This window comes from Fringilla coelebs (genome assembly GCF_963513975.1).
Source record: "Fringilla coelebs genome assembly, chromosome: 30".
In the NCBI taxonomy this organism is placed as follows: Eukaryota; Metazoa; Chordata; class Aves; order Passeriformes; family Fringillidae; genus Fringilla; species Fringilla coelebs.
Window position 1 is genome coordinate 423,890 of NC_140056.1, and position 138,066 is coordinate 561,955.

The window sequence follows — 138,066 nt, forward strand, 5'->3', positions numbered from 1 at the left end:
TTGAGGATGTTTATCCGCAGGCTTCCTGGCTGGAAGAATTCCTCCTGGTTCCGAGGGATCTCCAGCTTTGTCTCTGCAATCAGTTTGTTGATATTTCCCTTATCTCCCAGAGAACCTTTCCTGCTTGGGAATCAGCCCTAAATTTCACTAATTCCCTGTTATTGACAGTCAAAACTTGATCTGGCTCTGAAGTGCCATGGAGGGAGAACGATGCCGGGGCTGGAATTAATGAAATTAAACCCCTTTTGTCCCGGGGGTTTAATTCCATTTCCACCCAGTCACAGGGGCTTGGGAGACTCTTGGAGAGTTTTAAAAACACCTGGGAAATGGAAGGAGTGGGAGCTGAGCACAACACCCAAATATTCCAAAGGTTCCTCTCCTTCCACAGCTGTTCTCCTAAAATATTTCAGTGTGGAGCCCCAGCGGTTTTGGCAGGGAAATCCCCCCATTTCTGACCTGCTCCGAGCCCAGCTGAGGCTCCCGGGGTCCCCCAGGAGAGGCAAAGTTTGGCAAACGTGGAAATGGCAAAATTTGGTTTGGCCAAGCTCCAGCCCCTGTTGGAGTGGGGATTTCAGCTCCTTCCAGCTGATGCTGCAGCTGGAGTGGATAAAAGGGGATTGTTTAGCTGGGAAAGGACTGAAGGCTTTGTAAACACATAGAAAAAAAAAAGCCAGTCTTGGAATTGGTCTCCATTTTCAGGGAGTTTTTATTGTTACTTTTCATTCTTACCCTCATTTTCTTTTTCGTCGCCACACATTTGGAGCTGGAATCGGGGTGCTCCTTGCAGGAATGCTGGAGTCAGGGGGCTCCTTGCAGAATAAATCTGCATTTTTTGTGTTTGTTGGGGGATTTTTTTGGGCCTCTGCTGCAGATTTGTTGTTTTACCCCAGGATTTCCACGTGGGACACATGGAACATTCCCAAAAACATTCCCCTGCTTTCCCTGGGATTGAAGGATCCCTCCAGGAGGAGCGGGGGCTGACAAAGCCTTGTGTTTGTCCCAGTTTTTGTTTGGATGTTTGCAGAGAGGCGAAGTTCATTTCCCTTGAGCTCAAACAGCCCAAATGTTATCCAAATATTTGGGTCTGGTGGGGGAGAATCGTTCCCCAGCCCTGCTTTGAACTCCTGGGGTTTGTTTCAGCTCCCTCCAAGGGTGCTGGAGGTTTTTGTGTTTTACCCAGGAACTGCAAGCTTGTTTCCTTTTTTTGTGTCCTGGGATAATTTGGGTTGGATTCCCTGTTGGAAATCCTTGGGTTGTGTCTGATGGAACAGCTCCTGCTCCAGGGCCCTGGGTTTGGGGTAAATCCACAGGGATTTGTGTTTTTCTGGAGGGGTTTGGGTGGGACTGGAGCTGTCCAGGCTCTGCTGCTGCTCTGGGGTTTTGTGCCCTGGCCCAGGTTTTAGGGACAGGAGGGCTGGATCTGGAGCAGTCCCTGGGCTGAAAACCTGCAGCTCCTGCACTCAATCTCCCCAAGCTTTCCAAAATCACAACTCTTATTACATTTCCCACCAAAAAGGGTTTCAAACCCTGAGCTTTTCAGGTGATGTTTTGGCCCAGAGCTGCCTCTGGAGAGCTGGGCCAGGGCTTGGATCAGGGTTTAGATCTGGGTTTGGGTCAGGGATTGGATCAGGGTTAGGATCAGGTTTGGGTCAGGTTTGGATTGGAATTGGATCAGGGTTTGGGTCAGGTTTGGATCAGAGTTTGGGTCAGGGATTGGATTGGAATTGGATTGGAATTGGATCAGGGTCTGGATTGGAATAGGATCAAGACTTGGATCGGGGTTTGGGTCAGGGCTTGGACCAGGTTTAGGTCAGGGTTTGGACTGGGACTTGGGTTAGGGCTAGGATCAGGGTTTGGATTGGAATTGGATCAGGGTTTGGATCAGGTTTGGATCAGGGTTTGGGTCAGGGTTTGGACTAGAATTGGGTGAGGGTTTGGGTCAGGTTTGGATCTGGGTTTGGATCAGGGTTTGGACTAGAATTGGGTGAGGGTTTCGGTTAGGGATTGGATCAGGGTTTGGATCAGGTTTGGGTGAGGCTTTGGATCAGGGTTTGGGCCGGGGTTTGGGTCAGGGACTGGGTCAGGGTTTGGATCAGGGTTTGGGTCAGGTTTGGATCTGGGTTTGGATCAGGGTTTGGACTAGAATTGGGTGAGGGTTTGGGTTAGGGATTGGATCAGGGTTTGGGTCAGGGACTGGGTCAGGGTTTGGATCAGGGTTTGGGTCAGGTTTGGATCAGGGTTTGGGCCGGGGTCAGGGGAACTCGAGGGATTCTGGTGCTCTCCCCACCAGAGCTCGGGGCAGCAGCAGCAGCAGCAGCAGCAGCAGCGATGTCAGGGTGGGAACAGCAAACCTTGACTCAGCATTCAGGGCAGTTCTGCTGAGTCATCCGGGCAGGCTCAGCAGGGAGCAGCTTTTTGCTGACTGCAAACCCCAAGTTCCCCATTTCTGTCGGAAATGTGGCTCAAAAGTGCTGGAACCCGGGGCAGCAGGAAGTGGGGGAGGTGGATTTTGGGGAACTCGAGGGCTCAGCTCTGTCACCAGACCCTGTCACAGTTTGGGGTGTGATGACTCTGCAGTTCTGCCCTGCTCCAGATCCCTCCCGCCAGCCTGGGGACCCCCAGCACGGGGGGATTGGTCATGGGGGTCCCGGGGGGGAACCCAGCCTGTCCTGAGCAGGAAATGTGGGCAGGGGGGCAGCAGGTCCTGGCAGCTGCAGGGGGGGTTGGGCAGGAGGGGCTGAGGGGCTGCTGTGATGTCCCTGCTGTCACCTGGACAGGTGTCCTGCTGTTCCCAGCTGTTCGGGGGGGGTTTGGGCTGTGTTTTACCTGTCCATGGGTGCTGTTCTGATGTCCCTGCTGTCACCTGGACAGGTGTGCTGGCGCTCTGGGCCCTAATCACGCATGTGATGTACCTGCAGGATTACTGGAGGACCTGGTTAAAAGGGCTGAGGTTCTTCCTCTCCGTCGGGATCCTCTTCTCTGTCCTCTCCGGGCTGGGCTTCTGCGCCTTCCTGGCCCTGGCCATCACCCAGCACCAGTGTGAGTACTGGGAGGACTGGGAATACTCAGGGGGCTGGGGACAGAACAGGGCTGGGGCTGCTCCTGCCACCTCCTCTTCTGGGGACAGCCTTCAGGGATGTCACCGCATTCCCCTGCCTTGCTGTGACATCCCAAAAACCTGGAATTGCCTCATCTCCATGACAAAACCTCCCAAAAAAACCTGGAATTGCCTCATTTCCATCACAAAGCCCCCCCTAAAAAAACCTGGGAATTTCCTCATTTCCATGACAAAGCTCCCCCAAAAAACCTGGGAATTTCCTCATTTCCATGACAAAGGTTGAGTCCATCCCTCCTGGAGCAGCTCCAAGCCCTGACTCAGCATTCCCAGCTCCAAACCCCTGAACGTTCCCTAAGGGATGGCTCCAAATCCCTGCCGTGATTTCCTTGGCCCCAGACCAAAGGGAGAACGCTTGGGGGTTGTTTTCTTGGAGGTTTTCTGTGTTTGTTGTTTGCTCAGAAGCCCCACGGGGTTGTCCTGGCAGGGTGGAGAAGCTGTGTGGGGTCACAGCCCCAAAAACATCCCTTGGCTCAGCCTAAAGAAACTCCCCGTGGAGTCGTCCTGCTGCAAAGGGATAAAAATCCACGTGTGAAATCCTTAAAAATACAGATATGAAAGGAAAACCAAATATTTGCCATCCCTGCCTTTCTTGGAAAACTGTTTGGGGAGAAAATTGGGGATTTTAGGGAAAGTCTTATCCCCACAATTTTTAGGGAAATCCAGGGATCCCCACAATCCAGGAACCCTCACAAATTCAGGATTTCCCACAATCCAGGAACCCCCACAAATCCCAGAACTGTCACAAATCCAGGAATCCCCACAAATCCCAGAATCCCAACAAATCCCAGGAACCCCCACAAATCCCAGGAGCCCCCACAAATCCAGGAATCCCCATGATCCATGAACCCCCACAAATCCCAGGAACCCCCACAAATCCCAGGAACCCCCACAGATCCCAGACCCCCCCAGTTCCCACCCCTGAACCAGGCCAGTTCGGGGTGGGGGTGGTGGAGCCGGGGAAGCCATCCCACTGCAGTGGAATTCCGGGGATCCTGGGGCTGGAATTCCCGCTGGATCCCAGCCCATCCCCGTTTTCCCCGCAGCCCTGACTGACCCCAGGAGCTATTACCTGTCCTGCGTCTGGAGCTTCATGGCGCTCAAGTGGGCGCTGCTGCTGAGCCTCTACTCGCACCGGTACCGCGCCGAGTTCGCCGACATCAGCATCCTCAGCGACTTCTGAGCATCCTCAGCACCTTCTGAGCATCCTCAGCACCTTCTGAGCATCCTCAGCGACTTCTGAGCATCCTCAGCGGCTTCTGAGCGTCCTCAGCGGCTTCTGAGCATCCTCAGCGGCTTCTGAGCATCCTCAGCGCCTTCTGAGTGTCCTCAGCGCCTTCTGAGCGTCCTCAGCACCTTCTGAGCGTCCTCAGTGACTTCTGAGCATCCTCAGCGGCTTCTGAGCATCCTCAGCGACTTCTGAGCATCCTCAGCGCCTTCTGAGCATCCTCAGCGGCTTCTGAGCATCCTCAGCGCCTTCTGAGTGTCCTCAGCACCTTCTGAGCGTCCTCAGCACCTTCTGAGCATCCTCAGCGGCTTCTGAGCGTCCTCAGCACCTTCTGAGCATCCTCAGCGGCTTCTTAGCATCCTCAGCGACTTCTGAGCGTCCTCAGTGACTTCTGAGCATCCTCAGCGGTTTCTGAGCCCCTGGCAAGGCGTGAGAGGCTGCACACGGAGCAGGAGCCCCTCCGGGGCTGTCTGTCTGTCTGTCCGCCCGCACAGAGGGGCTTTTCCTGCTGGCTTTTCCTCACTCATCGCTGCTCGATCTGAGAGGAGGGAGGGAGGGGAAGGACTGCCTGAGGGGGTGGCAGTCCTCACCTTTGTCACTGCCCTGCTCCCGTGTCACCCTCTGCTCCTTTGTCCTCTCTCTGCTCCGTGGGAAGGGCCCAGCTGAGCTCCCAGCCACGTTCTGGCTCTCCAGGGCTTTGGGCTTTGGGGACAGCAGAGGAGCACAGCTCATCCCAAAGCTCATCCCAAAGCTCATCCCAGAGCTCATCCCAGAGCTCCCAGGGCAGGGAATGCTGCTCCTGGCAGAGCCCAGCTCATCCCAGAGCTCCCAGGGCAGGGAATGCTGCTCCTGGCAGAGCCCAGCTCATCCCAGAGCTCCCAGGGCAGGGAATGCTGCTCCTGGCAGAGCACAGCTCATCCCAGAGCTCCCAGGGCTGGGAATGCTGCTCCTGGCAGAGCCCAGCTCATCCCAGAGCTCCCAGGGCAGGGAATGCTGCTCCTGGCAGAGCACAGCTCATCCCAGAGCTCCCAGGGCTGGGAATGCTGCTCCTGGCTGCTCCCCGGGCTGCTTTTCCAAAGGAATGGGGTCCCATGTTTAACCATAAACGCTGTATTTAATGCTTGAAGTTGCAGCAGCAGGTGTAGGGAAAAGGTGTTTGGGGGAAAGGGGTGCAGGGCCAAGGCCTGGCCTGCCTGAGCCTCAGGGAGAGGATTCCTGGGGAAAAAATAGGGAAAAATGTTTTTGTGGAAGCTGGAGGGGAGGAGAGGGGACAGAGGCTGCTCAGGTGACCCCATGGGTTGAGCAGCAGCTTTATGGTGAGGCTGTGACGTCCCTAAACACAGCCCCTGGGCCATGTTCTAGCCCTGGAGTTCCCACCTCACATCCCAGCTTTTTAAAGGATGCTGTGTGTAAATATTCCCTCTATTTTTACATGGATTCCTCCTGGTTTGCACCTCGGGGGTGCCGGGGTCGGTGCCACCCTTGCTGTCACCCTGTGCCACCACAAATACAGCCCTCCCTCACCAGCCTGGCTGCACCGGAGTTCCCTGGGGTCCTGGGAAAGATGGGTGGTGGTGGGGAGTGTTTAACCCCTCACCTCCTCATCCGCAGGGAGTCTGAGGTGGATTTTCGCCTCACAGATCCGGGGATTTGTGACTGGGGGGTTTCAGCCCAAAGGGATTTTTGGGGAAGTGGTGGTGATTCCATCCCTTTTCTTTGGGAGGAGGGCTTCAGGAGGGCTTTGGGGTCAGCCCTGAGTGAGTTCCCAATTCCAGCCCCATCCCAATCCCATTACTGACCATGGGATGGGGTCCAGGGGAGGGGACGCATTGGGGACACATTGGGGACACCCCGGGGACAGCGCGTGCAGGACCCGCAGGAGCCGCCAGGGGGCGGCAGTGGCGCAGCCCAGGCTGGGGTAGGGGGGAGGGCGAACGAGACCCCAAAAGCATCTGGGAACCCCAAACCCACCTGAGACATCCCAAAACAGCGGCATCCCTGTGCCCAGGGGCCACCAAGGAGCTCAGTGTGGCCCTGCAGAGGTGACCCAAGTCCCCACAAGGACCCAGCCCTGGAGTGAGGGAAGGATCCCGGCTGGAATTCCCACCCCCTGGCACTGGGACAGGAGAGGACAGAGGTCCTGGTGGCTCCAAAGACTTCCCAGGAGACTCAAACCCATCCCCTCGCCCTGACCCCTTCTCCCCCACAGCCCCCACAAAGTCCCAGCCACCCCACCTCATTCTCTGGCTGCACCAGCCTTTCCCAGCCCCATTTTTCATGGAATTGCCCATTTTTCCCTTTGCAGCATTCCTCACTCCCTGGTGCTGGGCAGCCTGAGGAATCTTCAGGAACTGGGGAGTCTCTGCTGGATTTTGGGGGGGGTATTTAGGGTCATGGAGGGCCCCCGTGGCACCCACTGGGGGGGTCTCAGCACCTCCCCAGGGTCCAACCGTGGCCCCAGCCCCACTTTTCCTGCCCGTGGAGGGATTCAAAGGCACCCAGAGGGAAAGCACAGGTTTTTTGCATTTTCCCAATCTGCTCTCAAGATGTGGCGAGGGCGGAAGCGGCGCCTCAAAGGCTCCGGATGAGCCTCGTGGGGCTGGGGACTCTCCAGGTGGCTGGGAGGGGAGGGGGGCGCTGGGGACACTGTCCTCTTGTGCAGGGACACCAATCCCAGCTGGGTGTCCCCAGCGTGGCTCTGGGGCTGCAGCAGAGGCGTCCGGGGGCTTCCAGAGGGTGATGCTGGCCTTGGGGACAGGCTGGGCTGGGGGACAGACCGGGGGGACCTGCAGGAGGGTCTGGGCTGGGGGACAGAGCCAGGGGGACCTGCAGGAGGGTCTGGGCTGGGGGGCAGACCAGGGGGACCTGCAGGAGGGTCTGGGCTGGGGGACAGACTGGGGGGGACCTGCAGGTCACTGTTCCCAGGGGAATCCTTCCCCTGCAAGTCTGTGCCCTTCCCTGGGAGTTGGAACCGGGAGGGTGAAGTGCTCAGGCACGGACAGGAGCGTGTCCCAAACCTTCCAGGACACGGGGATGTCACCACACGTGGTGTCCCTGCTCCTGGACACGGCGCTGGCTCAGCCTGGGTTTGCCCTTTGTTCCCCAGCTGGGAAAAATCAGAAAATCCCCCAAATTCCACCTCACTCACGGCATCCTGAGGCTCTGGAAGAGTCCCTGAGGAAGAGCTTGGGGCTGGAGCCAGGGATCCCAGAGGAGTGTCCTGGCTCCCAGGGCCGTGTCCAGCTGGGAGAATGCCGGACACACGGACACGAGCTCAGTGCTGCTGCCATTCCCGAGGGAAGCCTCGTGCTCCAGCCGGGCTTTGGGTGAGAGCAGCTCTGGGATTAAAGATCCCCAGCGGAGCAGTTCTGGTGTCGGGATGAACTCACCGGAGCTGGGGGAGCTGGGACGGAGCCAGGGGCTGGGAGAGGGGGGAGAACATCACACACAGAACTGGGAATGGTTATTTTTAGGACAATTCTCAGCTTGGAGAGCAACCAAGGGAATAAAATGGTTCAATATGGGCCCAGTGCTTAACGAGGAGGCTGAAAATCCCCAGGCTGGGCTGGCTGGGAAGGGCCTTTGGGATGGGGTTTGGGGTTTGGGGTTTGTGCAGAGCCCAAAGGGGCTGAGGCAAAGGGGTCATCGGGGGGTCCTGACCCCTCTGGGGGTCCCTCTGCTCCTTCCCAGCCTGGAGCTGGGCTGGAGCCACTCCCCATGGAGGGGTCACTGCTTCCCTTCCTCCTCAGCCAGGAGTGGGAGAGAGGGATGTGGGGAAGGGGCTAGAAGAGTGACGAGGGGGAAGCAGCAGCCCTGCTCCTCCTGCCTGTCCCTTGGCATGGCTCTGCCTCACTTTTAAGTGGCTTTTATCCCTTCTCCAGCCTGGAAAAAAACCTTTTATTCCTTTTATTCCTGGTGATGGAGGGGGTGAGGAGCTGGAGGATTCCCCTTCCCTGGTGGAGAGGGACCAACCCTTTGGAAAACGGGGAGAGGAGGAGCCCTGGGGCGCTCGGGGACTCCATCCCTTCCTCCTCCACCTTTTCACAAACCCCAAAATTCAACTCCACGTTCTGCAGCCGCGAAATCCTGGGAGCTTTGAGCTGCTTCACAAACCCCGTAAAGCCCAACAACTGGAGAGAAACCCAAGCCCAGCCCGGCCTCCCCCCGCCCGCTCCGCGCACATCAAACGCCTTTTAATCGGAATAGAATTTCCTGGGACGAAATGAGGAAAATCTGTCGCTCGCATCCGCCCGGCAGCCGCTCCCCCGCCTCGGGCTCGTCCTGGAGGAGTTTCTCCCTCCCCGTCCCACTGCCCCTCATCCCCCCCAGCCCACGGAGCGTCCCGGGAGCCCCTCGGGCAGCCCGGAGCCCTCCCGGGCCCGGCCGCCCCGGGGATTTGCTGCGGAGTCCCTCTGGAACGGCGGGCAGGAAATGGGCCCCTGCAGCCGCGCTCCGGAGCACCGGGAACTCGTTCCAGCCGCCGAGGGAGAGCTTTCCTTTCATCTCCGGCCAGGAGTTGAGCCGGGCCTTTCGTCTCTCCCCAGACACGGCTTTGAAGGCTCCGGGGGTGTCCCAGATGTGCTGCGGGGCTGGGAGGGGGCGGGGGCGGCTCAGGGAGGCTCTGGGAGAGCGGGGTCCTTCCCCTGCCTCTGCCAGGAACCCCCGCCCTGGATGCTCTGAGCGGCTGGGGACACCCAGGCCTCGGGGACATCGTGGGCGGCGGCTCCAGGTGTGGTTTGCAGCTCCAGGGGTTTTTCCGAGCCCCCTTTGGGCTCCAGTTTGGCCCAGCAGAGAGGCAGGAGCTGGAGTCAGCCCTGAGGGATCTCAGAGCTGCTCCCATTATTCAGTGTTCCCTGGGATGTGGTTCCATCCCTCCATCCATCCATAATCCATCCATAATCCATCCCTCCATCCCTCCATCCATCCCTCCATCCCTTCTCTCCACAGCCCCATCCCACTCACAGGTTCTGCTCCTCATGGATAACATCCTGAGGAAAACTGGGATTTACTGTGGGTGCTCCAGAGTGCCTCCCTCTTACCCTGGATGGGACCCAGCTCCGGTTACCCCTGGGATAAAAAACCCCCAAAATTTGTTTCTATTTTTGTTCTCTCCCACTTCCCGACCCCAAATTCCCGGTTGATTTGCCATGAGCAGGAGCACGAGGGATGAGCTTGTGTGGGAGCAGCATCCAGGGTCTGCTCCATGGGGAAGATCCTCTGGCAAGGGACCCCTGGGGCAAACCCACCCCCTGCCCTCCCAACACCTCCTTTCCCGGACTTTTCCAGAGGGTTTTTCCCTCCTGGATGGAACAGAACCCCCCACAAATGTTTGTCTGGTTGCTACGGGCACTCCTGGGCTCCTCTTCCCCACAAATTCCTGAGCGGGTGCTGATTCCCACAAATTCCTGAGTTGATGCTCCACTGGAGGATCCCGTGGCTCTGCGTGGGGCAGGCCGAGGTCGGGATGGAGTTTTTGGGATTTTTTCTCGATCTGCCCCAGCTCCCTGCACACAAACCCCACAGATTTTCCCAAATCCATTTCCTTTTAAAGCAGACAACCAGGGTCAGTGCACTGGGGGAGGAAAAACTATCTAACTTTCTGGCTTTGTTGGGATTTTTATTGGGATTGGGGATCTTGTGCAGAAGAGGGTGGGATGGATGCTCTCAGAGGGAAAAGGTGAGCGAAGGGAGGATGAGGAGACAGCTCCTGATGCCCGGAATTGGTGTCAGAGGTACCCAGGGGTTGGATGCTGGAGGATCCAGCCCGGCCTTGGACACTCCCGAGGTGCAGGACAGCAGCTCCCTCTCCCTCCTCCCTGTTCCTTCCCTGCCCTGCAGAGTCCCCTTGCTCCCATTTCTCGGGAATTCTTGTTTGTGCCCTCCTGTCCCTGTCCCTCCCCAGCCCCTGGGGACCCCTCCCCGGGTGGCTCTGGAGTCACCAAGCAGGAGGAGAGACCTGGAGGAAACGGGAGAAGCTCGTGAGCACCTTTTCTTTTCTCCCCAGCAGGGTCCTGAGGGATCCGGGGTCGGTGCCGACCCAAGGGCAGCTCTGGAGGCCGGGAAGGGCTCGGAGGGGCCAACCCAGGGCTGATCCCAACATTTCCAACATTCCCAACATTCCCAGCTCCGTGCTGGGAGAGCTCAGGACAGATCCCGGCTGCTTTGATGGCCAGATGGGAGCAGATGGGGGAGAAGAGGGGGAAGAAACTTTCACGTGTCAGAATTAAACGGAACAGGATGGGCCCAGCCTGGAGATGGGGGGCGGCACCCGCGGGGTCCCACCTGCAGCCCATCCCGCGGGAAAGCTCCGGGATCGCTCCCAGGACCCCCCTGCACCCCCCGGGACCCCCCGACCCCTCCAGCTCCGCGCTCTGACAGATCCCGGCGCGTTCCAGGAGCGTGAGGTCACCGCGCTGGGGCGAGGATGGCGGGGCCATCCATCAGCCCGGGATCAAAGCCCCGCGGGTTCCCCTTCCCAGCGCCATCCCAGCGCCCCAAATTCCCCGCGGTTGCCGCGGCAACCCCACGGGCGCGGGGGCTCCGCGGTTTTGGCCACCCCGCAGCTGTTTCCACTCGGGGCCGCCGTAACTGGAAAAACCTGCGGGTCTCAAGGCGCTTCCCGGCCCCCAGGGGCAGCGGCTGGTCCCGGCTCCCTTTCATCTTCCCCATTTATCAGCGTTATCCTCTTTTTTTTTTTCTTTTTTCTTCACGCGGGATGAAACGGGGATTATTTTTGTCCTCCGGAACAAAGAAAAGGAGCTTGGAAAGAAAATCTCAAAACAAAGCAAAGCAAAACCCTCTGAGAGCACCAAACGCTTCGCCAGCACTGCCAAGGCCACCCTGACCATGTCCCCAAGTGCCACCTCCACTCCTGCCCAGGAGGAATTTTCCCAATGTCCAACCCAAACCCTTGGCACCACTCGGGGCTGTTTCCTGCTGTTCTGCCCCTTGTCCCCTGGGAGGAGATTCCCCCAAAACCCCCCAAAATCCTCCTGGGGGTGATGGATGTGAGGGGGTGGGGGAAGCCAGGAGGGGACGTGTCCAGAGGGGTCAGGAAGTGGTGGGGATTGGGAACTCAAGTCTCCCACCCAGTGACTTCTCCCTGAGTCAAGTGAGCTGGGCTTGGCTCAGTTTGGTTTTTTTTTCTTTAAGGGCTGAAATTTTCCCCGATGTGTCAAAAGCAGCACCAGAAAAACCCCCAGCGAGCTGGAGGAGTTATTGAAACCACTTTGGTGCCTCGTGACCTTTCCATGAGAAGTTTGGCTGAATATCTTCCCAAAAAAACACTCACTGAAAGAACAAATTGAAATGTTTGAGGGAAAAGCCACAAACCCTCCAAATGTGGGGACAAAAGCCCCTTGGGGTGTGGGGCTGCTCCTTCCTGCACTTCAAAGCTCATTGTGTTCCTCCCTTCACTCCAGGATCCCAGCCCCGATCCCAAACCTCCCCTCCCCCGGCCAGAACCCTTCTCCGGGCGAAATTCAATTCAATTTTATTTTCTTTTAAAAAGAAAACAATAAAAAAAAAAAAAAGAAAGAAAAAAAGAGAGAAGAATTAATTAAGGAATAAAGGCCAGGCGCAGGCCGAGCCTCAGCTGGAGCTGGTGGCAGCTCCCCAGCCCTCGGCAGCGCTGCTGGGGCGGAAGGCTCCGGATCCAGCCCCAGTCCCGTCCTCCTGGGGCATTCCCAGAGAGTTCCTGCCTTTCCTGTCTTCTTCCTGCTCCCCTTCCTCTTCCATTTCCTCTTCCATTTCCTCTTCCACCCAGGAGTGGCTGGATTTACTCGACAGGAATTTGGTGATGGATGAGGGTGATGAGGGAGATGAGGGGGATGGATGGATGGATGGATGGATGGATGGATGGATGGATGGATGGATGGACGGATGGATGGATGGAGGGAAGGATGGATGGATGGATGGCCTGGTGGATGGACAAACGGACACAAACTCAAGCGTATTTTGACTGAAAGCTTTCCTCAAGAGCCCTACGGATGCCAATCTCCCTTTGGTTGCCCCTTCCTTCGGATTTTGGGAGTTCCTGACCCACTCATTGCACCCCCTGTGGCTCCACATCCCCACCTGGCTCCCTCACAGGTGGAAGTCTCCTCCTCCACCCCAAACAAGGGGATATTTCTTTGTGGGGCCAACTGGATTGAAAAATCACTTAAAACCCCCCCGAAGCCATCGCTGAGCTCCATGGCTGGGGCTCCCTTGGCACCGAGAAGCTCCCTGACATCCGGGCGGCAGCCGGAGCATCTGTGCCGGAGGGCTCGGGGTGGCGGTGCGGAGGGAGAGAGGAAATCTGGAACCCATAAGCTCCAGAGCCGCTGGCGTTCCCCTGCATTGGTCTGCGCCTGGTCCGCCCCCGCCCCGCTCGCCCTATCAGCAGGAGCCGCTCCCGAAGTCATCCCGGCGCCCTCCTCTCCTGGCCCAAAGGAAAAGCCAAGGAGCTCCTTGGAGGGCTCTGCGGGGCTCGGGGCGCCCGGGGAGCCCCAGGGCGAGCGCTCCGGGCCGCGCCTCGGGAGCCCAGGGAGCCGAGGAGATGAAGGAGGAAAACCTTTCCCCGGCGTCCCCCGAGGGCAGCGCGGCCACCAGCGAGGACGAGGCCGAGCGGCTGCCCAGGAAGAGCGGCCGCAAGCGCGGGCAGGGCCCCGGCGGAGCCCCCTCGCCGCAGGGCAAGCGCAGCCGGCGCAGCCCGGCCCCGCAGCCCCCCGAGGACGCCCACGCCCAGCGCGTCATCGCCAACGTGCGGGAGCGCCAGCGCACCCAGTCCCTCAACGACGCCTTCGCCGAGCTGCGCAAGATCATCCCCACGCTGCCCTCGGACAAGCTCAGCAAGATCCAGACGCTCAAGCTGGCCGCTCGCTACATCGATTTCCTGTGCCAGGTGCTGCAGAGCGACGAGCTGGACCACAAGGTCGCCACCAGCTGCAATTTCCTGGCCCACGAGAGGCTCAGCTACGCCTTCTCCGTGTGGAGGATGGAGGGCGCCTGGTCCATGTCGGCGTCCCACTGAGCGGGTACGTGTGGCCGTGTCGCCGCCGTGTCACCGCCGTGTCCCAGCTCGATCCCGCTGGGAATCGCGGCCGCCCCTCCTGGCGCTCCGGGGACGAGGGGTTTGTCCCGCCAGACCCCAGCGCGGGAGGAGGTGGCGGTTCTTGAGCTGCCCTGGAGCGGCCGATCCCGCTCAGCAGGGGTGGGAAAGGTTCAAAATGGGGTTTGAAAAATCTGATTTGTTCCCAAAGCGCGTCCCGGGCTTGCTGGGGCTGCCGAGGTGTCAAACCCGCCCTGCCCTGGGGTGGCCTCGTGTCCTGCAGGCTGCCCGGCTTCCCCCTGCGACTCTCCCAGAGCTCTGCAGACAGGGTGGGACCCACGGGAATCCTGCGCTGCGTGGGGAAATCTGATGGACTCAGCTCAGGATGCTGAGAGGGGAATAATCCAAAATTCAGAGATTTAGGGCTGGGAGGAATCGGGAATGGGAGGAGCGGGGTCAACGAGGCGCCAACACTTCCCGCAGAGCAGGAACAGAAAGTTCCAGAGGACGTTCCCAAGCCAGGAGCTCCGGGGATGCCTCACGGGACCCCGGCTCCCGAGAGGCCCCGCTGTCCCCAGCCAGGACCGGGGCTCCTCCTGCCTCTCCTCAGGCACCGAACAGCCCCGAATTCGAGGCCGTGGAGGTGCCAGGGCTGGCTCAGGGTGCCAAGCATCTCCCAGGGGATTTCCTTTCAGGATGGGCCACCTTGAAACTCCCTTTCCCAGCCAGTTCCCTCCTAGCCAGAAGGAAGTCTGACACTTTGCTAAATTCATGCATGAATTTCAATTTTGGGGGGCAGACCCTGTTGTTTCAGACATTAAATCCTGTCCTTGCAGGGTCACCTGTCCCCGGGGCTGGCCAGAGGAGAGGGTGGCCCCTTCTCCTCACTTTGGGATGCCCAAAATCTACCAGGACCAGTCGGGATGCTGAGCACCCCGTGCCCCCCTGGACCCCTCACCCTCTTCTGGGCACCCCCTTCTGGGTTTGGCACTTTGGGGTCGGACTCTCCAGTTTTGGGGGTCTTGTGGGGCTCTCCCCAAAGACAGGGAAGCTGCCCGGCACGGCCTCATCCTGAATTTTACGAAGCCTGACTAAAGTCCCTTTGCCCTGGGGAGGTGGGGGAGGCTGAGCCCCCTCCCCAGCAGCCCCAAACCCAATTTTGCTCCCTCTGTGTGCGGAACCCGACGCTGCTCCTGGACCGGCACCGGCGCCCAGGGCTGTTTATTTAAGCCGAGCTCTTGGCAGAAGCGAGGGATAAACAGAGGGATTAAAGACCCTTCCGTCACTTTGGAGAGCTCCCGTGAGCACAGCGGGATCATCATTCCCGGTAAAATCCATCCCGAGCGGCTCCGTGCCTGCATCCTCCAGCTGGGGAGGGAATCTCCCTCCCCGGGCAAACCTGCGGCGTTTTGGGGTCCCGGTGAGCAATCCCAGCCAGGGAGGGAGAGGGAGGGAGGGGGATTCTCCCGGCAGAACCCCAAAACCAGGGAAGAGCCGCGGGGGAAGCGGTGCCGGGCTGGGGAGGCTCTGAGAACGAACCCGGCGCTCGGGGTTGGGATTTCCTAATGGAAAGCAGCCCCTGGATGGTGGAGCTCAGCCTATTAAATATCAAAGGGGGCTGGAAAAGCTGGATGTGCCCTTGTTAACCAGGAGACATCAGCCGGGGAAAAAGAGGGATGGAGCCCTCAGGCAACAGAAATCACGTTTGAAGTTCCCCCAGCTCAGCTTTTCTCGGCAGAGTCTTGAGCACATTAAAATGGTTTCTTTCCCGGCTGGAGGAGAAAATGAGGCTGGAAGCTGGAACTGCCGGGGGGAGAGGCTGAGGGCTGATGTTCCTTGCCCTTCATTTGTCTCCCTGGATTTATCGCCTCTCTCGCGTTGCCCTCACTTAATTGTCTCTCCTGAAAGACCTTGGATAAATCTTCCCTTTGGGGACTGTTGCTCTCGCCTGCAATCGGCTTTGTCTGGCGGCTGCTTCATTTGCTTTTATTTATAAACACCTCTCGCTGCTCCGGGGCGCTGGGGGAGCTCGGGAACAGCTCCCATCCCTGCTCCTAGTCCCTATTATTTCCCTGCTCAGGAAATCCATCTCCAGCTACTTTAAAATCCCCCGGATCCCTCTGCAGCCCGGCAGGAGAGCAGGGATCCCTTCCCACCCCAAATCAATCCCTTAAAAGTGGATCCATCCCCTGGATAAAGTGCTCAGGGGGGTCCGGGACCCCCAGGTTGGGGCTGGGTTCTCGGGAGAGGCGAGGAGCTGCCGAAATCCCGGGAAATCTGTTCCTGGGTGATTTGGTGCTCCTGGGGTTCCCTCCTGGAACAGAGCAGGTTTGGAGGTCGGAGGGTTCCCCAAAATCTGCTCTTCCCGGAGCTGTGTTTGCACTCGGGGTGGAAGGGGAGGTGTTGGAGGGGCAGGAGGAGCCGCCCTGGTGAGGGATGTGAGGCATTCCCCAAAATCCCCCAAACTGTCACAGGCACGACCAGTTCATTTCTCCAGCAAAAACCTCCACATTTCCATTAAAAATAGAGAAAACCACCCAGGGGGACCGAGCTGCTCTCCATGGCAGGGTCCCCACGCTGCTGAGGATTAGTTAAAATTAATCCAGACATAAAATCACGGATCCAGCCCTGGGGAATGAGGAAATATCTCCGGGTTTATGGCCCCTGCAAGGAGCTCGCTGGAGCTGTCTGGGCCCCGGGAATGCCTCTGACGAGCCCGTTTTTCATCGCGGCTGTCAGGGAAGGCTCCGGGCAGGAGGGGGAGCGAGGAGCCGCGGCCGCTCCTGGGGCGAACAAAGGCGGGGACAGCCGGGAGGGCGAGGAGGGAGCTCCGTGGGCTTCTCCATCCCAAATCCTGCAGGGCCGGGCTCCTCCCGAGGCTCCCGCGGCCCTCGGGCACCCCTGGAATCCCCCCGCGAGGGTTTTTTGGTGTTAAACCTCTTCCCAGATCCCGCCGGGAGTGCGTTTTTATGGGATCAGACCTCGCTGGGCTCAGGGAGCCGATCCATTTTCCCATGTGCTGGGTCGAGATGGTCCTGCCTGGCCATGACTCCGGAATTTTGGCTGCCCGGTGCCCTCGAGCCCCTGGATGTGCCCATCACCCATCCCACATCGGGGGATTTTCCCCTCTGTCCCCCACCCCCGGCACGACCTCAGCGCTTCCAGGGGGAGAATTCCTGGAGGATTTGATTTATCCCTCCCCAGGCTCCTCTCCAGAGAGGGGAAGCTCTCGGTGAGGAGGAAACAGCCGGAGACAAAGCGGGAGGGGATGGAATAAAGCTGGAATAAACCTTGGGGTGCTGATCCCACAGGGATGGATCCCAGAGCCGATTCCTGCTCCAGCCTGGCCCTGGTGCCACCAGCCCTACCCGGGCTCCCGAGGGGCTCCCCGAGATCTGATCTGGGGAAAAGCTGGGATTTGGGATTTGGGATTTGGGATTTGGGATTTGGGTGGGTTTAATGCCCAGCCTCAGGTCTGGGGATGTTTCCCAGCACATCCCTCGCAGCTCCGGGGAAATCCGGGAATGCCAAACTCCAGAGGCAGCGCCGAGGGCAGCTCTGCTCCCGCTGGCTCCAGGGCAGGGATCTGTAGGATTTTGGGAATCCCAGCCCAGCCTGGCCCTGCTGGCTCCAGGGCAGGGATCTGTAGGATTTTGGGAAGCCCAGCCCAGCCTGGCCCCGCTGGCTCCAGGGCAGGGATCTGAAGGATTTTGGGAATCCCAGCCCAGCCTGGCCCTGCTGGCTCCAGGACAGGGATCTGTAGGATTTTGGGAAGCCCAGCCCAGCCTGACCCTGCTGTCTCCCCCCAGGTCTCCGCCTCCATGGAAGCAGCTCCAGCACCCAAAACCCCACAGGAACCTCCCTGGAGAAAGGAGGGAATGACCCCCAAACTCCCCAGAGCCCCAGGGACCCCAAAACCTTTTGGGATGAGCCCGGGGGAGCCGCAGCAGGAGCTGGTTTGGGCCTTGGGACGCTGCTGGAAGAACTCGGGGCTGATTTACTGCGGGCTCAGGTAAGGACCCGTGCCCAGATCCCAGCTGCTCCCGCAGGACTGCCGGGAAGCCGAGCCCTTCCCAGAGCTGCCTCGGGCAGGAACATTCCTCCAGGATGAGGGGAAGAAGGGCTGGAGCCCCCAAGGAGCCCCCAAGGACCTCGGGGGTCCCCCCATGTTCATCCCGCTCCGAAGGCTCCGTGCGGGGACGATCCCATGGATGGAATTCCTATGGATGGTGATCCCATAGATGGAGCCCCATGGATGGTAATCCCATGGATGGAGCCCCATGGATGGATTCCCCATGGATGAAGCCCCATGGATGGAGATCCCATAGATGGATTCCCCATGGATGGAGCCCCATGGATGGTGATCCGATGGATGGTGATCCTATGGATGGATTCCCATGGATGGAGCCCCATGGATGGATTCCCCATGGATGGAATTCCCATGGATGGATTTCCCATGGATGGAGTTCCCATGGATGGATTTCCCATGGATGGAGTTCCCATGGATGGATTCCCCATGGATGGAGCCCCATGGATGGAATTCCCATGGATGGAGTTCCTATGGATGGATTTCCCATGGATGGAATTCCCATGGATGGAGTTCCCATGGATGGATTTCCCATGGATGGAATTCCCATGGATGGAGTTCCCATGGATGGATTCCCCATGGATGGATCGTGAGGACTCGGGGGGAATTGGGGGCTGCTGGCCCCCCCAGGCACCCTTCATGCACCCATGGAAGCTCCCAATTCCTGGGGATTTCTCAGGAATCGAGGCTGGAGACGAATTTCGAGATTTTGGAGCCATTTCAGGAACTCTGAGGGGGTTTGGGATCTTCTGGGGGTGTGGAGAGGCTGGAGAGGGGATGATGGAGGTGTTGGGGTGCCCAAAGCAACCCCAATAAAGCCCAGGGGGAATTTTCCAGGGTTCAATCCTTGTTTTTCCTAGGGAATGGCGCTGCCGGGTCTCCCCTGCGCCTCCCTCAGCTGCGCCGCTTTTATTGGAATCAGGCAAAAAAAAAAAAAAATCAGTTTTTTTGCCTGTTACGGCAGAAAAAGAGGGGGAAAATCCCTTCCAGGGAGGCTGCACCAGGCCTGAGCCCCCCGATATCCCATGGGAGAGGAATTCCAGTTGTGGTCGGGTTTGGGGCGCACCAGGGAATCCACGGAGGGGCCACAGGAAGGCCCAGAGTGACTTTTTCTACCCAGTTCCCAATTTTGATGTGCAGTGGGAGTGGATTCCCCGCTCCGGGGAGTCGGCTGCAGCCTTCAAAAAAATCTGGAGGTGCTTAAAAAAGTCAGAATTCCATTAAAAATGGGGCTGTGGTGGCTTCGTTCGGCGCCTCACGGGAAGGGTTTTACAGCTGAGAAACAAAATCGCCTTCAGAAGTTAAAACCTTCTCTCAAAAAATAATTGATTGTGCTTGAAAAATAAAGGGCAAAAACTTATCTGTGGAGTGAGACTCCGGCGTCCAACCAATTTTTTTTTTTTTAAAGGTGAAATATATTTTTTAAAAAATATTTTCAAGTATTTAGGTGCGTCTTGTTTGTTTTTAAAAAAATCCCTGCATTTTAAATGAGCAAAAAAACCTTTAAATGAGCTGAAAGCCCTTAAAATGAGAAAAACATCATCCTAAGGACCCTTCTGACCCATTTTGGGGGGGAAAGGCCCCAAAAATCCGTGCATGGTGGATTCCTCCGGGTAAATTCCAGCAGGATAGAGCTTGGGAGGTCCCTCCACCCCCCCCAGGACCCCCCCCCGGGACCCCCTCCCTCAGCCACACCAGGGGTTTTGATTCCTTTTTTTTCCTTTTAAATTTTGTTTTTGTTTTTTGTTTTGTTTTTATACAAAATCTCCTCCCGCCGCCACCGCTGGAGCTGCCCCACGCCCAGCGCAGCCACGGCTGTGTCCCATCTGTCCCCAGGGCTGTCCCTTCGGTCCCCACGGCTGTGTCCCCTCCATCCCCACGGCTGTGTCCCTTCTGTCCCCAGAGCGGTGTCCTCTCTGTCCCCAGGGTGTCCCCTCCGTCCCCAGGGCTGTGTCCTCTGTCCCTTCTGTCCCCAGGGCTCTCCCCAGGGCTGTGTCCTCTCTGTCCCCAGGGCTGTCCCCAGAGCCCTGGGACAGGGTCTGCTCCTGCTGGGAACCCTCAGGGTGCAGGGAAGGCGTTTGGGGAAATGGGAAATCGGGGTGTGGAGCTCTGGATCTGCCCCTGTCACCCCAGGAGAGGGACGGGGACAGGGACGGGGATGGGACAGGGACCGGGATGGGACAGGGATGGGGAGAGAGGCTGGGGACAGGGGACAGGGACTGGGACAGGACTGAGGGGGTTTGGGCATCCCTGGGGATGGGAACTGGGGAGCCAGGGCTGGGGAGGGGCTCAGGGGCTGGACCCACACCCAGGCAGGGCCTCGGGGGGCTGGGAGGGGCTCGAGGCACTCGGCAGGAGGGGAAGGTTCCCAAAATTCCCCCGGGAAGAGGAGTCGGGGTCACATCAGGGCTGGCAGGGTCCAGAGTGCAACCTGGGCAGGAGGGACCCCCGGGCACTGCCCACCCCGGCCCCGCTCTGCCCTCGCTGGGGGGCTCCAGACAGTCCTTGGGGGGCTCCAGACAGTCCTTAGGGGGCTCCAGACGTTCCTTGGGGGGCTCCAGACGTTCCTTGGGGGGGCTCCAGACATTCCTTGGGATGCCCCAAACCTTCCTGGGGATGCCCCAAACCTTCCTGGGGAGGCTCCCGAGCTCCCGGCCCCAGCCCTGCTGCTCTGTGCCCGTGCCCAGCAGGGCGAGGGGAGCCAGGGAACCTCTGGAGAGGGCAGAGAGATCCCATCCCGTGGAGCAAACCCCTCCTGGGCTCTGGGAGCCGTCCCCAGGCTGTTCCGTGCGTCCATCCCAGCGTCCGGCCCTTCCCGCTGAGGAGGGTCCCGGGGTCGGGGTCAGCGCCGCAGGGCTGGGGGGCTTCACCCCCCTCAAGGGGTCCCAGAATTGGGGGTGGGGGGGCTGTGGGCACGGTCCAGGCCCGGGGGTCTCCGTGGTCCCGTCCTGTGGGATGTGGGAATGTCCCTTCCAGGAGTCCAGGCCTGCCCAGGGCCTCGGGAGCGAGGGGCACAAACGGGATCGGGATCGGGATCGGTGTCACTGGTTCATGGGCTCCTCCTGCCCCACGAGGGGCACAAACGGGATCGGGATTGGGATCGGTGTCACTGGTTCATGGGCTCCTCCTGCCCCACGAGGGGCACAAACGGGATCGGGATCTCCAGGGGCTCCGGCCGTGCCGGGGACTGTCCCCAGGGTCACTGGTTCATGGGCTCCTCCTGCTCCTTGAGGGGCACAAATGGGATCGGGATCGGGATCGGTGTCACTGGTTCATGGGCTCCTCCTGCTCCATGGGCTCCTCCTGCGCCCTGCGAGGGAACCCGACAAGTCAGGGCCCACATCCCATCCTGCGGGGACAGGGACGCAAGGGAGGGGACAGGAGGGGACCCTGCTGGCAGGGCTGACACGCCCCACCCCCAGGCAGGAGGGTTTGGTTGGGTTTTCCTTTGGGATGAGCCCAGCACGGGGTTCCCAGGAGGGTTTGGTTGGGTTTTCCTTTGGGAAGGGCCCAGCACGGGGTTCCCAGCAGGGTTTGGTTGGGTTTTCCTTTGGGATGAGCCCAGGACGGGGTTCCCAGGCGGGTTAGGTTGGGTTTTCCTTTGGGAAGGGCCCAGCACGGGGTTCCCAAGAGCCCAGAACCTCATCCAGGGTGGGGACACAGCCCTGCCCTGCTGCCACCCCCCGGCACAGGGCACTCCTGGGACTGTCACCTCTTCTCCACCATCACGGCCACCGAGAGCGACGCCAGGGCCGTGACGGTCTCCACCTCGTCGGCCTCGTGGTGCTGAGCCTCGAGGAAGGAGCAGCCCAGCTTGGAGGCGCAGCGCTGCACGGCCACCCAGTATCGACCTGCGGGAGGGGACAGCGGGCTGGGGACAGCGGGACAGGGTGGCCCCGGACAGGGAGAGCCCAGGGACAGGGATGGATGGCCCGGGACAGGGATAGCCCAGGACAGCCTGGGACAGGGAGAGCCCAGGGACAGGGATAGCCCGGGACAGGGACAGCCCGGGACAGGGATAACCAAGGACAGGGTGTCCCAGGTCAGGCTGTCCCAGGTCAGGGTGTCCTCCCAGGTCAGGGTGGCCCAGGCCAGGCTGTCCCGGGTTTGCACTCACTCTGGACCTGGATCACGGCCTCCAGTGAGCGCACGGCGTTGGCGTTGGGCTTCTGCCTCAGGCTGTCCTCGGGGAGCGGCTCCGGCTGCGGGGACAGGGGGGACAGGGGTGGCAGTGGCACAGGGGGACACGGGGGGGACATGGGTGGCAGTGGCACGGGGGACAGGGGGGACATGGGTGGCGGTGTCACGGGGGGACCCGGTGGGGTTCGGCTGTGCCCAGGCTGGGCTGGTGGCACCGGCTCAGTGCCACCCTCACCTCGTGGCCCAGCAGGGCGGACACGCAGGCCTCGGACGCGTCACAGATGGCCGTGAGGTCGTGCCCCCCCTCCAGGGCCAGCACCACGGCCCCCCCCGCCAGGCTCATCAGCTGCTTGGTCATGTAGCCAAAACCTGTGGGACACCAGGAGTGTCACCTCCCTGCCCACACCTGTGGGACACCAGGAGTGTCACCTCCCCCTGCCCACACCTGTGGGACACCCAGGAATGTCACCTGCCCCGCCCACACCTGTGGGACACTAGGACTGTCACCTCCCCCTGCCCAAACCTGTGGGACACCAGGACTGTCACCTCCCCGTGCCCAAACCCAACCCCAAAATCTCCCGTGGCTCCCCCAGGAGCGGCCGCCCCTTCCTGGGGGCCCAGCCCGGGTGGGAGGGGGACACCCCGGCCCAAGGGGGGGACACCTGACCCCAAGGGGGGACTCCTGATGACCCCAAGGGGGGGACACCCCGGCCCGAGCCACCTCCTTACACTTGGCAGAGACTTTGTAGCCCCCCAGGGGGGGCGGGTGGCCCTCGGCTGCGTCGAACCCGGCCGACACCAGCACCACGTCGGGGCAGAACTCGTGGGCAATGGGCATCACCACGGTCCTGGGGAAGGATGGGGAGGGGTCAGCCCCACGTGGGGAAAGGGGATGGGGAGGGGGGTCAGCCCCAGACAGGGGAAAATGGGGATGGGGAGTGGGGTTAGCCCCACTGGGGGAAAGGGGATGGGGGTGAGGTTTATAAGGGGAAAGGGGATGGGGGTCAGGTTTATATGGGGGAAAGGGGATGTGGGTGAGGTTTACATGGGGGAAAGGGGATGGGGGTCAGGTTTATATGGGGGAAAGGGGATGTGGGTGAGGTTTACATGGGGAAAGGGGATGGGGGTCAGGTTTATATGGGGGAAAGGGGATGGGGGTCAGGTTTATATGGGGGAAAGGGGATGGGGGTCAGGTTTATATGGGGGAAAGGGGATGGGGGTCAGGTTTATATGAGGGAAAAGGAGATGGGGGTCAGGTTTATATGGGGGAAAGGGGATGGGGGTCAGGTTTATATGGGGGAAAGGGGATGGGGGTCAGGTTTATATGGGGGAAAGGGGATGGGGGTCAGGTTTATATGGGGGAAAGGGGATGGGGGTCAGGTTTATATGGGGGAAAGGGGATGGGGAGGGAGTTCATCCCCACACAGGGGGCAGAAGGGAATGAGAAAGAGAGTCAGCCCCAGCCAGAGCAGGGCACACGGGCATGGGGACAGTACCTGAAGGCAGCCAGGTACTCGGGGTCCCCCATGGGGGGGTCAAGCCCCCCAGCCCAGGCCACGTTGACGTTGAAGCCCTCGCCGGGGCCAGCGCCCACCTGGGAGGGAGCAAGGACAGGGTGAGGCTCTGGGGGAGCCAGGTAGGGGTCCCAGTCCCCTGTCCTGTGCCATGGGAAGCAGTTTGGGGGTCCCAGCCCCCTGTCCCATGCCATGGGAAGCAGTTTGGGGGTCCCAGCCCCCTGTCCTGTGCCATGGGAAGCAGTTTGGGGGTCCCAGCCCCCTGTCCCGTGCCATGGGAAGCAGTTTGGGGGTCCCAGCCCCCTGTCCCGTGCCATAGGAAGCAGTTTGGGGGTCCCAGCCCCCTGTCCCGTGCCATGAGAAGAAGTCTGGGGGTCCCAGCCTCCTCTCAGCCTTTTGGGGGTCCTGGCCCCCCGCCCGGTGCCACAGCAGGGTCAGGACCTGCGGGATTTTCCTGCCGTTCCCATCCATCTCCATCCCTGTGCTGGGCAGCCCAGGCAGGGTCAGGGGTGGGAAAGGAGCCCCCAGAGCCCTGTCCCTGCTCAGCCCCCGTCTCCTGCTGTGTCCTGCTGTCCCTCTGTCCCCTCCTGCTGTGTCCTGCTGTCCCTCTGTCCCCTCCCACCTCGTCGGGGGCTCCGCTGCCCGGGAAGAAGTTGCCGTCGTCGTGGCGGTGCAGGGAGATGTAGAGAACCTCGGGGTCCCTGTAGAAAATCTGCTGGGTCCCGTTGCCATGGTGAACGTCCTGCAGGGACGCCCAGAGAGGATTTTGGTTCTGCTGGGCAGCCCCAGAACCGCAGGGAGCCCAAAGCAGGCGGGGCCGGGTCCCCCGGGCCAGGGTCTGCTCCTGCTCCCCAGTCCTGAGCACACTGCGGGGCTCCAGCCACGTTCCCACAAGATCTGGGGCAGGAACTGCCCCCGAGGACATCCTGGGGACATCCTGGGGATGGAGGGACTCACCCAGTCCACGATGAGGATCTTGCTGAGCTTCCCCTTCTGCTGCAGCTGCCTGGCAGCGATGGCCACCGAGTTAAAGAAGCAGAATCCCCTGGGAAGAGGGGTGGGAGTCACCTCCGGGCCCTTCCCGAGCTCCCCCTGGGCAGGGCTGGCTCCCAGGGGGGTTTTGGGGTGGCTTTGACCCCGGGAGCTGTTTTGGGGCTCCCCAGGTGCCTCAGGGAGGGAGGGGCCTTACATGGCCGTGGAAGGATCCGCGTGGTGTCCGGGCGGCCGCACCACGGCAAAGCCGTTCTGGGGACAGAGCAGAGGCCAGCTCAGAGCTGCCACCCCCAGGGGGGACACACCCCATGTCCCCAGTGCCACACAGTCCTGGGACCCCCGGCCACGGGGGACACAGCCCTGGGACCCTCAGCCATGGGTGACACCACCCAGGGACCCCCAGGCGTGGGGTGACACCACCCAGGGACCCCTGGCCATTGAGTGACACAGCCCTGGGACCCCCAGCCATGGGGTGACAGCACTCAGGGACCCCTGGCCATGGGGTGACACCACCCAGGGACCCCAGCTGTGGGGGACACAGCCCTGGGACCCCTGGTCATTGACTGACACAGCCCTGGGACCCCCAGCCATGGACTGACACTGCCCTGGGACCCCCGGCCATGGGTGACACCACCCAGGGACCCCCAGCTGTAGGGGACACAGCCCAGGGACCCCCCAGGCCAGCCCTACCTTCAGCTCCCTGGTGGCCACCTTGAAGGCCAGCTCGGTGACGCTGCCCGCCGCCCAGCGCGCGGCGTTGGACGAGTGCAGCTCGTTCCAGATGGTGTCACTGTCCACCTGGGGGGGGACACGGGTCACAGGGGGACACAGCCCCCGGGGACAGCAGCCACGGCCTCACCCAGCAGGGGTTGGTGTCCTGTGCCAGCCAAAGGTGACAATGGCCACCCCGCGCTCTCCTCCCTGCCCAGCCCCCTCCTTTACCTGATTGATCTCATTTTAGTGTTTAACCAAACATCAGCAGCACGTCAGGGCCGGAAAAGTCAGAAATCTCTTCTGCTGGGGGCCAGGTGTGAGCTCCCCAAGCCCGGGGGGACAGCTGCAGCCCCGGGGACAGAGCAGGGAAAGGAGCAGAGCAGGGAAAGCAGAGCTGGCGCCCAGCACGGCGGGCAAGGAGAGGAGCAGAGCCAGAGGAGGCAGCAGGAAGGCACCGAGAGAGCCCCTTCCTGAAAGAGAGAGACAGGACAGGGACAGGGACAGGACAGGGACAGGGACAGGGACAGGGACAGGGACAGGACAGGGACAGGAGGAGAAGAGGAGGCAGTGAATGCAGAGAAACCAGGAGAGAAAGCTGGGCATGGAGAGGCCTCAGAAGGGACCAGCTGCTGTCCCTGTGTCACTGCTGCCCTCCCTCAGCAGGGACCCCCTCCTGCCAGCCCCTCGGGGGGCTCTGCATCCAGGATCCCCTTGCAGAGTGGGATGCTCAGACACCCCCAGGGACCCCGAGCTGCTGTGATCCAACACTTCCATCAAACACCCCCACCCAGGCTACCCAGAGGCTTCAGGAGCTGCCCTGAGATCCTGAGGGGCCAAAAAGGAACAGCCCCACCCAAAGGGCAGAGCAGGGACCCTGAAACCCAGATCAGGGATTCAGCAGGGACCCCGAAACCTGGAGCAGGGATTCAGCAGGTGTCACTGTCCCTGAAACCCGGAGCAAGGGTGGAACAGTGACTCCACACCCCAAAACCCAGAGCAGGGGTGGAGCAGTGACCCCAAAACCTGGAGGAGGGATGGAGCAGTGACCCCAAAACCCAGACCAGGGATTCAGCAGTGACCCCACACCCCAAAACCTGGATCAGGGATGGAGCAGTGACCCCAAAACCTGGAGCAGGGGTGGAGCAGTGACCCCAAAACCTGGAGCAGGGATTCAGCAGTGACCCCAAAACCTGGATCAGGGATTCAGCAGTGACCCCAAAACCTGGATCAGGGATGGAACACTCACCCCCACGCCTCCGCAGGGCAGCATCACAAACGTCCTCTGGGACAGGATCCCTGTGGAGAGAGAGGGGCCAGCAGGGACTCAGGGCTGGGAAGCAGGACTGGAGTGGGGGGGCCAGGCTGTGCCAGCACCCCGGGGAGCTGCTGGGAGCCCTCCCCAGCCCCAGGGGAGCCCTCCCCACCTGCCCAGGGTGGGACCCACCTGCCAGCTTGCCGTTGTCCAGTTTGAGGCGGTTGAGGGGGTTGGTGCCGTAGAGCAGCACGTGGCGCTCGCTGTGCACGCACTGCAGCTCCTCCAGGGTGGCCTTGCGGCCCCGCAGGCACTGGGGGACACGGCTGTCACCGGGGGGACACCGGGGATCCCCCCGCCCCACCCCGCCCCGCCCGGCAGGACCCCCGGCGCTGGAACCTGAGCGGCCCCAAATCGCAGCTGGGGAGCCAGAGCCGGCCCAGAGCTGGGTTTTACTAGGCTGGGCCTGGCAAAGCTGGCTGGTTTGGGGGGGATCAGCCCCTCCCTGTGCCCACCGTCCAGCAGAGCCCCAGTGCCGGGGGGAGATGGGCACAGCAGGGAAACCACCCAGGACACGGTGACAAACTGGGGGAGGAGGGGAGGGATGGCATCGGGAGGGTGGGGTGGGGTGGGATGGGATGGGATGGGATGGGATGGGATGGGATGGGATGGGATGGGATGGGATGGGGTGGGATGGGATGAAGTGGATGGGATGGGATAGGTTCAGGAGGGATGGGATGGGACCAGAAGGGATGGGATGGAATCAGGAGGGATGGGATGGGACCAGGAGGGATGGGATGGAATCAGGAGGGATGGGATGGGACCAGAAGGGATGGGATGGGACCAGAAGGGATGGGATGGGACCAGAAGGGATGGGATCAGGAGGGATGGAGGAGGGCCCAGCCCTCCCAGCTCACCTCGCAGCGGCTGCGCAGGCCCCGCTCCTGCAGCCGGGACCAGATGCTCTGGATCCTGCCGGCGTGCTCGGGGTGGTTGCTGTTGTCCCCGCAGGAGCACTGGTGCTTCAGCATCACCGAGTCATAAACCAGCCCTGCCAGGCCAGAGCTGCACCCTCAGCTCCTCTGCGGGGGCTCTGACACCCCAAATACTGACCAAAATCCCCCCCAAACCACAGGAGATTCTGCCCCCAAACCTGGGAGATCCTGCCCCAAACCATGGGAGATCATGCCCCATTCCTGGGAGATCCTGCCCCCATTCCTGGGAGATCCTGCCCCAAACCCCAGGAACGCAGCCAGGGGCCAGGTGGGCGAACCCTGCCTGGAAAAGCCCCCCACGATAAGGAGAGGGCCCCCCCGGCTCTCTCCTGGCGCTCCCGAGCCCGGGAATGACCCGGATCGAGGTGGAGCCGCCCCAGGACGCCCCCAGGTCCCCTCCTGTCCCTGCCCAGCGGTGACAGCCCCCAGCGTGGCCGTACCTGTGGTGAAGTGAGGCTGGGGCGGCTGCTCCTGCACGGGCAGGGCCAGCGCCTTGGCGTCCTGGGCAGGGAGGGACACGGTGGCCGTGGCCGGGGACGACTGGGCCCGGGACAGGGGCCGGTGGCCGGGGGGCAGCACGGGGGGGTCGGCCAGGGGCTGGCGCTTGAGGAGCTGCTGCTGCACCCGCTGGAAGGAGTCCCACAGGAGGGCCTGGGGACAAGGACAGCGTCAGGGCACGGGGCAGTGTCCCCAGCACGGGGGACAGGCGACAGAGCCCTGCTTGGTGTGTCCTGAGCTGGATCCAGCGGCTGCTCCGGGCTTGGAGCTGGCACAGGACAGGACAGGATGGGACAGGACAAGCAGGACAGGACCAGGCAGGACAGGACAGGACAGGATGGGACAGGGTGGGACAGGACGGGACAGGAGAGGATGGGACAGGACAGGACAGAACAGGACAGGACTGTCCCAGCATCTGCTGCTCCCTGCCGGCTCAGCCCCGCAGTGACAGCAGCGATGGGACAGAGCCGGCAATTTGGGGACAAAGCCCGGCAATTTGGGGACAAAGGTCCAGCAAACTGCGGACAAAACCCGGCAATTGGGGGACGATGCCCGGCAATCTGGGGACAAAGCCCGGCAATTCGGGGACGATGCCCGGCAATTCGGGGACATGCCCGGCAATTCGGGGACAAAGCCCGGCAATTGGGGGATGATGCCCGGCAATCTGGGAACAAACCCCGGCAATTTGGGGACGATGCCCGGCAATTCGGGGACATGCCCGGCAATCTGGGGACAAAGCCCGGCAATTGGGGACGATGCCCGGCAATCTGGGGACAAACCCCGGCAATTTGGGGACGATGCCCAGCAATCTGGGGACAAAACCCGGCAATTGGGGGACGATTCCCGGCAATCTGGGGACAAACCCCGGCAATTGGGGGACGATGCCCGGCAATCTGGGGACAAAACCCGGCAATTCGGGGATGATGCCCGGCAATCTGGGGACAGAGCCGGCAATTCGGGGACAATACCCAGCCGTGCTGCCACCAGCGGTGGCCGCAGCTCTGCCCCTGCCCCTGCCCCTGTCCCTGTCCCAGCGAGCTGCCCCAGGCTCCAGGCAGGCACTGTCCGGGCCGTGTCCCCAGGGTGTCCCCAGGGTGTCCCCAGGGTCCCCTCCCTCCCGTACCTGCTGCAGGACCAGCTCCTCCTGGGGCTGCCCCAACTTCTGCGTCCTCTCGGGCTCCTTGCCGCTGCTGCCGGGCCGGGGGGGCTCGGCCCGGGCCCGGCCGGGCTCCGCAGCCTCGGCCTCCGGGAGGGCCCCCTCGGCCTCCATGTCCTCCGAGGACGGGATCTGCCGCAGCCGGGGCTTCTCGCTGGGCTTGGCCATGCGCTGCAGCCGGGGACAGCACCACGGGGGAGAAACACATTGCTAGAAAGTTCCTCGGGTCTAACGAAGGGCTCACAGAGTGGATATTTGTATATAAACCTAATCTCTGTGTGTGTGCATATATATATGTATACACATAAACTTACATATATTTTTATATATTAAAAATACTGACTTAGAAATGTTAGAGAATAAGACAGACGTTGTTGAGAGAAAAATGAAAGTAAAAACAAGTTTTAAATGATAGCTATATTATATATTAATGATATATAAAAATTGTATATTATACATTATATATAGTATATAGTATATAGTGTATAGTATATAGTATTTAGTATAAAATCGATACTGTATATATATGTGTATATATATGTCATATGTCATGTATCATGTATCATGTGTCATATTATATAGTATATATTATATTGTATATTATAGAATATATATGAAATGTTATATGTTATATATTATATATTATGCATTAGATAATATATATTATATAATATATTATGTAATATATTATGTAATATATTATTTAATATATTATATAATACAGATTATATTATATAGAATAGATATTATATATTACATGTCATATGTTAATGTTATATATTATATATTATATATTATATATTATATATTATATATTATATATTATATAGTATATAGTATATAGTATATAGTATATAGTATATAGTATATAGTATATAGTATATATAATATACTATATATTATATAGTATATTATATATTATATTATATATTATATGGTATATAGTATATGGTATATAGTATATGGTATATAGTATATATTATGTTATATATTACGTATTATATGTTATATATTATGTTATCTATTATATATTAAAAACAAAACAGAAGTTTTGAGGCAGAAGCCAGTCCTTCCCCACCTCCTTCTGCACAGGTTCAAGCAGTGTTTTGCAATGGGACAGACAGACAGACAGATCAGTGGATTCCCCCCGCTCCGGGTGCCCACCCGGGTCTCACCTTGCCCAGGTGCGCCTGCTGCCGCAGCCTCTCGAGGAAGTGCGCGTGCTGCTGCTGGGCCAGCAGGTGCTGCTGCGCGGCGCGGGGGCTGGGGGGCAGCGGCTCCGAGCGCGTCCGGCCCAGCGGTTTGTGCTGCGCGGGCAGCGCCAGCGGCGGCGCCAGCGACAGCGGCACGGGGCCCAGGCCCGGCACTGCGGGGCGCGGCAGGGTTAGAACAAACAGGCAAAAGGGTTTTTTAAAAATAAATACATTTTTAACAATTAAATTAAAATTAATTACAAATCAATTTTTAAAAATTCCAATGTATATATTAAATTATATATAATAAATTATATATATAATACAAAATACAATTATATATGTAATCACATATAATAAAATTATATATATAATAAAATTATGTATGTAATAGTATATAATAAAACTATATATAATAAAATTAGATATGTAATACTATATAATAAAATTATAGATATAATAAAGTTAGATACGTAATAATATATAATAAAATTAGATATAATAAAATTATATATGTAATACTATATAATAAAATTATAGATATATAAAATTATATATGTAATAAAATTATATATAATGAAGGAATATAAATAATAGAAACCGTGATAATGTATTAATTCATATTAATAATAAAATATTAATAATGTAATATGAAGATATAATGTTAGTTTATATTGTACTATATTTTATATTATAATACAAAATAATAAAAAATAAAAATAAATAAAAATAAAATTTCCTGTGGTGAGCAGTTTGGTAACAAAACCGATCCATTCCCAGCCTGGATGCCACTGCCACTGTCCTGCCACTGTCCTGCCTCTGTCACTATCACTGTCCTGTCCCTGTCCCTGTCCCTGCCGCTGTGGCTGTCCCCGTGTCCCCAGGCAGGCACTCACCTGCCACCAGCGGCGCGTGGGTGACCGAGGGCTCGAGGATGATGACGGGCTGCAGCCGGGGGGAGAGGGTGCCGCCGGCCTCGTGCTGCTCCAGGCTGGCCGGGATGAAGAGCGGCGGGTGCGAGCCCGGGAGCACCGGCCCGTTGAGCACCGGGACCCGGTGAGCCAGCCCGGGCAGCGCCCGGCGCTCGGCGTCACCCTGTGGGGACAGGGACAGGATGGGATGGGGACAGGGATGGGATAGGGACAGGGACAGGGACAGGGATGGGACAGGGACAGGGACAGGGACAGGGACAGGGACAGGGACAGGGACAGGGACAGGATGGGATGGGGACAGGGATGGGACAGGGACAGGGACAGGGACAGGGATGGGACAGGGACAGGGACAGGGACAGGGACAGGGACAGGGACAGGATGGGACGGGGACAGGGACAGGGACAGGACAGGGACAGGGATGGGACAGGGACAGGGACGGGAGCACCGGCCTGTTGAGCGCTGGGACCCGGTGAGCTGGCCCGGGCAGCGCCCGGCGCTTGGCGTCACCCTGGGGACAGGGACAGGATGGGATGGGGACAGGGATGGGACAGGGACAGGGACAGGGACAGGGACAGGGGCAGGATGGGATGGGGACAGGGACAGGGACAGGGACAGGGACAGGGACAGGGACAGGGACAGGGGCAGGATGGGATGGGGACAGGGACAGGGACAGGGACAGGGACAGGGACAGGGACAGGGACAGGGGCAGGATGGGATGGGGACAGGGACAGGGACACGGACAGGGACAGGGCACCGGGAGGGCACAGGATTGTCCCCGCCGTGCCCGTGGGCAGCGCCAGGAGCCCCAAGCCGCAGGGGAAGCCCCGCAGGGACGCAGGGCTGGGGCCCGAGCCAGCACCTACCCTGGCGCCGGTGGTGGCCGGCAGCCCCAGGGTGATGGCCGGCAGGGAGGCCGCGCTCTGCAGGGCCAGCTGGGCCAGGGAGCTCTCCTGCATCAGCAGCCGCTGGGCCAGCGGCGCCTGCAGCAAACAGGAGCCGTCAGAGCCCCGCTCCCAGCCCGGGCACACGGGGACAGCCCGGGGACACCCACGGGACAGGACAGCGCTGGCACAGGGACAGGCGCCCTGAAGGAGGGCGGGGGTGGGGGAAGTGCTGGGCTGGGGAGAGCATCCCGGAGCAGGGAATGCCAGGGCATCCCAGGGAATGCCAGAGCACCCCAGATCATCCCAGGGCATCCCAGGGAATGCCAGAGCACCCCAGATCATCCCAGGGCATCCCAGGGAATGCCAGGGAATCCCAGGGAATGCCAGAGCACCCCAGATCATCCCAGGGCATCCCAGGGAATGCCAGAGCACCCCAGATCATCCCAGATCATCCCAGGACATCCCAGATCATCCCAGGACATCCCAGGCCATCCCAGGGCACCCCAGCGTGCAGGGAGAGGCAGCTCCGGGCAGGGGGCTCGGGGCTGGGGTGCTGCCCTCCCCCTGAGCCCAGAGGGGTCCCCGAAGCCCCTGGCTCACCTCGTGGGCCCCGCCTGGGGTGGCGGGCAGCGCGGCGTGCTCGGCGGGCAGGCTGTCGTTGGGAGAGCTGCAGCCTGACACGGGGGTGCTGCTGCTGCTGGGGGACGAGTCTGGGGGAAAAGGATGTGGGGTGAGGGCACAGCCCCCCCAGCCCCTCCAACCTCTGCCCCCCACCCGAGGGGCTGAATCCTCCTCGGAAGGCAGCACTCCATGGTGGGAACGCTCCATGCCACACCTGGGGCAATTCCAGCCCTGCAGGTCCAGCCTGGGCCCCAAAAGCAGCAGAAGCAGCTGCAGCAGCACCTCCAGGCTCCCCAGTCCCACAGCAGCACCTCCAGGCTCCCCAGTCCCACAGCAGCACCTCCAGGCTCCCCAATCCCACAGCAGCACCTCCAGGCTCCCCAGTCCCACAGCAGCACCTCCAGGCTCCCAAATCCACAGCAGCACCTCCAGGCTCCCCAATCCCACACCAGCACCTCTCAGCTCCCAAATCCTCAGCAGCACCTCCAGGCTCCCCAATCCCACACCAGCACCTCCAGGCTCTCCAATTCCACACCAGCACCTCCAGGCTCCCCAGTCCCACAGCAGCACCTCCAGGCCCCTGGGGTGGACACACCAAGCCCCGGTGTCACTGTCCCCAGGCAGAGGTGTCCCTGTCCCAGCCCCGGTCCCCAGGCCCGTCCTCACCGATGGCGTCGGGCGGGCGCCTCCGGAGCGAGGGGGGCGCGCTCTCCTTGCGGGTCAGGGGGTTCTTGCGCCGCTCCAGGCACTTCCTGGGCTTGCACCGAACCTTCAGGTTGGGCTCGGACGCTGTGGGGACAGGGGACAGCGCTGGCCCCGGCTGGGTGGGCTCTGGGGGGCCAGCGCCAGCTCCAGCCGGGGACACGGGGACATTCCCGAGGCTTGGAGGGACAGGGGGACATTCCCGAGGTCTTTAGGGACACAGGGACATTCCCAAGGCTATGAGGGACACAGGGACATTCCCGAGCCTTGGAGGGACACAGGGACAATCCCAGGGGGTCTTTAGGGACACGGGGACAATCCCGAGGCTTGGAGGGACACAGGGACATTCCCAAGGTCTTGAGGGACACGGGGACATCCCTGAGGCTTTGAGGGACACGGGGACATCCCTGAGGCCATTCCCGAGGCCACGAGGGACACGGGGACATTCCCGAGGCCATTCCCGAGGCCATCAGGGACATGGGGACATTCCCGAGGCCGTACCTGTTTTCCGCAGCGGGAAATGCTCGGGGGTGTCAAGGGAAGTGCTGGGCACAGGGGACAGGAACGTGCTGAGCATGGCAGGGGAGGGACCCTCGGGCTCCAGGGGCTCCAGAGACCTGCGGGGAGAAGCCAGAGCCCCTTCCCAGCTGCCCTGGGCAGGTTTGAGGCAGGGGCAGATCCTTCTGGGGCAGGTGCCTTACCTGTAGGGCAGGGCTGCGGCGGGGGCGTTGCTGGTCCTCTCCAGAGCCGCCTGCTGCTTCTTCAGGATCACCTCGGCCAACTTCTGCTTCACCACCGTGCTGGCCACGGCACCTGCGCGGCCACCACGGTGACCCCAGGGGGCTCAGAGCTGCTCTGAAGGGTCGCTGCAGGCAGGACCCCGACCCCGACCCCAGAGAGGCACAGCTGGCTCTGCTCCCATCCCGCTCCCCGCCTGTCTGTTTGTCCCAGCAGGGACACTCCGGGATCTGTGCCGGCATTCGGCACCTCCGAGCACGAGTTAATTAACTGATTAATAATTAATTAGGTGCGATGTGGAGCCACGTGCATCCCAAAACTGGGAGGGAGCCCCCGGCGGCTCCTCCAGCGCCGGCACCAGAGGGCGCCGGGAGACCGCGGCTGGGAGGGGGCTGCAAACCCAGCCCGGGGGGCTGCAAACCCAGACTGGGGGCTGCAAACTCAGCGTGGGGGGCTGCAAACAGCCTGGGGGGCTGCAAACCCAGCTTGGGGGGCTGCAAACCCAGCCCAGGGGGCTGCAAACCCAGACTGGGGGGTGCAAACCCAGCTTGGGGGGCTGCAAACCCAGCCCGGGGGCTGCAAACCCAGACTGGGGGCTGCAAACCCAGCCTGGGGGCTGCAAACAGCCTGGGGAGCTGCAAACCCAGTCCAGAGGGCTGCAAACCCAGCTTGGGGGGCTGCAAACCCAGCCCAGGGGTCCCACGGGGGTCTGTCACCTGAATGGGGTCTGTAACCGGGGTCCCCAGAGGGGTGGCAGCCCCGCTCTGTGGACGCTCTCCCAGCCCTTTCCCCCAGGGGAAGGCAGAGCTTGGTCTGGCTGAGGGCAGAGCCCCCCGAGCCCCCTCCCCTGAGCCCCCCCGGCACAGGCAGCCCTTACTGCGCTTGCTCTTGTCCTTGTTGAGGATCTGCCGCAGCTCCTGCTCCTGCTGGCCCGGCTCAGCCTCGCGGTGCGGGGACTCCATGGCCACCTGTGGGACAGGGCCATGGGCATGGGACCCCAAACCCCCCCTGACCCCTCCATGGCCACCTGTGGGACAGGGCCATGGGCACGGGACCCCGAGATCCCCCTGAGCCCCCTGAGCCCTCCCTGGCCCCAGGCAGGGGCAGACGGGGACAGAGCAGTCTGGGACAGTCCCTTGCATCACTCTGGCTGATGGGAACGTGTGAAGTTGCTCCATCACAACAAACCCGACACGTTTTTGTCCCCAGGGACGCTTTGCTCTCCCCGGGGACGTTGTAAAAGTCAAAATCTGTCTGTCCCCACTCGCTGCCTCCTCTCAGGGAGTTTGGACACGTCGGCCGTGTTGCAACACGGCAAAAAAGAAATCTTTGTTGAGTACAGAAGGGAAAAAAAATCTATGATAGGAGGGAAATCCCAACTGATCCATGGAACTGACTCCTGCCCTGAGCCCGGAGCAGCCCTGGGGACAGGCAGGGGATCTCGGTGCCTGAAGGTGGTCACACCTCCCTGGATGTGGCCACAGCTCCCTGGACACGGTCACAGCTCCCTGGGCACGGTCACAGCTCCCTGGATGCGTCCTCCCACCTGCCTCCCTCTGAAGCCTCCCGGAGGAGCCATCCCGGGACTGGAGGAGCCATCCTGGGACTGGAGGAGCCATCCCGGGACTGGAGGTGCCATCCCGGGACTGGAGGAGCCATCCCTGCCAAATCCCGCTGGATTCTTGTGCCAATGGACCCTGGCAGTGAATTCCTGCACGGTGCAGGAGCCGCGGGTGGCTCGGGGAGCTCGGGGAGCTCGGGGAGCTGGTGACACCTCCCAGGAAAGCCGAGTGCCGCCGCCCCGGCCGCACCCCCGGGGCAGGGCAGCAGCCGGGAGGGGCAGTCCCGGCCCCAGGGATCCTCTGCAGCCGCTCTGGAGCTCCAGCCCTGGAATTGGGCCTGGAATTGAGACACAACCCCTCCACCTGCCTCCCCAAGCAGCCTCCTTGCGTCACAGAGGTCCCTGGGCTGGCTGGAAACCCCTCCAGATGTTCCAGCTCAGGGAAAAGCTGGAATTCACCTGGGAATGTTATTTTGGTGCTGGGATTTCCAGCCTTTTCCTCTGAATCCCTGCCCAGAGAGGGGAACTCAAATCCAGCCCTGATTGTGGGACTGCTGTGCGCTCTGGGGACAAAATCCACCCTCCAAAGTGCCCAATCCCGCCCCAAACCCTGCCAAGGTTGGGGTGTGTGCCCCCCCTGCCCCGTGCCGCACCCTGACGTGCTGGTGGGCGAGCTGCTCCACTTGCTGCTGGTGCAGGCTGGCCAGGAAGAGCTGGTGCTGCAGCTGCTGCTGCTTCAGGGCCAGCAGCGCCGTGTCCTGGGGCTTGAGCAGGCGCTGCCCGATGCGCAGGTCCATGGGGACGGCCTGGGGCACCCGCGGGGGGCTCACGGCAGCTGTGGGGACACACAGAGGGACACGGCTCAGTCACCTGCCCTGCCCTCCCCCGGCTGCTGGGGAAGGGGGTTCCTGGAAATCCCACTCCTGCAGAGGCTCCAGGGGCTGCAGGTGCCTCCCCCGGGCATCGTGGTGGAGAAGGGCTCTGGAGTGATGTTCCCTGCACAACCTCCCTGAGGGGTGAAAGCAAAACAGTGACCCGTGGGGACACCAACACAGTGCCAGTTACACACCTGAAATTGGCCATTACACCCCTAAACAGTGCCAGTTACACACCTGAAATAATCTGTTACACACCCAAAACACAGTGCCAGTTACACTCCTGAAATTGCCCATTACACCCCAAACCAGTGCCAGTTACACACCTGAAATCATCTGTTACACCTCAAACCAGTGCCAGTTACACACCTGAAATTGCCCATTACACCCCTAAAATAGTGCCAGTTACACACCTGAAATCATCCGTTACACCTCAAACCAGTGCCAGTTACACACCTGAAATTGCCCATTACACCCCCAAAACAGTGCCAGCTACACCTCAAGCCAGCGACACTTACACACCTGAAATCATCCGTTACACCCCAAACCAGTGCCAGTTACACACCTGAAAAGGGGTGGGAAGGGATTGGGGGGTAAAAATGGGGTGGGAAGGGCTTGGGGGCATGCAGGAAGGGGTGGGAAGGGCTCAGGGCACCCCAGGTGAAGGAGGGGCTGCTCCAGACACCCCCAGGAGGGAGCAGAGCTGGAGGGAAGCTCTGGAGGAGCTCTGGGAATTTCTCTCTGCATCATTTGTTTCAGTCCCTACAAAAACAAACGGCGAGGCGGGCGGGGAGGGATGGGGGCTGCTGGGGGAGAGGGAGGCCGGGCAGCAGCCAGAATAACAAAATAAACTCCTCAGCGCTCGCCTGCAGCCAGGAAAAAGCTGTGGAGCATCCCCAGGGCCAAGAGGCTCTGGAGCCAGGGAAGAAGAGGCCGCGTGGACCCTGCTCCTGCTGCGGCCCCAGCTCTGCACACCCCGCACCGGGGACGTCTGGGGGGATTTTCAGAGAGGCTGGGATGAGAAAAGGCACCCTGGAGTGGATTTTCGGAGAGGCTGGGAGGGATGAGAAAAGGCACCCTGGGAGTGGATATTCGGAGAGGCTGGGAGGGGTGAGAAAAGGCACCCTGGGAGTGGATTTTCGGAGAGGCTGGGAGGGATGAGAAAAGGCACCCTGGGAGTGGATTTTCAGAGAGGCTGGGATGAGAAAAGGCACCCTGAGAGTGGATTTTCAGAGAGGCTGGGATGAGAAAAGGCGCCCTGGGAGCAGGGCCTGGCCTGGCCTGGCGTGCCCCGAGGTGACACTGCCATCCCAGCCCTGATGCTCCTGGCCAGGATGAGGCCACCAGACTCAGGGCAGTTTTCCAGAGCTTGGAAACACAAAACGTCCCGTGCTGGCTGCCAGGGCTGGTGGTACTGGCAGGGAAAGCCGGGCTCTGGGCAGGAGCCACTGTCCCCATGTGGGTGTGAGACCCCTGCACGTGGCACTTCCTCAGGGATGCTCCCCAGCCCTCAGCTCCGGACCCCCGACAAAGCCCCCCGTGCCCCGGGAGCTGTTTGTGACCTTGCTGTGCAGCTTGAACTCATTTGGGGTTTGCTGCCGGGCCCCGGGCCAGGAGTTACAGTAAACAACCCCTCCCACCCGGCCCGCGGCTCCTCCCCTTCCCCCCGCCCCAAAACAGCCAAAAGTGAAGCCCCATCACAGCTCCGGGGCTTTGTCCCTGTCCCCAGCCCAGCCTGGCTCCCGCCAGGGCCCAGGGCACCCTCAGAGGCCACCTGGACACATGGCTGGGACTGGGATGCACAATTTGGGACAGGGATGCACAATTTGGGACTGGGATGCCCAGTTTGGGACCAGGATGCCCAGTTTGGGATTAGGATGCCCAGTTTGGGACCGGGATGCCCAGTTTGGGACCAGGATGCCCAGTTTGGGACCAGGATGCCCAGTTTGGGAGCAGGAGAGCCGCGGGGCCCGGAGCCCACCACACAAACCCTCCCTGGGCCAGTCTGTGGATCCTCCGTGGGGAGGGGGGGCTGTGACACGGAGCCTCCCCGCAGTGCCCGGCCATGAATGAGGGCTCTGTGCTCCAGCCCGTTCCCAGCACGCCTGACCAGCATTTTCCAGGCTGCCGGCACAGAGCGGAGCAGGGAACGCAGCCGAGGGGCCACGGGCTCGGCCACGAGCTGGGACAGGCACGGAGGGAGGGCCGGACAGCCAGGGCAGGCAGGGCAGCCCCACTCTGCCCTGCAGCACCTCGAGACTCTGAGGAGCCCTGGGACAGGGTGAATTTGGTGGCACTCCCAGGCTGGGGGTGGCAGTGCAGGGCTGGTGTCACTCGGGACGCCACCACGCTGCTCCCAGCCAGCCATCCCGGAAAAGAGAAAAAAATCCCGCACAGAAATCTTTGCTTTGGCATTTCCTGATTGTTTTTAAAGAGGCAAATCAGCCGTCAACAGAGCTGGGCTTACATAAGAGGGAAATAAAGCAAGAGGCAAACAAAGCAGGGCAGGGAGGTTACTGAGGAGCAAAGCAGTGGCAGCCCAGCTCTGCTGTTCTGTGCATCCCTGCCTGCATCCCAGTCCATCCCTGCCCTCATCCCAGTCCATCCCTGCCTGCATCCCAGTCCATCCCTGCCCTCATCCCAGTCCATCCCTGCCTGCATCCCAGTCCATCCCTGCCTGCATCCCAGTCCATCCCTGCCCTCATCCCAGTCCATCCCTGCCTGCATCCCAGTCCATCCCTGCCCTCATCCCAGTCCATCCCTGCCCTCATCCCAGTCCATCCCTGCCCTCATCCCAGTCCATCCCTGCCCTCATCCCAGCCCATCCCTGCCCTCATCCCAGCCCATCCCTGCATGGATCCCTGTCCATTCCTGCCTGCATCTCTGTTTATTCTCACTGGTATCCCTGTTTATCCCTGCCCACATCCCAGTCCATCCCTGCCCTCATCCCAGCCTGCATCCCTGTTTATTCTCACTGGTATCCCTGTTTATCCCTGCCCTCATCCCAGTCCATCCCTGCCTGCACCCCTGTCTGTTCCTGCCTGCATCCCAGTCCATCCCTGCCTGCATCCCAGTCCATCCCTGCCCACATCCCAGTCCATCCCTGCCCTCATCCCAGCCTGCATCCCTGTTTATTCTCACCGGTATCCCTGTTTATCCCTGCCCTCATCCCAGTCTCTCCCTGCCCTCCTCCCCGCCTGCCCACAGCTCGCTCTGAGCGGGAGCAGCAGTGAAATCCAGGCTGGGTTTTTTCAAGAAACCATCTTCTTTTATGAAAGCCTTTCCCATCTTATGCTGATCTGCTGTGAAAGGTTCAGAGTTCAGGCGGGTTGAAGAATGCGGGTGATTAAAAACATTCCTCTCTAATAAAAGGGAAAAGGTCTTCTCCAGAGCCCTGCACGAGGAGCAGGAATGAGCTGGAGGGAGGGAGCTCGAATTAAAAACACTTAAATAAGAAACCACACCAAAAGGACCGTGTTGAAAGAACACGAAGATCACAAAGGGAGAACTCGAGAAATAGGAAATCCCAGAGGTGGGGTGCCTCGTTTAACCCTGCTGGACCCTGGGGCGCTGGCTTTAACTGGGGACCAAGCCCTGCTCCCCAGAACAACGCGAGAAAAATCACCAAACCCACCCAGCCCCACTTCTGGGGGGCAGTGCCACACCCCCAGAGGTGCCCACACGTCCCTTTGTCCCCTACCTCCACCTCGTGTGTCCCCGAGGGGTTTCCTCGCAGGATCCCACAAAATCCCAGCGTTTGGGGCATTTTCCTCCTTCCTCTCCTTAGCACAGAGATCTGGGGATGGGAGCTCCAGGGGTGGGAGCTCCAGGGAAAGCAGCTCCAGGGAAAGCAGCTCCAGGGGTGGGAGCTCCAGGGAAAGCAGCTCCAGGGGTGGGAGCTCCAGGGAAAGCCCTGCACCCCCTCAGCTGTCCCCGCACGGAGAGAGCTCCGGCCACGTCCCGCAGGAGCCATAAGAGAGCAGATGATGCTCAGGGAAGATGTAATGTTTGGAGCAGCCGGGTGCCAAGTTCTGATAACTCTTTCTGGAGCTCATGGAGTGGGAGTTTCAGGGGCTTTACGCCTCAGCCAGATGTGGGTGGATCCCTCCCCTCCCCACCAGACAGCAAATTCCTGCTCCACAATGAGACGAGGCTGATGCTGCTCCAAGAAAAGCCCCCTGAGAGTTTTTCCACCAGGGTAAACCCAAATTTTTCTGCTCTGATTCTTGCAAACTTCCTTCTGCAGAAAGTTTCCAGAAAAAAAAATTAAAAAAAAAAATCGAGACAGAGGATGATTAAAGTTTGGGCAAAGTCATCAGAGCAGCACAAAACCCTTCCCACAACCAAAGGCACGAACCAGGATTCAGCCACACACCCAACCACGCCGTGCACCTGTGAGCAGAACAGTTATTCAGGCATCCCAAGCACAAAAATGGGAATTTTCCCTGCTGGAGCCCAGAAACGAGCTGCACATCGGGCCTGGGGAGGCAGATCAGGGCGAGATGCTTCCTCTGATTGCTCTCCCTGGTTATTTGCAGCTCGTGACCTTTGAGTACGACATTTAGTAGCCCTCCCTGGAATCTTCTCCCCACAAATGTGCACATTTCCTTTTGAAATTCATGGCTCCAGGTCCCAAAAACCTCAGGGCCAGCCCAGAGTCCAGGGACAGGGAGGAAACACCTTTGGGCCTGGATGTGCTCCCTGCTCCAGCTCAGATCCCGGTTCTGCTGTTCCCATCCCATCCCAGGGGACCGCGCTGCTCCCGCAGCATCCAGGGCAGGATTCCTGGGACAGGCACAGGGAGCTCTGCAGGGCTAAATCAGACACTCCTGCAGCCAGGTCTGTGTTCCAAGGCAGGTTTTCCACATGCTCTCAAATCCATCAGCCCTGGAAGGGTTTTGCCTCCAGGGCAAGGGTGGTCCAGAGGATCCCAAGGTAACCCCACATCCAGAGTTACCCCAAACCCTGACAGTGGACATGAACACCAAACAACTTCTCTCCTGTTCCTTCCTGCTCCCAGGGGAGCTGGAGGGATCTGCAGGAGCTCCCTGGATGCTGCCCCTCCCGCAGGGATGAGCTTTGAAAGCCTTCAGAGCACCCAACCCTAAATGTGCTGAGGCAAAACCCCCCAGCAAAAGCTTTTGGGCCTAAATCTGAGACCTCAGGGACATCCAGGTACCAAACCACAGGAAATTCTGGGCACAGGCAGGATGGAGCTGCCTCAGGGGTCCCACAAATGCGGTTTGAGCGTGGGCAGCCCCGGGGACCAGGGGGATCAAAGGGCTCACTCATCTCCTGCAGCCGCAGCCGGGCCAGGGCAGAGCAGGGACGGCAAGCGGCTCCATCCCCACCGCAGCCCTGGCACAGCTGGAAACCTCTGGCAGTCATTTCCTGCCCCCTCCCACCCGCACGGGTCACCCAGCCCATCCCAGAGAGCGGAGGAGGGAGAGGTGTCCCCAGGAAACCTCGCGGCGACCGCGGCTTCCTGAGGAGCACCGGGAACGCCGCGGCCACAGGGCTCTGCTGGAGGGAGCCAAGGCGGCCTCAAATCACAGAAACTCCCCAGATTTGGGGAAAATCCTCCCTTCCCAGAAGAGAAACATCCCCCGGAGCGCACTCCGCCCCGCCGGATCCCTCGCCCAGCCCGGCCGGGATGTGCCGGCTCCTCCCGGCTCTGGGGAGCCCCAAACGTGGCCCTGGCCCGGTGGGGAGGCAAATCTGCCCCTCCTGATGCTCCGCGGGGCCTTTCCCTGCAGCAAACACCCCGCGGGGAGCCCAGCTCCTCCCCTTGAGGGGTTCGCGGGGGAAAAAAGCTCCAGCACCGCCTGGAGCGCAGGCAGGGATGGACTGGGACACGGGCAACACCTCCAGGCTGGCAAACCCCCGGCTCCGGCCGAGCTGGAGCACCCACTGCCCCCCAGCAGCCCCATCTCCACCTCCAGGCTCCCGGCAAGGGGCACCAGCGCTGCCCAGAGCTCGGCATCACCTCCTGCCCGCGCTGGGGACGGCTCGGGCCCCGCTCCCGGCGGGATGAGCTCCGGGCTCTCCCGGCAGGATGAGCTCCCTGTTCTCCCGGCAGGATGAACTCCGGGCTCTCCCGGCAGGATGAGCTCCCGGCAGGATGAACTCCGGGCTCTCCCGGCAGGACGATGCCCGGGACGCAGCCCCGCGCTCCCGGGAGCGGGGCAGCGCCGCGGGGCCGCTCCGGTGACATCAGCACGGGAGGATGCCAAGGGAAGCGGAGGAGAGATCAAAGGATTGCAGAAGCTCTCTCTCCTCGGTTACCCAAGCGCAGGAGAACGCTCCCCGACCGGTTTGCAAGGAGGGCTCGGCGGCTCCTCCCGCCCCGCTGCCCTCGCCCTCCGCGGGACATCCACCGGGAGCTGCTCGGGCACCGGCTGGAGCCCGGGGCTGCCGGCACAGCACCGATTGATCCTTTTAATTGCTGCTGCAAGAGCCCAGCTTGAGTCACAACCCCCCGGGGAAGGCTCAGCGCGGCCCGAAGCGGCTTCGTGCTTGATCTGGAAGCGCTGAGACAAAAAAAAGAGTGGGAATCACTCAATCCCCACTCCCGGCTACTCAAGGCGACCTGCCCGTTAATTAGAGCCTCCCTGCGAGCCGCAGGAAGGAAATCCCGTTGGCAAACGCTGGACGAGGGCCAGGGCTGGGTTGGAGGGCAGAAAAGGAAATTTAAGAAAAAAAACCGAGGCTCAAGAGAAGCGGGAGGAGTTGGGAGAAGCACGGGCAGCCGCAGCTCCACGGGCACAAAGGGAAAGAGGCACAAACTCAATTCCCTGGGCAATCCTTGGCCTGCTCAGCCTCCACCAGGCAGGGCCCAGCCGGGGCTCACCCCAAACCTGCCCCGTGCTGACCCTCGGGCGTCTGAGGAGCCACCGAGGAGCTCCCCAGGGCAGACCTGGGGCCCAGCGTGAGTTATTTCTGTCACAGGGAGGAAGCCACAGCGTTTTCAGTTTCCTGCACAAACACACTGGGGGTGCCCTTCCCCACGGGCCCGGCGGGCGCTGCCTCCCCTCCCCGGGTGCTGGGGAAGGAGCTGGGAAAGCTCAGGGCTGGCATCAGCGAGGCTGGGAAAGGTGCAGGTGTCCAATCCTCCTTGCAGAGGAGGATGAAACCTGCCTGGATCTGAGGAGCCACGCCCTGGGGACAGCAGGGACAGCAGGGACAGGGGACAGCAGGGACAGGGGACAGCAGGGACAGCAGGGACAGGGGACAGCAGGAACAGCAGGGACAGCAGGGACAGCAGGGACAGCCACCCTGTGACAAACCTGGCTTGGTGCTGGGAATTGCAGGCAGCTGTGGGGAGATGCTGGGAGTTCCATCCAGGATGGAGAGGCTACAGGCAAGGCAGCAGGCGGGATTTCTGGTGGGAGGAAACGCCAGGAGCACCTGGAGTCCCAGAGAGAAGCCTTGGAGGAGGCCAGCAGGACTGAGGGTGCAGGTGGGTGTGTGAGTGCTCCACATGCATGGAGCAACACTGCCCTGGGGCTTTAACCCAGCAAGAGGAGCTGCTGCTGCTGCAGAACTGTCCAGAAATGGGGGAAAAGCAAAAAGAACCAGCAGAGGAACTCCCGGTGAGCCCGGCGCAGCAGCAATGACCTGGACAGCGAGGAATCAGTGCTCATGGGGGAGACTGAGCCCTCAGAACGCCTCGGAACCAGAGCTGGTGCCAGCCTAGCAGAACCCCAAACACATCCAGGCCCTTAAAGCCCCCTTGGCGCCCAACAGCCAGGCACACGTCCGGCCCCAGCCCACGGGAGGAGATGCTCCAGGTGCCCCTCGCACCAACCCACCTGCTGCAGCCCCCCTGCCCGCCTGGCACACTCACCCACGGATGGCATCGTGTCCCTGCGGCTCCTCGGGGTCCCCGCGGGCAGAGCGGCCCCGGGAGCTCCCGGGCCCCGGTGCCGGGCGGTCCCGGGCGCGGCCGCCGCCACACCCGTGCGGTTCTCACGGGCAGATCGAGCCTTGGCAAAGCCCTCGCTGGCAGCCGGCCTCATCAGGCTCATTAACAGCAATTAAGGCACAGCGGGCATCCCTCCCCCCCCCCGCCCCTCTGGGGGATATTTTGCTTTTAGACAAAATAAACAGGGAGGTTTTGCGTGGGCTCGGCAGGTGCTGGCGGCGGGCAGCGGCAGCAGGTGGAAGCGCCGAGGTCTCTGGGGGTGAATCAGCGTCCAGCCCCAATTCCAGCCCTCCTCCTGCTCCCAGGGCTGCCCATTCCAGCCCCCTGGCCTGGAGGGGAGCACCAGACCCTCTCCCCTTTGCAAACAGGAACATGGAATAGGATAAACTCTAAGGAAGTTCCTCCCCACCCTCGCTGGGATTTCAAAACCACGAGGAAAAGCTTCCACGCCAGCCTGAAGTGGGATTTCATTGCAGCAGCTCCTCCAGCATCACCTGGAAGCTGGTTATGGAACTGCTGCCCCTCCACAGCCCCAAACCATGGCAGAAGTGCCCAATCCCCTCCTTCCACACCATCCCTCCTGCCCTGGGGACCCCAGCAGGGCCAGGACACACCCTGGACACACCTGGGGAGCTTCGAACCCTGCAGAACATCACCCGCAGCCCCAGAAGGTCACCCCAAACCCCAGAAGGTCACCCCAAGCCCCAGGGGCCCCCACGAGGCCGCAGCCCATCGGAGATTTTCCCTCAACGGCGCCAAGGCGTTGCTCCATCGCCTGGCAGGGCTGGACTCCTCCTGTCAGCAGCGAAATCCGCGAGCTCCTGGTGCTCCTGGCAGCTCACAGGGGCTGGCCCGGACCCTGGGCTTTGCCACAAAGCTCCGGGGTGGGGTAGGGAGGGAGTCCCGGGGACCCCAATGCTGCTCGAGGAGGGTGAGACAGCCCCTTCATGCCCATCCCCTCTGGGACAAGGGAGAAAGCCAAAAGGGACCCTTCAAGCTTTCTGCTCCCCCACGGAAACATCAGCTGGAGCTGTCCCAGGGCAGACCGCATGCCAGCACTGTGAGAGCTGGGTTTGGACTCCTGTGGCTGTCCCAGGGTGAGCCAGGTCAGACAGAGATGGGCATTTCCCAGCCTGGCTCCTGCCAGGAAGCACCAACAGCCCCAGTGGAGGCTCTGCCCCCCAGACAAACCCCAGGGATCAGTCACAGCCACCCCTGAGCTGCGGCCATGCCCCGACCGAGAGCTTTGCTTCAGATATTTGGGGTTTACTGCTGCTAAAGGGATTTAGCCAGAACAAATTAAGATCATTTCCCGTCTTAATTAATTCTACTTTCACTTCCTGGCACGTTGGAGCTCGGCCTCCTCCGCCGCAGTGAGGAGCCTCAACTCTGCCCACCACAACAGCGGGAGCTGTGCAAAAACCCAGGAGGGGCTTTGCAGCATTCCCCTGTCACCATCCGAGCCCTGCCCACGCTGAAAACATCCCCAAAAGCCAGAACCCCCTCGGTGGCCGTATTTCCCCACCACAGAGCGAGATGAGACCTTCCCCTCCCTCCTCCCACCTCTCCTCAGTCGGAGGAGCTTCCAGGAGCAGGACTGCGCCTCTTGCACAACAAATCCCCGGCTCTCCCTGCCCGCCCCACATCCCTTTGAGGCAGAGAGGAAGCAGGCTGGAGACATCCTTCCTGCGCCGGGGACAATGCGATGGAAATAGCCCGGGAGCAGCGGGAGCGGCCGCGGGAGCCGCGGGCCCGGCTTCCGCCCATTGTCCGGCCCATTGTCCGGCCAGGACCGGCCCGGGCAGCTGCAGCCCCCCATGGCAGAGCCAGAACCCCCAAAGGAGCGGCCCCAAACCCAAACTGCCCCATCCACCTTCACCCAGCACCCCGCACCAGGCGGGGATTTGGGATTCCAGCACGAAATCCGCCGGGTGCCGCGGACACGCCGCGGTCACTGCTCGGCCTCGGCCCCTTCAAGGCAGCACAAAACCCACCCCAAGAGCCTGGCAGGGCTTTCCACTGCAGGGAAAAGCCCAGGACACCCAGGCGGCAGAAGATGCTTTCTCCAGAGCCAGCGCTGAGGGTGAAAGGAAGCCCCCGGGGAGCGGGTTCCGCCCCAAATCCCGATTTTCTCCTCCAGATGGGAGGTGCGCGAGTTCAGCTGCTCCCGCTCGCGTCAGCAGCTGGAAAACCCTGCAAGGACCCACGCAAGCCTGGCCTGCCGAGGACGCTGCTGACGGCAGCCGAGCAGGGCAGGGTGGCAGGAGCAGAAGCGCTCCAAGCCACCAATCAGCCCCCAAATTTGGGGTTGCCGCTCAAGTTGGTGCTGGTTTTGGTATTCACCTCCCATTTCTGAGGGCTCTGGGAGAGCAAGTTATCACTTGCAGCCCTTCCACAATATCAAGGTGGTGACAGAAGCTGTTTTTCTTTAAAAACACCCCAAAACCAGACATATTTCCAAGGTCTGAGGTGGTTTTAGGGCTGGGATTTCAGGAGTAGCAATACCTGGATGAGCAGCACAGAGCTGTGGCCAGAGCCACACTTCCAGAGGGAGGGAAATGAGAGGATGGATAATGCCACTCGTCCCTGCTCCTGCCACCACCCCCAGAGCCCCCCGGGGCAGGGGGACCATCCCAGCACAGCCTGGCCCCTCTTTACTGGCCCAAAGTGTGGCCAGGCCCTCTCTGGGCTGCTGGGCCGGGGCTGCTCTGCTCCCCGAACATTCCCAAGTGCATTTCTGCCCTGCTGATGGGTTAAAAATAGAAACCATCAGTATTATTGTCCTGCAAGCAAATATAGAAAGATCACATCCTCCCTGCTGAAAAACGGCACAGCAGGGACCTCTTGGAACCCAGGCACAGGGGAGAGCTCTATTTCGGGATGGGGAACTTGGGAAGTTTGAACAGAATCCCGAAATTTGTGATGTTGACTCACTGCAGCGTTAAACACCCATGGAAAACTTGCCTTCCCCTTCCTCTCCCGGCTTCCCTGGGGTTTTGTTCGGGATTTCAGGCTCGGGGAGGGTGCACGGCACTCCCAGCGAGGAACGCGCTGCCCCAGCGCTGCCCTCGCAGACGGGAACGGCCCCGATCCACTTTGGGAGTGGTCCCGTCACCCCCGTCCCCGGCAGCGCTTCCCAGCCCCCCGGGAGGCGCTGCAGCAGGAAAACCCCATCCCTGCCCTGCTTCCCCCAGCTCCGAGCAGCTCGCAGGGTTCCCCAGAAAGGGAAGAGCCAACCCTGGCCCCAGAGCAGGAGACGCTCTGAGCCTCCCCGACCCCTCCCCTGCTCTCTTCCCCCTTTCCTAGAACCGACCCTTTCCCTGCTCCCATCCCTTTCCCTGCTCCCATCCCTTTCCCTGCTCCTTTCCCTGTTCCCATCCCTTTCCCTGCTCCCATCCCTTTCCCTGCTCCCTTTCCCTGCTCCCATCCCTTTCCCTGCAGGCTCTGGAGGGAGGGGGGCCTCAGCCTGAACCTCATTTTTTGGAAAAGGAAGATTTCTACGCAATCCCGGCCTTTCCGTGTTTGCGCTGAGCGCTGGGGCCGCTCCCACCCAGCTGGGACCCGGCTCCAGCTCCAGCCTTGTTCCTCAGCAAATCCCCGGGGAGAGGAGAGGAATGCGGCAGGGTCACATCCAGCTGCTGCAAGGGAGGGGGGACCCGCGGCCGGGGGTGTCTGTGCCTGCAGCAGCGCCCTGGGGACGGCTCCGACGTGGGGGTGCAGCAGAAGGACCCCGGACCCCAAACCCCAGCACTGACCCCAAAACTGCCCTGCAGCACCCCAGGGACCGCTCCCCTCCCCGAGCAAACCTGCAGGAGCAGCCGCGGCAGCGCTGGGAGGAGCTGGGGTGCAGAGGGCACTCCACCCCCCCAAACATCTCCCCCCGTCCCACCGAGGCCCCCCAGGATGGGGGGCAGGGAATGCTCAGGGCAGAGCTCGCTGCACCTCCTCCCCTCCTCCCCACCACAAAACAGACCCAGGAACAGAAGGGAAGCGGTCAGGAAAACCCCGGCAGTGCCTCCGCAGCAATTCCAGGCAGCCCCGTTCCCGGGGGAGCCTGCTCTGCCCTCACCCCCTCCAGCAGAGCCCCTCGGTGATCCCAGCCAGGTGCCCTGGGCCAGCCCCGGGGGCCATTCCCTCATCTCATTCCGTGCACATCCCAGCTGGCACTGCAGCCCCCAGCCAGTGCCAGATTTCTCTCTGCTGAGCCAATGCACTTGGAAATACATGACGACTTCAGCAGATTAATTGGAAACACAGCCTGGGTGTTGCAATCCCAGGAATGACTCCAATTTCAGGAACAAATGTTTTCATAGAATCACACAATCATAGAATATTCTGAGTGGGAAGGGACCCACAAGGATCATCCAGTCCAACCCCTGGCCCTGCACAGACAGCCCAAAAATCCCACCCTGTGCATCCCTGGGATCATTTTCCAAATGCCCCTTGAGAATTTGGCATAACTTCACCGGTTTGCTGAACATTTCCAGCAACACTGGGACAGGCTCCACTCACACCTGGGATTATTCTTTTAGTGTGGCGTGCTCCAATTAAAAACCTTCTCAAGAAGATTTAAGGCACACCACGGAAGAAGAGGCAAGAAAACTATTTCAGTTTGCTCTGTAAATCTCCTCTTAAAACCTTGCTGGTTTTGAGCATCCCAGGGCTCCTCTCAGCCCCTCTGCAAAACCAGACCCAAAATCTTCCCTCAAGATCCTGAAAACCCACCAGGGCTGGGGGGTGGAGGAGGGCTGGAAGGGGGTTCCCTGGATGGAAACCATTCCCGTGCCTCCATCTCTCCCATCCCTCCACAGAAAAACCTCTCCCCTTGCAGGGGTTTCAGCGTCACTCAGCCCTTTCTCTGCCCATCCCTGTTTGCTGCCAGCCTCTGCAGCCACTCCAACCCCTCAGGGGCTGAACCCAGTGATTTTGGAGGTCTTTTCCCACCTTAACAGTTCCGTGATTCTCTCCTTGCTGCCAAGAACTGAAAAGCCCTTTGGTGGGGGGCAGCTGTGTGCCGAAGCTCAGGGTGATAAGGGAAGGAGAAAAGCTGGTCTATCCACCCTCAGAGCCTGGCAGGGAGCTCTGCTTTGCCATCCCACTGCCAGGGCACCTGCAACCCAACAGAAAAACACCTGTGTGGGATGTGGAAGGGGCTGCTGGAGCGAAAATGGGGAGCCCAAGCTCGGCTCCAAGGGTTGGAATGCTGCAGAGGCTGGCAGCAAACAGGGACGGGCAGAGAAAGGGCTGAGTGATGCTGAAACCCCTGCAAGGGGAGAGGTTTTGCTGTGGAGGGGTGGGAAGTGGGGAAGCACAGGAATGGTTTCCATCCAGGGAAGCCTCCTCCATCATCATCCCTCTCCCAGCCCTGGTGGCTTTTGGGATTTTGGGTGCTGACAGCAGAGAGGGGACTCTGGAGGGGCTGTGGCTGCTGCAGACACGGGCAGTGCCCGGGTGAATTCCTGCCTTGGAGGGACCTGGGAGAGGAGGGCAGCCCCTGCCTCACAGCCTCCGTGGAGGCCACGATTGCAGCGAGATAAAACACATTGGAATCCTCCCAGAGCAGTCGGCTCCCACAGCCTGGCTCCCGGGGCTGCACCTCCTCTCCTCCCAGCTGTTTGGCTGCTCCTCTCAGCCCAGCCCTGCCAGAGCTGCAGCCCGAGCCAGGAGCAGCACAGGCTGCACAAACCCTCCCCGGAGCCCCCCCTGCCCCATCCAGGCTCAAATCCACCGACCCAGCCCCAAACCCAATTCCCTGCTCAGCCTTTGCCTCACGGAGCTCTTTCTGCCTGCACGAAAGCCACAATTCCCAGCCAGACCTTTGGGGTGGGATTCCTCCTCCCTGCCATGAAGTCAGCCTAAATCAGAGTGTTCCTGCCGTTAATCTGGATAATCTGACAAGACAAAAACCACCAGGTTTTGTGGTGAGGTGTCACTTTGGGAGCTTTGCTGATCCCACAGATCTTCCTTTGGGGTGTCCCCATCACTGGGAGCTCCACGGGATCCAAAAAGATCCCAGCATGGGGATGGGAGCCTCTGCCTGAGCTGGGCTGTGGGGTCAGGCTGGCTGGTCAGTGGAGAGCTCTGGCCAAGCCTCATCCCTCATTCCCAGGGTCAGGAATGTGCAAGAGCTGCTGCGAGGGGATGACCACAGGAGCCACGTGGACAGAGGGAATGTGGCGGGGCTTCGCAAGGATCTGCTGCAGCTCCCCCTGCAAGCCAGGAGATCCAGGAGGAGCAGGGAGGACACGAATTCGTGCAGAGCCAGCACACGCCCCAGCTCCAACCAGGCTGAGCCCACAAATCCTTCTGCAAGTTTCTCTGTCCCACCTCCAGATGTGCCAGCACCCCGTCCTACACCCTGCGCCCCTCCCAGGCACGCCCTGCACGCTCTGGGCTCTCCTGGCACCGTGTCCCAGACACGTCTGTGAGGGGCTGGGCTGGCTGGAGCCGCTGTCCCCCCGTGGCAGCACCCAGCTCCCCCAGCCCAGCCCCATCCCCGTCCCCAGCCCCTCCACCCAGGCACGGTGTGAGACTGAACCAGGCAGACACCCCGAGGATCCAGCTCTGGCAGCAAGGTCCCACCACGGCAAAAACAATTCAAACCCTCCCAGCTCCCTGCTCCCTTTCAGGGCTTCGTTGTCAGCGCTGATAGAGCTCCACACCTCGCAGCACAAACAGGAGGCGGCCAAGGAACCCACAGGAACAGCAACCGGGGCTCGTGGAGCCTGGCCAGGGCCAGGGCAGCTGCAGATGCTGCTCCAGGGACTCCCTGAGCTGTGATTTGACACGAGCCCTGCTCAGATGTGGTGTCACCGGGATGGGTCAGGCAGGAGGGACGGGGCCAATGCGCAAACCTCAGCTCAGCCCCTGCCTCCAACCCCTCCTGCTCTGCTCCAGCCCCAGAGGAGCCGAGGCCTCGAGTGGGCTCTGCCCAACCAACCAGCCTGGGCTTCACCTTCACCGCTCCCTGCCAGGCAGGGCCTCCTTTCTGCAGCTTTTTCAGCCTTTCTGAAGTGGGCAGTGCAGTGCTGACACTGCGCTAAGAGCATCAAAGTCACCAGTCCTTACTCCTACCCAATGTCCCATTTCCTCACTCCCACCTGATGTCCCATTTCCTCACTCCCACATGATGCTTCTTGGCACCACCCAAAAGCACAGACTCAGCAGAGGTTCAGTCCTGCAGGGATTTTGGAGGTGTCCCAGGTGCCCTGTGTCCCTACAGGTGCCCCATGTCCCCACAGGTGCCCTGTGTCCCTACATAACCCCAGCCCTGAGGAACCAGCCTGGTTCAGGAGCTGACCCTCCCTACATAACCCCAGCTCTGAGGAACCAGCCTGGTTCAGGAGCTGACCCTCCCTGCCATAACCCCAGCCTGGTTCAGGAGCTGACCCTCCCTGCCATAACCCCAGCCTGGTTCAGGAGCTGACCCTCCCTGCCATAACCCCAGCTCCCTTCCTCTCCTCCCCCACGGCCCCTGGCCCTTTGCTCACACGGTTCCTGCAATTCCTGGCCCTCAGCTTCGAGGCTTCCGCCACCATCTGGGCTCCATTTAGGGGAGCTGATGTTTTTCACAGGGCTGTAATCTAAACTTTGGGATTGAGTTTACATCTCACATACCAGCGTCTCACCGCCGGGCCTGGCTCTGCACCGGGGGCTGGTGGCTGCCAGCCCTGTGCCGGCGGCCCCGGGTACCTGGGAACGGGGCAGGGATCCCAGAGCAGGGATCCCAAACCCAGATCAGGGATCCCAAACCCAGATCAGGGATCCCAAACCAGGCATCCACCCACAAACCACCTCTGGATCCAGCCAGGCGCTGGCCCTGCCAGCGGGTGAGAGCTGTGAGAGCCCAGAGAGCTGGGAATGAGCTTGGCTTGCCCCGAGAGGCTGAGATGGGAGAGAGCCCACAGCAGTGTCACCAATCCATGGGAGACAACCCCACAGCAGTGTCACCCATGGATGGGAGACAGCCCCACAGCAGTGTCACCCATGGATGGGAGACAGCCCCACAGCAGTGTCACCCATGGATGGGAGACAGCCCCACAGCAGTGTCACCCATCCATGGGAGACAATGCCCCACATCAACATTATCCAAAGCCCCACATCAACATTATCCAAAGCCCACAGCAGTGCTATCCAAAGCCCCACAGCAGCGCTATCCAAAGCCCCACAGCAGTTATCCATCGTTATCCATCACCAGCATCAGGAAATTCCCCAGCCCAGGCAGCCAGAGATGGGAGCACAGGAAGGAGAAGCAATCTGGGAGCAGGGATGCAGAGGCAGGTCCTGCCCTGCTTGTGCTCAAAGGCCAGGGTGACAGACCCACCTCGGGGCCCAGCGAGGCTCCTGGCCCAGCCCTCAGGTGACCCCTGGCACCCCCAAATCCCCACCAGACCCTCCCCTGCCCTCCCCAGCCTTCCTCCACCCTCCTCGCCGGCTGCAAGGTGGGCAGAGCCGCAGGCAGTGTCCAGAGGCAGCCAAGGTGGCTCGATCCCAGCAATCCACGGGGCTCAGCCAAACCCAAAAAATAATGTTTTCATACTTTGACTTTTCAGGCAGGATTTAGTCATTTGTGGACACGAGGCCTTGGCAGGGTTGTGCTGCCTCCGCTCACCTACCCCAGCCCCGGCTGTTTACGGCGGCAGAGCCTCAGGAGGAGAGGGAGGATTGGTGGTTTAATCCAGGTGAATTATTCCTGCTCGCTTCACGGAGCCTGCAGCTGGTGGGGAAGGGGGGATTCAGCATCCCACTGCAGCAGATGAGGTGTCACAACACAGCCCAGCCCCACAGCTCCACACACACTGCCTGCACAAACCCAGCAGGACGTTTGCCCCGTCCACCTAAAGGCTAAAAAATGAGTTAAGGGCAGAGGAGTCAAGCCTGGCTGGGTGCACTCACGGTAAAAGGCAGAGAGCTGCTCTGCCTAGGAGAAAAGCAGGTTCCACCCCAGCCTGGTGGGGCTGTGCTGGCTCTGTTTGCTCAGCCTGGCACGGGGCACTGGGAGCTGCCAGGGCAGGGGAAGGGGGGATGGATCCAGGCCTCTGGCTGCCAGGGTATCCCCCAGGAACCCTCCATGCCCAGGGTCCAAGAAGCTCTGGTCGACTCCTCACCTTGGTGTCAGATCCAAACTCCCCAGGCACGAGCCCGAGGCTTTATCTGCCTTTGTCTCCTCCCTCCTCCCACGTTTGTTATTAAACATTTGTTATTTGTTATTAAACTACAGACACTTATCTGCAAATCCTGCCTCTGAAACCAGCAAAGCCACACCACTGAGTGCCACACTGTGTCCCACAGCCCGGGGGATGCCAGGAGCTCATCGCCACGCACCCTGTCTGCCTTCAAAGCCCATCCACCATGAGGATCCCAGCAGGATGAGGATCCCACGGTGAAGATCCCACCATGACGTGGATCCCACCATGACGTGGATCCCATCAGGATGAGGATCCCACGGTGAAGATCCCACCATGACCTGGATCCCACCATGACGTGGATCCCACCACAACCAGGATCCCACCAGGATGTGGATCCCAACACAACCAGGATCCCACCAGGATGAGGATCCCACCAGGATGAGGATCCCACCATGACATGGATCCCACCATGACGTGGATCCCACCACAACCAGGATCCCACCAGGATGAGGATCCCACCACAACCAGGATCCCACCAGGATCTGGCTCCCACCACGACCCTTCTGCATTTTCACCCAGCGACCAAACCGCCCAAGGCATCCGTGAGGCCGAAGCAGCCGAGAGGAACAAGTGCTCCTGGAAAAGGAGCCATTCCTGAGTGGAGCTTCCCAGCCAAGCATGGGATGGGGCTCAGGACAGGAGGGGCTGGCTGGGGCAGCCCTGGCACCAGCAGCACAAACCTGCAAAGGGCGGCCAGGGGCAGGAGGAGCTTTCTGAGGAGGCTCCATGCCCTCCAGGCACTGCAGCAGGAGCTGCACAGCTGTCCCGACTGGGAAGGACAGATAAGGCTCAAATGATTCATTCAGTGTAAACCTTTATTTGTTCTTGCTTACCCAGAGCAGCCAGCAGCTGCTAAGGCCAAACTGGGCCGGCTCCCAAGCGCAGACAAAGGCCTGCAAAAATGGCTTTAAGGAGGAACTGACTGTTCAGAAAAGCAATCCTAGAAGAGGGAGTTAGAAAGAGGGAGTGCAGCGCGGCGCAGGAGGAAGAGGAAGCCAGAGAGCACCTAAAAATAAATTTTAAAAAAAGCAGCGAGGCGCAGGACAAAGGCCTCGCGCGCACGTGACCGCTCCCCGCAGCGAGGCAGGATGCGAGCTCAGAGCACAACACAACTCCCCAGCAACCCCACGTACAGAGCCCCGAGCGCCTCCCAGCCCGGCCAAAGCCACCACAGCACCTTTCCCACCCAGGAAGGGCTTTTTCCCCCGTGCCATAACTCCCCCAGGGGCAGGATGCCGGCTGGGGTGGAAATGCACCCAATGCAAGGCTGGAGTCAGGCAGAAGAGCTTGAAAGTGTTAAAGGAATTGAAAGGAAGTCTGGAAAATGAGGTTCCTCCCAAGAAGCACCCTCAAAAATAGCCAAAGCCTGTGGAAGCACAACCCCTGCAGCCACCCAAGCAGCGCCTTCACCAGATCTGAGCAGAGCTGGTGGGCAACTCGAGAGTTCACTCTGAAACAGCCAGAAAATGCAGCTGAGAGAGGAGCCAGAAAATGCAGCTGAGAGAGGAGCCTGTCCTGTGCCTGCTGCTGCAGCTGGGACCGATGCTGTGGCTCCAAGGCTGCAGAGCAACCCGAGCTGGGACATCAACACCCAGCGCCGTGAGCTGGCCCCGCTGGTGGCCCATCAGTGCCCTGAGCTGGCCCTGCTGGTGGCTGTCCCCATCAGTGCCCTGAGCTGGCCCCACTGGTGGCCCATCAGTGCCCTGAGCTGGCCCTGCTGGTGGCCGTGCCCATCAGTGCCCTGAGCTGGCCCCACTGGTGGCCGTGCCCATCAGTGCCCTGAGCTGGCCCTGCTGGTGGCCGTGCCCACCCGACACTGGCAGCAGCTCCACCCCAGGCCCAGGAGCGAACCTGGCGCTGTTCCCTGTCCCTGATCATCCTGAGGGATGCTCCCTTCACACCTTCCCCCAGCCCTGCCAGGGCTCGCGGCCGTGCAGGGAAGGAACAAACAAACGCCCAGGGACGGGAGAGGCACTTACAGGACGGGCTGAACATCACCAGCGCGGTGCAGATCCCCAGCCCTGAGAACATCCAGCGAGTTCCGCTCCCGGGAAGCCGCGGCTCCGCATCCCACGCTCACTTCTGCTTCATCCCTGCCGCCCAGCCCGTCCTCGGCAGCAGGGAGAGCCTGTGGGCCGTGCCGAGCTGGGTCAGACGCGGCCGGGGCGGCGGAGCAGCCTCTCAGAACTGACTCATCCCGTCCCGGAGCGGCTCCTCCGCGCTCAGCGCAGCCCCAGCCGGCCGCGGTCCCTCAGAGCCCGCGGCTGCGCGCCTGCCGAGCCGGGCTGTGCCCGCACTGTCCCCTCGGAGCCACCCGGGGCCGGGGGCAGGAGCCCTGCATGGCACCGGCTGCTGCTCCTCACGCCGCGCTCCCTGAGCTCATGACTGAGTAACGCCGGCGAGCCAAGAATAGAGAGCTTGAAGTGAAACCTCCCGGGATTGGCAGCTATTTCGGGCGCGCTCAGCGCCGGGGCTGCGTGACATAAGAGGATATAAAAGAGGAAACTCTGCACAACAACTCTCACCTCACCGAGACAGACGCGGGTCGCAGCAGGTAGAGCTGCTGGGAGCACCCTTGGGGTGAGGCCAGCGCTGTGACAGCCCCCAGGCCACCCCTGTCCCCCCAAGGGGCAGCACTGGGACCCCTCTGGGGCTGTCCCCAGCCCCAAAGTGCCCCGAGCATCCCTGGGGTTGAGCCCAGTGGGAAGGGCAGAGGTGCAGCCCAGTGTGGCCATGGCATCTCTGCACTGGGGTGAGCCCAAACCCAGCACAAACCCCCCGAGCCCATGTTGAGCCGAGCCTGCTGCCACAGGTTCAGCCTGCCCAGGCACCTCCGTGGAGCAGGAATTGCAGAGATGCTGCTGTGGCCAAAGGAGCCTCAAAGGGAACCGACAGGACTGAGGCATCCAGAGCACCCCCAAAGCCCAAAGCCCAAATCCCAGATCCCAAATCCCAGATCCCAAAGCCCAAATCCCAAATCCCAGATCCCAAATCCCAGATCCCAAATCCCAAAGCCCAAAGCCCAGATCCCAGATCCCAGATCCCAGATCCCAAATCCCAGATCCCAGATGCCAAATCCCAAAGCCCAAAGTCCAAAGCCCAGATCCCAAAGCCCAGATCCCAAAGCCCAGATGCCAAATCCCAAAGCCCAGATCCCAAATCCCAGCTCTGCCCAAGCAGCCCCTCAAGCTCCTGGCTCAGCTCACCCCTGGAAGGAAGGGCTGGGATTGCACCCAGCCACCAGATGTGGGGTGGAAAGATCTGGTCCTGGTTAACAACCAGCATCAAGATTAATGCAGGGAAATTTGAATGGCAATTCTGGGAGATCTCTGGACCCTTAGATACCAGGAAAACAAACACACAAGCTGCAGTTTGTGCAGATCAAACTCAGCACCTGAAACCAGTCCCTGCCAGTTCACAGCGTGTCCATCCCTCGTGATGCCACAGAGCTCTGCCAGCTCACTCACATCCCAGAAATGTGACTTCTCCTGGGTTTTTGGTCAGGAGTAAGTCACCAGCCAGACTGAGAGAGTCTACAGTGCCAATTAGGAGGAAATTCCTCCCTGTGAGGGTGGGCAGGCTCTGGCACAGGGTGCCCAGAGAGGCTGTGGGTGCCCCTGGATCTCTGGAAGTGTCCAAGCCAGGTTGGACAGGGCTGGGAGCACCCCGGGACAGGGAAAGATGGGGTGCCCCCCATGGCAGGGGGGCACCAGATGAGCTTTAAGGCACCTCCCATCCTAAACCACCCTGTAATTCAATGAAATAACTGAATTCTCCAAACAGTCTGTTCTAAAAACACCCTCCAAAACTTACCCAGGGCATGAGGGGGAGCAGGGCACCTCTGATTCCACCCCTCACCCAGACAGTGACGGCCAATTAAGGCCTTCCAGTTAAACCCAGCTTCCAAAGGCTGAATAACCACCACAGCCACAGATCTGCTGAACGTGCAGCTCAATTATCCCAGCCCTGCTGTCCCCGTGCCAGCAGGTGACAGGGCCCAGACAAAGCCAGCCATGGCAGGGACTGTCCCTTGGCATGGGGACCCTCTCTGCCCCCTGCACTCTGTGCCCAGCCCTGCAGAGAGGGGTGGGTGCAGCCCTGGAGGAAGGAGCAGCCGAGGCAGGGATGTGCTGAGCTCAACACAGGCTCCTGCAGCCGGGAGCTCTGTGTGCCTCCATCAGGCGACAGCCAGGAGCCAGTGCCAGGCTCCCAGAGCAGGACAGAGAGAGCAGGGTGACACACAGGTGACAGGAAGGACACGGCAAAACCCGGGGCTGAGCAGGGCAGGGGATGTGGGAGAAGGGACAGAGCCAACCTCGGAGGCAGCTCTGCTGTGAGCATTCCCACCCTGCAGCCACTGAGGATAACCCTGAGCTGCTTCCAGCAGCCTCCCCAGAACTGCTGCAGGCAGCTGGATGGGGCAAAGAGGCCAAGGCAGGGGCAGAAGAGACAATTTTCATGTGGAAGTTGCACCCCCAGGCTACGAGTGAAAGTTATCATCAGTGCATCGAGCCCTGGGCAAACCTGGGGAATTTACATAAGCCTTGAAGTTCAGGAAAGCAAAAAGGAGGAAAGAGATTGAGAGAGCAATCCTGGCTTTGTCTCCAGCACTGCGAGGAAGTTCTCCACATTTTCTGTGCTGCCCAAGGCTCCCCTTACGCAACAGCAGCTTATGAAAAAGCAGCCTCAGCATCAGCAGCTTTCCCCTCCCTCTGTGAGAGATCCTCCTTCTGTGAGAGATCCTCCTTCTGTCAGAGATCCTCCTTCTATGAGAGATCCTCCTTCTGTGAGAGATCCTCCTTCTGTGAGAGATCCTCCTTCTGTGAGAGATCCTCCTTCCATGAGAGATCCTCCTTCCACAGGAGATCCTCCTTCCATGAGAGATCCTCCTTCCATGAGAGATCCTCCTTCCACAGGAGATCCTCCTTCCATGAGAGATCCTCCCTCCATGAGAGATCCTCCTTCCACAGGAGATCCTCCCTCCATGGGAGATCCTCCCTCCATGGGAGATCCTCCCTCCCTGGAGGCTCAAGAGCATCCCCAGAGAGCTGATCCCATCACCACATCCCGACTCCTTCCTGCAGCAGCAGGGAGCTGCTCCTCCCAGGAGAACTGCCTTCCAGCTCTCTGGAGCTGAGCTCCAGGGCACTTCCAGGGCTGCAGGATGCTCCAGAGGCTCCTTGGACACACCGTGATCTTTCAGAGAAGCACATGACCCAGGTGAGACAGGGGAGGACCCAGGGAGACACTGGGAGGGCGCTCTGGACCAGCACCACTGACAGGTTCACCCCACACACGTACAAATTCTCTCTGTGAGGAGAAACCAGGCTCTGCTGGTGAGCAGGGTGAGCCAGCCCCGGTTCCCAGCTCTGCCCCCAGCTCCTGCACCTCTGTCCTGCTGTTCCTGCCTCTGGTGCCACCTTTCAGCACGGGGCAGAGCGTGCCCAGCCCAGCAGGGTTTGTTTTGCCCTGGTGTGAGCCGTGTTTTGATCCAGCTCTGCAATGCAGCCCTGTGGAAGAGCCAATTCTCCCGCTGGCATTGTTCCTGCTCCTGGACACCAGCAGCTCACGGGGCCAAACCCGATGGATCCGGGTGTCAGGGCGGTCTGTGACTGTGCTGAGGGGCAGGGCAAACCCCACAAACACCATCCTCATTCTCCTGGCAGGAGCCAAACACCACAGCTGGCCTTGAGACTGAAGTTTTAGGTGGAGGAAACCAACAAAGGTGGGCTGGATGGGTGCAGGGGTCACAAACAAACCCACAGGTGGGCTGGGTGGGTGCAGGGGTCACAAACAAACCCAAAGGTGGGCTGGATGTGTGCAGGGGTCAGATGTGAGGCCACTGCTCCGCTCCAGCCCCTCTGTGGGGCTGGGACCTCCATGGAGACCCACCCTCAGGATGTCCCCTCCCTGCTGGAGGCCTCCCTGGGTGACAGCGTGGCGATGACTCAAGGCTCTTTCCTCATCATCCTTGGATGCTGCCCAAGAGGCACCAGCACGGTGACAGGGATATGGTGACAGGGACAGTGACAGGGACAGTGACACAGTGACAGTGTCACAGGGACAGTGACATGGTGACAGGGACACAGTGACAGTGACAGGGACAGGGACAGGGACCTGTGGCACCCCCAGCTCTGCCACCTCAGCGACGCTGAGCCGCCTCCACGGTGAGTCTGGGAAAGCTCCAGACTGGCTCCAACGGGCACTGGGGCTCTGTTTGCTATTTTTGCTTTTGACAGAGTGACGGGAGGCTGGGACAGTGCCACCCAGGCCTCCTGGCTCTGCCCGAGCCCCGAGGCAAGCGGCGGAATTCGGCACATTCATTCAGAGTTAGCAACTGCTGCTATATCGGGAAGGAAGGCAGCTTCAGGGGAAGACAGAGCTCTCCAGGACACAGAAAGAAAACAAATCCCTCGCCTGCAGTCTGCAGGCCAGAGCTGCTCTCCTAAAGTTCCTTGGCTCGGCTTAACAAGTCCCGGGTTTTCTGCTGAAAAGTGAACGTTTACCAGCCCTGCACACCCTGAACTCTGGCCACCCCCTCGGAAGCTTCATGGCTCCATCACATCAAACAGCAAATGTGCCAATTCAGACCTTCCCCCAGTGACAGAATTGTCCCCAACAAACCCTGGCCTGCCCTGCCCTTCGGGAAGGGCACCTGGAGCAGAGCAGCCGGTCCAAGGAGGAGGGCGTGGGGTGACCAGGAGCAAACCCCGTGCGTGAAGGCACCAAGAGAGGCAGAAAACATCGCGGGGCTGCTCCTGGCAGGGCTGCTCCCAGCAGCGCTTCCCGAGGCGTTTTTAGGGCGCTCAGAGCCGCAGAGCCGGACCGGCCGTGCCAGGCGGGAGCTCCCAGGGGCTGCCCCAGCCTGACCCCGCTCGGGACGGGCAGCACACGCTGCTGCGGCCCTGTGTCCCCTCCCCGCCTCGGCAGGGACACCCGAGTCAGCAGAGAAGCTGTTAATGGGCAGCCGGCAGAGCCTGAACCGGACGGATGCATTCCTGCCCTCGGGGAGCATAGCAAGGGGATGAGACAGACGCGGCGAGGATCGGCAGCTCCAGCTCCGGCACTGACTCACCTCCCTCCTGTGCTGTCCCAGAGAGCAGAGACGGGGCTGGATGGAGATCAAAAGGTAATAAATCAGATCAGAACAACTCAGGTTTGATGTCTGAACCAGAGATGGAAGAGGAGATTCGCCACCTCCCCTGCTGGAGTCGGGCAGTGGGGCAGAAGGAGCTGCCTGGTTTCGGAGCCTTGCCAACACACTTGTTTGTTTTTTCCCCTCCTCAAGGTCCCAGCTGTTAAATCCATGATTGCAGGATTTCCCAGACTCACTGAAAAAGCACGTATGCCATTGTGTCCCATGGCTGGAACAGGAAAAAGCCTGAAAATCTGAGCCACAGACTCCAAACACACAAGGTCTCCTTACAACTGACGTTTTCAAACCTCATTTTTCTTTCAACAGTTTCTAAATGGTTCAGAGTTTCGCAGCACTGCCTCTCAGCTTCCCCAGAATTGTTCCTATCCCAGTGTCCCACGGTGGGGGAACTTTCTGGCATCAAGTGTCCCAAAGTCATTGATGTGGCCACTCACACCCCCGGAGCCTCAGAGGACTTTGAGCCCCTGACAGAAGCTGGGCCTTGACTCCAATCCCCACCCAGCCAAATGTGAACACAGGAGCCAGGGCCAGCCACTCGTGCTCCAGCCACCCCAATTCCCCATCTCTCTGCTCAAATCCAGGCCCACAGCCGCAGGAGGATGCGGAGTTTCTCCCTTTGCTGCTCCACAGAGAGCTCGGTGTCGCACGGAAACGCCCCTGCCAGCTCAGAGCCGCCCGGCACAGCAGCCAGCACCCAGCCAAAGCCTCTCCCTGCCCCGGGGAGGTTCCCAATGAAGCCATTTAATAACTGCAGGAAATGACACGCTCCCGTGTGCCCGTCCACGCTCAGCTCCATCCCTGAGCTGCAGGAGGGGACTCACTCTGGGGCCAGCCTGACATGGGGACCTGGCCCTTCCCAAAGGACACACCTGAAGGGCTCAGGACCCTGCTCAGGACAGGTGTAACCACCCCACACGCTCCCTGCTGAGCTTCCAGCCCCACTGCCAGAGCCTCTGCTGCCATTTTCATGCTCCCACTTCCTGCTCACATCAGGCAGAGAGTAGGAAGTGCTGAAATCCTCCGACCCTCGCTGCAAACCAGGAAGCGCCTGAGATCCCCTGAGAAAGGCTGAGATTTCAGGCTGGAACCCTGTGCAAACATCTGCTCAGAGGCACTGCATCCGGACCCTCGGAGCGGGGCCCACACTCCCCATCCTCCCGGGGCCCTGCCTGCTGGAACAAACCCGGGGCAGGACCACTCACAGCTCATCCTGTCTGAAAACACCACGGCAGAATCCAAACCCTGCGGCCACTCGCTTCCCTCCCTCTGCCGTGAGTGACACCTCATCTCTCCCGGCCAGCCGTGTCCAGCACATCCCACACCTCCTCCGCAGGAGCCTCCCAACATCCCATTACTCAGCAAAGCCTCCAGAGCACGGACAGCACCTTTACCGTGCAAAAAGGTGTGGGAAGCTGCTTTCTGGGAGCCCAGGGATTGCCAGCACGGGGCAAAACTTGGACGGCGCACAGATCTGAGGGCTGCGCTGGCTCGTGGCTCTGGCAGACGGATCCGGGGTATTTGGGGCATCCACAGCTCTTTTCCCAGGGCACATCCTTTTCCCACAAGGTATTTGGACACAGAGAAGTGCTCTTGCAGCAAATGCACCAAGGGCAAGCCCGGCAACGCTGCTGCTCCTCTGCCCTCGCGCTCCCTGCACATGCTTCCGAAGGGAAAGGCAACCGGATCAGCACAAAAACATTCCAGCAAACCACAGGCTCGGCTTCGCCACATCTGAGCACTTGCTGTCCAAGGCAGCGGCGGGTCCGCGGGCCTCGTGAGCCCGAGCTCCCTCCCTCAGCTCTGGCAGCCGGTCCTGGCACACATTCCAGGGGACACGGGCTGCATCAGCTGCTCTGCGAGTCGCCATCCCCCGACGCTTCCCCCGGCACCGGCACAGCGCCTCCGGTCCCGGGGGTGACAGCCCTGCCAGCAGCTGTCCGTCGGAACGGGGTCACCGCAACCCCAGCGAGCCCCGGCTGGAGCTGCAGACCCCGGCCAGGCACTGCCGGGGCCGGACACCCCCGGGACGGGCGCTCCCCGTCCAGCCCATCGCGCTCCCAGGAGCCTGCCAGCACCGGGGGCTCCGGGAGCAGGGGCTGCAGCACCTGGGGAGGGGGCGAACGGAGCCGCCCGGAGCGGGGGCTGCTCCCATCTGCGGGGAACGGAGTCGAGCCGGGACGGGGAGAGGGGCCGGGGACCCCACAACCCCCGGGGGTGACAGACCCGCGACTGCCCCTGGCCGCCGTCCCGGTGTCCCGGTGTCCCCTTGTCCCGGTGCCTACCTTGCGCTGGCGGCGGCGGCCGAGGCGATGCCGGAGCGTCCTTGGGGGGGGGCGGCGGGGCGGGGGCGGCCCCGGCCGGGCCGCGCGGGGACTCCGCGGGCTTCGGCTCCACCTGCGCCGCCGCTCCGGAACCGGGCGGGCGGAGCGGGGCGGCCCCGGCGGGAGCTGCGGGCGCTGCCGCTCCGCCCCCGGGACGGGCCGGGACCGGACGGGCCGGGGGCGGGCGGCGCGTTCCGGGTCAGAGCTCCGCGACACGAGGGACCGGGAGCGGCGACTTCCAGCGGCTGGAGAGACCCGGGCAGCGGGAATCGGGGCCGAGCGCTGGTCGCTGGATGCCAAACTTGAGCCCGAGCCCGTCCATCCCGGGTGATGGCGGAGCCACCAAAGTGCTGGGAGAGGGGCGGCAGAACGGCCGAGCCTGGGGAGAGCTCCGGGCACCGAGTTGGAGCCGAGCGCTTCCACCTGGCACCTGCCCGTTCCAGGTGTCTCGCTCCCTGCCAGGGCTCCTGCATCCCCCGGGGGACCGGGACGGGGCAATTCCCGCCGCACCGGGGCGAGCGGGGGTGAGCCCGGGGCAGGAGAGAGGGAGCATCCCGCGGGATGAGCTGAGCACAGGACAGGCAGGAGCATCCCGCGGGATGAGCTGAGCACAGGACAGGCAGGAGCATCCCGCGGGATGAGCTGAGCACAGGACACCGGGAGCATCCCCACGCAGCGACCAGGGGAGCCGAGCACCTCAAAGAAAGCAACGGAACCAATTCAGAGCCAGGGAGGGAGGTGTCTGTGCTCACGGGCTTCAAATCCTGCCCAAAAGCCCAGTGAGACCCCGAGGTTCCCCCGCTGCCAGCAGGGAGCAGCTCCTCGGCGAGGGAACAGCTGCTTTCCCAGGAACTCCAAAGCGCGGGGGGATTCTCCAACCACGGAATTACACTTCTCTTTTCCAAGGAAGAAATCATTTCAGACGCAGAGCAAAGCCCTGCCCAGTCCCAGGGTGAGGAGCCCTGCTCAGCTGCAGCCCCGGAGTCTCTGTGGTCAGTGGGTGCAGTGAGGCAGCACCGAAACACGGGTGGGCAGGGATGTGCTTTTGCTGAGTTATTTTGCTCGCTCTTTATGATACCAAAACAGCTCTGGGAAGTTACACATTGAGCTCACGGGCCGCCACATTGGTAACCCTGCTTACAGAGTGGTTATTTTCGGCACCTGCTGAAGCTGGGAGGTTTCAGGGTGCATCTCACCCACCTCCAGGGCTTTCTCTTTCACTTTAATTTATGTCTCTTCTCTTCAAGACCAGCCTTTCCTTCCCTTTCATTTCCAAAGCCTCGTTGATCCACAATGAAACCTCAGGTGAGGAGAGGCACAGCCCTCAAACAGCACCTGGCAGCTCAGTGCAGAGCAGTGACAGCAGCTTTTTAAATAATTCAGAATTACCGAGGTTACACTTAATGCCTCTCTGATTTGGAAAATAGCACCAGAACAGAAGTCTCAGCCCTGGTCCCTGCAGAGCCCCAGCAACACCCAAATGGCCCTGACAAGGTTTTTGTGACTAACAGCTCATTCTGAGAACCGTCAATAACTTCACAACTAAGTCCCAGCGGGCCCCGCTCTGCATAAATTTGCATATTACTGAGTGGAGCCAACCAGAGGGGAGAGTGGTGGGGACCATTGCCTGAACAGCAGCTGGAGAAGGGGATTCATCCTCCCCATCGAGCTCTGCCTGCTGTCCAGTGCCCTGAATTCCCTTAAATTCATCATTCCAAAGGCTCAAACTCATCAGGAAGGACAAGCTGGGCTCAGCCAGCCCCACAATTCCTGCAGATCATTCCACTCCGGTGCAGAATCATGGGGAGGAACCATGGAACAGCCTGAGTGGGAAGGGAGACACACGGATCATCTAGTCCAACCTCTGTCTCTGCACAGGGCGCCCCCAAAAACCACACCACAACCCATGGGAATATACCCCAGCACATCCTGGAGGAAGCTGGTGGTTTTCCCCTACAAATTAACAGATTGTTTTGGGATGGGCTGGAAAACCAGAGTTTTCCTGGTCCCTGTATTCAACTTCCAAATCGGTGAATTTTTCCCAATCCCATTTTGAAATAGAAGCAGTAGGAGGAGCAGCAGTCTGGCTTCTCCCATCAATCCCATTCAAATCCCATTCAAAAATTCTGCGAACACCAAGAGCCAAACCTGCCTCCAAGAGCAAAAGACCTTCCTCCATCGGGGTGAGGAGCTCAGGCTGGATTACTGGGGAATCTCAGCAGCCCTGGGGGCCAATGGAGATCATCGAACTGAGATTATTTTGGAAGCACAGCTGGTATTTTTAGCCTGGAAAAGGAGGCACCGCTTCCCTTTCTGAGTCCCTCCTCCCGCGGCCGGCCAGGCGGGGCTCTGCTGTGCCAGGCAGGGGATATTGCAGAACCCGCTGCCGGTTGGGAAAGAAAGAAAGGAAGAAAGGAAGGGGTTATTTTGATCCGTGGAGATGGATGTGCTTCACCCCCACACGTTGTGCAACCCTCCGACCGTCGGCGGAGCAGACAAAGGCGCTCCAGGCTGCCCGGGCTCGTCCGGGGTCCCAGAGCCAGCCCAGGGCGAGCAGGGGGGCTCCCACAGGAGCTCAGCCCTAATGGAAGGGGTGGACAAGGGTCAGGAGAAGGTCTCGGGCTGCCAGGAGGAGGAAATGGGTGGGAAAGGGTGGTGGTTTCCCACCTGAGACTTTTCTCTGCTTTGCTCTGCTCCCGAGCCATGCAGCGAGGCAGAGAGCTGGAAAAGACAAGGACGAGGCTGGGGATGTCTGCAGGGCTGGCCTGGCCTCCCAAAGGGCAGGAGGCACAAGGAGATGCCAGGGGATGACCCGGGCATGGGGGGCACAGGCAGCCCTGCGCTCAGCAGCTCTGCCAACGCTCATCCCCCATCCAGGAGCCTCTCAGGGACCCCTGGGCACCCCGAGCTCTGATCTGCCTCACTCCCCTTCCCAGGCTTCCCCTTCCCTCTGCAAACGGGAGCATCTTGAGCAGAGGAGGCCCCGCAGGTGGTGGCAGCAGCAGGTGAGGAGTGACTCGGTTTCGGTCAGACAGGAGCGCAGCGCGGCCAGCCCGCCCAGTTCATGGAGCTGGGAATTTGGGCTGCAGCCAGAGAGCTCCTGGCATGGGGCTGGCCCACCTGGAGCAGGGAGCTGATGGGGCTGACCCGCCTGGAGCCCTGGGAACAGGGAACTGATGGGGCTGACCCGCCTGGAGCCCTGGGAACAGGGAGCTGATGGGGCTGGCCCACCCAGAGCCCTGGGAACAGGGAGCTGCCTGGGATCTCCACGGTGGGCAGAGGTGACCAGGAGAACACCTGGATGCTTAACTGGAGGCACTGAGACCCTGCCTGGCACTGCCTGGCATCCCCCTGCCAAAAGACTTCACCAAACCTGAGCTGAGAGCCCACCTGGTGCCCAGGCAGGGATTAACACGCTCCTCCCAACCTCCACCTTCCCAGCACTGGCTTTCTCCTTTTCCCCTCCGATTTTTCCCTGCTGGGGACAGAATTTGGGGTGCTTGGAGGCCAAGCTGCTGATCCTGCCAGGCTCAGCAGCAGGATGGGATGGGCTGGGCTGGCCTGGCAGGCAGGTGGGCGAGTTGCTGATTGGGGCACAAGAGAGGTTGGTGCCTTTTTTATTTGCTGATGTACGAAAGGAGAGGAACAGCTCACACCCTGTGTTGGGCAACACAGGGGAGGAGACACTCAGGTCCTGAGCACCAAGGGGTTTGTGTCACATCCCAGGGGCTCAGCACGGCTCTGAGAGAAGGAAATGGGGCTAAAGCAGCATTGAGCAGGTCCTGGCCATGCTAGACAAGCTTTAGCCCACTCCTGGTGGTTTTTAGCCCCAGCTGCATCTTGCCTGGGAACACTGGGCATGGCTACTGAGCCACCACTCAGCATTAGAACTTCACAACTTTCATTCAGTAAAAGTCAAATTATTCCTATTTCAATGCAAATCTGGGAGTGTGCAGACACTCTGCAGACAGGAACTTGAATAATAAATGGGTTTTCTCCTTGTCTTGGCCCACCTCCACCCATGCCACAGTGGGTCCACCCTCCGTGGGGACTTGGAGACCTCCAGCACCCTCAAACAGCCCAAGTGGCTCTGGGGGCGGCCACCAGCCACCCCATTTCCCCATGAGCCCTGTCCTCTGCTTTGAACTGAGGGGTAACATGTGCTCAGCAACCCAAAAGTTTGTTTTAAATAGACACTCCTTGAATAAGACCTACAAAAATACCCCTACGTCCTGCTGCCACAGCAGGGCGTGAAACCACAGGGCTGCAAAGAGGAACCGTCGACTTCAAAAAAAAAGAGTAAAAAATAAAAATAAGCACACTTCTGTCTCCTTCACCCTCCTGCTGCCACCGTTACACAAAGAGAACGGGGACAGGAGGGAAGGGGTGATGCTGGGGGTGGGGGGCTCGTCCCGGGTCAGGACCCCCCCGGGGTCTCAGGGTCCGGAGCCCCCCGGGGTCTCTCCCTGTCCGGAGCCCCCCGGGGTCTCTCAGGGTCCGGAGCCCCCCGGGGTCTCTCCCTGTCCGGAGCCCCCCGGGGTCTCTCCCTGTCCGGAGCCCCCCGGGGTCTCTCCCTGTCCGGAGCCCCCGCTCACCTTCCCCCGCTGCGCTCGCTTCGGTTACGTTCCCGGGGGAGAGAAAAACATTTGCTTTAAAAACAGGAAAATGTGATTGTCAAACCACAACAATGGGCCGGGAAGGGGCCGCGGCGGCTCCGAATTTCGCTCCAAAACACCCCGCGAGTGACTCAAAGTTTCTGCGCCGAGCCCGGGTGGCCCCGCGCCCCCTCCCGGCCCCGGCCGGGACTCGGTGGCCTTTAGCGAGCCTTTAATTAAGGTTTCCCTGATAACGAGGTACCAAATCCCCACCAAGGCATCCCGGTGGGGTCTGCAGGCACAGAAGAACCTGGTGGGCTCCTCTCTGCGCCCTCAGCAAGGCACGGCCCGACTTGGGGAAGCTTTTCCCGAGGGCAGGGAGTGACGGGACCGGGAGAATCACTTCGCACTGACAGGGAGAAGATTCAGATGGGTTATTGAGGAGAAATTCCTCCGTGTGAGGGTGCTGAGGGCTGCTCAGAGAAGCTGGGGCTGCCCCTGGATCCTTGGATCCCAAGGCCAGGTTGGACAGGGCTTTTACTAGGTTTTTATAGATTTGTGCCTTTTTAATATAACCTAAAAGCAGCTCCCACATGGCAAATCCAGGGAAGTCCATTGCACCTGCACATGGACCACCCTTCCTCACCTTTTTCTTTGGAGAAGCTCAGACCAAACAGTTTCACTGAGAAGGGTTGTAGAAGCTTTGCAAATGTCACTGGGAATTGTTTATTTCCCTTTGTTAAAAGCCCAGACGCTTTGTAGCCAGAGAAGGGAAGAATAACCGGCAGAACTCTGTTTTTCTAAACACCAGGAGAAGGAACAAAAGCGTCTGGCACGCTCTGGGCACTGCTCTGAGCTGCTGGGCACTCTGGCAGCAGAGGCTGGCACCCCCAGGTGTGGCACAACCTCCTGGGCCACCTCCAGAGCCCCCCAGGTCCCTCCTGCCCTTGGAAACAGAAGGAACGAGGGACAAAAGAGGAGAGATTTGGCTGCATCTCCTCTGCTCCTCCAAAGGCTGCGACTGACCCTCATTTTCACTAATTGCTGGCCACCACCAGGTTCCCATCTGCTGCTGTTCCCAGCTGTTGAGAACAGCCCTGGAGGTGTTTTCTCGGCCTAGAAGCAGCTGGAGGAACCCTGGGACTGAAAGTTTTCTTGTCACAGTTGATGAAGTGCCTCCCCTTTCTCCCCCTGAACATCCCAGGACAGTTCTTGTGTCCTTCCCTCTCCTCCCCTTCCCTCTCTGTCCCTCAAACCAGGGGATGGGGTGCTCAGGGCAGAACTGTGCTGCCAAGCCAACCCTCCAAAGCTCACGGGCATCTGCAGGCAGAGCTCTGCAGGTCACAGGATTCAGCTCCAAGGTGCCCAAGCTCCAGTTCCCGTCCTGGTTTCTGAGCCACGGCCCCCGAGCCCGAGCTCAGCTTTCTCAACAGTCCAGAGAACCAAACCCCGTTGGGTTTAGCTGGAAATTCCCAGGAGGGGGTGTGGGAGCGTTTCACCAGTTTCAGCACTTTTGAGATAGGACAAAACTCGACCAATTCTTCCACCCCAGCATCCCTCCCTCCCCGAGCCTTGGTGTCGGGACCTGCTCTCCTCAACCCATTTCCCAACCCACCCACAGAAAGAGAGCCAGCAAGTGCCAGGGGGTGGCAAGAGAAGGGACAAAAGCTGGAAAAGCCTTGGGATGAAGCAGAGATGCCCCCATGTCCCAGCTCCAGGGGGTGAGGGGGGCTGGGTGAGGAGACTGTCACGGGCTGTGTGCTGAGAAACCAGCAGCGACAACAAGCAGCAGCCACCTGCCCTGCCACCATCCCCTTCCTGGTGTCCCCCAGATCTCCAAAGCCAGCCCTTCACTGTCCATCAGAGCATCTCAGAACTGCCTAAAACACCAAGGCTGGATTGTCACCAGAGGGGACGGGGACACTGCGCTGTGCAGGCAAGAGCAGGGACGGCGGCTGCAGACCAGACACAAACGGGTCCAGGGCAGGGTGGAACTGGGTGCTCTTTGAGGTCCCTTCCAACCCAAACCCTCCTCCAGTGAAGGTCCCTAAACCCCTGCATGCTCTTTGAGATCCCTTCCAACCCAAACCCTCCCACAGTGAAGGTCCCTAAACCCCTGCGTGCCCTGGGCAGGGCATGGTCTGGTTCCCCTGGTGTGGGAGCCACGGGCACAGTGCCCCTGTCCCCTGGCAAAGGCCACCCAGGCCCTCGGGCAGGCAGCAAAGGGAGTGAACACCACCCCAACAACCCTCCAGAGCCTCCTCTCCTCCACACCATTCACTCCTCTCTACCTCCACATCTCCTCAGCCTCCAGGGCAGCTTGGGCCTGGAGGTGCCCAAAGCCCCTGGCAGCAATGAAGGGCAGGAGGAAAGGGATGCTCAGGAGAAGGCAGAGGATAGAGAGACTCCCCAGAGACAGCTGGACACAAGAGGTGTCTGGAGAGGACTCCCAGAGACACAAGGGATGGGCTGGACCAGGGGAGCAGGACAGGTCAGGACTCCCAGGGACACAAGAGATGGGCTGGACCAGGGGAGCAGGACAGGTCAGGACTCCCAGGGACACAAGAGATGGGCTGGACCAGGGGAGCAGGACAGGTCAGGACTCCCAGAGACACAAGGGATGGGCTGGACCAGAGGAGCAGGACAGGTCAGGAGTCCCCAGAGACACAAGGGATGGGCTGGACCAGGGGAGCAGGACAGGTCGGGTCATTTTTGGTACCTTTGTTGTCGCCACTCATCAGCCCGGTCAGAGCCACCACTGCCCTCGAGGCTCCCGTCGCTGTCCCGTGGCCACACGTGCCTGTCCCCAGGCAGAGGCACTCTCTGGCGTGCTCGGGGTGTGTGTGGTGAGGGGGCCAAGCCCTGCTCTCGAGCTTTTCTCCCCGGCACAGTTTCCATGCCTGGTTTCAGAATGACGGGCCCTGGCGCGCGCTGCCCTCGCTCGCTGCACCGGCGCCTTTATCGCGCATCCTTTCCTTTTACTCTCACACCCAGCTGGGGACCGACTGGTTTCAAAATAAAATGAAGCTGCCAGAAGCTCCTGGGGCTCTACCAGCTTTTTGCAAACGCTTGGAGCTGCCACAGAAAAAAACGAGCTGTTTCCATGAAAGCTCCCGCTGGCACAATCGGCCGCCCGGGGATTCCCGGACAATGAATGTCCCGGGAGCAGAGGCAGAAGATGCCCAGTTTAACATCTGGGTGGTGTGTGGAGGCTAAAATTGGAGCAGCCTCGGAGCCACCCACACTCACCCAGGATGGGAAAAAAATCCCTCAGTTGGAGAAGTTCAGCTCAGATTTCCCACAGACACCACCCGGACCAGGAATGGTTCAGATTCCTGAGACAAGGAAGGAGAAAGGGGTCACTTCTGTGAGGGTGAATCCCCAGGGCACTAGAGGAGGCTGGAAAAGAGCAGGAATTGTCCCAGCTCTCCTTGCTGGAGGAGGAGAACCTGTGCTGGTCCTTCTGCTGGCAGGACCCCGTGGTTCAGACGGTGGGGCCATGGCTGTCCCCCACCACGCTGGTGGAAATTGGTTTTCTCCCGGTAATTGCCCTTCTGTTCACAAACACTAATATGTGCTTTCAGTCCAAATGACTTTTAGTTTAGGTTAAAGGCAAATGGCAAATCAGGAGAGAGCCCAAGGGAAGATGCCAGACCTATCTGTCTCCCCTGCCATGAAATGAAATCACTCCCACCCAGGGACAGCTCTTCCCCAGCAAAGACCTGCGCTGGAAGAGGTCCCAGGGCCATTAAGTCCAGGGCTGATCTCTACACGAGCTGAGATGGTTCCAAATTGTCCCCGCAGTCCATCCCTGCATCCCATTCCTGGAGTATTCCCCACTACTCTGTTTATTGCCTAAGAGCAAAATTACCCTGGTGCATGAAGAGAGCAGGAGAAATTAAAGGCACAATGGGCCATGGAGCTGCTCTTATTCTGGGCATAAAATTCACAAGGAAAGGTGTCCAGTCCTGGTGTGAAGAAACACTCAAATCCAACCCCACCTCAGAAAACCCAGGGATTCGCTCTCATAGGAAGACAAGCCAAAGAATTGTCCTTCATTTTACATCTCCAGGTACACGAGAGGCAGATGAAAGAGACAATCCCCAACAAAAAAAAAAAGGTTTTAAGAGATGCAGGGTTAAATAAATTATCTTCTTATGCAACACCACTGCAACCTAGAAAATCTAAAGCTGCAGGACATAAATCAACCACCAACTGCCTGGGGTTAAAGAGAAACTTCCTCTGGTAACAACCTATTGCATAAGTGCCCTAACGGGAGCTCTGCCTTCCCAAATCTCTGTTAGGAAGGGGTCACTGGACTGCAGGCTGGCTCTGGAGGATTCTTGCTGTGCCCTGTTGCTCTCACCCATCTTTTGTCTCTTGCTCCAGCCCACCAGCACTGGGGAGAGGCACAAAAGCAGCAGGGCCCAGCTCGGGGGTGGGGTGACAGCAAAGCTCAGCTCAGGCTGAGCCCTGCACCAAGCATCAGGCACCAAACTGAAATACTTCAAAGATATTTGAAAGAAGTTCCTCCATATGAGAGTGGCAGGGCCCTGGCACAGGGAATCTGTGGCTGCTCCATTCCTGAAGTGCCCAAGGCCAGGCTGGACAGGGCTGGAGCACCCTGGGGCAGGGGAAGGTGTCCCTGCCATGGCAGGGGTGGCACTGCCTGAGCTTTAGGGTTCCTCCCACGCCAAACCATCCTGTGGTTCTGTGATTCTCGCCTTTAGCATCTTCCCCTTGCCCAGCTCTGACCCAGGTCCTGGGAAGTTTCAGCCTCCCTGGAGCTGGCCCTGACCACCCGTGCCCACCTGGCCACCAGCTCCAGCTCCAGAGCTGCCCAGCCACGTCCCTGTCCCTGTCCCTGTCCCTGAGCAGCTGCTCCGGCCTCACTCCCCACCCACCCTCCAACGAGCCCAGCCGAGTCCCAGCAGCCACTTCTGGCTGAAACTCCGATTATTCTCATTTTAACCCTTGCCTTGCTGCCCCCCCCCCCACAGACAAGACAAAAACCGAGAGAAATCCCTGCGAGGGGCATCCACCAGCACGGGGAGCACCAGGTTATGCCAAAAAAGGCCCCGCGGGGGAAGGGGGGGGATGCAGAGCCGGGATTTGGGTGCTGTTCCCCGAGGGGATGCAGAGCCGGGATTTGGGCGCTGTTCCCGGGGGTCCGAGCGGCCGGAGCGGGCGGGATCGGGACGGCTCTGCCGCGGGTATTTTTAGCTGCTGACGCCCGGGGCATTTCGCTTCAGGACGTCCGGTCTGAGGCTCTTTCTGGGAATCCCACGTTCTCTAATTGTAAACAGCCCCATTCAGTCGCTCCCCAGCGCGAGAGGCCCCGGCTTGTGTCAGGTGTGAGTCAAACAGGAAACTGCTGCTGCCGGTGCCGAGCGGGAGAGAGGGCTCAGCACCCCTGAAAAATGAGCTGGCAGCACCCAGCCCCACTGCCCAGCCCTGCCTGGGGTGTGCAGAGAGGGCTTTGCACCCTGAAAGGTGCCCAGGATGAGCTGGCAGCACCCAGCCCCACTGCCCTGCCCGGGGCACTGACCTGCCTGGGCTGCTCGGGATGCAGCCTGGGGGATGCTGCCCATGCCCTGCAGGACACCCCAGCACATCCACAGGGACTGTGACATCCAGAGCACCCCAGCACACCCACAGGGACTGTCCTGTGACATCCAGGACACCTCAGCCCTGGCACCAGCTCAGGGGGGACGTGCACGTTGTGCCCATCTCTTATCTGAGTCATTTCAGTGTGTCAGGGGAAACCCTGGCACTGATAAACAGCTCCTGCTCCCTGCCTCCGCCTTTACCAACCGAAATCTGGAGTCTATTTTTAGCCCCAAACACCCACGGCAAGGGGGGAGGGTGGGTTGGCACCCGGGGACAGGAAGGTGGCACTGCCAGCCCCGCTCTGGAGCCCGAGCTGGCTCCTGCTGCCCTCACCAGGGTGATCCAGCCGTGGCACTGCCATTTCAGCCCAAGCCAGGCCAGAACAAGCCCTGCAGGCACCCCCCGTGCCCCACACAAAAACCAAAGGGCTCCAAACTCCCATTTCCCAGCACATCCCCCAGACCTGACCCTGGGCAAACAGCAGCGTCCCCTCCCTCCCACGGGACCACCCTGAGGGTTCCTTCCCAAAGCCCCCACACCAAGGGTCTGTGAGGCCTTTGCTGCCATCATTCCAGAGCAGCTTTAGGAAAATCTCTGTGGCCACGACTCCCAAACACCTTTGGATTCTCCCTGCACACCACAGTCCCCCCAAAGGAGTGTGAGCCCCAGCTCAGGTGTGAGCAGAGTTTGGTTCTCCCGCTGCTCCAGGGTGAGCCCCTGGGGACCTTTCCTCCTGTTCTCTGCCTCTCCCCAAAACGCACAAAGTCACGGCATGGGTGGGGTTGGAAGGGACCATAAAGCTCCCATTTCACCCCCCACCCTGGGCAGGGGCACCTCCCGCTGTCCCAGCAGCTCCAACCCTGTCCAGCCTGGCCTGGGCACTGCCAGGGATCCAGGGGCAGCTTCCCGGGGCACCCTGTGCCCAAAGAAGGGAGTGCCCACCCTGTGCCCCCCCTTCTCAAGGAGAATTTAAAGGAGGAGGTTGCCTCTCCTGGGTGCTCCAGCCCACAGCAGCAAGCTCGGAGACGCAGACCCGGCTGTGAGCCCTGCGGCAGGTCCCGCATCCCGGCCGGAGCCCCGGGGCAGCCACCGCGGCCGGGGGGGCTCTGCCGGTGCCGGGGCTGGTTCCTGCCCGGCTCTCGCTGCTCCACTGCAGAGATGGGCTGTAAAACCTTCATTTCCTGACACACATGGGATGAGGCCAAGGGGTCGTGTTTTGGACAACCTGGCTTTTCCATGGCAACCGGCGGTGATGTCAGCGACGTGCAATGATCCGGAGGGGCCTTGGGAACGGGGAGCTCTCCAGGAACGGGGCAGGGGAGGGGGCTGAGGTGATGGGGGGCACGCTTGCACAGGGCTGGGGCTGCGTGAGAGCAGCCCGAGCAAAGTTTTCCTTGGATGGCTCCGAGCACAAATGGTGGCCCAACTGCTGCGGGGCTGGAGCAGCTGCAGTCCGGAGCGTCCTGCCCTCTCCTCCTGCGGCAGCTCCCAGCCCTCCCTCTGTGCATCCCCAGCCCTTCATCCTCCTGCAGCCAAACGGCCCCAGCCAGCTGCTCTTGCACAACTCTGTGACCATCCCCTCTCCTGACCCTCCCCTCTCCTGACCCTCCCCTCTCCTGACCCTCCCCTCTCTGTGTGCGGCTTTTGCAGGATTTGGGGGCTGTGAGCAGCTCTGCTCCCCCTTCCCCGGCCTTTCCCCTCCCTGCTTTGTTCCTGCTTCTTCCCCTCACAAACCCCCTCCCCACAGGGGAGCCCCTTTACAACAGCCAGATAATTAAAACCTCGGGCAGAGAAGTTCTTTCTGCTCGTGGTCACATCTGCTGCCCTGGGGCTCCCATGGCCTCTCGTGCTGCAGTGTCTGTCTGTCTGTCCTGTCTGTCCGGGCTTCCTGTGGCTGGAGCCATCTGATACTGCAGCGCTTCACCTCTGGGCAGGGCGCTGAGTGAGAGCCTGTCTGGGTTTGCTGCTGGAGGATAAACACGCTGAGTGAAACAACCCTGGGTGAAACATCCCCGAATAAAACATCCCCGAGTGAAACAGCCCCGAGTGAAACAAACAGCCCTGAGTGAAACATCCCTGAGTAAAACAGCCCCGAGTAAAACAAACAGCCCTGAGTGAAACAAACATCCCCGAGTGAAACAGCCCTGAGTGAAACATCCCTTAGTGAAACATCCCTGTGTGCTGGGAGCTGCCAAGGAGCTCCACCTCTTTGGGATTCCATGGGAAAACCTCAGTGTCCTTTTTCCACCCCAGAAACACCTCCACAGGAGTGGGACCTCGGCTCAAACCCCGTCCCTGGCTCCTCTGGGATGGTTTGTGGGACTGACCTGGGCATGTGCGTGGAAGGCACCTTGAAAACCATCCTGTTCCACCCCTGCCATGCGCAGGGACACCTCCATCACCCCAGGCTGCTCCAAGCCTGTCCAGCCTGGCTTTGAATGCTCCCAGGGATGGGGCAGCCACGTCCTGGGCCAGGACAACCTGCACTAGGGCCCTACCAGCCCTCACAGGGAGGAATTCCCTCCCCAAACCCCCTCTAACCCTGCCCTCTGGCAGTTTAAAGCCACTGCCCCTTGTCCTGCACTCCAGGCCCCCCTCCATCTCCCCTGCAGCTCCTTCAGGGACTGGAAGGCCACAATGAGGTCACCCCAAATCATCTCTTCTCCAGGATGAACAACCCCAATTCTGCCTAAAGGTCCTCCAGCACAGCCAGGACACAAGCAGGCAAAGCTGGCAGGAGTTTAAGGAGTTTAACTCACCCAGGTGTGGTTTAACTCCTTGTCCTGCCGTGAGTCTCTGACATCAGGGAATTGGTTTGACCTGGGACAGACACACCTTCCTGGGCAGTGCTCCCCCCAAAAAACACAACAAAAAAGGGTCACTTCAAGGTGAACCAGCCAACTTCTCAACAGAACCAAAGATCTGAGGCTAAATGGACCCATTTTCATCAAACAGCATCCCCAGCCTGCTGAGTGCTGACTCCAGGCTCTCCACACGTCCTTCCCACAGGGACCCAACACCACCAGCGCCACTCACAGGGGAAAGGGGGGAAAAAGGAAAGAAAAAAGAGAAAAAACCAAAATAACACCACGTAAAACCTTCCAAAAATGCTGCACGAAAAGTGGCCACTCAGCAGAGCGAGGTTTCCTGCGCAGTGAGAGTTGGCCGGGGACAGAACAGGAAATCACTGCTTCCTGCCTGCAGAGGAAGCGCCTATCTCATGCCCGTGATCAAAAACAAACAGCACTTCAATTAAACAAACAAAGGACCGAAAACTTCAACAGCTCCAGCCTGGGCCGGCTCCAGCGCGGGGAAACGCATCCAAAAATGAGAGGTTTGTAACCTTGAAAAGGCCCTGCCTCCCCTCCCCGGGCAGCGGGAGGGACCAGCACCTCCAGGCGGGGATGCCACTCCAGGGATGTGGCAGGGGGTCCCACTCTTGGGTTTGGGGAAGGAGCACGTCCGTCTGTCCATCCATCCATCCATAGACACATCCCCATGTCCATCCACCCATGGATCCATCCACCCATCCATCCATAGATCCATCCCCATGTCTATCCATGGATCCATGGACTGACCATCCATCCATCCATCCATCCATCCATCCATCCATCCATCCGTCCTCCATCCATCCATCCCTCCATCCATCCATCCATCCATCCATCCATCCATCCATCCATCCGTCCTCCATCCATCCATCCCTCCATCCATCCCTCCATCCATCCATCCATCCATCCATCCATCCATCCATCCATCCATCCATCCATCCATCCCTCCCTGTGTCCATCCCTCCCTGTGTCCATCCCTCCCCTGTGTCCATCCCTCCCTGTGTCCGTCCTTCCCTGTGTCCATCCCTCCCCTGTGTCCATCCCTCCGTCCATCCCAGGGTCCCCCAGGCCGAGCCCCAAAGCTCCAGCACTGCTCATTCCCCACGTGTCCAGTGCTCTGGGCTTTTCCAAATCTGGTCTGGCTGGAAAAGCTGCCCTCCCAGCATGGGAGTGAGCACAGAAAGAGAGAAATGGAAAAGCCACGGTTGTCCTGGCACTGTGTTTGCCTCTCTCCATCCCCCAGGCAGCACCAGGTGACCCCCGAGGCTCCATCTCCTCCTCCTCCCCCCTCAGTCCAGGGGTGCGAGGGCAGCCCCTCAAATCCCACCTGGCTCAGCTGTAGGTTTGTCCCAGGATGGGTTTTACAGGCACGAGGAATTCTTCTCCCGTGAGTTTTGCATTTGAAAGATGCCAAAACAACAGCAAAGCAGATCCAGCTCCAGACTGAAGCAATAACTATTCCAGAGCCACCGACAGCCCCGCCGTGCCCTGCACAGCCAGTTCCAAGGACGGGGGAATGCGTGTGGCCACAAGGGTCTTTCTGTGTGGCCACCACACAAAACCTCATTATTTAGCACTTTGCTGGTGATCTGAGAACCATCAGGTGCAGCCACCACTGAAGGCTGAGCTCAGACATGATTTCTGTTGCCTTACCCGCCTGGTTTGTTCGGGCAATAAATAACCTTACCTGTTTCCTGGCTCTATGGCTGCTCGCTGATTTTATTTGCTTTGAAAGTAAACTTCCTGATGAATTAGCCAAGCCTAATTAATAGTTATTTAAAGTGCATCGTCCTGATGATGCAAACACAAAGCTGTGTCTGTCCAGAGGAGACAGACTGAGGGGCAGATGGAAATAAGGTCATGGAATGATTTAGGTGGGAAAAGGCCCCCAAGACCACCGAGTCCAGCTGTGGCCTCCTATCCCTGTGCAGGTCAGACACTTCCAATCACCTCAGCCCCCCTCCAGGTGGCCATTTCCAAGTGCTTGGTCTCCATTTCCCACCCACGTGTGACAACCCCAAGCTCATCTTCACCATGGGAATGTGGTGAAAAGCCAGGACAGGGAGTGACAAAATCCCTGCAGTCCTTCAAGGTGCCAAGAAGCTCCTCCCGGTGGGACCCCGGGTGTTCCCAGGGATGGGGAGCCCAGCAGGGACTGCACCCGAGGTCCAAGCACCAGGAGAGGGTTTGAACCAGAGCTGCTGTGCCTCTGTGGGTGTTTGCCCTCTGAACACTCATCTGAGGCTTCCCAAACCATGTCTGGTCCTTCTCCTTCAGCACCTCAGCCCCAGCCTGGTGGATCCAAGCGTGGCTGATGCTGTTCCACCCCTCGCTGGAAAATCCTTGCAACATCCCTGGAAAGTTGATTGCTAATATGGAAACGCTGGCCCATTTCCTCATTGTGCGAGTGCCAGGAGCACGGACAGGCTCCTGGAGGCTGCCAGGAGGGGACAGGGCACAGAGCTGGGGGCACTTTCGGTGGTGGTGAAGGTCTTGTTGCCTCCTGAAAAGCGAGGGAGTGGAATTCTGTCTCTGAAAAGCTCTGCTAAATCTGAAGGGTTCATCTACACTTACATTAACACGAGTCAGGTCCTGCTGGAGAAACGCCCGTCCCAGCAGGAGCACAAGGGTTTTGGAGGGTTCCTCCAGCCATGGACCTGAGCTCTGTTCAGCGGCAAACCTGGACAGGCTCATTTCACCCACCTCATTCTACTTTAAAGCCCAATTTTATCCCCATCCTTCAGCTTAGTCCATGGGATTTAAGGTCAACCTGTCACGCTCACCTTAAATCCCACAACACCTTGTCCATTGTCTGAGAAACCAGAGAGCTGCCCAAAATTGCTGCATTTAGCAGAGATCAAGAACAAGTGACACAAACAAACACAGCTGCACTGGGACAGAAAGAACTGGTCCCAGTTGGACCAGAAATGGGATTTTATGGAGGGAAAATCTCAAAAATCTATCAAACCCACTCTGAGTTGCCTCACGACGGACTGCACAGGCTCTCTAAGGACTTTGCACAAACCATGAGCTCTGCAGGTCCCCTAAAGAACTCCCAGTGTGTTTTGAGCAGGTTTGTGCTGCACAACGCGGGAGAAGTTTTACATTTGTACTACAAGAACATGCTGTGCTCCAGCAGCTACCTGAACCGACACAGAGCCCCAGACGGTCTTAGTGAAGCCCTAACGAGCAATAAAAATGTTCTTTTATGCCTTGTTTGATCATTCCCTGTTTACGAGGCCCCGGATCCTGTGAATCATGTTTTATCCCAGCCAGCAGACGCTGGAGACACACGGGATGAAGAGGAAAAGCTCAGAGGCAGGGGGGGCACCAGATCACAACATCTGGGCTGAGTTCGGCTGCACGAAATTCCCTCTTCAGCCCGGGGCTCATCCCACCCGGGCTGTGAGATCCACCAGCACACCACAGGGCCCCGTGCCAACCAGTTACAGCGTCCTGGGAAGGCAAAGGGTGGGATCCCGCCCTGGGAGATGCACACCCGGCAGCAGCTCCATCACTCGTCCCGAATCCCTTGAGTTAACTCGCGCCAGGCTCCTGACGAGCCGCGCCGGATTTCGCCTCCTGCTTTTTGCGCACGATGATCCAAGCAGATCCCCGGGGGCAAAGCCAGACCCCGCGGCACACGCTGCGCCCCTGCCCTCCTTCTGCACGCCCAGAACCCGCAGGAAGCCCGAGGTGTCTCCCCCTCAGCGCCTTCCCAAATCCCAGCCCAGCATCCCCCGAGCGCGCAGCCCCCGGGGCGCGGGGAAGATCTTCCTCCCGCAGCCCGGCTCGGTCACGCCTGATTGCATCATGTTTGTTTTTCTTTGCCTTCGAGGTCAGGATTCCTCCCACCTTGCCCAGAGCCAGGTTTTGCCCAGTCTCACGCGGCGGGGAGCCCGCGGTGACCCAAATCCAGGGACGGGGCCGGCTGGCAAAGCCTCTCCAGCAGGAGTTTGCTGGGAACAGCATCCATGGGGACAGCGGCCGCGGGGACAGCGCCAGCGCTTCCCCGGGAGGTGGTGGCTGGGTCTGGGGGGATTTTACACTCGCAGCTCCTGCTCCTGCGCTACCTGATCCCTTCGGAGCCGGGGACAGCGAGAGGAGCCGGCGCTGCGGGAGCGGACACCGGGAGCGGCCGATGCGGGACCGGCAGAGCCACCAGCAGCTACTCACCCTGGCTTTGTCCTTGCATCCAGAGGAATTAAAGCCCTTGGAGAGGAGGTCTCATTGTTCAAGCTGTGCTTAAGGGAGGCAGCTGCTTTCTTTATATCTCAAGATTCACTAAAGTTCAGGAAGAGAGAGAGAGAGAAAGAGAGGGGACGGCAAAGGGGAGGGACTGAGCGCAGGGCCCAGAGGCCGTATAGAATGACAATGGAAGGAAATGCTTTATCAAACCTAGAAAGCCAACCCTGCCCTGGGAACACAGAGGGAGAAAAAAAAAAAAAAAAAGAAAGAAAGAAAAAACTTGCAGAAGAAAAGCGAGTTCAGCTGCCCCGGGTCCCTCCCTTGGCAGCAGAGCCCTCCCCCCAGCCCCTCACTCCCAAACACAATGAGAGCGCCGGTGGAAATCGTCAGCCTCGAACACTTTTTTTTATTAAACAGAGAAAAGTTTCAGTTCTTAAAAAAAAAAAAAAATCCGACAACCAAACCCTGCCCGGGAATGGGAATGTGACGCTCTTCCCCCTCCCCCGGCTGCAGCCGTCCAAGTTTCTATGAGTCAAACGTTTGCAATGTGTTACCGAAATGTTACCAAGCTGGAATGCAGCATCCAGAGGGTTCAGCTCGTAAAACTTTTGTTTGTTGGCCGGGAGAAAGTGTCACCGGCACAGAATTCGGTTCTTCCTCTCTCTCCTTTTGTTTTTCCCGTCCCGGAGAGGGTTAAGTGGCTGCGCAGCGCTGACACCCGATGACGGCGGCGTTAACCCAGCGCTCCCGGTCCCAGTGGGAAGGGAAATTGTGCTGCTCGGTGAGAAACGAAGGGAAACGGGGCAGCCTGGGAGAGCAGGTGGGAAATGAGGGAAATAAAACCGTCCAGACACGAAATCCCGGAATGGTTTGGGTTGGAAGGGGCCTTAAAGCTCAGCCTGTTCCCCCCTGCCCTGGGCAGGGATACCTTCCATTAAATCAGGCTGCTCCAAGCTCCATCCCAGGGCACTGCCAGGGACAGAGCTCAGCCCCTGGAACACAGCTTCCCAGACACGGCCTTTGGGATTTTGGGCTCAGAAAATTCTGTTTCCTCATCTGACAGTCCTGAGGGTCGGCTCAAGATGGGAACTTCCACCCAAGACAGCAAAACCTCGGCCCAGCTTCTTCCAGCAGCATCTGCTCTGAGTCTGCAGAAATGCTGAGGGACAGGGGCACAGCAGCATCGGCTGGGTCTGAAATGCTGAGGGACAGGGACACAGCAGCATTGGCTGGGTCTGAAATGCTGAGGGACAGGGACACAGCAGCATCTGCTGGGTCTGACAGGAGCTGGGGCCACAGCTCTGAGCTTTGCTCTCACGGTGGGAGCACAACCTGGAAGAGCTCATGAGGATGATGAGTGCAAGAAGGAAAGCAGGAGAGAGGAGAGGAAACCAAGGGGCTGTCCTGCAGTGCTTGCAAGCCTGAGTCCTTCCAGGAGGTGGCTCCTTCCACCTGGAATTCCCACCCCAAAACTTTTCCAAGGGTGAAGCCCTCACCTTGCTGAAGGACCTTCAGGGTTCAGCTCCAGGAGGAGAGGGCGATGCTCTTCCTGCCTTGCCCAGCCCTCCCCTCTTGGCCTCCTGTGGGGCTGGCTGCAGGTTTTGCCTCTGTCTGAGGGAAGGAAAATCTCCAGAAGCCAGGAGGATCCTCCCGGGAGCCTTCCAGAGGGACAGACTCCACCTCATCCGCTGAGGCTGCCCTGCTTTGTGCAGAGAGCACAGAAACTCTCCTGGGAGAGGAGCTGGGCTCCCTGCCCTGCTCCTGGGCTGCAGAATCACAGTCAACCTGTCCTGGCAATTTCCAGCCCAAGCACTAATGATGCTTTCATGCCAATGGGAACAATGGCAGTGGAAAAGGAGGACTGTGGTCATCCTTCTCCCACCTCTAAAAGCCAAGTGATGCCAGCCCTGCACAAGTCCCACTGGTGAAAAAAATTGTTGATGGCATTTTTATGACACTGTTCTCAGATAAAAGAACCTGGTATTCTGAAACAGGAGGGGAAAAAAGATAAAATAGAGATCCCAGATAAAGATCTGAGGGGAAAGGCAATGGCCGTGGGCAAGATGTGCTGAGGAGGGAGTTTGGCCACCAGCCACGCTGGACTGAGTGCCCAGGCCAGGGCCACTCCTCTCCAGGGCTGAGCCAGCTCCTGTAATGAGCTACAAACTTTTGCCTAGTTGGAGCTTTGCATCATTTGCAGGTTAGGTGTAAGGAGAGGCAGGAGCTGCTCAAAGGCCAGGGGCAGATCAGAGACACTGCCCCGCTCAACAAAGAGAATTTCCAGAGCTGAGGAAGTGAGGCAAGCCTGGCTAATTAAGATGACTGACCAAAGCCTCCCAGGAGGAAGAAAGAAGGTGAAAGATGAATATCTTTTGTGTTTCAAAGGTGAAGAGACCTGGGAAGGTGGGAGGTGGGACTGGATGGGCCCTGAGCTCCCTTCCAACCCATTCTGTGATGAGCAGGTGGGAAGTCCAGGCTGCCATTTCTGTCACCAGCGAGGCCACAGCAGGTCCCAGATGGTGTTTAGGAGCATAAAGGGGCAGATGGGTTTTGGGAAACCTTTGGGTAACAGTCTGAGCTTTGCTGAAAACCCCAATGCCCGAATCTCCTTCAGGACCTCCTCCCTGCCAGCCCAGGCACAGGGACCAAGCTGTGCTGCTGTGTCCCAGGCTCCTGAGCCCGCTCAGAGCCATCCCACGGCTGACAAGAGCCCAGCCCTGGCTCCCTGAGAGCCCCCCCTGCCCGGGGAAGGAGCTGCCAGCAGCCAGTGCCCTCGGACACAAAGCAGAGCAGCCGAGGCTGAGGCTGCAGGAGCAGCAGCGTGGGCAGGCAGGCACGGGAGCTGCCCGCAGCCACAGCTCTCCATAGAAGGCAGGGAAGGAGCAGGTTTGTTTCTGCAGCAGGAGAAGAGTTATGGCTGTGAGAAACGGCGGCTAAAAATACCCCGAGGAGCTGGGAGGTCACCGGGGAGAGACCCAGACCCGCTGCACGTCTGGGGCCGAGGTGGCAGTGCCACACGTGTGGGTGGCACCGTGGCCTCCTGCCAGCCACTGCAGGGAGGGTGTTCAGGGCACCCAGGGGCAGAACTGGGGGGCCCAGCCCCCCGACAGAGCCCTGCCCTGTGCCCCTGTCTGAGGCTCCAGAGGCAGCAGCCTGGCCCAGCCTTTGGTGGGAATCAGGGCACAATTTCAGCTCTGCAGGTGCTGCACACCAGTGTTGGCATTGAGCAGGGAACAGAGATATCAACCCCTGGGGGCTCTCAGGGTGCCCCAGCTCAGAAAAGGGCTCAGTGTCCCCAGGCTCTGTCCATGTGACAAACACCAGGAAGGTTTTGGATATGAGACATCCGTGCCCCCCACACCTCTGGCCCCAGAGACCTTCCCAGTGGGATGCACTGGAGAGCCCTGGCACGTATTCCTGGTTCAGGGATGCTCCACTGTTCCTTCAGCAGCCCCAGAGGGGAGCACAGGCAGGTTAACCTCACCTGTTCTCCGAGCTCTGAGCTTCCAAGGATGGAGGAGGCACCCCCAGCATCCAGCCCAGCACCGCCCTGGAGCCCTGACCCAGCAGCAAATCTGCTGGAGCCATTTCCCATCTCAGGTTTCAGCTGCAGAAAAGGCATTTCCAATCATTTCTCCCCTTTTGAAGGGGCTGCTCCCTGTGGACGACTCTGCAGCGAGGGCGTGAGGAGGATCTTGCCTGGCCTGGGTCCCAGTAAATCACAGTTCAGAGACAGCTGAACTCCATTTTATGATTATTAACCCCAGCCCTGCTCATTTGTTTGGCCTGTCTGAGGCTATATTTAGTGATGGGTGCAGGCATGGCCAGGGGGGAATTGTGTGCAGCTGTTAAACAGAGCCCCCCACCTTCCCAAAAAATGATTTAAAAAAAAATAAAAATTAAAAGCTAACAAAACAGGAAGACTATGGTTGGAAAATGAGAAGCAGCTGCGAAGAGGAGGGATGAGGTGTCATACAGGGAGGACTGACTTCAAACCTTGCAGGAAATGTATGAGAAATTTCCCGGCCACTTTTGAAATCCATCATCCCCCCGTGTCCCGGGGTGGCTCTTGGCTCCTGCCGCAGCCTGGGAGTGCCAGGGCCAGGAGCAGCTCGGGCTGGGCGCAGCAGGAGCAGCCACAGAAGTGGCTGTTTGCTCTTGCATTGCCATCAACAAGGTCCTGCTGTGCCTTTGTGACAGTCCCAAATCACCACAGATGGATTAAATGTCACCAACAGGCAGGTGCTGAACCGAGGGAGCTCCAGGCTGGTTCTGGGAATTTCAACAAGGGAAAGCTTTGAGCAGTGGTGGTGAAACACTCCGAGCATTCTCATGTGCTGAGGGAGTGCAGGACGGGACCAGGATGGAAAAACAGAGGTGGAGAAACGTGGAGGTGCCTTGCTGAGGTCAGAGTCCTCCTCCTGCCCCCTCCAGCCTCAGGTCCTGGCCAGAGCAGCAGGAGAGGCTGCTCTTCCTCATCGTGCTTCCTTTTGGAGCTGTCAGAGAGGGGCAAACCAGGCAAGGTGGGGCTGTCCCTGTCCACGGCAGGGACGTGGAATGAGATGGGTTTGAAGTCCCCTCCAACCCAAACCATCCTGGGGTTCTGATTTATTCCACATTCCTGGAGGAGCTCAGAGCTGGAAGGGGCATTGTGGGGCAGGAAAAGGAATGTGGCTCACTCTGAAGCCCTGGGGCAGGCAGAGCGGCGCTGGCACGGAGGAAACCAGGGCTGAACCCATCTCTTGGCTCTTGCCCAGTTTTCCTGGTGGCTCTAACGGCAGCACCAGCACCTGAGGCACTGCTGGGGCAGGTGCTGCAGCAGTTTAACGTTCCATCTGGAGGCAGAGCTCAGGGCAGGCAGTGCCAGTGCCCAGTGATGCCCTGCCTTGGCTAGGGATGCCAGTGCATCAGCTGGCCAGGTGAGCCCGAGTGTTGACCTGGAAATGACTCACAGGGGCCTGGGGTCCATCCCTGCCCAGGGCCTGCACCCTTGCCCTTCAGCCCTGCAGCAGTTTCCTGTTTGCCCGGGCTGTGGGGAGGCTGGCAGGGTTTGTTTTGCTGCAGCTCAGGCTGCTGTCTCAGGAGGGAGCTGGCTTCCCCCGGGCTGTGGTTTCAGCAGCTGCCAGCCCCAGCTCTGCCGCAGTCAGGTGTGAGCGACCGCACAGAGCGCGGGGAGCTGACATCAAGGTGCTCATCTGCAGAGGAAGGGGCTCCCAACTGAAGCACCTCCTGCCTGTGGCCACCCAGCCCAGCCCTCCCCGGCTCTGGTTCTGCCCCTGCTGCCTCCGTGCTGCTCCAGGGACGGCGCCTCCTCTGCTCCCAGCCCAGCAGGCAAAGCGGGATGGACCCGGAGATCAGAGTCCCTCTGGATCCCTCTGGATTCCAGATCCCTCTGGAAGCATCTCAGGCCCACCATGGGCTCCGCTCCTCCAGGGTGGCAGGAACTGTCAGTGTCCTGTGTGCCCCGGGGAAAGAGCACTGAGGTCACAGAATTCCAGAATCCCTGAGGCTGGAAAAGCTCTGAGGGACCATAGAATCCAGCCTGTGCCCAGAGCCCACCCAGCCTGTGCCCAGTGCCCACCTTGTCACCCAATGCCCACCCAACCTGTGCCCAATGTCCACCCAGCCTGTGCCCAGAGCCCACCTTGTCCCCAGCCCAGTGCCCACCCAGCCTGTGCCCAGAGCCCACCTTGCCCCCAGCCCAGTGCCCACCCAACCTGTGCCAAATCCCCACCTTGTCCCCAGCCCAGAGCCCCGAGTGCCACCTCCAGGGATGGGCATTCCAAACCCCCCTGGCAGCCCCTGCCAAGGCCTGAGCACCCGTTCCATGGAGAAATCCTTCCTCAGAGCTCGAGCAGAGCCCAGCCAGGCTCTGCCCCCTGTCCTGCTTTGGGTCTCCAAGCCCAGGGGATTTTCCTAAAGAGAAAGGACAGCTGAGACAGTGGCACAGCCCTGAGAAATTCTGCCTCTGTGTATTTGGAACCCACAGCTTCTTTTCCCAAATTTGCAGCAGCCTGGAGGGATTTAACCCCTTGTTTTGCTGCTCCATCTCAATCCCATGTGCAGGCAGGAGAGGGAGAACGTGGGGAGAGAATCTGATTCACTCTGCAAACCCCCAGCTGGGAGAAGGAGTTTGATTTACCAAGGCCAGAGGTAGTAAAGAGCTTGGACAGGAATCTGCACTAAACCTTTGACACACAAGACATTTCCCTTTCAGGCCAAGACAAACAAAGGAAGGAAGTGTCTGGGACTTTTAAAGCGACCTAGTGGAGACAGGTAAGGGCAGATAAGGGCTGAAGGAAGAGTGGGCTGGGCCAGGGAAGGATCCAGTTCTACAGATTTGTTGGAATCCTGAGTGCTCTGCAAATCAGGCCAAGGGAAGGCAAAGCCACCTGGGGAAGGGCCCTTTGCAATGGGAGAAAGGGGATGAACGCCCCCCAAGTGCTGAGCACGGCCTTTCTGGTCACTCCCTGCCTTTTTTCCACTCACTCTGCAAAGCTCTCTGTGCCTGGGGCTGGCAGGGTCTCCAGGCTCATTAGCTGCTCCCCAGCAGGCTCTGCAGGCTCCTGTCAGACCTGGCTCACCCCTGCCAGACCTCTCAGCACCACCCTTGGTGTAAAAGAGTCTTTGCCCCCTTCCTGCACTCAGGTCCCGTAATAAAAAAAGCAGCTGGAGCTGTTCCTGTGGAAGGGAGAAGAGCACTGAGTGGGGGAGAGCTGGAAACAATCCCACACGATGGAAAAGCTCTTCACTGATGCTGTTCCCTGTCCCCACACCACGGGGAGTCTCCTGTTCCAGGGCTGGGGATGGGAGCAGCCAGGAGCCTCCTGTGGGGCAGCACTCAGGGCTGGTCCCCTCAGCCTGGCCAGCAAGGACAGTCCTGGTCCACCATCCCTGACCCCTCCTCCCTGCCCAACAGGAGTGCTACAACATCGTCCCAGCTGGCAGATTTAGAGTGCCAGGCTTGACCCTGCCTGCACGGGGTTAATTTCCCTTGCAGGATTTCAGTCTCTCCCTGGAGCCCTCTCTTTGGTGACTCCACAGGTTCCCTCCCTGAATCCCTCTGGGAACATTTTGCTCTTTGACCTCAAATCTTTCCTTTCTCCACTAAATTGCTCCTCTTTCTTTTTAACCCTTTTCTCCTCAAGATACAGCACAGCCAGATCCATGAGAAGGCCCCATGGGAAGGGATGGGGGGTAATTGTTGAGACCCCAGGGCTGGGAGGAGCAGGGGGGTCCTCGGTGCTGTCCCACAGCCCCAGAGTCACTGACCTCGTTCCTTGGCCTTATCTTGTGGTGAGTTTTGCATTCTGAGTCATTAAACAAACACAGGGACTGCTCTCCCTGGCCAGCACTCCAGGGCCAGAGCAGGGCTTGGATGAGGCTCCTCCACACGCCGAGCCTGAGACCATGAAAAACAAAGCTGCTGCTTTCTGGGTTATTTATACAGCAAACTGCACAAATAAACCTTTCCTACCCAGAACGGTCAAGGTTATGAATCCATAATTCTCCTTTCCTACGGGGACCTTGCTTGTGACTCATTCCTGGCCAGCCTCGGGGGCTCTCAGTGCACGAGCTGGGAATGAGGGGCTGGGAATGAGGAGCTGCTGGGAATGAGGGGCTGGGAAAGAGGAGCTGCTGGGCATGAGGAGCTGGAAATGAAGAGCTGGAAATGAGGGGCTGGGAATGAGGAGCTGCTGGGCATGAGGAGCTGCTGGGCATGAGGAGCTGGGAAAGAGGAGCTGCTGGGCACCAGGAGCTGCTGGGAATGAGGAGCTGCTGGGCACCAGGAGCTGCTGGGCACCAGGAGCTGCTGGGCACCAGGAGCTGCTCACAGCGAGGAAGAGCTGGGCAGAGGCAGCCGAAGGCTCCCTGCAAGGGCTCAGCACGGGCCGTCCTCCTTCCTTACCGCTGAGCCCAGCAAAGCCATCCGCAGGACAATCAAATCCTTTCAAATCCCAGAAAATTGGCTGGAGCACCATCTGGAGGCAGCTCCTGGGAGGCGTGGGCAGGGCTGTGACACCTTTCCCGGGATGGGGACGCGGGTGTCCCTCTGTCCCCCCTGCTGGGGCGGTCACCAGGGACCCTCCCCGAGGAGCTCCCATCCTGCCAGGACCTGGCACTCGAGGTCCCTGAGCTGCAGGTCCTTGTCCTGCTCTGCCTCTCTCTGGCCCAGGCTGTTCCTGGACATTCTGCCCAGCCATCAGCTGCTCTGGCAGGTGGCCCCAGAAGGAGGGTTTCCCACTCTCAGTCTCTCCCCTGTGTCCTGGGACCCTTGGATCACATTTTTTTCCTCCAATCTGTGCATTTACAACCATGGTGTAACTTTTTGCCCGTGGTTCTCTGCCCTCCATTAGTTTGTGTTGCTGGGGCACAGATGGATCTGCCTGAAATTAGGGAGAGCTTCTCCAGAAGTCCTGGATCTGTTTGGCCTTGATTTGCTATCGATTTGGGCTGGCCTTGATTTGTTATTGATTTTTCTAAGATTTTCTTTCAAGGGCCAGTCTGACTAAAAGTATCTTCTGCTGGGTTTGACCACAATTTTGTTATCCTGCTCCATCTTTCAGATAACACTGGGTGCCATTTCCCTCTGCTCTCTGGGGGTGGAAATTATTACAATTTTAAATTCTGCTGATGCTGAGAGGAGCTGTGATTTCTAAGAAGCGATGCTGTGCATGCCCTGACACGTTTCATGTCTCAGCACTCAGCTGTGCTCTGAGCCTTCAGTGAAGAGCCTGGAATTGTTCTTTTTCAGGGATTTGCTTTGGGTAATCTGATCATTCATGTTGTTCACAAAGACAACTTGATTTTTCAATATGTGATCCGCTTTCTCCATGGCTGATTGAGGCTTCCTGCACAATGAGCTGACTCTTTGTTGCCAGTTCCTGAGGAATTCTCACCAAACACGGGCTCAGAAAGCATTTGCCTGGCTGCAGCTGCTTTGGGATGCCCACCCTGGGCAGCTCAGGGAGCGTGTTTAAGGCTGATGCATCCCTGGGTATTGTTTTTCTCTTCATCTCCTGTGTCCACAGCATCAAACACTTCCTTCCCCTCCAGCCCTCGGGGCTTTTCTCAAAGCTGGAACCCCAGGGCAGCTTGAGCAGGGCCTCCCTATCACCAGGATCTGCTTATCTGCAGCTCAGAGGAAATTCTGCTTGGCTGCCGAGTTCCAGCTCCGGATGAGAGGGTGAAATGATGAAGAGCCCGCACGGCAGAGCCTCGGAGCGAGGGGCTCAGGAGCTGCTCCCCAGGAAGATTGGCTGGGAAAGCAATCAGGGGCTCTCCTTCCACGGGGGCAGAGCCAGCCCAGTGCCCTGGGACTCGTCCAAGGCTCTCGGGGAAGAGGTTTCAGGATTTCAGAGAGGGAGCCCAGGGACCTGACAAACATTTACATGGGGAGAGACATCTCAGGGCTGAAACATCAAATAAAACCCCTGGAATGAAATACGACCGCGAGGACTGGATGAAGCCATTAGAAAGTCTGGGCAGGTTTAAGAGCTCACTTGTGTGGAAAAGGGGGAGTTTGGTATTTTCAAGTGTTTCTACACCACTCACAGCATTCCCCAGGGCCTGGAGCGTGCTCGTGCTGCTAAAAATAAACCACTCAGGAAGGCTCTGACAGCCTTCTCAAAGCTTCAGGTGCTCTGAGCTGAAAAAGAGGAGAAAAAGCCAGGAGAAAAAAATGGATGAGGCTGTTAGACGTGCCTGGGTGAGAAATAACCACCTCCAGCTCCGCTTGACAGAGCAGTGAGCAGGGAGCTTGGTCTCACTGGGGGGAAATCATAGTTTAGAGAAAACAGCTCACCTCTGTCCCTTTATTTCCTGAAAGCTGATGGAGGAAGACTCAGAATTAGGGGGAGAGAGAGACAGAGTTTGTTTTCTCTTTCTAGAAGACACCGCATGTTTTTATTCTCCCCGTTCTTTGTGCGTGTGTTTAGATAAAAGTTAGGACACAAAGGCTTTGCTGGGTTGGTGCCAAGCTAAAGCTCAAGAAAACAAACCTCAGCCTTCAAGGCCGAGAGGTTCAGTGGGTCGTTAAAGCCAGTCCTGCTCGCACAGGAAATCACATCATGCAATCTCTTGTTTGGGACTTTGGCAAAGGTAAAATCCTCCTCAGGAGGGAGCGCTGCCATTTCGGAGAGCAGCAGCCCAAGAGAAACACAGCATTTGAGGGAGCAGGGATTTTTCAGGATCTGTCTGCAGAGATACCCAGGCTCCATCCCTGGCTGGGAGAGCAGTTATTAATTTCATGGCAATTAAAATTACCTTCCTTTCCATGCTATCTACAGAAGCCTCCACCAACAGAGGTGAGAAGTAAACATTCTCCTGCCCAATCCAGCAGCTGTTCCACCATTCCTGGTCCAATTCTTTAAGCTGTCAAAACCACACTTCACTTCGTCCCTCTGTTCTGCAAGGAAAGCACAGACAGCTGTCCCCTGTGCAGGGCTTGTCGCGGTCCTGGACACGCTCTGGGGTGATTTTACCCGAAGAGTTTCTCTCCCTCTCTCATGGGCCATGTGGAACAGTATCAAAAGCCATAAAACTTTATGTATTTACAGCCTCTTCTGGGAGCACAGCGCTCAGAACATCGTTGTAGATGTAAATTAGCTCAATTATCTTTGCTTGGGATGGTTGGATCTCGCCCAATTACCGTTGCAGTTTCTCATTCTCTGTGGTGCTGACAAACAACGTTCAAGTGCTTGTTCCGCTGTTTTCCCAATCCCAACACCACATCATTCTCTCTGATCTTCAGCCTCTGTTTGAAGAGAAACCTTTGGCATTCTTCCTCGACTATTTTCCACCCTCTCTGGGTTAAGATTCCCTTCTTGGCTTTCTGGCACCTGCTGAGTGAATTTAATCTTACCCAAATCACCTGAAAGTGCACTATGAATTCTAGTGCATCTCTACCTTGTTTTTTCCTGACTACAATGAGATTTCTCTCCTCCCTCAATTATAACCCTCATCTGATCCACCACCCTTTGAAGTTTGGACATTTCAGCCTCCTTGGCATTACCCTCCATCAGCTCCTTATCTGGACAACAACTGAGATCCACGAATTCCTTCCACACTCAGAAACTCCTCTGTTAATTGCCACGAGAGCTGCTGCTGCTGCTGCAATCTTATCAAATCTGAACACCACAATTTTCATTACTTTTATGCCCTGATAGCAGGGCCACATGCCTTTGGACCAGCTGCTGGAATCAGAAATTCTGATTTTCCCTCATGTTCTGGCTTTCATTAGTTTACACCACCAAAAATCCCATGGACTCTCTCGTACCCTCTCCTGGTGGGCCTGGTCACTGTCTCATTGATTCATTTTGGGAGTAAACAACAAAGAAAGAGTAAAATAGAGTGGTTGCTCTCTCTGTGCCCACATTGTGCTCTGAGCTGAACCATTCCCAGTCCCCTGGAGTGGCTGAGTGGGTCCTGGAGGTTCCCAAACAAAATCACAACATTGACACCCTCGAGGGGTGTCTGAATTCAACTGCTCCAAGCTGCAGAAGCCACTTCCAGCCTTTCACACAGAATCCCTGGATGACTCAGGTTGGAAAAGGCCTCTGAGACCAAGCTGTGCCTGATCCCCACCTTGTCACCCCCACCAGAGTACCGAGGGCCACGTCCAGTCATCCCCTGGACCCCTCCAGGAGGCCAGCCCCTCCCAGTGCCTGACCACCCTCTCCAGGAAGAAATTCCTCCTGAATTTTCACTGCCTTTTTTTGAACTTTCCTTTCTGAATTTCCTGAACTGCTCCTCGCTCTCAGGTGGGGTGAAGGCTGCAGCCCCTCACAGGGCAGAAGCTGGATCAAGAGGGAGAGTTAAGAGCTCTCAGCGTCCCAGCCTCTCCCAGTGCTCCCCACCAGGGTGCTGCTGCTCTCCCTGCCCAGATGAGCCCCTGGATCTTCCCAGCCTGGCTGAGCAGCAAATGCTGCGGGGTTATCGCCCCATCAGAGCAGTTGGAAGACAGTTGAGTGTCTCTGGGGCGCTGATAGCAGGGAAGGCTTTGCTCTGGGAGATAAGCTGCCCTCCCTGAGCAGCCAGGGCAGGCCGTTGGTATCTCGGTGTCCTGCAGCCCCTCCGGACACACCCTGGGCTGGGGGCAGTTAACTGAACCCCTGGCTATCATCGCGGCTCTGCTCCCTGGAATCGTTTCTGCCGCGCTGATCAAGGCTCTGCAGTGACCTCACTGCCTCACCCGGCTGTAAACAGGCAGGCACGGTTTTGGAGATGGATTAATTCAGGAGAGAAAGGCGCTTCTGCTTCTGGAAGGTGTTTGAAAGGCTTTGAAATGCACAACAGCTCCATTTTCTGCTGGAGTGGCTGCCCAGGAGAGACACGCATCACCAGCATCCCCTGTCGGTTTGGGGGAGCCAGGAGTGTCTGGAGTGCAGCTGTTCCCCACCCCACAGCAGCAAAGCCAGGCTCGGTGGTCACCCAGCACTCAGGGGAGAGCAAGGCAGAAAGTCCAGACCACCTTTGTCCAGGGGAGCCAGTACATCCCAGCACCACGGCTGGAGCGAGGAAGAGCCAGGGTGGGCACAGCGGCTGCACGCCCAAAGCCTTTGGAAACAAGGAGAGCAAATATTGTGCTGAGGCAGCATTACTGGTTCACAGTTTTTGCCTATATTACATTAAAAATATTTCCTTTTTAATTTTAAACCCTGCCCAGGCCTTCCCTTGGGCCCTGCTCAGCTCAGGAGGATGAACACCTTCCCCAGGCAGCTCTCTAAGGTCCTGCTCTGTTTCCTTCCTTGGGAAACCACCTCTTTCCCAAATATAGATATTTTCATCCAAATAAAGGGGAGAGGGATGCAATATGGATAAAAAACAATCCAGCTGCGAGGCAGAAACCTGAAAGCAGTGAAAAGCATCTGTTTTTTCCCAGGCTGGGGAGGGAGCGGCGCTGCACAAACCCAGCAGTGTCATCCGTGGGGAGCCTCTGCCATCTGCTGGCACCGAGTCCTGCAGCAGCCCCTGTGCTCGGGAGAGCTTGTCAGTGAACAGGCAGGGAGAGGAATGGGCATTTTTGAAGTTCCTAAGCCCTTTTCTGGGAGAAACATTACCTGCTGTGGTCTCATCCAAAATACTGAGGTCATAGAAAGGTTTACTTTGGAAGGGATCTAAAACTCCTCCAGCTCCACACCCCTGCCACGGTTCCACCAGACCAGGGTCCTCCCAGCCCCATCCAGCCTGGCCTTGGACACTTCCAGGGACAGCCACAGCTGCTCTGGGCACCTGTGCCAGGCCTTCAGCACCTTGATAGCAGAGGATTCTCTCCTCAACTTTCCAGGCAGGTGGAGACCCCAGGTTTCCCGGCAGGGATTTGTACAGAGCCATGAATTAAACACCTCTGTGCAAGGTTAAATGTTAAAGATATATCAGGTTTACAGCCTGCTTTTGCTCCCTTCTTCCCCGGGGAGGTTGGTACTCCCCGTGGGAGCAGCTGTCCAATGGGAGCTGAAAAGGTGCAATAGAAACTGTGACAAACAGAAAACCCCTTTTGTCACCTGTCCTCTTACTCATGGCAGCCTCACCTGGGCTTGAGTGCCAGTAAGGAAGTTAGAGACAATTAACAGATGTTCAGCCAGGACTCAGACTGTGTCAGGGAAATTCTGCAGCCACACCTCAAAGTATTTTTAGTTCTGGCCTTGGCTACTGAGATGGAGCTTCTTGAAGCTTCTTGAAGCTTCCCAAGGCTGCAGCACTCTTTGCAGAACAGCTTTTCCAGGTTCTCTTTCCTGCTCCACATTGCAGCTCACTGTGTTGGTTCAGAGCCCCTTCCTTGTGGCCCAGAATCAGCTGAAGGAACTTTAAAACAAACAGGTGCTTTTCTGGACAAATGAGCCAGGATTTCCTTTCAACCAGCTCAGAATTCGATCAGTGTTATTTGATGTAACAGAATGTTTTGAAGCCAAGGACTGTTTTCAAACCACCAACAAAAATATTTGTATTATTTTTTCCTCTGCATCTCATTGCAGCTCTTTTGCTTTTCCTTCCCACCATTTATCTTCCACAACACCAAGCCCTGCCTGTACTTCCTATTTGGCTGCTGGTTGGTAGTTTTCTCATTTGCTGTTATTTTTGACTTCCATCCAAGCTTTGTATGATATTAATAGCTGTTGCACAGAACTGTAATCATCCTCAAACCAGCCCTAATATTAGCAGAAGTAGCCAAGAACTGTTGTCAAGGCCTGAAGGATTGGAGCAGTGAATTCTCTCCTCCATCCTGCAGTTCTGCCCCAGCCCAGGGAGACAAAACCTCTGCCCAGCACCCAACTCACACAGCCCCATCCTGGCCGCCTCAGGCAAGAGAAAAGCAGCTTGGTCAAGCCCAAATGCACAGAAAGATGCTGAAAGAAGATGCTGATGTGAAGATTCAAGAATTAGATGTTACCCGTTGTCTAATTAATGCTTCTGCCTAATCAAGATAGAGCAATCACTCATTGTTCATCCAGCAGTGCTAACACTAATAGCCAAATTACTCATTTTCTATTCAAGGTTGTCAGCAATAGAAAAAAATAAACAGGGGATAAAAGCATCTACCCTGCTCCTCCAGCAGTAAATTCTCCTCCTTCCTTTGCGCTGCTGCAGTGACTCATCAGCATCCTGAGGGGGAAATAGTGATGGGTTTTTTCTTCTTTGCTGGGAGGAATGTGATTCTAAGGCTGGTGGTTTCTTCCTTCTCTGTCTAGAGCTGACTAGAAGCTACTTTTTAAAATGTATGTTCTGGTATTTCCTCTACTGGAATCTTTCTTCCCAGGGCTGCAATCCTCCATTACACCCAGATATACCACGTGGCCTGCATTTTACCTGTATTTTTTCTGTCACTTCCACTGGTTTCTGTCACCTGCCAAAACCTCAGTGGTTAGCAGTGGCTTCCTGGTGAGTTGCTGATAGCCCTGGGGCCATCTCCAGCTCAGCATCCTGCGCTCTCTCAGCACTTCCTGCTCCTTAGGGAAGGATTTTTTGGGGTTTTCCCCAGGTGCACTCCTGTACCTCACATGAAACCATGCAACTGCAATTGCCACCCCCTTTTTCTGGGCAGTTTCGGTGACAGGCAGATGAGAAACTCCAGCACAACTGCCAGGGCAGACCCTGATGACAAAGTCCTGCAGAGTCACTGGAGCCTTTGGCTCATCACTGCTAACGGTGATGTCACCTTTCCCTTCTGAGCCTCCATCACCCCACACAGGCCCTTGCTAAAAGCTGTACACCAAAGTCCTTTTCAGCAGGGAGGAGATCTCCAGGGGGAGCCCAGACCCTGCTGCTCTGACCACAGCCTTCCCTCTCTTGTCTATCCAGACCCCAGTACCCTTTATGGAGGGAAGGTGATAACTTCCAGATACGGAGAGAATACTTTCATTTTTGGTTTAAGCTCTTCCTGTTTCGTTTCATCCTAGGCAGGTGGTTCCATCTGACTCCACCCAGGAGAGAGCTTTCTTATTTAAGTCTGAGTCCCTAGCTTACAGACTGTCCTGCCCAGGATCTGCTGCTGGGTGGACGAGGTGCAGCCAAATCCTTGTCCCTCAACAGTGACACCATGGCCACAGGAAAACTGAGGTGAGTGCACAGCATCCCTTCTTGTCACAGCTCCCACAGCTGCAGGGTGAGGGGGGACAAGGCTCAGCACAGCATCCTGCTCAGAACCTCGCCATGGTCAAGGCTGGAAAGGGCCTCTCAAAGTCACCTTGTCCAAGGTGCTGCATCCAGACAGCTCTGGAGTCTCTCTGAGGGTGGAGACTGCACAACCTGTCCAGGAAAAACGTGCAAGGCCTCTCTTCTTCTCACAGTTCATTTTCCAGATGTCCAGATGGAGCTTTCTGGGCTTGTTTTGTGCCATTTTTGCCCTGGCACTTGACACCACTAAAAAAGCCTGGCACTACTTTGTACCCTCCCTTCAGGTATTTCTGCAGCTCTACAATGCTTCTGAGCTTTCTCTTCTCTGAGCTGAACAGTCTCAGCTCTCTCAGCCTTTTCTCATGGAGGAAACACTCCAGTCTAATCTAACACTTTCCTTACCTTGCTGGGCTCTTTTCTGAGCCATTTCTTCACCCTTCAGCTGAAGACACAATCCCTGCTTCCTCCCCACAGAGGGTGAAACAGGAGAAACCAGTCTTTCACCTTGTGGGTGGGGCTGGCTCTACTCACCCTTTTTTCAGCCCATCCAAGGGCCTTTGCCTTAGGTGAGAGAGCAGCCCTGGCTCCAGGCACTGGTGACTCCATTCCTGGCTTGCTGTTCTTTAACGGGAAGGCTCAGAGAGCTCCCTGAAAAATGGGCTGATTGGAACAAGGACTTTCAGGTTCTTTAATACCCTGAGTGCAAGGATATGTTGAGTACCTGGAGAGTCTTCTCCTCCACCTCACCCCTCTTTTCTCCCTTTGTGTGGCACACCCTTCAATAACTCCTCACCATTTCCTCTTTGCAGCAACGAGCAGCTGAAGGAGATGCTGGATACCCTTCAGTGTCACTTCACCTGGAAGCTGGGTGTTGACTCTTTCAGTCTTTGGCATCTCCTGCAGAAGCTGGATGTTGAGATCAAGCACACAGCCCACGAGAACAAGGTGGCCCTGCTGGGGCTCCAGGCCTACCTGCACCAGCTGAACAAGCAGAGTGAGGAAGCTCTGCAGAGCCTCAAAGCTGCTGAGGAGCACAACCACGAGAAGCATCTGCTGACATCTACTGCTGGCTCTTTGATCACCTACGGGAATTATGCTTGGGTCCACTACCTCCAGGGCTCCTACCAGGAGGCTGAAACCTGCCTGAGACAACTTCAGCAGCTCTGCCCAACTCCTTGGGACGTGCGGCTGATCCCGCACGTCCAGGCCCTCAAAGGCTGGTCCCTGCTGGCCATCAGAGCCCGAAACGGGGAACGGGCAAGAGAGTGCTTCAACACGGCCTTGATGCTCGAGCCAGACAACAGCTCCTTCCGGACTGGGCTTGCAATGGCTCTTTATTCCTCCTGCAATTTCTCCTGGCAACCTGATATTGAAGAAGAAGCCAGATTCCAGTTGGAAAGAGTTGTCAACAAGCAGCCAGATAACTACAGAGCCAAAATTTATTTGGCCAGGCTACTTGAAAAAGTAGATGGGGAGAAGTCCATTGGCTTAGTTAAAGAATGTGAAGAGAGAAGCCCTGACCCCGAGGTCCTCAAACTATCAGCTTTGTTCTGGATGCCACGGTCAACAGAGCGAGCGATTAGGATCATCCAGGGAGCCCTGCAGCGGGACCCAGGTTACCACCTGCTCTACCAGGCCTTGGCCAAGTGCTACAAACAAGAGTGGGTCAAAGCAAATCAGAGAGACAGGGATGGGATACGGCGTAAAGCCGTCAGGGAACTCCAGCAAATTGTTCAGGAACATCCAGGCCTTGACCTTACACTTGTCAAGCTGCAGCTGGCAGAGTTCCTTGGTGTAAAAAAGCCAGCACAAGAAGAAAAGATCTACGAGGAGCTGCAGAGGAATATCGACACCCTGAGCCTCAGATGCCAGCAAGCCCTGAATCTCTTCTGGGGAGATTTCTTCCTCTACCGGGAGAAATGCAAGGCTGAGGCAAAGGCCAAGTTCATGGAATGCTACAAAATTCCCGTGCAGACAGACCAGCGGAGGGAATGTGGGCACAGGCTGTTGAAGATGGCTGAGACCTACCAGCACAACGGCGACACCGACGCTGCCAACGCCATCCACCGCTTCCTCAAAGACGCCGACAAGCACCTGCCCGTGGAACCTGCTGTGCTCGGTTTAGATGATGAGGATTACCCCATCCCACAGAAACTCTGGCATGACTTCTCCCAAGGCTAAAGGCTAAAAGGACTGTCTGGCTCTGCACAGCAGGCCCATTCCACACATGGACCTGGTGTTCTGTCAGCTCCCCACGCCGTCCCATTGCTCAGCCTCAAATCCAGGCCCACCCGTGGGTAACCAAGTGCCCAGACCCTCCACACGCTGCTGTGTGCTGCTGCTCCCAGAGGAATGAAAACAAGAGGGAAGAATTTGTCTTAGGGGGTCTGAACACAATCTTCTGCAGGTGTGGACTTGCATCTTTCCCTTGGAGCTGATTAGGGCAATGTGAGAAATCAGCTCGTTAATGATAAGAGTTCTACCATTTGCAATGAACCAGGAGGTGAATTCCTCCACAAGATCAGTGAGGAGCCATGATGAAGGTGAAGTCCTTCTGTACAGGACATAGATGGTCACTGGCCTGTCCAAATGCATTAAATGCTGCTGATTAAGGAGCCCACAAGGGTGATTTTATCTGCATTAATCCTCAGAAGCACACACATGCCTGCCCCTGCCTGGACATAAACCAGCAGCTTTTTTGTACTGGTTCCCACCAAGAATGACATTCCCGTCCCTGTTTCTGGAGCCAAACTGAGGCTTTTAAAAATCTTTGATTAATAAATATTTCTCAGCATGATTTCTCCTTCCTGGTGTCTTCTTGCAGCCTGAAGCATCCAGAGGATGGAACACCAAAGATCCACCCTCTCCTCACTGTTCTCATTCTTCATCCCCCCAGGCCCTTCGCACTTGGAATTCGTTCCCTTACCTGCAGGCACAGGTGGGCACCCCCCATCCCAGTCACGTGCCCAGGCACTGCCAGGGTCACCTTTGTGCCCAGCAGTACCTGAGTGGGGGTGGCTTCCTCAGATGTCCCCAAAGCTGCCTGTCCCCACAGAGCAGTGCCACAGGGACCAGGGCAGTGCCTCCAGTGAGGCCACACATGCCTGGTGAAAATACACAAGCTAAAACCACGAGTCAGAGAACACAAAACTGTGGGTTGTGTAAAACATCAGAATTTACTGAACTGCACAGCCAGGACAGTTTTCCAGAGCTCAATAGAAACAGCCACTTGATAAACTCGTGTGTGTTGCACAGGTGTCTTCACACAGCACTGGGCAAGGTCCCAGATCCTGACCTGGGAAAGCAGGACTCCCACCCCCACTGACCACCCTCCCTCCCCTCACCAGCACTAATTCCTTTGGGCTGCCCAGGAATCCTTTGGCTTTGCACCTACACCCTCCTCTATGGAATTCCCTGCAAACACAGTACCAGAAGTGCTCCTTCAGAGGAGCCAAAGTCCCTCGGGCAGTTCGTTGAAGAAAGGCTTTTGCCCACCAGCCCAGTCCAACACTGCCATCCTCAGGATTCCAGCTGCACCACCAGCCAGGTGGGACAGACTGTGCTGATGGAAAGCCTGGATTCTGACAAAGTTCAGACACTGCTGTGCCAAGAACATCCTACAGAGTCCTGAAAACCCCAACCAACTGACCCTCATTTTGTGACTGCTCTACTTCACACAGGGAGAAAAACAGATATTAGTGAAAATGCCAATTCTCTAGAGTTTTTTTAATGATTAACACTGAACAAATCCTGCTTGTTACTGTCTTCACCAATACTACATTCAGCTCAGCATTAGATAATAAAAATAAATTGCACTATAAAATCCCATTAAAAGTCTTAGTTAAGCTGAAAGATAAAAGGCAAAACATTATTTCATATAAGCTGCCAGAGGCCACGGAGACAACCTGCATTTCTTCTACTTGTGAGCATTGGTGTGCAAATGCCAGGACAAGACCAACTCCCAGGTCTTCACTTCAGCATAGGAGAGGCAAAGAAGTTACCCTGATGCCCAAACTGGGTTGTTGACTTGCTTTTGCTCCCAAATCTAATTCAAGAGAAACACAAGAGTATCAGTCTGGAATTCTGGTCACAGAGGTTCAACACTGTCCCTTTTCCAGGGAGCATTCACCCAAATCTCACCCACCTCCCAGACAATGTTCCTCCCCCTACCATGAGAGGATGTTTGTTACCCAAACCTGCTGCTCCCACAGCACAGATTAAGGGAGGGCTCACTGAGAGGTAAGTGCCCCCAAATGTCTCAGTTCTCCTAGAGCCCCCAAAATCCCCTGCAGTCATCCCAAACATGGCATGACAGCATCCCCTGGCACTCACTTGGGGGTGGTCTTGCTGAAGGTGGAGCGGACCCTCTGGGACAGGGAGCTGGACGAGGGAGTCTTGGAGAGCTGGTGCTCTGGGGTGGTGAGAGGGCCCAGGATGCTCACTGCCAAAAGAGAGCAGCACAGTGTGGGGACAGCTGAAGATTTCTTTGCCATGCAGGGAACATCAGGCATTCCCTGGCATCTGTGAAAAGCACTAGACAAATCTGGCATTTCCTGGCACACTTTGCTTTTCCCTCTGCCTCATGAAGTGAGAAGCTGCTGGCTCTGAGAGCCTCCCAGGCTGTGTGGATTGAGGGTGGTTGTTTTTAGTAACAGAGCAGAAGGCAGGATTACCTTGGACCTCAGGGGTCCGTGGAGTGGAATAGGCGTTGGTGTTCTCAATCACGTGTGCTGGGTCAATGTTCTCCTGCTCCACCATCATCAGCTGGCTCCAGTAGTCCATGGGCAGCAGCAGGAGTCGCTCCACCACCTACAGAGACACCAGTGAGTCACTGACCACAGAATCATGGAATGGCTTGGGGTGGAAGACATACAATCCCCACGTCTGTCCTACCTTGGGCTGGCGCTTCGTGTCCTGCAGCAGGGTCACGGGGTCAGGATCTGGTACCGCGTGGGCAACGATGGTGGGGCCAAAGACTTTGGCCAAATTGGAGATGTCCATTTTAGTGTCTGGGCTCTGAGCCACCCTGCATTAAAAGAAACATGGAAAGAATGTAGCTTCCCCCCTTCATTTGTGATACAAATCCCCTGTCCCACACACACTTGGCCTCTGAATGAGCAGGTTTGTTCCAGAATGAAGAGTTCATGCTCACAAGCAGTAACCAGACCCAATTAGAAAAAGTACCAAAAAGCACCAGTGGACTAATCTTCCCCTTCCAAGTCACAGAATGGCTTGGCTTGGGAGAGATCTTCGAGATCACCTCGTTCCAACACCCCTGTCCATCAGGAGGTACCTCTGCAGGTGGACCATGAGGAAAGCCAAGGTGTCCCTGTTGGCCTGAGGAAGTTCTCCAACTGCTTGGTACATAGCAGCAATGCTGTTATCCTCATCTGGGATTTCTAGCAGGAAAAAAGAATATTTAGACCTAAGAAAGTGCTCCCAGGAGCTGCAGTATTCCCCTCACACTCACAGCTACCCTGAGAAATAAAGAAGCCAGAAACATCTCAAGGTTTGCTAATAATCTTGTATCCTGCCCAACTAGAACTCAGGCACAAGGGCTCCAGCTGGAGATGTCACACAGCCATTCCTCACCTGCAGCTTCCATGAAAGTCTTGTTTAACCGGAAAGTGAGCAGGGGCTCTTTCAGGCTGCGCAGGAAGTCCTTGAGAAGGCCACAGATGGCGTGGATATCGTCCACCTTACTGAGCAAAGGAATGTTCTTTGCTCTGAGAAACTTCTCCTTCAGCTCCCTCACAGTCTTGTCACAGCCAGAGATGCGGTAAATGCCCGTCTGTTGGCGCAAAGCTTGGCTCAGAGGAGGAGGTCAACTGGCTTTCTTCCATCCCCACCTTCTCCCCACACCTGAGTCACCCACTAAGCAGCACAATGCACGCCATAAATAAGGGATATTTGGGTTAACAATTTGCTTCCCTAACACCACAACCCATTTCGTTGGCACTGTTTCACAACTCATTTTCTTCTTACCTCATGCAGCCCTCGTTGCTCAATCTCATTAACACAGTGCACGATGATGGAAGGGATCATTGGAGGAGTAGAAGGGACAAAATCCATCAAGGTGCCCTAAAAGGCAGAAGGGAAAGTAAAAAAAAAAGATGGATTCAGTCACCAAGACATGGAAAATACTCTCTCAGGAATTCACAGCAAGATTTGTTGCTCTTCTCAGGACTGATGAAGAAACATCACATCCATCAGCACAATGCTGCATCGCCTGCCCAGAGCTGCCACCTTCCCCACTCAACGCCCTCCTACCATCACACCCCTACACCCCCTCTCTGCTTGTGCAATGATGCATTAGCGAGCTCATTTGCATGTCATTATGCAGATCTGAGCAACAGGAGCTTTGCTGGGGAAGGCAGCCCTGGAGCTGAGCAAGTCCCAGGGCAGGGTGGCCCCCATGGCGCCAGCCCCAAGCCTGAGGCAGGGTGGCCCCTCTGGTGGTGCCAGCCCCAGGCCCGAGGCAGGGTGGCCCCTCTGGTGGTGCCAGCCCCAGGCCCGAGGCAGGGTGGCCCCTCTGGTGGTGCCAGCCCCAGGCCCGAGGCAGGGTGGCCCCTCTGGTGGTGCCAGCCCCAGGCCCGAGGCAGGGTGGCCCCTCTGGTGGTGCCAGCCCCAGGCCCTGACCCACCTCCCCGATGCGCACTGGCGTGCCCGTCAGCGTGGGGATGCAGGGCAGGGGGCAGCGCTCCCGGCACTCGGGGTGAGCCACCACCCGGCAGTCTCTGCACTTCAGGGAGATCTTCCCAAACTTGACTCTCTTGCCACACGGGACACATGATTCTGGCTTGATAACCTGGTGATCCAGAGCACACAGATGGGAGAGATTAGTGCAGTGTAGTAACTCAGCAGGAATTCAACTGGGTAACAGGTCTCTGGTACAGGTCATACTGACCTGAGACTAATCACAGAATCATGGAATAGCCTGAATTGGAAGGGAGCCACAGAGATCATCAGTGCAGCTCTGGGCCTTGCACAGACACCCCAACAACCCCACCCTATGCATCCCTGGGAGCATTGCCCAAACCCTCCTGGAGCTCTGGCAGCCCTGGGGCCATGCCCATTCCTGGGGGAGCCTGTTCAGTGCATGACCCCCCTCTAGGAGAAGAGCCTTTTTCCAACATCCAGCCTAAACCTCCCTTGGCAGCCTCTTATCACACACATTCCAAGATGGAAGGAGATGCTTTTCCACCTCCTCCTGCCTGAAGACCCACCGTCTTTGAAACAAAGTCATGCAGCCTCACTCCCCCGTTGTGCTGGGGGGTGCTGGAGCCATCGCTGTCCTGCTTGGACTCCAGCTGCTTACTGCCTATGCTGGACTCGCTGTTCCAGGGCTGCAAAGGACCTGGAAGACACAAGAGGAAGAGGCTGGAATCACACTTTGCCCCCAAAAGCATGGGCTTCATAAATTAGAAGCAGGTCGCAGGTCCTGGAAGGAATAAGGAACATTTCAGGTGCAGCTGTGTCAGGACAGGATGGGGATGTTACACCTACCACTCTTCCTGCGGCTCCTCCGAGGGTAAGGCACAGTCTGGATGGTAGAAATGGCTTCAATTGGGCCACCATCGTTGGGGACCATCACAGTGGTCTTTGCTACTATGGATTCATTAGCCTGGAATGACAGATACACCAGTGGCAGCAGTGCTGACAGAACACAGGAGTTCCAGCAGCCCTGGGAACAGGCAGGAACTGTGGCCAGGTGTACACAAACCCAGCTGTGACCACCATACCTGGTCTGCTGTGTTGCTAATGGACCTGGATTTCTTCTGAGGAGCTGGGGGGCCTTCAGCAAACTGCCTGGAAGAGCGCTGAAAAGAGAGCACATCCTTGTCTCAAAGCAGGAATGCTGCTCACTTGGCATTACACTGGCCCAGGATGGCCAGTGAACACTTCATGCATCTGTGGTGTGTGCAGACAAGTCCTTCAGGGGAACCTCTGTTTCATGGCAACCTTGGAGGTCCCAGGAAGAATTAGAGAACCTCTTTAAAATTTTCCTAGCCAGCTTTATAATTTAGATCAGAAAAAAAAAAAAGAAACCCGACCTAAGAAAGGAGGGCAAGAAAGCCCCAACAAACCCACAAACTACACACACAAAAAACAACAACTAAGCAAGTCCCAGACTCTTCCCAGCTCCACTAGGTGATGGTTTCAGGCTCTTTCCCACCTGTATGTTCGGCAGATTAAAGTAGAACAAGCACAAGCTCCTTTACAGAATAGAAAAATGTTAACTTCCTACATCATTTTCCCCTAATCTGGGAGTTGTTAATAATCTCCAAGTGTTTTCTTGCAAACCCCAGACAGAAAAAATCCAGGATACACAGAACTCCACTCGTGTTCAGTACAAAAACAATGATATCAGACCTAGACTTTAATCTAAACCAGCACAGCAGCAGCGCAGCCATTCATTCGAGGTCTGACTGTGTTTAGTGGCTCAGAGGTCACTACAGGTGGCTGTGAGGTGACAGATGGTGGCATTGTGGCAGCCAGGGGGAACAAAGCAAACTATGTGACAGGAACAATTGAACAATACCCGCTTCTCTCTTCTCTTCAGCCTGACAGCTTTCACCACCGAGGAATCCCAGTCCTGGGGAAAGACACAGCTCTGGTTAATGGTAAATAGCACACAGCCCTTAGCCAGGGCTTTCATCAAATTTTAGCCAACAGCACACTCGGGAAATGCAAATCAGCTCAGCCAGGTTAATATCCCAGCAATCCAAACACAAAGGGTCTCTGGAGATCAACCCCCTCCCCTCAGGCTTTACAGGGGAGGAGAACTTCAGAAATGGAGTTACATTACCAGTGAGTCATCGCTCTTGTCAAAGCTGATGTCTGACAGAATTGAGCCAGATTCGTCTATTGTAGACAGCCTAAGAAACAAAAATTAGAAGAATCTTGTATCAGTTTGGCTTTCAGTCAGTCACGGTTCCAGAACAATCCCACTGACTCAGAAGAGCCGTATTTTAAAGAGGAACAAAAAGGGGAGCTGTTGACATGGGTGAGGAATGTGTCACAGGGGCCGACAGCTGGATTGATGCCTGACGCTTCAGATAAAATGCTGCTTCCCTACCTTTTGTTGCCTGCACTTCCCACAGAAGCCTGTGGCCTGTTCAGGAAGGCGAGGACAGACTTCTGCTCCTCGCTGAGCTGGATGCTGCCGGAGGCATCGCACATGAGCAGCTCCCGAATCAGCTGGATTTGCCGCTCCTGCCAGCACAGATAACATCAGCAGCTGGATACACTGTGTTTAATTACTGTAAGACCCGACCCAGTGCTTGAGATACCAGAGATAAGCTCTCCGAACTTGTGTCAGTGGATTGCTAATGGCTGCAGGCAGGTAATGGCAGTTCAGACAGGTAATGGCAGCTCAGCTCTATCAGCAGCCAGTCTCCTTTCCCAGATCAAAGCAGAAGGCTGCTCCGAGGAGCCGAGCCAATTCCTTGCTTTTTATTTTTCCTTTCCTCCCCATGAGTGCCAGTCCTTCTTTGCCACTGATCAATGCAGTTTAATCGCCTTGTCTCCACACTGCTGGGTAACACAGGAATTACTCACCAGCTTCTCACAGTCCATTTCAGCTTTTTGCCTCCGTTTGATCTCCACATCCACCTGATTGCGGGCGTGTTTCAGCTTCACGTCCAGGGCACTGCGCTCAGCTTCCGTCTTCATCAGGAGATCTTTGTACCTGCCGAGCTCCTGCTCTGTTTTCTGCCATTTCCTCCGGTTCTCCTCAAAGTTCTTGGCTAACTGAATAAACTCTGGGGACAGAACACATGAAGCCTCAGCTGGGCAAGCAGAGGAGCAGCTGACAGCAGGTATCTGCTCACACTGAATCCCAGGATTCTGGAGGTTGGAAAAGACCCCATTCCTACCTTGTCACCCAGCCCACAGCACTGAGTGCCACCTCCAGTCATTCCCTGGACACCTCCAGAGATGGGCACTCCAAACCCCCCTGGGCAGACCCCTCCAATCCCTGACTACTCTTTCCAGGAAGAAATTCTTCCTCCTGATGCCCAACCAGCTCCCAGCCGAGGCATGGAGACCCCAGCCTTTGGGCCAACCCAGCCACACAAGAGATGCCCATGAGCTCTTCCATTTCTCAGACCAAGCCCTTCCTGTCAGCACCGGCCAGAAGAGCTGGAACACGAGACAAAGCCCGTCTGCTACAAGCAGAACATGGCCCTGCACATAAATTCAGCTGGGACATGATGTTTCTCCACAAAGGAAAAACCCAGATCAGACTGGTTTTAGCATCTTCAGCAGATTTTTCTGGAATAAAACTCACGGCATTCATTTCCTTCGCTCAGGAGCTCAGCCTGGCGTGTGAGCTGCTCGAACAGACCCCGCAGGTTCACCATGGCAATCTCCATCCTCCTGCCAAAAAGCCACAGCTAAACAAGCAGCCCAGCCCTTCCCTCCCCCCTCCGAGCAGAAACCAGCCCAAAGGAAAGAGAACCAGCCTCAGGGTTACTGGCTGTAATGCTTTCAAGCGGGTTTGAGAAGCTGCACCAACAAAACTCATGTTTTATGGAGATACATGCATCTACTTTTTCTCATTGGGAATGAAAATCCACAGCCCTGCACAATTTATGGATAACAGAGTCTTGGAGAGAGGCAGATCTGCCCACCTTAGTGCTTCCACTATCCCTCAGCATGGCACAGAACCCAAGGCAAGAAGAGGGATCCCAAGTCCTTCCCTTCTGAAAGGATACAGAACACAGCCCGTGCCCTGTCTACAAATAACTTGGTACTATCTAGGCCACTAAAAACCTGCAAGTTTTCAGCACTTTGCAAGATAAAAATAGGAGCAACATTCTGGAGAATTTTAATACAGTTTTAAATTTAGCTGCATTTTAACTTACAGCTCCTCCTGCAAATAGCTGTTAAAATTCAAGCAGTCAGCACATTTCTCTCAAACAGCAGCAACAACGGCATAAACAGAGGCAGTGAAGGGGAAAGTCTCCAGCTCAGCAAGACAGAAATGACTTCACGAGAGCGAGAGGTGGTTGGGGCAGGCAGGGCAGCCGGGGCTGGGGCATGAGCTGGCTTGGGAGAGGTGCCAGCAGGGAACAACCCGCCAATACAGAAGGCTTTGAGGTACCTGTTCCACAGGTGCAGACCTCACAGGCACACCGATACCTCGATACTTTCTCTATTAATTGCATTGCGAGGTGTGGAAGAGCTCTGCCCGTGCGAGCTCACAGCACGGGGCACGCCCAGCTCGGTGCCTCAGTTACCAGCGCCAGCACCTCCATCCCCGCGCCCACCGCGACCCCCGAGGCCGGGAGGCCGCAGGGACCAGCCCGGCCCGTGGAGCGCACTCAGAGCCGGGCGACCGGCGCTCCGACACCACCGGGGTGGAATGGGCCTGGGCGGGTCCGGGGTCCGTTCCCCTCAGCCCTCAAGGCTCCCCGCACTCCCCCGAGCCCCCGGTTCCTCCCGGCCCGGCCCCGCACTCCCCCGAGCCCCCCGGGCTCCCCTCAGGCTCCCTCACCTGGGCCGCGGCTCCGGCCCCAGCGGCGCGCGCAGCCCCAACGGCCCCGCGCTCCGGTTTGAATCCGCGCCGCCAGCCAATCCCCGAGCGCCCCGCCTCCCCGCTTCCGGCCTCTCATTGGCTGCGCTCAGCGCGCTCCTGAAGCCAGCCCGGCGCCATGTCTGCTGAGGGCGTGGCTTGCCTGCTCGGCGGGACCGGGCGTGGGCGCGGCCGCGCGCGCGCCGAAGCCGCCCGGGCGCCATCTTTGCTGCTGGCCGCTGGAGCCACGCGTTGCGTAGCAACGGGGACGCCGGGAGGGCCCGGGACGCTCCGGCCGGGGCCTGCTCCTTGTCCGCCGCTCCAGAGGGGCTGTGCTGGGCAGGAAGAGCCCTTCTCAGGCCAAACCTGGTTGTTACGGTCAGCAAAGCCATTGGCACAGGGCTTGTGTGGCCCCGAGCCCCCCGCGCTGGTTCTGCAGAGGGTCGGTGCAAGGGGCTGGGTGCAGTCGGGGAGAGGTGAAATTCACTGCGAGGCTGTTTATGGAGTGTTGTCACTCGAGAAATACGATGCCTTGCCTGCTTTTCCTCTTCAAACGTTGATTTGAGTAACAGCCGGCAACTTGTGCCAAAGGCAAAACCCATTTCAAGCCACATACGAGTCTTCCCTGTGCAGGCGTTTAATATGCAAACGGATAAAACCCAAACCTAACAATTGCACAAAGGGAATTCACATAATCATAAAATAACAACGTGCTTTAATCTTTTAAATCTGAAACAAAACAGCGGGTAATTGAAGAATGGATATTAGCAATTAGAAAGCGGAACTAAATGCTGAAAATTGCGCAGTGGAAAGGGGCGTTCATAAAGCAGATTGCTCTCATCATCCAGCTGCTTTGTTGGAGCTGCTTTATTTAGGGTATATAGTTTGTTTTACCTTAATAATAATTAATTCGCAATAGATTGTAAAAGGCCTCAAGATCTGTGGAAAAGTAAAAATTACTGAGGCTTCCTTGAAGAAGAGAGGCAAAATTATTACATTTATAGGGGAACTGAGGCCTAGAAGAGACACAACTCATCCTCTGAGCCCACGGCCAAGTGAGAGAAAGGTCCTGACCTTGATATATTACCTTATAGTGCAGGAAACGGCCCAAAAGGCCAATTTGCCCCAAGCTGGAGGTTGAGGTTACACCTGGCTGTGCGAGAGCCTCCTGTGCAGGTGCACCCCTGGTCTGAGATGGGCTCAGTGCTCGGGGCAGCCCTGCCGCTCCTGCCAGGACCGACTCCTCACAGCTGGGACGCCGCTCTGGCAGCCCTGTCTGGGGCAGGCGAGGTGGTTTAGTGCCTGCTGAGCAGCTGAGGAGGCTTCTGCTCATAAGCAAATTCTGTTCTCTTTCCAGTTGCCGTCCGCAATCTCGTGCCAATAAAAAAGCACATTGATTGAGGTGCCAATAAAAAAGCACATTGATTGAGGTGCCAATAAAAAAGCACATTGTTTGGGAGGATTGCCCCCGCGGCGCCTGGGGGGGTTCCTGCAGGAGGGGCTGGGCTGGGCTTTGCTGCACAAATTACATTTCTTCATTTGTGTTCAGCCTTCCAGGCCCTCCTCTGAGTCAGGGGGGTCTGAGCACCCCAAAAGGCTCCTCAGAACCCCCCCACCCTGCGACGTGGGCCTGGCAAATGGGTTCCTGCTCAGGGCCAGGCTCTGAGCCCATTGTGGAGTCTCTTTTCTCCTCCTGAGCTGGTGAATGCTGAGAGCACGGAGGTCAGCAGCACCTTTCATTTGCAGCTTTATTCCACGGCAGGAGAAAGGCAGAAGGGCTGAGGGCCTTTTCAGGAGCTGCTTTATGGCAAAGTAATTATATTCTCTTTTTGTTTGTGTCAGGAAAAGGGGGGGGAGAAGCCTTGAAATGTCTCATCTGGGAAACCGTTAATAGAATTTATGCTAATTTGATGATTCCGGCGATTACTGGCGGAAGCACTTCACATTCTCAGGCAGCAGAAATTCTCCTGCAGCTCCTCCCTCAGCCTCCCTGGGTTGGTCTTCAGCCCCTTCTCCTCCTGCAGCCACCCCAGACCTTCCCTGGGCAGCCCTGGCTGACCCCGGAGAGCGACCCCGGGATGTCACCAGGCTGTCACCAGGATTGGAGCCGATCCCAGTGGCATCCCTGGCCACCCCATTCCTCCATCTCTGGGGGAAAAGGGAAGGAAGCTGCCCCAGTGCTCACAGAGAGCAAAGTGCAGAGCCCAAGCTCTCCCTGCCAGCCTCATCCTCTGGTGGAGCTTTGCAAACACCGACTGCTCTGCCCAGCTCCTGTAATTAACTCTGCAATTGCAAACCCATTTGTGCAGCTTTGTGCTCAGGGGAAACCTTTATTAAGTTCCTTTTAATCCAAAACCAGTTAGACCACGATGGTCTTCATAAACAGTCATTCAAAAAAAAAAAAAAAGTCAGGGGCAGGCAAGGGAAATTAGAAACTTTAAGAGAGCGACCTTTCTCCAGGGGAAAAAAAGGGAGAAAAATATTATTTTAGGTGCATTTCTCTTGATGCATTCATACAGCAGGGGTGTTAAAAGGAGTTGTTCAGTATTGCGAGGAAAAAAATCCGTCAGGCTGAGCAGGGAGGGCAGCCGGGGTTTAGCCAGAGGCAGATGGACCTTTTAGGGAATTAATTTCTGATTTCTCCTGGCTGGCCAGAGCCAGAGGCCGGCAGATGGCATCAGGCTCATGTGCTGGGTGGGAGCTGCAGGGCCTGGGCCATCCCTCAGCAGGGCAAAATGTGCCCAGAGCATCACCCCCGGGGCTGTGAGGAGGGGGATGATGAGCCCTGGGGGCTGTGAGGAGGGGGATGATGAGCCCAGGGGGTCTTTGAGGAGGGGGATGATGAGCCCTGGGGGCTGTGAGGAGAGGACCAAAGGGGCCCTGGTTTTGCCATCAGTCCAACAACAAACCAGGTTCATCTGGAACGTCCCACCTGAAAGAACCCGGGATGTTTCTTTTATCAACTTCAGAGTGAAGGTCACTTGGATGGGATGAGCCAAACCCGCCATGAACGGTGCATTAATGTCAGCAGAGAAGCCACGGCCTTATCCTGAACTCCTTAAAAAACAAAGGGAGTCTCTATTGCCTTCATCTGGCTTTTAATGAATGACCTCTTGTCGCCGGGAGCGGCGTGCGGTGACAAAGGACCTTTGTGGGCCGATATTTATGATTTCATTTAAGCCAGGGAGCAAGCTGAGGGAGAGGGCTGGAAAATAAGAGCTGAGCTGATGGTTCTGCCTTTAAACTCAAGGGATCTTTATCTAGTTTTTGTATTAATACAGTTGTCATCTCTTAAATATTTGAGCGACTCTCGGCCGTGAACGCTCCCAGGCCGGAGGGACTCTCTGACTCCGGCTCTCCCACGCCCACACCCTCCTCTGGACCCGAGTGTTGGGGAGGAGGGAAGGGTTTGCATTTTCTTAGTGACCCCAAACCTCACCCATACAGGCAGCCTGCTGTGGGTGCCCACAACCTGCTCATGGGGGGCCCCGGGCTCCAGCACCCCTCCCCACACCAGCGACTTGCCAACACTGATAAATTTTTGCCTTTTCCTTGGGCAGGCCTTGGTGGAGGATTAACCAGCTGGGAGTCGGGAGTGAGAGCGTGTCCCCTCTCCTTTGCCATGCAAACAGAGAAAATTAATCTTCCAGCTTCCTCTGATATTTGGGCTGAATTACAAGCTGGGAGCGGAGATAAAGGAAGGCACAGGTACAGCGGAGCCGGGCTGCTGGCACAGGGCTTTGTCCGTGCAGATAACGCTCCCCTCCTGGAGTCATGCATAATTCACCAGCCTGCCTCCCTGTCCTGGTCATCCCTCCCTCTGCTCGCTCCGTTCTCCTCCCGGAGCAGCTGGAAGCTCCCTGTCCGAGCGAGCCATCGTGTGTTTGTGTGCAGAGCCACAGCAAACCTCGCTGACAGCGTGGGACAAAGGTACGGGGACCTTGTCCCCTCTGCTGGAGGCTGATGGAGCTGTGGGTAACACCCCAGAGCCTGTGCTGGCGTGGGACACCGGTGCCACCCTGCAGTTCCCACCTGCAATCCAGCCCCAGCCCAGTAGCACGCCCGCTCCTGCCAGGCCTGGGCTGTGTTTGGGATGCCCATCACATCCCAGCTCTGCCAACCACGCTATCTCCCTAAATCCCTCCACGTTCTACTTGGATAGAGGTTACATCCTCCGGGACACCAAGCCCGGCATTAACAGACACCAACTGCATTTTATTTGGTCGATCATCCGGAGGCTCTTGACAGAACTGTGCCACACAGAGCGGGAAAGCCATGGAGGTTTTCCACAGCCACCAAGAGTTCCTCTCCCAGAACAAAGCGAGAACAGCCTCGGTCACTCCCAGCCAAACAGCAAACACACACACACACCTGCTTAATGATTTTTGCTTTGTAAACGAAAGCGGTGCCATGAGTTTAATAACCACTGCTTGGGAGTAATTGGGGCGATTATTGTATGGCCCAGGGGGAAAATTGCAGCTTGTTATCTCCAGGGAGTAGCATTAGGATCCAGCAGATAATCAGACCGTTATTTGTTGCACTTCAGATGACATTTCTCATGGATTTAGAAACGATAGTGATCAAGCCATGTTTTCAGAGCCACTGCCAAGCTGCGGAGTCCAGAGACCTGGAAGCTAAATAGCACCTGAAGCTGCCTGGGACAGCTGCTCTTCCAGCAGGAATAACAGACTTGTGTGCCACACTGAGCTCAAAGACATCCAGACCTCAGCAGCACTCGTCTCTTCTTTAATTTGGGCTTCTCATAAGGAAGACAACACTGAGGATGAGGATGCAAAGGGGGGATATCACATCTAACATGCCACCAGCCAGATCTATACTCATACTCAGGTTTCTTTGAGACCTTCCCTCCTGTTCCTCCCTCTCCACCCCAGTCAATGGCCTCTGTCTGTGTACCTCCAGCAGCCCTGAAACTTGAGGCTTGGGCAGGAGCTGCAGCATCAGGGCTGTTGTCTGCATGGTCCTGCAGAGACCAGCAGTGCTGGGCACCTTCCCTGTGCCATGGCCCCATCCCCTGAGCAGCTCCATCGGTGCTGCATCTCCCTAAGATATTTGTGCACCCCCAACAGCAGCTTTCAGAAACCTTGGGGGTTTCTGAGCTGGGGGAGGTAGTTCCAGCAAACCCAGATGGGGCAAGACACAGCACAGTGACACAGCTCCAGTGACACAGCCCCGGCAGCAGCCCCGCTCCTGGCACCCCACACCCTGCTCACCCAGCTCCCAGGTGCAAAGGGGTTTTTTTAGCAAGGCTAAACCCTGCCAGAACCCCTGGCACATTCTCTTTTGTAGGTTTGCTGCACAGGAGCATCCCCAAATCCTGGTTTGGGCTCTGCTGCCAGGGATGGGCTCACAGATGACACGGCAGCAGTGAGGATCCTGCCAGGCCTGGAGAGCTGAGCCAAGGCAGCTCCGCTATTGATCCCCGATCAATGACAGCTCAAGGCCTGGAAATGACAGCGCCTCTGCCCAGCCCTCAGCTCCCAGCCCAGGCTGGAGGCTCACGCAGAGGTTTAGCAATAATCCGAGGCAGCAGCGGGGATGGGAAGAGCCTCTTGCAGCAGGTGGGTTGTTCAACAAATTGGAGACATAACGAGACAAAAGGCACAGAGGAAGGAGATCTGGTGGGACTGGACCTTTATCTCTGGCACGCTGGCCGCCAAATCTTTGTGCAATATTTATCAAGGGTGAGCGGACAGGAGAATTGGCAGTCGATGCAAAAGTGAGGAATTAAAGCCACTGCCATCCTTATCTCCCCGGCAGAGCGAGGGGTGGGCGGGAGCTGCCAACCAGCCCAGGGCAATTGACTTTGAAACCATTTGTGGATTTAACGAGTCCAAACTTTATTAGCTCAGCTGATGGGGAGCAGAGCAGAAGCACCAGGAGGGCAAACCAGCACATCCACATCCTCCGGCTGCCTGAGCTGAGCGCTGCCTCCGGCCGGCATTTCCACTGGAAAGTCCCTTGTGTCACCGGTGAGACATTGCAGGGCTGGGGGACAGGGCAGAGCCGGCCCGGAGGCTCCAGGGAAGGGGTGTTTCAAGCCCAGTTAAAACTCACTTTTAAACCGAGCAGCTGCCGCACTTTCCTTCCTAGTTTCCCTCAGCAGTGAGACAAAGGCAGGCGATGCTCTGCCCTCGGGACAGTCACGTTTTGCACAGTCAAAGGCACAGCTCCTGGGGAGAGCAGACACTACTCGGCACTTCCAGCCAGCCTGTGAATCTGCCCCGGGGGACACAGCCAGGAAAAACACAGGGCAAGGGATGGATAGAGCCCCCATAACCACAGAGCTCCAGGTCAGTCCATCGAGGGGGTTTGTGCAGAGCCATCCCCAGGGAGGGCAGCTCAGCCCCCGGCCGGGTGCCCTGGCCCTGCTGGCTGTGGATGGCGAGCAAAGGGCTGCTCCATTGCCAGCATCCCCTGGGAATCCCCAGTGATCACATAACGCCTGTAATTAACTCGATTATTGGCTTTTCTTTTGCTGAGACTGCACGTTCAAGATGGGCTCCATCTGCTCCTTGCAGGGGCCTGGCTGCTGCAGGAGGGGACAGAGCCCCTCCTTCCAGAGAAATGTGTCATTCTGCCAGCAGGGAACAAGGACAAGGCCATGCTGGGGGGCAGCAGCAGCCCCTGGACAATGGCTGTGGGTCCAGCTGCCCAACACCCCCAGCGCTTTCATCACACACCAAACTCTGCCAACCAGCCTTGTCCCAGACCCGGCTCCACCGGGGCCATCAGCTTTGCTAAATTGTTTAAGGGGATTTTCATCTCTCCGTTTAATTTCTCTTCGATGCAAATAAAAGCCCAGGAAGCCAAGTGGGAGATGCTGGACTGCCGTGCATCGGGTGGCTGCTGGCAGGAAGATGCTCTGATCTGTGCCTGGAGCATCCAGGGCCACATTCCCCCCCTGCGCCACACAATCCCTCCCGCAGAAATGGGACACGAGCACCGAGAAGCGTCAACACCAGAGTAATTCCCAGCTACAGCCCTTTCCAGGCAGGCTCCCCCTTTGGCCCTGCTGTGGTTCTCATAAATCCTCCCCAGGTTATTCCAGCCGCTGTCAGGGAGCCGTGGCAGCAAATCTGAGCTTAGCTGGGAGCGTGGAGCCCGCGGGTCCCCAGCACCCATCTGCGCCGCCTTTGTCTCTGCAGCCTTTGAGCCACTCTTCCCCTCCTCTCTGCTGCAAAGAAACGCAGGAGTTGCAACATTGCTTTAATTTGTTTGCCAGCTTTCAGAGATGGAGAGGCTCCTGCTCCCATCGGTGCCGTTTGAGGATGCCGGCAGCGTTAACCCTTTGGGTCCCACGCCCCTGAGCTGCTGGAGTGGCTTTGGCACACCCGGGACACACGAGCTGCCTGCTCCAGCCCTGCTCTGCAGCCGACCTGGCACTTCCCACATGGAGGGATCCATTTCCCCTTCCAGCTACCCTCAGCATTTCCGTAATGAGATGAGTTTTGTTGTGACCACAACCAGTGTCAGAGGGAATAAAAGACAAAGTGATCCAGACAGGGCCTATGGCAGCGACAAGGACACGAGGACAAACAGCCACCAGCAAAGCCAGGGCAGTGCGGGTGGAGAAATGGTGTGGGACGAGTGGGACAGCACAGGGGGATGGGCTGGATCTGCACCCAGGGAGCAGCTGGGAGTTCCTGTTGTCCTGTGCCATACACGGCACATCCTGGGATCTCACCTGGGCACACACACCTGAGTGCCATGACCTGCTCCTGGTCTGGGCCTTCAGCAAGGTGCCAGCTCTGGGAACACCAGCGTGGCCCAACAGGGGCATTTCTGCTCAGGTAGTTCCAAACCGGCTTCTGATATGGATATCAGAGCAGGAAGAGAGCAAGAAGCCGGGGGGATGGCCTTGGGCAGCACTGCAGGGCCACTGGCAACCACACACTGACCCTGTGTCCTGTGGAATGAGCTCGTTTGATGTCTGCCCCACACTTCCACCTTCAGGTCCCATCCAGCCTGAGCATCTTCAGCCCCTTCAGTCCAGGGCAGCAGCCCCAAGGCTCTGTGTGTCCCAGGAGAAGCTTTCTCTGGACACTGGGTGAAACAAGTGGGGACAGCAGGAGCCACCCAAGCTGGAATTTGTGCACAGGGAAAGTGTTTCAGGACAGTGGTTGAGCAGGAGCCAGTGGTTTTGCATTGCCTCATGCTAATTGCTTGAGCTAATGAAGCCACACACCCATCTTGGTGATTTTCCACAGGGTTTCCATCCGCCTCTGGTTTTTAAGGTGCTGTCCACAATTCCGGAAAGATGCGGCTGATTGATTCCGGGATGGAAAAAGAGCAGAAACAACTCTGAAAGGGCTGCAAAAAACACACTCAGCCCCAAAGCAGGTGAGGGGCTCCCAAATGCAAGGGTGACAAGCAGCAGGAGGAGGAATTCCCAGCTATCCAGCCCCAGGCGTGCAGTGTTGGTGCAACACAGACACAGCGTTGTGGCTCTTGCTGAGGCTGCTGGTGAGGAGGTGTTCCTGCCCTCCCACAGGGTACCATCCCCGGGGAGTTTGCTGCCTGGCTCTTGGGGATGGTTCCTGCTGCCAAACCCAAGCCACCTTCCCCATGGCTCCGTGCCTCCACCCTGCACTGCAAGGCGCACGGTTGTTAAGCAGTTCAACCTCCTTTTCATCCCGAGCTCAGTTCTGAAGGTTTAAATAGAAAGATATCAAAATAAAAGATAATTGTTGAGAAAGATGAATAGGGGGAGAAAAAAACCCCATCAGCACGGAGGAACTCTTGTCTAATTTCTCACCCACGCAGAGCACAGCGATATTAGTGCCTTCAACTCTGGTTCGTAAAAGCTTTCATGGCTTTATTACCAGCTCCCCGAACAGCTTGTCCTTTTAATAAGCCAAGGCCTCCAGATAGCAGATCTGCCCATGGGAGATCCCATCAGGACGTGGTTAATCCAGGCAGAAATAGCACAAAGCATCATCACACTCACCTGACTGAGGAAGTCCTTGTCTGAGGCAGGAAAAGGTTAAAACCCAGCCCAAAAAGCAGGGGGAGAGGGCAGGGAGGGAGAGGTGAACCTCCTCTGTGGCGGGTTAACCAGTGCTGCTGGGTGTCCTCACCTTCTCCATCAGCCCTGCTCTCCACAGCCGCTGGCATTGGCGATGGAGGCCTTTAATTATCCAAACTGCTGCCCCTCACAAAATTAAATGCTGCTGAGGATGACTCAGTGTTTAATGGACTGGCTGCTCCTCACGCCGGGAGAGCCAAGCGGGTGCAAGCGAGAGCACGGCACAACACGGCATAAATCACCCGGAGACACCGCTCACGGGGCCCGCTGACCCAGCTGCTTGGAGCAGCCTCTGCTGGGTTTCTACACTGCTGCCTTCACTCAGGATAACCCAGGGGGAGCTCTGGGAGCAGCAGCTCCGGGCATTGCAGCTCAACCCTGCACCCAGGCTGGCTGTGACCCTTCCCCAGCTACCACCACGTGGATGAGCTTGATTAAGAAATCCCACGGAATCACCAGGCTGGCTGTGCTGGGCTCTCTGTTCCCGAGATTTAGATGAGGTGGTGTCCTTTGGAAAGGTCTCAGCAATGATCAGATGTGGTTTAGAAGGCAAACAGGTGCCAGAGGATGTGATACAAAGCTGGTCTCTGCCTTTGCACCACGCTCGGGCCAGCCCAAGCCAGCATGGCAAGAAGCAGCTCTGTTAATAGCCTCGTTAGTCTCACCAAGATGCTGAGGCTTTGGCTTCCAGCAGATAATTAACGATGTGCTCATGAATTAGGAAACCCTGGACCTCTACCAGAATCTCTGTGGAGGCTCGTGGTTCAGAGCTGGAGCAAGGCAATGTCTCAAGGAGCAGCACAAAGCAAAGGGCATGGCCAGCAGGGACTGGCACAGACCTTCTTTGCTTGTCTTTAATGCAGGACCAGTTTTTCTCCAGGTACCTGACACCTGGAGCTGGAAAACAGGAAAAATTTCTCCATGAAAAATGTTGTCAAGCCCTGGCACAGGCTGTCCTGGGCAGCAGTGGAGGCACCATTCCTGGAGGGATTTAAGACACGGCGATGTGGTGCTTGAGGACACTGTGGTGGCCTTGGCAGTGCTGGGGCAGCGGTCGGAGGGTGACCTTGGAAGTCTTTTCCATTTAAAGGATTCTGTGTGGATGCAAGAGTCCCTAATGCTGGAGCTGCCCCACCCATAAGAAGTCCTACTAAGGCCCCACGGTGCCTCATTTGAATACAATTTACTGTCGCTAATGATGCTGATGGTTATTTCCCCAAGCTAGGAAGTATTTGGCCCCAAAATGGGCTCCTGGAAGCAATTTCAGACGGCAGTCTGTAATGCTGGAGCTGATGGAAGCAATTTGCAACCCATTAGCTGCGATCGGCTGTGAAGATATTTTACACATCACTCAGTCCAGGTTTGAGGGGGGATGAAATTTTTACCCCCTCTCCTTTGGAGTTTTTGTCTGGGATGGGGTGAACACCTGAGTGCTGCCTCTGCAGCCCCAGCATGCCAGTGGTGACTTGAGAATGAAATCCCTTAAATACACAAATACAGACCCAGACTGCAGGGCCAGGCACCCCCAGAGCCTCATGCTCCAGGAAGGGATACAGCAGTGCCCAGCACCTCCAGCTCCCACAGGACTAATTGACCATTATTAATTAATTTGTCTCCTGGACAGCAGTGGATGCAGGTGAAGAAGCAATTTTCAAGCCAGGGCTGTGTCCATGGAGGGAGAAAAAGCAAAGCACAACCCCAAAAAAGCATGGAAAAGCATCACTTATCCACCCTTGCCCTGGGGATGCTCTTCCCAGAAACAGGATGGGAGCTGGTTTCCGTAATTGGGGTGTGGGTGGTGGACCAGGGACAAGCTCTGCTGGGAAGGTGAGGAAAGAGCCCCAGGCCTTGAGTTATCCCTTGGCCCAAGCTCCTGAGGTGTTCCCAAGACACGTCTGGGATCCTGCCTGTCTGCCAGAGCCTGTGCTGGGAGCCTCAGCTCTGCAGCACCTTCCCTTAATTACTTTTTTCATTCTAATTAGATCTGAGGGCGGGCTGAGGGGAGCCCTGGTTGCTGAATCCGTGCTCTGAGCACCCATTTTTAACAGGAGGACTCCACCACAGCCACTCACACCCCACCACCCCTCACTAACCCACCCCTTGAAGCCTTTGTGTCTTGCAGTTATCACCTGGGGCTGTTCCCTCCTCACCCATCCCACAGCCCTCGCTGGTTCCTGTCTCTCCCAGCAGGAATTAACACAACCCTCACGTGGCTTCCCCAAAAAATAACACGGAAACGCTCCCAGTCCCCACGCTCCACTCGATTCCAAGGATGCAGCTGCGTTCTCCCTGGACGAGGGCCAGCGGTGAGGAAGTTTCCTCTGCCCGCTCTCCTCCTCCCTGGCTCCTGTAGAAAAGGGTTTGGGGTGTTTGGAGCCCCAACAGCTCCACAAGACCCCCAGGAAACATTCTCCATCCAGGGGAAGCAGCAGAGCCTCTTCCCTGGGGTTTCTTGTGCACTGGAAATCAAGGACTCCCAAGAACGTCCACGTGCTCACCTGCTCCAGCTGAGACCTCCTCCCTCCCTGCCCAGCCCCGCTGCCGGGGATTTACTGTCAATAAAACCACTGCAGAGAGCCACTTCTCATCTGGAAGAAGAGAAGGAGGAGGGGGGAACAACCACTCTCTAAGTGTCCTTCTCCCTTATCCCAGCAGCACATCCTTCTCTGGGCTGCTCTCAGGGTGCTGAGGGAGGGGCAGCATCGCCCGGCAAGGAGCGATGCAGAACGGAGTGGGAAGGGGAGGGCAGAGCTGGTGCCAACTGGGAATGCTAATGCTGCTCTCCCGGCCTCGCAGCCATGTCCCCAAGCTCCAGCAGGGTCATCCCTGAGCCTGGCTCGGGGGTGTCCCTGGCCCCCAGCTCTGTTGCTCCCAGGTGCTCCCGAGCAGGTCCCGCTGTAAAACACAGGGCTCCTGCTCGGGCAGGGGAGAGGATGCTCCAGAAAAGGACCAAACCAAGCGTGCCCAAGTCGTGGGATTTTGGGGGCAGGGTACATGTGCCTCACCCTGCTGTATCCCTGAGTGCCCACGCTCCCGTTTGTGTGGTTCAGGTGGGGACACCGTGCTGGGAAGGCACCTCTGGGCAGAGATGCAGCCTGTGCCTACCCTGGGGTCTGGCTGTCCCTTTCCAACATCACACTAGTAAAGGACATTGAAGCATCCTTTTCCATTTGACTGCAGCCACCTTACTGGGAGCAGTGGGCGGGCTCCTGCTGCAGCCTCCGCACCCAGAGCCGCTGCCGGGGGGCTCAGCTCGGGTGACGAGGGCACCCCGCTCCCCGGGGCACTCACGGGTGCAGCTGGAGGCAGCGGGAGATGTGCTGGCACTGGAGGCAGCGGGGCAGTGCTGTGCAACCCCCCGCTCTGCCCCGGGGAGGAGCAGAGCCCCCGGTGCCTCCTGCCCCGGAGCAGCCCGGGGACAGCGGCAGAAGGCCGGTGCTGGGAGAGGGGCGGCGTGTCCTGAGCAGGGCGAGGGCCCAGCAGGGTCAGTCCCTTCATCGTGACAGGCACCGGCCACAGGCAGCAGAGCAGGGCTGCACGGGGTGAGCCCGGCTGGACACTCGAGGACACGTGTGCCCCATGGCCAGAAAAGGGCTGGAAGCCACGGTTCCCCCCAAAAGGACCAAGCCCGGGGTGTCCCAGCCCCCGCCCGGGCGCGGGGGCCACCACGGGTGAAGCCTGAAGGGCGGGGGAGGCCGCCGCAAGGCAGAGATGGGTCAGGGCTGCGGGATGGGGCCGGGGGGCTCCGGCGGAGCGGGGAGCGAGGAGCCGGAGCATCCCTGGAAGGCGCGGGGGGATGGGAGCGGCACACGCACACGCACACACACATTACCCACATGCACACGGCAGCAGCACCAACAGCCCCTGCCAGCGCCTGCAATCGCTGGAGCGCCGCTCCTGCGCCTCTCCCTCCTCCTCCTCCTCCTCCTCCTCCTCCTTCTCCTCCTCCTCCTCCTCGCTGCCCACCGGCCTGCGGCACCCCTCACCCCTCCGCGGCCTCCGGCCCCACCAGCGCTCAGACAATGACTTCATGCGGATTATGCATCTGAAGAAATCACCAGCTCCCAGATAGCCACAGGGGGAGGTATCCATGTGTTTGGCAGGGAAGCAGCCTCCTGCTCGCCTTCCTTCTCCTCCTCTTATCTCCTCGCACACGGCAGCTGCCTCCTCTCCAGCGATGGTCGCCTGCGGTCCCCCCGCGCGGCGCTGAGCGAGGCCCCGGCGCATCCCCGCTCCCACGCTTGCACCAAGGTACCACCGAGGCTATTTTTATTCCCCCCCTTCTTTTCCGGTTCACCCGCCGCTGCCGGGCTCGGTGCCTCAGCACCCTCGGTGCCCGCACATCTCCCGCTCCCTCCCGTGTTCCCAGCCCCGGCTCCCTCGGCGCAGCGGCAGCACCACCAGTCCAGCTCCAGCCACGGCCGCCGGCCCTGATTCCAGGTTCGCATCCTTCATTCCTTCATCTGCTTGTCGATGCGACAGTGCCATTTGTGGGAGGTGGAGGGGGAGCGGGGCAGGTGGGAGGGGAGGGGGAGATAAGGTGATGGGGGGGTGGGCACAGCACCCCAGTCCTGCCGTGGGATGGGGAGGGCAGGGAGGAGGTGGGAGGGGGGGAAATGCAAGAGGCTGCATCCAAATAAATGTATTTATGTATATATGTATATATGCATGTCTCTGTGTGTGTGTATATATATATATATGTGGAGGCTTGGGGGCAAGAGCAGGGCACAGCAAAGCATCTGCCCCTGGCGGGCGCTGCCGGGCATGTCCCTGCCCGGGGCCGCCGTGGGCTGGGCACCCATGGCACCCACGAGGCACCCACGGGCTCCCTTCTCAGCAGAGTGGCCACCCCGGGGTGCTGGCACTGACCATGATGGACCTGAAAGTGGACGAGGAGGAGGTGGACAGCGGGCAGCCGGTGAGCATCCAGGCCTTCGCCAGCAGCTCCACCCTGCACGGGCTCTCGCACATCTTCTCGTACGAGCGGCTGTCGCTGAAGCGCGTGGTCTGGGCACTTTGCTTCCTGGGCTCGCTGGCGCTGCTCGCCCTCGTCTGCACCAACCGCATCCAGTACTACTTCCTGTACCCCCACGTCACCAAGCTGGACGAGGTGGCGGCCACCAGGCTCACCTTCCCCGCCGTCACCTTCTGCAACCTCAACGAGTTTCGGTTCAGCCGAGTGACCAAGAATGACCTGTACCACGCCGGCGAGCTCCTGGCCTTGCTCAATAACAGGTGGGTGCCGGTAACTTGAGATGGCCCCAGGTGACATCTCAGTCAGTCTGGATGCAGCCAAGAGCCACCAGGTCCTGCTGATGCTCCTGGGCATGTGGCTCCCGCGCTGGGCTGCCCCAGATGGCTCCAGCGCACACAGCTCCCATCCCCAGTGTGCAGCACATGCAGCAAGGCCAGGGCCACACGGGCTGATCCAGCACACCTGGCTCCAGGGCTGTGTCTGGGTGCCATCCCATGCAGCGAGGCCAGGGGTGCCAGCAGGTGAAGCCACTGACCCACACCCCAGCATGGTGCCATTCCTTGGGCTGTGGAAGCCCCTCACCCGTGGCTGTGGTGGCTCCTTGGTGTTGCCATGCCGCTGCCAAGAGCCTGGTGCACTCCCTGCCCATGCCAATGCCAAGGGGCTTCACTGCTGTCCCCATTCCTGCCCCAGGGAGGGGTTTTCAGGCATGACAGCAGAGCTGAGACCCAGCCCATTCAACCCCTGTCCCAGCAAGGCCACCACCTCACCAGGACACCACCAAAGGCACAGGGCAGGTGGCTGGGGGGGTCTCAACCAGGGCTGGTGCTGCTGGACCAGCCGTGGGACAAGTGGGATGGGTTTGGAAGGTGGCCACTGCCGAGCTTCTCCTCATCCATCCTTCTGCCATCTTTCATGTGCCTCTGGTCCCCTTTGTGCTGTTGGATGCTCTGGAAATGCCACGTGCAAGGTGTGGCTGTGCTGAGCCCATGCCAGGGTTGCTCCTGGGAACTCCAAGTGGCCTTTGCCAGTGGGAGCAGCCACCACAGCCGGGCCTGAGCCTCTCCCTGCTCTTTCCCCCAAGATACGAGATCCCAGACATCCAGACAGCCGATGAGAAGCAGCTGGAAATCCTGCAGGACAAGGCCAACTTCCGAAACTTCAAGCCCAAACCTTTCAACATGCTGGAGTTTTATGACCGGGCTGGCCACGACATCAGGGAGATGCTGCTGTCCTGCTTCTTCCGTGGGGAGCAATGCACCCCCGAAGACTTCAAAGTGGTGAGTGACCTGTGGGCCCTGCCCAGTGCCACCTTTCCCCCATGCAAGGAGGGTGTTTGCCCACCTGTAGCTGCTCCTGCCTCCTCCCAGCTCGGAAGGGACCGGCTGCCCCGTCACTAAGGGGGTACCGTTGGGGTTTGGAGGCCCAGGCTGTCCCCAGGAGCACGTGTGGCTCCGTACAGCCCCGTGGGCTGCTCCCACGTGGGCACAGCTCCCCGGGATCATTTGGGCTCTGCAAAGCAGGGTTGTGCCGGGCTGGAAGCTGCCATGGTGAGCGGGCTCCAGTGGAGAAGCAGGGAGAGCACGGATGGCCGAATCCCTTGGTAACACAGGTCCCAGTGGCCCCGTGCTGCGCCCTGCCATGGAGGTTGTTCTTGTGCTGGTGGATCCAGCACACAATAAAGCCTTTATCCCTGCTCTGCCTGGCCCCATCCAGCTGGGAACGGAACAGTGCCGGCTATTCGGGTGCTGCCTAATCAATTTGGCAGCCGTGGCGGCTGCTCCCGAGCAGCTCCGGCGTGGAGCCCGTGTCCCTGCGCTGTCACCAGCCCAGGGGTGTCCCCCTCGTGTCCCACGCTGAGCACGGCTGGGTGCGTGCAGAGCCCTGTCCTGGTGCAGTTCGGGTGATTTTAACCATTGGCATTAAATTCCCATCATGGGCTCTTTCCACGAGCAGGTGTCTGTTGTCAGCCATGAGGCGTTTATTTGTTAAATGGAGGCACGTTGCAGCCCGGAGGGGGCTGGATCCCCTCCAGCAGGGCCGGCAGCAGGGCCAGCTCCAGCCCATGCCTGGTCCCGATGCTGGCTCCTGCCAGGGCAGGGTCGTGTTTTCTGCACCAAACCATCCTCAGGGACCTTCATCCCTGCTCCCTCCCTCCACCTCTTGGGTTCCAAATCCCTGTGTTCTGCATCCCCTTCAACCGGCAAAAGCCAAACAGACTCGCAGCTGGTTTGTTGTTCCTGCCTGGATTGTTCCTTGCAAGCAGGTTGGGATGATTTAGTGGATTTGATTAGAGGAAGCTGGCTCTCTGCTGCATCTCTGTTGCTCCTTGGGGCCTGGCACAGGGAGGTCTGTGTGGTGGGGCTGGGATGGGGTCCTGGCACTCTCAGAGGCTTGTAGGGGATTGTCTCAGCAGCAAATTCCTGCTGCCTTGCTGCTCCCTGCACGGGCTGAGCCGAGCTCGGTGCTGCTCTGGGCCTGGTGGCCCCGGCTGGGCTGGGGGTGCTGGGGAGCAGCTCCTGGGCTTGCACCATCAGCCCACGCTGCCCTGGTGGGACCCCACCTTCCCTCACTGGGGCTGGATCCCCTCTGCACTCTGGGAAGCCCCTTCGGTGTCCAGGGACCCTTCTGCATCCAGGGCTGGCCCCGTTCTCTCACCGATCCAGAGGGATCTGCCAGGGGGATTTTGGGGGCTGCCCAGACCCCACAGCCTGGAGCAGATGGGACAACCAGGGGGTGATGGGGACACCCTGGAGGTCCGTGGGGCCAGCCGGGGGTCCGTGGGGCCAGCCGAGGATCAATGGGGCCAGCCGGGGGTCCCGGGGCCGGCCGGGGGTCCCGGGGCCGGCCGGGGGCGATGCTGATGGCCGGCACAGGAGCGGCGGCAGCGCCGGGCCCGACACGCCGCGGTGCCGCCTTATCTGTCCCCGGCAGAAGGGAGGGCTCGGGGCAGCCGCGGCGAATGCAAATGAGGGGCTGCCGGAGCCGAAATACCTGGGGTGACACGAGGCAGCGGAGGAGCCGCCTCCTGCCGGGTCCCCCGCCGGGCTGGGGGAGCAGCGGTACCGGTGCAGGGACCCCCCCGTGCTGGGGGCACTGCCCGTGTGCCCCCCAAAGCACCCACCCGGAGCAGCCCAGGGGGCTGTGGGCTGGTCTCCCCCCCAGGTCAGCTCACAGCATCACCTGCAGCCAGGACAGGGTCCCCCGGCACAGGGGGCTTGTGCTGGGTGCTGTGGAAAGGCCCATCCTGGGATGATTTGAGCTCTTCCCACCTCCTCCCTCATCCTACATCATCATCAGCCACATCGGGGGTCCTGGCATTGCTCATGCCCCTCCATGTCCTCCCCAAGCTGTGTGTAGAGTACAGGGATGCCCCAGGGGAGCTGAGCAGGCTCAGACTCATCCCAAATTGCAGAGTGAACCCTCTAAAGAGCCCAGGGGGGACAATTGGCCCACCCCAGCTCTGCCCTGGCTCCTCACAGCCCCTCCAGCACCAGGGCAAGTCTTGATGCCCCTCAGGACATGGCACTGAGGGACATGGGCTGAGGTTTCCCCGTCCCCAGGGCTGTGCCCAGAGCCCCACACAGGGATGGGACAGGCAGGGGACAGACACATTTTTCTTTGCAGGAGGGGCTCACCCTCACTGTCGCCCCGTTTCAGGGCCACGCTCCCTGGTACCCTCATTAGCAGCACAGATCAATGTTTCACTCTTCCTACTTCATTATTTATGAGCTGGAGTCCTCCCTCCCCTGCGGGAGCTCTCAGCCCCCCTTGGCTCCCTGCTCCTTCCTCCCCTCACCCCGAGGTTCCCCCGGGGCCTCGCACGCCTCACCCAGCAAGGGAGAGGCCCCCTCTCTGGGCTCTAAATCCCAGGGAAAAGGAGAAACGCAGGGGATGAGCTTCCTCTCCACACCCCAGGATGGGAATTGTGGTGCCCCGTGCTTGGGAAGCCCCTTTTGGTGGTCAGTGCATCCAGGGGGGGCAGGAGTGGCTGTGCCCGGGGTGTCACAATGTGAATTTACAGCTTTGCCTTCTCACACCCTGTGAACCCACTCCAGGGAGAGCCCCATCCCTGTCCTGCTCTGGGGCACGGTGGCTGAGACCAGAGCCCTGGGCAGCGTGCATGGGACAGCCTGGATAAGCTGGAGAGGATTAAGACCTCTGGACCGTATCCATGAGGCTCCAGGGCTGAGCTGGAACTAGGGAGAATTGAGTTTGACGTGGAGATCATGCCGCTGCCTTTTGCATTGGATTCTGCATCCTCTGCCCTGGAAACACCGGGTGCACAGAGCCAGAGCCAGGGAGGGAGCTGGAAGGGTCTGCGGCAGTCCCTGCAAACCCCAACCACACTCCTCCTCTCCTCCTTCCTCCCATCTCCGGGGCAGAGCAGGAGCTCCCGTGATGGAGAACAGATCCTGTTCCCCACAGCACCCCACTGCTCCTGCTGGGCCTCCCCACCCTCCTCCTGACCCCACTGCACCTTGCTGAACCCTACTAGACATCTCCAGATCCTTCTGCACCCCTCAGACTCTGCTAAACCCCAGTGTGTGCCCCTCTGCACCCCCAAAATCCTTCTGCACCCCTGGGCTCCCTGCTCAGCCCAAGCCCAGCTCGCTCCAGCTGGGGGGTGTTGGAGCTCTGCTCCTGCCACCCCAGGAACATGGTGGCTTCTTCCCCTGAAAAAACCCCTTGTGTGGGTCAAACCTGCCCTGCTGGTGGGCGCTGGGGTGTCCTGCAGCCCCTGTGGGATCTCAGAGGGGTGGGCACAGTAGGGCACACTCAGGGGTGCTCAGCCGGGGGTGCTGCTGCTCCCCTGCTCCCCCTGGCTCTCAGCCCCGCGGGATCCAGGCCCCAGCCCCTACCCCAAATGCAGCCCTGGCCCCCCGTGGCCCCCCACGGCAGTCACAAGGCCGGAGCCCCGCGGCGAGCGGAGCTCCCCCGCCGCGCAGCGTTAGTGGATAATCACGGAGCCGGAGTGAGAAGCATCTCCAACACAGCTGGAGAGACCGGGCGCGGGAATTACTGATACCCAGACATTTCCTGGAGCTTTTGACAGTTAATAAACAAACCGCATGGGTCCATCTGGCTCTGGAAAAACAACTTGGGGACAGCGTGTGGGCACCAGGCATGGCCACCGGCCCCAGACGGTCCCGTCCTGGTCTGGGGCTTGTTCCCAGCAGCATTCCGAGCCCCAGCAGATCCCACCACGGTCCCCAACGGAGCCAGTGCATTTACAAATTCTGTAAGACATTCGAGTGATTTATGCAAATCACTTTTTAAAGCGGCACACAGGCTCCTAAATAACTTAGAAGCGTTGGAAACTGCTGGCACGTATCCGTTGTTTCTGGGCACTGATTCACCTCAGGCATCCCGGTGGTGTCCCCAGGGGCCCTGCTGAGCATCCTCACCTGGATCATTGGCAAACTTCGCCCAGGCTCTTCCCCACATCGGCCTCTCTCCGCGGCCGAGCAGCAGCAGGGTTTGAGCCCCGAGGCTGCCCCGTTTTCCAGACGAATGAAGCAAAGCCAGCGGGACACGGGCGAGATAATCGGAGGTGACGGAGCAGAGGAGCCGCCACGCACGGGACCACAGCCGTTTGCTGGTGGTGACTCGGCTCTCCCGGGAAGTGCAGCGGGTTGGGAGTGCCCCAGCTCCGTTGTCTGCTCGGCAGCTCAGAGATTTTCCTGTATCACTGTATTCTGCTCAAAGCAAATCATCCGGAAAGCAGCCGTGAGCTGTTTCACCCTCGGGCAGGGAGCAGAGACACTCAGGCGTTGCTCCTCAGCTGCCTCCTCGTCCCAGCTTCACCCAAGCATTCCCAGACCTGCTCAGGCAGAACAGGGGAGCTCTGGGCTGTGGCTTTGCTCACCCCACACTGACACGAAGGTGGACAGGACTCTCGTGGGAAGCCGGCTGCTCTTCACTCTCCCTCTGCGGCAGGACAGCGACAGCACGGCCCGGCACTGTGGGACCAGCTCCACTGAGCCCACCACGACTGATCTTGGCCAAGATGGGGCAGAAGAGGATCAGGAACAAGACAGATGAGAACACAGTGGCACGGTGAGAGGCCACCACGTGCCTGCACCCCACAGCTACTTCATTAGAGCTGTGAATGGCACATCCAGCACCTGAAACTCAGAGCTCTGGAGAGCGGTGGGATTAGAGGAGAAGGACTTGTGGGATCAGGGTCAGGTTCAGGCAGTGTCATTTAGTCCCTGGCTCTGCCCAGAGGCCATGCCCAGCCCCAGCAGCTCCCCTTGCACAGAGGGGTCACACACCCCCAAAGCTCTGCATGCACCTGGAGGGGTCACACTCACAAAAAAACACCTTGCACAGTTGGAGATGTCACACCCCAAAGCACTTTGCACACCCAGAGGTGTCACACACAGCTGGAGGCACCACACACATCCAGAGGTGTCGTGCCAAGAGCTCAGAGCATCTCAGCTTCACCTCTGGCCAATCCTGTTCCTCTTGCAATGCCTTTGCACATAAAGACTCATTAACAAATGAATTATTAATGATTATTAATAAGCTGTAATGGCATTTGTGGCTGCTGGAGGAGATGAGGAGGCTTTCGAGTGGTATCCGACCTCAATAGAGGTGAGGATTTCACAGATGAGGACAGGGCATGTGTGACCCCAGGGATCCAAGGCTGAAAGCACAGCCCTGGACAGCAGCAGCAGATGAGGGGTTCCAAGCTGTTCCCCTCAGCCTCCCTTTGGTGTTTTTCCCAGCCCCAGGCTGGGCAATCGCAAGGGGCTCTCTGAGGGTTCCAAAGAACCTGCCCAGGAACCTCCTGGTGCCATTTTCCCTCTCTCCCTGATAGCAAGTAGGGAGAAGCCAGGCTAGAGGGGACAGATCCCCTGAGCCTCGGGAGCCACAGATCTCCACAGGGAGACCAGGAAATTAACCGTCTCATGGCTTTTTTGCCGCAGTTTAATATCTTTGGCTGTTTAGAGCCACCTGTGTTTTATCGCCTGTGGAGCTTGGCCGGGGCTCCCAAGGCAGCACTGCAATTCCTGCTCCAGCCAGGGTTCAAGGAGCTCCTCACTGGCTCTTATTTATTTATACAGCCCTGACACTTGGATATTATAACCAATTATTTATTTTTGGAGGGTTTTTTCTGTGTGGAGGGCTTGCTGTGTTTGCATCCAGGCTCTCAGCCCAAGGACGGAGCTGTGGCAGGGTGTTCCCACCCACTCTGTGATTTATCAGGGATTTTAAACCCCTGCTCTCCTGGCAGGGACAGGGAGACCTTTCCAGAGCCACCACATGCCAGGGCTGTGTGACTGCTCTGCTTGGATTAGATTAGATTTGAAAAGCGTGATACGTGCAGAGCCGGAGCGAGCGAGCACAGCAAGGAAACCAGACCGGAACACCGTGGGCTTTTCCCCCCTCCGATAAAACCGCCGGCTCGGATCTGCCTGCATGAACTGGCTGAGCGATTGTGAAGGATGTCGGAAAAAATCACAACCTGCTTACGGGTGATTCGCGATCGGCAGGAAACGCGGGAAGGCGTTGGGATCAGGGTCGGCGGGAATAATCCTGGATGCCGGGATTTAGCGAGACCTCGGCAGCACCCTCCGCGTCCCGGCGGAGTCCTGGTGACCCCTGCACGGCACAGAGGGACACTGCCAGCGGGGAAATCACCGGGAAGCTCTCAGCACTACAAACAGGTTCAATTATAGGAGCGTAAACAGATCCTGGGGAGGAGGATGCGGCGGCTGCGGAGCCGTCACGGCGGATCACAGCCAAGGCTCCAGGGACAAGCTGGACTGCTCATGGAGCTGCGGGGGGGTCCCGGCTGAGCCCCCCTAAACCCCGGGCCAGCGCGGCTGCAGGTGGCCTCAGTGCCCGGGGCAGCAGCACCGGCACCCGGCAGGGCTGGCTGGGAAGAGCTTGCCCAGGAAAGCTTTGAAAGATTAATAGAGTTTAAATGGAAGCGTTTGGAGAGGAGATAAGGCTCATCTGATATGAAATCATATGGAACAACGGGATCCAGGGAGGCCCTGGCTCTATAATGAAGTCCACTTAGCACATTACTCACCATAATGTGCTTTTTATTAAAGTCCTGTGCTGCAGGTGCTGAGTCTGCAGCTGGGAACACGGGGCTGGAATGGCACAGGCACCTGGAGTACCGGACCCCGCCACCAGAAGCAGCCGGGATGCGGCGTGAAAAAGGCACCTCCGGCTTCCCGTTTCCCATCCCATTTGATCCAGGGATGCGACTCTGGCATCACCCAGCGCCGCGGCATCACCGGGGCCCGCGGCTGGGGCTGGTGGGCCTGCAGGGACGGGGTGGAGAGGAGGCGGAGGTGGGGAATAATACAGAAGGAAAAACTCCTTTTTAATCATCAATTTTTCTGCATTAGAATGTGACATGCTAATCCACTGTGAAGCGTCTAATCTGGGGGATAAAGGGCCGGATAACACAAGCTGCGCCCGGCTTGGCTGGCGGAGCGAGCCGAGGCAAGGTGGCAGCATCTGATAAGGGATGCAGGATTAGTCCCGGCACAGATCCCGCCTGCCCGGGCAATCCCACCTTTCTCGGCTGCCTCTGCTCTGTCTCTCGCCAGGGTCAGGGAGGGATCTGCAGCCCTGGAGCCGTCCCAGAGCGGCTCATCCTGCCCGGAGCGGCGGTGGCAGCGCTGCCGGTGCCTCCACCACCATCTTGGCAGCTGTGGGAGCTGCAAAGCACATCCCTGGGCCAAGACACGTGGAAAACCTCTTTTTTCTCCCTTTGGATTCGCACACCCGCGTGCGTGGTGGGATCGGGACACGCGTGCGTGGTGGGATCGGGACAACCCAGCCGTGGGGTCTCCTTCTGCCCCAAATGTCCAGCCCCACGCGCTGCTTTGGCTGCCTCATCCCACCCCTCATCCCATCCCTTCCTAGCAGCCAGCTCCGACCTCCGGGCGCCCCCAGGGATGACGTGGGCAGCCCAGTCCCGGCTCAGCCAGTCTTTGGCAGGGACGGGCAGTGCCCGTCACAAAACCGAGCGGGTCCAGCTCCCGGGGCGCTTTCGGCGACAGCCTCCCCGGGGCTCGGAGACCTGGGATAACAGAGCTTGCAATGTTGTTTTCTCCTCGCCTCCTCGGGGATTGGTTTATCTCTATGAATAACTCCATCCCGGCTTTGATCTCCTCTGCCATTAAAGCGTGACAGGCTGTGAAATGTGCTGTTGCTGCCGTCAAATCCCGCTCCCGCTTCCCCCCCGCCGCCTCCGTGCTCCCCCGCTCCGGGAAACCTCCTTTCCCAGGCCCGTGAGGAGCCGCAGAGCAGCGAGCGGGGCCGAACCGCCCCGGGACAGTGGCCAAGCACTGTGCTGGAGGCAGGAAAAAACCATCTCCTCCTCCCATCCCACACCCTCACTGGGGTGGGGCGGAGGGCACGGAGCATCCCCGCTCCCAGCGCCGGCTCGGGTGTGGCGGCATCACCCCAGCGCCCGCCACGGGGGCTGATGTCACGGCTAATTATAGCATCCCCCGTCCCTCGCCCCCGCCAAAGCTTTACCTGAGAGAGGGTAAAAATAACTCCCGGCGAGGGAGGAGCTGGAACGAGCCCAAGGACTCCTCCAGCATCTCCAAAACTTGCACAAACCAGGACGGCACCCCCCTGCCTGCAACACACGGGCGCACTTTGTCCCCAAGCTGGGGGTCAGGACGCGCTCTCCTTGGCTGGTGCCACCGTGCTCCAGGCTGCGGCCGTCCCCGGTCACCTTCACCCGGCTCGGGTGTCGGCGCTGGGACAGGTGGCGGTAACCGGAGCCGGGCCCTGCTGCTGGGAACCAGCCCCGGCGCACCCCGCGAGCTGTTTAAGCCGAGCGAAGCAGGTTAATGGCCCCAGTCGATGATGGAATGTTTTCATTACAGCATCTCTCTCCCTCTCCCTGCTGCAATTGCTCCCAAGAAGACACATTAAACCTCCCCGCGCCGAGGGGGCGGATCCGCCCCTCGCTCGCACCGTCAGGGACTGCCAGCTGGCCCCGGGCAGCGCGGCTCACCGGTCCGAGCCCTGCCGGGGCTAAACGACCCCCTCAACCTTCAATTCCTTAATTCCGTTTCCGTTCTCCTCTCGCCCTAACAGCCAAGGCACAGGAACTCTGTGCAGAGCTGGGAGCAGCAGAAATCCCAGCCCACCCCCGGACAGCTCCTACCTGCTCCTCCCTGTCCCGAGCATCCTCCGTGCCAGCCTGTGTGGGATCAGCCCAGTGTGTTCCCAGCCTGTTCCCACAGGGCTGGACCAGCCCAGCCCTTCCAAACCCCCTGCCAGGAGCAGCCCTGATGCTGTTACAGCCCTGCCCTGCAGCTGCAGCTCATCCCCACCAAAGACACAGGGCAACTGTGACCTGGCCCCCATGCTCTGGTAGCTCCCAGCCACCCAATTCACCTTCCTGACTCTCTTTTCTAGGAAGAGCTTTCATCTCTGATTCTCTGAGATGCTCCCAAAAGGTGTGACCTTGATCTTGGCCTGATGAAATTTCATCCCGTGGCTCTGGCGCGAGTCCCCAAGGTCACCCACTCTTTCTCCCAGGTCCCCAAGTGGCATTTGCCAGTGTCCCTCTTACACAATGGCCCTATTGAAGGGAATATTGAGCTCTGGGAGCCCCAGGATGGGACACCCCACTGCCACATCACGGATCATTGCCCCTGGCAGGCATCCCCAGTGCCTGTTCCACTGGCATCACCTGCCCAGGAATCTCAGATAACTGCACTGGTATCAGATCAGATTTATTCTGAGTTCCTGACTGATTTGTTCTCCCAATTTGTGGTGTCCATGTGCGCTGGGATGTGCTCAGGGACCAGGAACCCGCAGGGTGCACAAGGAAGGAGACAGCAGCTGAACTCAGGGCTTGGGGTGAGCTTCTCCCACCCAGGCACCAGCCCAAAGCTCCCATCCAGCCCCTGCACATCCAAGTGCTGCCGGATTTAGATTCTCCCCTGGTGCCGGGATGGGGCTGGAGATTGCTCTGTGGTCTCTGGATGCTTTTATGAAGTGCTGAGTACAGGAAAACAGCAAACCACGAGAAGGGGCTGCACTGCTGCAGAGAGGAGACGCCCATGCTCCCGGCAGCTCCATCCCAGCATCCTGCACCAGAGCTGCTCCCTGGGAGCCTCAGTCCAGCTGGTTCAGCAGCACACGGCCTGGAGCCATTCCTTGGGGGAAGAGGTGGCTTCCTGTGCCCCACTGGAGTCCAAAAGAGGAGGTGACATGCCCAGCACTGACTGGGCTCTGCAGAAAGACTCGCAGCCTGGAGAGCACCCAAATCCTGCCGAGACCAGCCCTGCTCAGAGGAGGACAGACCTCACACCACTGGGAATGTTGGACTTGCTGGATTCACACGTGCACTCGCTGGTGCCCTGTGGCACGGGGGGATGAACCTGCAGAGATGGGCACTGCCAGGGCAGGAGGAGCATCTTAGGAACCTGAGAACACCACAGCATCCTTCCTCCCACCTGGACCAGCACTGAAGCAGAACAGTGTCACGGGCATTTTGGGAAAACCTCTGGCTCCAGCTGGCCTGGGGATGAGTGCAGAGAGCCTGGCATACGGCGGCTCTGGAGACAGCCGGGGACCCAGCAGGGAGGGCTGGGCCTGGCTGGAGCAGCCGCTTGGGCTGCCAGGGCCAGACCACGCAAGGACGGAGGGCACGGCATAGGGATGCAGTGCTGGATACCTGCACACCTGCATGCACTGTGTGCCCCTGGCCTGGCAGCCCTCCGGCCCCCAGGCAGCACTGGGAGCTCCCACGGCGCCTCTGGAGGCGGTGATGTCTCTGCTCTGTCCTGGCAGCCGGAGCCGGCCGGTCCCGGGGGGCCCGGGGAGCCCGGGAACCGCCCCTCGCTCCTCCTCCCCTCCTGCTCCTGATATACCCTCCTGGCTCTGAGCATCCCTCTGCTCCTCTCCCTCACTCCTGCTCGTCTCACTCCTTTTCCCTTCTCCATTTCTCCTCTCTGAACTTGCCCCTTCCCCCTCCCCTGCTCTCCTCAGCCCCTCTCTGCTGAGGAACTGACTGAAGACCCCCAGGCTGGGGCAAGGCACAGGCCAAGACCCCCACACCAGAGCCAGGACCTCCACAATACAGCTGGGACCCCCAGGCTGGGCAATGCCTCTCCAGATATTCTGCACCATCTCCTTCTCCAGTGAGGAAGCACCAGAAGATGCTGCAGCCACTGAGAAGGGAGAAGATGAAGCAGACGAGTTCCTATATGGGCAGGAGGACGACGAAGAGGATGAGGAGGACGCAGGGGCAACCACGGACTTCGTAGCCTTTGCCAGCAGCTGCACCCTGCACGGGCTGAGCCACATCTTCGTGGAAGGCAGCCTGGGCGCCCGGCAGGCGCTGTGGGCGCTGGCCTTCCTCCTCTCCCTCTCCGTCTTCCTCTACCAGGTGGCCGACCGCATCGCCTACTACCTGGAGTACCACCACGTCACGCTGCTCAGCGAGGAGGACAGCCCCGAGATGACCTTCCCTGCCGTCACCTTCTGCAACATCAACCGTGTGCGGCTCTCACAGCTCAGCCACGAGGACTTGCTCTACCTGGCCCCTCTGGTCGACTACGAGCCTGGGATGGAGCTGGGTTTCACCCCCGCCCAGCCGGGCCCCTGGGAGGAGGACGAGCCCCTGAATTTGTATGGGTTTTTTAACCGCACTTGCCACCAGCTGGAGGACATGCTGCTGAGCTGCAGCTACCGCGGCCAGCGCTGCGGCCCCGGGGACTTTGCGCCGGTGAGTAGCCCCAGGGTGGCCCGGCACGGGGAGCAGCTGCGGAGCTGGTCGGTGTCGGATCAGGCACGGCAGGTGATGCTGCCCTTGGAGTTTGCTCAGGGACAGGCTGATATTTCAGCCCTATCTGCTAGAGCTGGGGACGGCACCTGCGGTGGAGCTGCTCTGGTGGGACATGGAGCGTATCCCTGGGGCTGTGCTTGCTGAGGATGTGCCTGGCACCTCCATCCTGGTGCCTGGCACCTCCATCCTGATGCCATCAGGGTTTGTGGGGCACCATGTGGTGCAAGCCCACTGCCCTCACATGCCCCTTGCCCAGGCTGGCAGCACCTCCGTGGTTTTGGGGCCATGCTGGCTGCAGGAGGCGAGAGCTGGAATGGCCGAGGGGAGGGGGCTCCAGGATCCCATCCAGCCCTGTCCTCTGCAGGGGTGGAGGAGGGCTTGGAGGAGGCGCCAGTGCAGGCATCAGGCTAGTGCCACCACCTTGGGGAGCCACAGCTGCTGTGGGCTCTCTGGGGCTGTAAATCTGCAGTGTCTCCTCTGAGTCCATCCCTGTGGGAACATCTCCTCCTCCACCAGGGCCAGGATAGGCAGTTCCAACACTGAGAGATCCTGTGGGCCAGGAGCCCGGGTCAGACCATGCCCAGGCTGGGATGGCTGAGTTTTGGGGCTGGGGATGCTCTCCTGGCTCCGTGCTGTGGCTGCACACAGAGGGGCCTCAGCCCTGTGTCCTCTCCTGCAGGTCTTCACCCGCTATGGGAAGTGCTACACCTTCAATGCAGGGCAGGACGGGAAGCCCCGGCTCATCACCATGAAGGGGGGCACTGGCAACGGCCTGGAGATCATGCTGGACATCCAGCAGGACGAGTACCTGCCAGTATGGGGGGAAACAGGTAACCCACTGCCCCCGCAGACCCACTCAGCCACCAGCAGCTCCTGGGGTGCTGCCCAGCCCCTACTCACCTCCCCAGACCGCAGATCCACATCCCTGAGGCTCCCTTCCCTTCCCTCCTTCCATTTCTCATCACTTCTGGTCTTTTCTTTCCCTTTTCCTCCTTGTCTTTGCTCTTTGCCATGGCAACTTCCCATCGTTTAGACATGCAGCCATCACTTGTTTATAAATAGAGTTAAATCCTTTCCCTGCCACACTCCTGGGTGTGGAGCAGGGGGGTCGGGGTGGGGGGGCCAAGGACATGGTGCAGCAAACAGATGGACAGATGGATGGATACGTGGATGAATGACTTGGCCCAGGGGAAGCGTGGGAGGTAGAAGTTGTGGTCCCTCACACAGCAGGCTTGGCACAGCCCCTCAGAGCAGGGCCAGTGCTGTGCTCACCCCTCTTCTCTCTGTCACAGATGAGACCTCGTTCGAAGCCGGGATCAAGGTGCAGATCCACAGCCAGGACGAGCCCCCTCTGATCGACCAGCTGGGCTTCGGGGTGGCTCCTGGCTTCCAGACCTTTGTGTCCTGCCAGGAGCAGCGGGTAGGAACTGGGCAGGTGTGGGATGTCCCTTCTCACCCTGTGCTGCGGGAGCCTCCTCGCTGTGCCCCTGTCCCCATGCTGGATGGAGGGGAGGACCCCGTCCGGGGGACCAGTGCCACAAGGGTGTCTGTCCCCTGCCACACTGAGGGGGGTTCTCTCCTCACTCCTGGCATCTCTCCCCTTCCAGCTCATCTACCTGCCACCTCCCTGGGGCGACTGCAAGGCCGTGGCGGGCGACTCGGAGTTCTATGACACCTACAGCATCACGGCGTGTCGCATCGACTGCGAGACCCGCTACCTGGTGGAGAACTGCAACTGCCGCATGGTGCACATGCCAGGTGAGCCCCGTGCCTGGCCCGGCCCGGCCCAGCCCTCCGGTGGGGTCCCACCTGGAACACCTGCTCTGTGTCTCCCCAGGCGATGCCCCTTACTGCACCCCGGAGCAGTACAAGGAGTGCGCGGACCCGGCCTTAGGTGAGGCTGCCCGGCCCCGAGGGTGGGACGGAGCTGCGGCCTTGGGTTTCTCCATCTCGCCATCCCCCTCTCTCCCTGCACAGATTTCCTGGTGGAGAAGGACAATGAGTACTGCATCTGTGAGATGCCCTGCAACATGACCCGCTATGGCAAAGAGCTCTCCATGGTCAAGATCCCCAGCAAGGCCTCAGCCAAGTACCTGGCCAAGAAGTACAACAAGTCAGAGCAGTACATCGGGTAAGGCACCACGGCCACGGCAGTTGGGCAGGGTCTGGTCCCTCCATCCCAAACCTCAGCCTGATGCCACTTCTGTCCTGCGCAGGGAGAACATCCTGGTGCTGGATATCTTCTTTGAAGCCCTGAACTACGAGACGATCGAGCAGAAGAAGGCGTACGAGGTGGCGGGTTTGCTGGGTGAGTGTTGGTGGCTGTGGGGAGCCCTGTGACAGAGTCCCCCAGTGAGGTGGCCTCGTGCTGGCCCTGTCACCATGGCCCGTTCCCAAGGCACCGGGATGTGCCGACAGCACAGATGTGGAGCAGGGCACCCCACTGCCATGACCGGGCACCAGTCACAGCGGTGACAAGTTCTGCACTTTCTCTGCTCCCTCTGCCACCCGACTCTGGACTCAGGCCACCCTGATGGTTTCCCTCTCCTCTGCAGGTGACATTGGAGGGCAGATGGGGCTGTTCATTGGGGCCAGCATCCTCACAGTGCTGGAGCTGTTTGACTATGCCTATGAGGTGAGTGTCTCCTCCATCCCAAGGCTGCGCCCATGGGGGATGTGGGGAAGGGCCACCCCTGAGCCCCACGGTGCTGACACATGGCTCTGGCAGGTGATAAAGCACCGGCTGTGCCGGCGGGGCAAGTGCCGCAAGAACCACAAGAGGAACAACACAGACAAGGGCGTCGCGCTGAGCATGGACGACGTGAAGCGCCACGTGAGTGCGGGGCACAGCACAGTCCCCTCCTGCCTGGCCCCTCCTGCAGCTCGGGGGGTGGGAGCCACACTTTTGGGGAGCCCTTGGGAAAGGCAGAGATGCTGTGTGGGGATGGCGCTGGGTCTCTGCAAGGACCTGGATGAAAGCAGCGGTTCCAACATCCCGTTTATCCTGCAGAATCCCTGTGAAAGCATACGGGGACACCCAGCAGGCATGACGTACGCAGCCAACATCCTACCTCACCACCCGGCCCGGGGCACCTTTGAGGATTTCACCTGCTAACCGACGTCTGGATGTACAACCTGAGCTACCAAAGCCCTGCGAGAGCTGCCCTTCTTCCCGCCAGCGCCAGCGGAGAGACACATCTAGGGGGCCTTTGCTCCTCGGCACGGTGGGACACGGACAAGAGCGACGGCCTCGGATTTCGGGGCGGGCAGTGGGGTCGGGCAATGCCAGACCCTGGCGCAGCCCCCGCGGCAGCTGCTCTGCGCCTGCCCTGCTCCTTCAGAGACTCCAGGATGCTCCAGCCCGGCCATCCCGCAGAGCGGGAGCGACACGCACAGTGGGCCAGGGCACGGGCCTGCCCTGGCTCCCCCTTGGCTCCCCTCGGCCTTTTTAACTAAAACCCAGAAGCCAAGAAGAAGCAGCCGTTCGGCCGCAGTCTCCATCCACAGCCCTGTCCGTCTGTCCTCCGTTGTCTCCATGCTCATCCTACTCCAACGTCTTGGCCGTGCCTGCTGGGCCCCCTGTGCCTGGTGGGGGCTCATCGGGGAGCCCCCTCCGTGCCCGGCACAGGGCAGCAGGCTGGGAGTCCCCGGAGAGCCCCTCTGTCCCCTGGGACCGCAGTCCCGGCTCGCCTGGGTGCTCCCGGCACGAAGACGCGGCATCTCCACCAGTCCAGAACGTCTTCCTCAGCCCCTGCCCCGGGATCAGCCCCGGGAGCAGCCCCGGGAGCAGCCCCGGGAGCACCGCAGGGGGCTCAGCTGGGAGGTGCCACCTTGGCTCCAGGGACACCGGGCACTGTCCCTCCCTGCCCACCCCTCCTGGGCTCTGGGCAGCCTGGCCAGCTCCAGCACTGCCCCACGGTCCCTCCCATCTGCAGGGAGCCCTGTGGCCCCAAACCCAGCCATCCTCGGGGAGAAGGGCACAAGAAACTCCTGGCCCCACTTGTCCCCAGCTGGGGACACCCCCTTGGCACCACCGTGGCTGGGCAGGCACCGGAGCCCCAACCCCCCTGGGGCTCACAGGGG

At 58.6% G+C, this 138,066-nt stretch overlaps 6 protein-coding genes across 14 annotated transcripts in view; 4 read left to right on the plus strand and 2 right to left on the minus strand.

Moving 5' to 3' along the window:
* Positions 1-5,879, plus strand: part of SLC48A1 (solute carrier family 48 member 1) — a 7,646-nt gene extending 1,767 nt beyond the window's left edge. Inside the window, exons 2-3 of the mRNA XM_084223634.1 lie at positions 2,872-3,039; positions 4,162-5,879. Coding sequence (XP_084079760.1) covers positions 2,872-3,039; positions 4,162-4,298 — 305 coding nt within the window. The 3' untranslated portion in view covers positions 4,299-5,879. The remainder of the gene's footprint in view (positions 1-2,871; positions 3,040-4,161) is intronic.
* Positions 5,880-12,882: 7,003 nt separating this feature from the next.
* LOC311164254 (twist-related protein 2-like) lies at positions 12,883-13,356 on the plus strand (the record flags this gene model as incomplete). Its single annotated transcript, XM_084223633.1, has 1 exon — positions 12,883-13,356. The coding sequence occupies one exon, from the start codon at positions 12,883-12,885 to the stop codon at positions 13,354-13,356; it is 474 nt and encodes a 157-aa protein (XP_084079759.1).
* Positions 13,357-19,161: 5,805 nt separating this feature from the next.
* HDAC7 (histone deacetylase 7) lies at positions 19,162-80,414 on the minus strand. 7 transcript variants are annotated; one of them, XM_084223422.1, is made up of 25 exons: positions 80,028-80,414; positions 36,008-36,189; positions 34,671-34,761; positions 33,757-33,868; positions 33,557-33,672; positions 33,020-33,142; positions 32,333-32,442; positions 31,712-31,828; positions 30,813-31,011; positions 29,899-30,089; positions 28,691-28,894; positions 27,510-27,720; positions 26,992-27,125; positions 26,267-26,387; positions 26,069-26,118; positions 24,799-24,906; positions 24,305-24,360; positions 24,073-24,160; positions 23,738-23,857; positions 23,098-23,195; positions 22,331-22,449; positions 21,837-21,970; positions 21,579-21,663; positions 21,174-21,312; positions 19,162-20,771 (listed from the first exon to the last, which is right to left on the minus strand). In XM_084223422.1, the coding sequence occupies exons 1-25, from the start codon at positions 80,044-80,046 to the stop codon at positions 20,726-20,728; spliced, it is 2,973 nt and encodes a 990-aa protein (XP_084079548.1). In that variant the 5' UTR covers positions 80,047-80,414; the 3' UTR covers positions 19,162-20,725. The 7 variants fall into 7 exon arrangements, with proteins under 7 accessions (XP_084079548.1, XP_084079549.1, XP_084079551.1 ...); XM_084223423.1 differs by lacking the exon at positions 80,028-80,414 and adding an exon at positions 62,780-62,883; XM_084223425.1 differs by lacking the exon at positions 80,028-80,414 and adding an exon at positions 60,417-60,435.
* A 15,163-nt stretch (positions 80,415-95,577) lies between these two features.
* LOC311164137 (interferon-induced protein with tetratricopeptide repeats 2-like) lies at positions 95,578-97,835 on the plus strand (the record flags this gene model as incomplete). Its single annotated transcript, XM_084223471.1, has 2 exons — positions 95,578-95,597; positions 96,464-97,835. The coding sequence occupies 2 exons, from the start codon at positions 95,578-95,580 to the stop codon at positions 97,833-97,835; spliced, it is 1,392 nt and encodes a 463-aa protein (XP_084079597.1).
* Positions 97,836-99,623: 1,788 nt separating this feature from the next.
* RACGAP1 (Rac GTPase activating protein 1) lies at positions 99,624-107,195 on the minus strand (the record flags this gene model as incomplete). The annotated part of the gene is made up of 17 exons (XM_084223508.1): positions 107,155-107,195; positions 105,946-106,034; positions 105,216-105,418; positions 104,734-104,870; positions 104,464-104,533; positions 104,197-104,250; positions 103,397-103,474; positions 103,161-103,278; positions 102,881-103,011; positions 102,298-102,462; positions 101,640-101,735; positions 101,247-101,445; positions 100,948-101,053; positions 100,548-100,680; positions 100,328-100,463; positions 99,987-100,095; positions 99,624-99,699 (listed from the first exon to the last, which is right to left on the minus strand). Exons 2-17 carry the CDS (start codon positions 106,028-106,030, stop codon positions 99,624-99,626), a joined length of 1,896 nt encoding a protein of 631 aa, XP_084079634.1. The 5' UTR covers positions 106,031-106,034; positions 107,155-107,195.
* Positions 107,196-120,430: 13,235 nt separating this feature from the next.
* Positions 120,431-137,465, plus strand: ASIC1 (acid sensing ion channel subunit 1; the record flags this gene model as incomplete). 3 transcript variants are annotated; one of them, XM_084223443.1, is made up of 13 exons in its annotated part: positions 120,431-120,469; positions 120,588-120,658; positions 121,059-121,453; positions 122,278-122,473; positions 134,663-134,813; positions 135,276-135,403; positions 135,591-135,741; positions 135,821-135,877; positions 135,961-136,114; positions 136,200-136,291; positions 136,539-136,618; positions 136,712-136,816; positions 136,994-137,465. In XM_084223443.1, the coding sequence occupies 11 exons, from the start codon at positions 121,089-121,091 to the stop codon at positions 137,096-137,098; spliced, it is 1,584 nt and encodes a 527-aa protein (XP_084079569.1). In that variant the 3' UTR covers positions 137,099-137,465. The 3 variants fall into 3 exon arrangements, with proteins under 3 accessions (XP_084079569.1, XP_084079570.1, XP_084079568.1); XM_084223444.1 differs by lacking the exon at positions 120,431-120,469 and having other exon boundaries at positions 120,548-120,658; positions 121,056-121,453; XM_084223442.1 differs by lacking the exons at positions 120,431-120,469; positions 120,588-120,658; positions 121,059-121,453; positions 122,278-122,473 and adding an exon at positions 133,300-133,923.
* Between the last annotated feature and the right edge of the window lie 601 nt (positions 137,466-138,066).

Excerpts from the sequence above, each read along its gene's own strand:
- HDAC7 (XM_084223421.1), bottom strand. The coding sequence starts at position 55,372 with ATGTTCTCAGGGCTGGGGATCTGCACCGCGCTGGTGATGTTCAGCCCG. Across the intron at positions 24,161-24,304 it reads GCGGATCCTTCCACGGCCAT|GGGATTCTGCTTCTTTAACT; the intron begins GTAAGGCCCCTC and ends CCCTCTTCCCAG. Across the intron at positions 20,772-21,173 it reads GCCGTGATGGTGGAGAAGAG|GGCGCAGGAGGAGCCCATGG; the intron begins GTGACAGTCCCA and ends GTTCCCTCGCAG.